Here is a 144179-nt window from a genome sequence, read left to right on the forward strand (position 1 = left end):
ACTCTTATTTCATAAACTCGAGGGATTTGGGAAAAGCAAAAATTGGATCTGCTGACTGAGTGCTCTCCAACGCACTTTAGTCCATGAGGGAGAATATCACTAACAGCGGGGCACATGATGGTCATACCCTCAGAATAGATCCTGTTATCAGGGTGAACCTATTTGAGCACCTTCTAAAGGTAGGTAGAGCAGAAAGCTCCAGGCAGCACACACATTGACATTTTTTTAAACTTAGTCAGGGCATCTTGGAGCCCTTCTTGTGAGAAGATGCAAAATCACTCAATCAGGGACTGTGACAACAACTCCTTTTTAAGAGAGAGGAATGAGTTGGAGAATGAAGTAGGGTGATTAGCGCAAAGCTTGCATTTCCACGAAGTTAAGAAATAGATGTGAATGCTGATGAAACTGGGAGTCATGAAAGAGCTCAGATGAACTTGCAGCTTTCAAATCACTTCTGATTGGGGAAGGTAGGCCTAAACGACATCAGCAAACAAACCACACGATACGTATCTCCAGGCTACAGACTTTTCTGAAGAGCCTCCAGTGAAGGGGTTCCCTTCCACAAATTTAAGGGAATTTTAATATTGAAAAACAAATCTATAATTTACTTAAATAAACCAAGAGAAAATAGTGTTCTCACTGGCTGCTGAAGCTACTTGGAAAGGGCATCTCTGATATCTAATAAGTTACCTGAAATGGCTTAGAAAACCAAAACTATTATTCTGAGCACATGGATCTCAAACAAAATCTTAATACCATCTTTGCTGATGAAATGCTACTATCATTCATATTAGAGCCAGAAAGTGACCAGAAAGCTTCTTATCAACATTACAGTCGAAAAGTGTTTGCAAATATGTGGAAATTAAATTATTAAAAGATTTAAACACTACAAAAAGAGCCTATATAGGTTTAGTTGATCTGATTGACCTGCAAAAGAGTAAATATCTAGAAGAGCTTTGTCTTGGAAAACATTACACTCTTAAGAATAAACAGGAAACCCCCCAAAAAATAAATAAATAAAATAAACAGGAACCTTCGCAGACTCTAAGCAAATGCAAACAGAAGTCAAGCATGGCTTTTATTTTTTTCTTAAACTCACAGACACATTTGTAGTGTCTATTCCAGACATACAGTTGATACCAAGACTTTCATTGAGTGAATGAATGAGCCATATTTTCAATCTCTAAGTAGTAAGAATGGTGGGGGTGGGGGGGACGAGACTAAGAAGATGACTAATTTAAATGAAAGGTGGTAAGAAGTAACTTAATACAGTTTTCTTAAGCACCAGGAAAATTATTTCAATTGTATGGCTTTTCTCCCCATTTTCTTACGGGCCCTGGTGGAGAGTGCGGATCTCCTGCTTTCAAGCACTGATCTTGCACTTACAAGGTTTGTGACTCCGTGCTCTCTGGACCTGATTTTCTTCTGTGATAAACTAGGTATAATAGCATTGTTGTAAACGCCGGATAAAATAGTACCTGTAAAAGTCCTCTGTAAACGAAAAACTAGTGTACAGGGCTAGGGTGATGGTATCACAGATATGACAGTACTGCTTTCTCTGCTATTGAAATAAAAGACCTGATAAACAAAACAAAACAAAAGAAAACAAAGAAAAAATAAACAAAGGGGAACTGCCAAAGCTCTTATGTCAGTAATATCTAACAATATTCACTGCACAAAACATTAAGACAGAAGTTTTCATAAATTTATTGCAGAATGCATTTAAAACCTGGAGTAAGAACCCATCATATCATGTTAACAGCATAAATTTCAAATGCACATGAAAAATATTTTTCTCTATAAAGGCATCGAGGAGACTGACCTTGCCTCAGATATTTAAAAATCTCCTTAATAACCCACCTAAGAGAGGTGAGATGGATTCTTATATCAGCTTCTGCACTTTATCTGTTGCCATATCATCCATAAGGAAACTCTGGGAAATTCCCCACATGCTCATGAGAGAATGAGAAAGAAAAGGGCAACATCACTATAACAAAAATACCCCCCCCCCACTGAGGCAGCCCTGCAGAAATAACTAACAGAAATGAGTGTTTGGGAAACCCACGAAATGCCGCATGGTTAAGGAGCGCCCACAGCTCTCCAAGGAATAAAGTGCACTCCAATACAGATTAAAGTAGTGCTGATCCTGTTTTGGTCAAAGTAAAAATGCTGTAAATATCCACAGAATGCCGCATCAAGAACAAAAGCTATAGAGTTTGTCCCACTTTTTTAAAGCTACAGGTCTGTCCCGCCAAGTAAGGTGGCTCTGAAAAGAGCCTTTGATTTGCGAGGTGGTCAGCGGTCCGGAGGCAGCTCACTGGCAGAAGGTGTACCTGAGGATGGCTTTGGTGGCCTCGGACGCGGCGTGCTTGCCCATCTCCCCGGGCAGCAGCAGGCGCACAGCTGTCTGGATCTCCCTGGAGGTGATGGTGGTGCGCTGGGTGGAGCGGGCCAGGCGAGAGGCGTCGTCGGCGATGCGCTCGAACATGTCCTTGACAAACGAATCCAAGACGCTCACGGCCTTCTTCGAGAGGCTCAGGCCCTCGTGAACCTGCTTCAGAACCCTGGGGAAGTAGGTGGCGAAACTGTTGTGGGAGCGGCGGCGGCGGCGGCGGCGGCGGCGGCGGCATTGGCCCCTTGGCGAATTCTGCTTCGGGCCCTTCGGGTCAGCTTCTGTGGGCTCCTCCCCTGTGCCCAGGCTTTCCTCCCGAGAGTTCTCACAGCCAGGCTCCGCCATGTGGGGCTCGCCTTTCTCACGCTCCAGATGGAAGGACAATGGTGGCTGCGGGGGAAGGAGGGGGGGTGCGCTGGCCCGTTTATAGTCGCTGCGCTTCCTGACGTCACGGGCAACCTCCATACCTGATTGGACCAAATGCAAGGCAGGAAAGCGGGGCTCTATGCCAGGCCGTGTCACCTGTGATTGCATACCCTTGAACGTGACATCACATCGGACAGTCAGAGAGGGAAATCCAGTGCCCTCTAAACTCCTTGGGACCTCGGTCAGAAAATCTTTCAAACATTCCACTTCGTTGTGCATTTTGTCGGCTGGTTTTCGACCTCAAGACAGTAACAGATCTTGGAAGACTCATGTTTTTATTGGAATACTTTATATTCCACGTCATTACCTTATTTCCGATAAGCAGTAAGTGGCATTGGATCAGGATGTGCTAGAAACCAGGATGCTCTGGAGACCCAGAGTCAACGCGTCCACCTGTATTCTGGAAAACGTTCCCTGGGTACTTGAAAACAATGTGTATTCTGCTGCTTTTGGGTGGAATATTCTGAACATATCTGCTAAACCCATCTGGTCCAGTGGGTCATTCAAAGCCATTGGCTCCTTGTTGGTTTTCTGTTTAGACCCCCTGTCCATTGATGTAACTCAGGCCTTAAGGTCCCCTACTACTATTGTGTTATTATCGATTAGTTCCTTTGTGCTTGTTATTCACTGTTTTTTATGTATTTGGGTGCTCCCACGTTCGGTGCATAAATATTTATAATTCTTATAGCTTCTTCTTGGAGTATCCTCTTTATTATTATATAGTGTCCTTCTTCGTCTCTTGTTTTTTTTTTTTTTTAATTGTGTCATGTTAGTCACCATACAGCACACCATTGGATTTTGATGTAGCGTTCCTGATTCATTATTGCAATGTAACACCCAGTGCTCGTCACAACACGTGGCCTCCTTAATACCCATCACTGGGTACCCCCATCCCCATACCCTCCTCCCCTCCAAAACCCTCAGATTGTTTCCCGGAGTCCACAGTCTCTCATGGTTCGTGGCCCCCTCTGAATCCCCCCACCTTCAGTTTTCCCTTCCTTCCTCTAATGTCCTCCGAGCTATTCCTTATGTTCCACATATGACTGAAACCGTGAAGGTCTAGTTTGTCCAATACAACTATTGCTACTCTGGCTTTAGTTTGACATCCACGCGCATGATAGGTGTTGCTCCATCCTCTCACTTTCTTTCTAACCGTTGGTGTCTTTAGGCCTAAAACGAGTCTCTTGTATGCAGAATATAGATGGGTCTTTTTTTTTTTTTTGATCCATTCTGTCACCCTATGTCTTTTGATTGGAGCATTTAGTCCATTCACATTCAAAGTAATTGTCGATAGATGTGTATTTATCACCATTTTATTACCTGTTCCGTGGTTGCTTCTGAAGATTTTCTCCGATCTTTTCTTGTCTTTCTCTCTTTCATGTTTTGCTGATTTTCTTTAATGACATATTTGGGTCCCGTTCTCTTTATTCTTTGCCTATTTATTAGTGGTTTTTGATTTGTGGGTGCCATTAAGTCTGTGTATAACCTCTTCTGCACATAGCAGTGTATATTAAGTTGATGGTCACTTAAGATTGAACCCATTCTTGGCTCCTCTCCTCCTCATGTTTTAGGTACATGTTGTTACATTTTAGTGTTTATTTATTTTTATTTTCATTTTTCGTAGTGAGGGAGAGAGTGGGGTGGGGAAGCGGGAGGAGGAGCGAGAGAGTCTAAAGTGGGTTCCACGCTGGCCATGGAGCCCAACGTGGGGCTGCATCCCACAACGCCAAATCATGACCTGAGCCGAAATCTAGAGTCATTCACTCAACCGACTGAGCCACCCAGGTGCCCCCACGTTGTTACATTTTAAATCCTTGTATTTTGTGAATTCCTTGTCTCGCTTTTTACCAAAATCGTCAATTTTTAGTGCTTTTGTGGTTTTTTTTTCCTACCTTAATACCGTCGCTTTGGGTCTCTCGACTTTCCACACAGAGTCCCCTTTTCTGCTTCCTGCAGGGCCGGTTTAGTGGTCACAAACTCCTTTAGTTTTCGTTGGTCTGGGAAACTCTCTATCTCTCCTTCAATTCTGAATGGCAGCCTTGCTGGAGAGAGTCTTCCTGGCAGCAGATCCTTGCCTTCAGCTCTCTGCATGTATCATGCCACTGCCCTCCAGCTTGCAAAGTTTCTCTTGGAAAGTCTCCCGCTAGCCTTAAGGGGTTTGGCTTTCCCTTGTAAATTACTGTCTTCTTTTGTCTTTCTGCTTTGCAAATTTTCCTTTTCACCCTATTTCGCTGATTTAATTAGAGTATGTTTTGGCGTGGTCTGTTGATTTTTGCGGCAGTTCTCTGTGCCACCTGGATCTGGGTGTTTGTTTCCGTCTCCAGTTTAGGGAAGTTTTCAGCTATTATTTCTCCAAATAAGCTTTCTGCCTCCTTTTCTCTCTTCTTCTTCTTCTTCTGGGACTCCTAAAATGTGAATGTTATTACATCTGATGAACTCACTGGGTTCCCTAAGTCTATTCTCATTTTGGGCAATTCTTTCTTTTATCTCTATTGTTCGGCTTGATTCCTTTCCATTACTCTGTCTTCTAGGTCACCAATTCATTCCTCTGCTTCTTCCATCCTGCTGTTCATTCCGTGAAACTTGTTTCTCATTTCGTTTACAGAGTCCTTTATCTCCGTTATGTTACCCCTTATCTCTGTGTTAAGGGTCTCACTCGTGTCTTCCACTCTTTTCTTAAGTGCAGTGAGTATCGTCACCGATCATTGCTTTAAATTCTCTAGCAGAGATGTTACTTGCATCTCTTTTGCTTAGATCTCTGGTCGTGGCCTGGTCCCGTTCTTTTGTGTGGGATAACGTTCTCTGTCTCCTCATTTTGTCTGCTTCTCTGTGTCTGTTCCTGCATGTTATGGAAGCCAGCTACGTCTTCTGCTTTTGAAAGTCGTGACTTTCAAAAGCTCGAGGGCCTAGATTAGATCTGAGGAGACTTGGCTCAATGACCTGCTTCCTGGGATTTCATTTAGTCCAATCAGATAGGGCTTGCGAGTGACGTCAGGAAACGCGGCAACTATAAGTGAACCAGCGCCTCGCAAACTGCTGCCAGTGCCCTTCCTTCTGAGCTGTCGGGAAGGCGAGCCCCACATGGCTGAACCTGGCTGTGAGACCTCTTCTGAGGAGAGGCGGGGCACCAAGGAGCCCATGGCAGCGGACCCGAAGAGTCCGAAGCAGGAGCAGCCAAGGCGCCGCGGGCGCCTCCGCAGCCGCCGTGGTGGCCGCTGCCCCGGCAGCTTTGCCACCTACTTCCCCAGGGTTCTGAAGCAAGTTCACGAGGGACTGAGCCTCTCGCAGCAAGCCGTGAGTGTCATGGATTCGTTCGTCAGGGACATGTTCGAGCGCATCGCCGACGAGGCGTCTTGCCTGGCCCGCTCCAACCAGCGCTCCACCATCACCTCCGGGGAGATCCAGACAGCCGTGCGCCTGCTGCTGCCCGGGGAGATGGGCAAGCACGCCGTGTCCGAGGCCACCAAGGCTGTCATCAGGTTCAACAGACGCGAATGAGCTGCCCCTGGACCGCCTGACCACCTCGCAAACCAAAGGCTCTTTTCAGAGCCACCTCACTTGGCCCAGAAAGACCTGTAACTCTCCAGAGTGCCACCTACTCTGGTGTTTCCGCCTGGGCCATTCTGCCCGTTCTTAAAGCCCTTTTAACCGTGAGCAAGTCCACTTTAATATATGTGTGTGGTGCGGTCTGTTATGATTTTCCTTGACCCTATCCCATTTCGTCACTTTCCTGAACGGCGCGTTCCTTCAGGTCAGCCCCTTCAGGACTCTTTACTCTCACAGCTGGGTCCACAGTAATTTTACTTGCCTTTTGTCTTCTCCTTCTCCCACTTGCCTAGAGTAGTGTCCTCTCGAGATTTTTTGAGTGTGTTGATATAGCAACAAGTGAAGGGCTATAGCAGATACAGAACTCACACTTACCCCATTCACACTCGCTCAACATAGCCCCTCAACCTAATTCAGTTAATTACATAAAAGAGGACCCAAACACTGTGCAGAAAACTCAATCTAGACTCATGCCTTACTCAAGCTCCCGACCTTCTGATTGGCCTACTTTACTTCTTTTGAATTTAACCTGCTTCTCTCATCTTTCCCTTTTGACACAAAAGTCTTCCTGAACTGCAATTAAGCATGGATGACGGGGTTCTCCAATGAGAGCCACTGTGCTCCCAGCCTCCGCTAGAAGCAGCCAAGAAGCATCTGGTGGCACAGGATCCACGACCACTGGCCCAAAGGGTGGTGGGGTGACCAGAGCTGAACCAATAACAGCCTTCCTGTGACAGGGGGCACCGCCTAGAGATTGAGGGGGAAGGTGGTGGTGGTGTCTGTCTGCCTGTGGACTTCTGCTGAAGCTCTTGCTTTGAACTGGGGTGGTTGAAGGGCAAACATGCCCATGTCACAGTGGCACATGTCCCTATTGCTTTGCATCAAAATAAGAGGAGGCTGTTTGGCGATTAAGAGCACTAAGAGGACTCCTTCCTCTACGTCAGGTGATTGGATGGGTAGGGGGACTTAAGATAATGGTAATGCCCTTTAATACCCGTTGTGTTTTTTCTTCTTGGTACGTGGGCTAGGCTTGGGTTTGCTTTTTTCTTTTTCTTTTTCTTTTTCCTTTCCTTTTCTTCCTTCCTTCCTGCCTGCCTTCTTCTTTCTTCCTTCCTTTCTTGTTTCCTTTTCCTATAGGTACATGCTGAATTTCAAGGTAGTTGGTGACTATGCGAGTGCTTTGCCTTTAACTGAGTTCTAGCTTCCTATATATCTGTGAAGAGAGAACACACTGGCGGGGTGGGGGTGTTGGTGGGGTTCAGTGCTTTGAAATTTGTTATGAGTTGCACTAAAACACACTATTTCATCATGTTTGCTATGTATCCCATGTGGACATTTAAAATAAATTCTAAATAACCAGTGACTTGGATCTAGAAGCCTGTGAAAGGTGTCACTCTGAGCCAAAGGTGAGACAAACGCTAGCTAATGGACAGCACTCCAACCTTTTCTTGAGTCCATCAGAAGAGAGATAAATCCAAAGGGATATGAAAAGGGATGGAGGGCCTGCTGCATAAATATTCAAGGAAAGCTACTATAAAATGAAGGGCCAGTAAATCCCTGTGGGTGGTCCTTAGAAATTGCCATTTACATGGGGAACTAAATTTTTGAAGCCACAGGCTCGTTTCAGAACGATATGCTTTTTTTTTATAGGTTATCTATTTTTTTTCCAATTTATTTATTTTCAGAAAAACAGTATTCATTATTTTTTCACCACACCCAGTGCTCCATGCAAGCCGTGCCCTGTATAATACCCACCACCTGGTACCCCAACCTCCCACCCCCCCGCCTCTTTGAAGAACCATATGCTTTTTCAGAGAAAGGCCTGTGGACCATTTAGAAAAATTACATTCTGTTTCACAAAGTCTCTTAATTTCCGTCATGCTAATTGCTGTCGGTTCAAAATGCCCTTTCTTTCCACATGACTTACAGAGGTTTTTCAAAGTTATTCATGCACATTGGTCTCATACATATCGTTTTACTTAAAAAGTCGTTTTAAGAATGGGAATCCAGAGGAGCTTGGGAAGATGGCAGAGTAGGAGGAGACTGAGCTCACTCTGTCCCACGTTTACAATTAGTTATCATCCACAACAAGTCAATAAACCAGAGAGCAACCCAACCACTGGAAGAACGAACCCCATAGCTAAATATAGGGAGGAAGCTGCATCTGAAAGCTTAGGAAGGTCAGAAATGTGGAGAGAGGCTGCATGCAGGAACATGTGTGGGGAGGGCAGAGAAATGGGCGCTCGCACCAGGGAACTCACTTGGAGAAGACTAATAGCCATACCGTTCGGCTGTGGGAACTAGAGGGTCTGAATACCATGAGTTTGTATAACAAGTGAGACTCGGAGTCTGGAGCTCTGAAAGTCAGCTGTCTCAGCAAGCTGAGCAAGCCAGGAGGGAGACTGACAGCTGGGTTGCCACCCTTAAAGAGAGAGCAGCCCTTGTGGAGAAGCAACATAAAAATGACAGTTTACACGATGCCCGGGGCAAACGGGAGACAGAACTGTTCATACTGATTTTGGAGGGTGGTGGGGGACTTCTCTGAGCAGGAAGGAGCTGCTTAAAAGCGTGCCCCGCAGCATAAACATAAGGGCGTCTGTGCACTGCACAGACACTTGCTACCTAACCCGCTAGCAGTGTGCCATGCCCCCCAGTTCTCCTGAAGACTTGTCCACTCTAAGCCTGTTGGGCTCAGCCCTGGGCGCGGGGGTTTCAAGGCAGAATTTGTTATAGCTGCGCATGCCCCACCCAGCCACCGGGTGTGCAGCTGCCTCCCTGCCCAGCCACTGAACCGTGCCCAGCAGCGGTGCCTCTCCCCGCCATGCACCCACAGCCACTGTTGTGGGTGGGGCCCAGCTGTACCCAGCCATTGCCTCTAGCCACATCCAGCTTCATACCCCTGGCCAACCCCACACACAGGCCCAGCCACCACAGCACTTGGGGGAATCCGGCAGAGGACCAGTGGCCCAACGCAAATTTTGCTCCCAAGTTCCCTGGTGGGCACGCCCCTCCCACCCGGTCCCCAGAGCTGGCCTCCCTCGGTCCTGGTAATACCACAGAGAACAAGCACAGCCCACGACAGACAGAGAGTCGGTGCAGATGACTGCCTTGAAAGGAAACCGACTCAGACACAAGAGCAGGGCACAAGCGATACACATAGGATACTCTCCTGAAGTGACAAGTCATGGTCAACAGGGGACACAGCACTGCAGGGCACGCTGGGACTACCTCTTCACAAAGTCATGACTTTCAAGAGCAGAAGACGTAGCTGGCTTCCATAACATGCAGGAACAGACACAGAGAAGCAGACAAAATGAGGAGACAGAGAACGTTATCCCACACAAAAGAACGGGACCAGGCCACGACCAGAGATCTAAGCAAAAGAGATGCAAGTAACATCTCTGCTAGAGAATTTAAAGCAATGATCGGTGACGATACTCACTGCACTTAAGAAAAGAGTGGAAGACACGAGTGAGACCCTTAACACAGAGATAAGGGGTAACATAACGGAGATAAAGGACTCTGTAAACGAAATGAGAAACAAGTTTCACGGAATGAACAGCAGGATGGAAGAAGCAGAGGAATGAATTGGTGACCTAGAAGACAGAGTAATGGAAAGGAATCAAGCCGAACAATAGAGATAAAAGAAAGAATTGCCCAAAATGAGAATAGACTTAGGGAACCCAGTGAGTTCATCAGATGTAATAACATTCACATTTTAGGAGTCCCAGAAGAAGAAGAAGAAGAGAGAAAAGGAGGCAGAAAGCTTATTTGGAGAAATAATAGCTGAAAACTTCCCTAAACTGGAGACGGAAACAAACACCCAGATCCAGGTGGCACAGAGAACTGCCGCAAAAATCAACAGACCACGCCAAAACATACTCTAATTAAATCAGCGAAATAGGGTGAAAAGGAAAATTTGCAAAGCAGAAAGACAAAAGAAGACAGTAATTTACAAGGGAAAGCCAAACCCCTTAAGGCTAGCGGGAGACTTTCCAAGAGAAACTTTGCAAGCTGGAGGGCAGTGGCATGATACATGCAGAGAGCTGAAGGCAAGGATCTGCTGCCAGGAAGACTCTCTCCAGCAAGGCTGCCATTCAGAATTGAAGGAGAGATAGAGAGTTTCCCAGACCAACGAAAACTAAAGGAGTTTGTGACCACTAAACCGGCCCTGCAGGAAGCAGAAAAGGGGACTCTGTGTGGAAAGTCGAGAGACCCAAAGCGACGGTATTAAGGTAGGAAAAAAAAAACCACAAAAGCACTAAAAATTGACGATTTTGGTAAAAAGCGAGACAAGGAATTCACAAAATACAAGGATTTAAAATCTAACAACGTGGGGGCGCCTGGGTGGCTCAGTCGGTTGAGTGAATGACTCTAGATTTCGGCTCAGGTCATGATTTGGCGTTGTGGGATGCAGCCCCACATTGGGCTCCATGGCCAGCGTGGAACCCACTTCAGACTCTCTCGCTCCTCCTCCCGCTTCCCCACCCCACTCTCTCCCTCACTACGAAAAATGAAAATAAAAATAAATAAACACTAAAATGTAACAACATGTACCTAAAACATGAGGAGGAGAGGAGCCAAGAATGGGTTCAATCTTAAGTGACCATCAACTTAATATACACTGCTATGTGCAGAAGAGGTTATACACAGACTTAATGGCACCCACAAATCAAAAACCACTAATAAATAGGCAAAGAATAAAGAGAACGGGACCCAAATATGTCATTAAAGAAAATCAGCAAAACATGAAAGAGAGAAAGACAAGAAAAGATCGGAGAAAATCTTCAGAAGCAACCACGGAACAGGTAATAAAATGGTGATAAATACACATCTATCGACAATTACTTTGAATGTGAATGGACTAAATGCTCCAATCAAAAGACATAGGGTGACAGAATGGATCAAAAAAAAAAAAGATCCATCTATATTCTGCATACAAGAGACTCGTTTTAGGCCTAAAGACACCAACGGTTGGAAAGAAAGTGAGAGGATGGAGCAACACCTATCATGCGCGTGGATGTCAAACTAAAGCCAGAGTAGCAATAGTTGTATCGGACAAACTAGACCTTCACGGTTTCAGTCATATGTGGAACATAAGGAATAGCTCGGAGGACATTAGAGGAAGGAAGGGAAAACTGAAGGTGGGGGGATTCAGAGGGGGCCACGAACCATGAGAGACTGTGGACTCCGGGAAACAATCTGAGGGTTTTGGAGGGGAGGAGGGTATGGGGATGGGGGTACCCAGTGATGGGTATTAAGGAGGCCACGTGTTGTGACGAGCACTGGGTGTTACATTGCAATAATGAATCAGGAACGCTACATCAAAATCCAATGGTGTGCTGTATGGTGACTAACATGACACAATTAAAAAAAAAAAAAAAACAAGAGACGAAGAAGGACACTATATAATAATAAAGAGGATACTCCAAGAAGAAGCTATAAGAATTATAAATATTTATGCACCGAACGTGGGAGCACCCAAATACATAAAAAACAGTGAATAACAAGCACAAAGGAACTAATCGATAATAACACAATAGTAGTAGGGGACCTTAAGGCCTGAGTTACATCAATGGACAGGGGGTCTAAACAGAAAACCAACAAGGAGCCAATGGCTTTGAATGACCCACTGGACCAGATGGGTTTAGCAGATATGTTCAGAATATTCCACCCAAAAGCAGCAGAATACACATTGTTTTCAAGTACCCAGGGAACGTTTTCCAGAATACAGGTGGACGCGTTGACTCTGGGTCTCCAGAGCATCCTGGTTTCTAGCACATCCTGATCCAATGCCACTTACTGCTTATCGGAAATAAGGTAATGACGTGGAATATAAAGTATTCCAATAAAAACATGAGTCTTCCAAGATCTGTTACTGTCTTGAGGTCGAAAACCAGCCGACAAAATGCACAACGAAGTGGAATGTTTGAAAGATTTTCTGACTGAGGTCCCAAGGAGTTTAGAGGGCACTGGATTTCCCTCTCTGACTGTCCGATGTGATGTCACGTTCAAGGGTATGCAATCACAGGTGACACGGCCTGGCATAGAGCCCCGCTTTCCTGCCTTGCATTTGGTCCAATCAGGTATGGAGGTTGCCCGTGACGTCAGGAAGCGCAGCGACTATAAACGGGCCAGCGCACCCCCCCCTCCTTCCCCCGCAGCCACCATTGTCCTTCCATCTGGAGCGTGAGAAAGGCGAGCCCCACATGGCGGAGCCTGGCTGTGAGAACTCTCGGGAGGAAAGCCTGGGCACAGGGGAGGAGCCCACAGAAGCTGACCCGAAGGGCCCGAAGCAGAATTCGCCAAGGGGCCAATGCCGCCGCCGCCGCCGCCGCCGCCGCCGCCACTCCCACAACAGTTTCGCCACCTACTTCCCCAGGGTTCTGAAGCAGGTTCACGAGGGCCTGAGCCTCTCGAAGAAGGCCGTGAGCGTCTTGGATTCGTTCGTCAAGGACATGTTCGAGCGCATCGCCGACGACGCCTCTCGCCTGGCCCGCTCCACCCAGCGCACCACCATCACCTCCAGGGAGATCCAGACAGCTGTGCGCCTGCTGCTGCCCGGGGAGATGGGCAAGCACGCCGCGTCCGAGGCCACCAAAGCCATCCTCAGGTACACCTTCTGCCAGTGAGCTGCCTCCGGACCGCTGACCACCTCGCAAATCAAAGGCTCTTTTCAGAGCCACCTTACTTGGCGGGACAGACCTGTAGCTTTAAAAAAGTGGGACAAACTCTATAGCTTTTGTTCTTGATGCGGCATTCTGTGGATATTTACAGCATTTTTACTTTGACCAAAACAGGATCAGCACTACTTTAATCTGTATTGGAGTGCACTTTATTCCTTGGAGAGCTGTGGGCGCTCCTTAACCATGCGGCATTTCGTGGGTTTCCCAAACACTCATTTCTGTTAGTTATTTCTGCAGGGCTGCCTCAGTGGGGGGGGGTATTTTTGTTATAGTGATGTTACCCTTTTCTTTCTCATTCTCTCATGAGCATGTGGGGAATTTCCCAGAGTTTCCTTATGGATGATATGGCAACAGATAAAGTGCAGAAGCTGATATAAGAATCCATCTCACCTCTCTTAGGTGGGTTATTAAGGAGATTTTTAAATATCTGAGGCAAGGTCAGTCTCCTCGATGCCTTTATAGAGAAAAATATTTTTCATGTGCATTTGAAATTTATGCTGTTAACATGATATGATGGGTTCTTACTCCAGTTTTTAAATGCATTCTGCAATAAATTTATGAAAACTTCTGTCTTAATGTTTTGTGCAGTGAATATTGTTAGATATTACTGACATAAGAGCTTTGGCAGTTCCCCTTTGTTTATTTTTTCTTTGTTTTCTTTTGTTTTGTTTTGTTTATCAGGTCTTTTATTTCAATAGCAGAGAAAGCAGTACTGTCATATCTGTGATACCATCACCCTAGCCCTGTACACTAGTTTTTCGTTTACAGAGGACTTTTACAGGTACTATTTTATCCGGCGTTTACAACAATGCTATTATACCTAGTTTATCACAGAAGAAAATCAGGTCCAGAGAGCACGGAGTCACAAACCTTGTAAGTGCAAGATCAGTGCTTGAAAGCAGGAGATCCGCACTCTCCACCAGGGCCCGTAAGAAAATGGGGAGAAAAGCCATACAATTGAAATAATTTTCCTGGTGCTTTAGAAAACTGTATTAAGTTACTTCTTACCACCTTTCATTTAAATTAGTCATCTTCTTAGTCTCGTCCCCCCCACCCCCACCATTCTTACTACTTAGAGATTGAAAATATGGCTCATTCATTCACTCAATGAAAGTCTTGGTATCAACTGTATGTCTGGAATAGACACTACAAATGTGTCTGTGAGTTTAAGAAAAAAATAAAAGCCATGCTTGACTTCTGTTTGCATTTGCTTAGAGTCTGCGAAGGTTCCTGTTTATTTTATTTATTTATTTTTTGGGGGGTTTCCTGTTTATTCTTAAGAGTGTAATGTTTTCCAAGACAAAGCTCTTCTAGATATTTACTCTTTTGCAGGTCAATCAGATCAACTAAACCTATATAGGCTCTTTTTGTAGTGTTTAAATCTTTTAATAATTTAATTTCCACATATTTGCAAACACTTTTCGACTGTAATGTTGATAAGAAGCTTTCTGGTCACTTTCTGGCTCTAATATGAATGATAGTAGCATTTCATCAGCAAAGATGGTATTAAGATTTTGTTTGAGATCCATGTGCTCAGAATAATAGTTTTGGTTTTCTAAGCCATTTCAGGTAACTTATTAGATATCAGAGATGCCCTTTCCAAGTAGCTTCAGCAGCCAGTGAGAACACTATTTTCTCTTGGTTTATTTAAGTAAATTATAGATTTGTTTTTCAATATTAAAATTCCCTTAAATTTGTGGAAGGGAACCCCTTCACTGGAGGCTCTTCAGAAAAGTCTGTAGCCTGGAGATACGTATCGTGTGGTTTGTTTGCTGATGTCGTTTAGGCCTACCTTCCCCAATCAGAAGTGATTTGAAAGCTGCAAGTTCATCTGAGCTCTTTCATGACTCCCAGTTTCATCAGCATTCACATCTATTTCTTAACTTCGTGGAAATGCAAGCTTTGCGCTAATCACCCTACTTCATTCTCCAACTCATTCCTCTCTCTTAAAAAGGAGTTGTTGTCACAGTCCCTGATTGAGTGATTTTGCATCTTCTCACAAGAAGGGCTCCAAGATGCCCTGACTAAGTTTAAAAAAATGTCAATGTGTGTGCTGCCTGGAGCTTTCTGCTCTACCTACCTTTAGAAGGTGCTCAAATAGGTTCACCCTGATAACAGGATCTATTCTGAGGGTATGACCATCATGTGCCCCGCTGTTAGTGATATTCTCCCTCATGGACTAAAGTGCGTTGGAGAGCACTCAGTCAGCAGATCCAATTTTTGCTTTTCCCAAATCCCTCGAGTTTATGAAATAAGAGTATGCTCGACAGAAGTACCCCTTTTTATTGGCAGTCTACTGATGTTAAATCAAGGTCAACCTACAAGGATGTTCCTTCCCTTCTCCCTCTCATTACATGCATGCTCTAGAATTTTCATTTATGCCCAAATGTCCTGTATCGGAATTAGGCTCCACTTGATATCAAAATTTGTTTGCTTTTGGATTTTTTCGCATGATACATTCTTGTCATATTTTAAAATTCACAAAACAATTACTTTACAAACTGTTTAACCGAACTTCATGTTCAATTCTTTATTTTTTTTAAAAGATTTATTTATTTATTTATTTGACAGACAGAGAACACAAGTAGGCAAAGAGGCAGGCCGGGGAATGGGGGTGGGGTGGGAAGCAGGCTTTCTGCTGAGCAGAGAGCCCGATATGGGGCTCGATCCCAGGACCCTGGGATCATGACCTGAGCCAAAGGCAGAGGCTTTAACCCACTAAGTCACCCAGATGGCCCTTCATGCTCAATTCTTATTAGAACTGGTTAAGACAGTCATTTTGGGGTTTTATTTTCCCTTGCTTGTTACTTTTGCATTGAGGTGTTCCTAACCACCTAGTCTAAAATATTGCTCTCTCCCTCATCATGTATATAAATATATATATATGTATAAATATACATATATAATAAACATATTATTTAATAGAAAAATTTTAATCGTTATGTACATATTAATGTAATATACATACATATTATATTTACTTATTTCATTCTCCATGGAATTATATTGTTTACAACCTGTTCCCTTGTTTCCTTACTTATTATCTTTGAATCACGCCAGGAATGGGAACTTTCTGAGAAGAGAGACCTTGTCTCATTTGCTGTCGTCTATCAGGAGTGAGAACCATGTATGGCACCGGTAGGGACTCAGTATTTGCTGAATAAATATGAGAAGATGGATGAGAGCAGAGGTTCTAGAGTCCCAGAAGAGGCAGTGATGGGTTGGGAAAGAAAAGCCAGACTGCGGTGGGTAGAGTGAGCGGTAGATGAGGAATGGAGATAGAAATAGGATACTCTTTCAAGGAAAGGAATACTGGTCTATGAATAGGAAGAGAGTGTTCTGGATCACAGGGGTTGTGTGTGTGTGTGTGTGTGTGTGTGTGTGTGTGCGCGTGTGTGCGCACGTGTGTGTGTGTGTGTTTTGTTTTTAGGATTGGGAGATATATGACAATGTCTAGAGGTACTCGGTAATAGTGGCTGAATTTCAGTTAATGGTATGGCTGTTATAGTACCATCATCATCGCCATACCTCCACCGCAAGAATTTCCATAACATACCCCCTTCACCACCCCAGTGGACCAGTTCTCTATTCCTCCACTTGGGATGTAAGCTCTCCATCAAGAAAGCATTCTCCTGAGCTCCGTCCTTTATAGGCTGCGTGGCATCAGGCTGCTTGCTTAATTTCTCTGAAACTTAATGTCCTTTCCTCTTAATTGCACTGACCCACACCTATTTTTACAGGATAAAAGAAGCTAGCGTGACCCCTCTCTCCAGCCCCCTCCTGGCAGGCCTTAAGAAGGCCCAGCCTCCATGGGGCCTGTGTTTTTTATTTTCAAAACAGAGAGGTGCTCAGCTCTGTCAATTCTCCATGGGTCCCGGGCAATTCAACGCTGCTTCTTAAACTCTTGACTGTAGAGTTGTTTGTTCCAGGCATTGGGAATACAACGCACCACTGATGGGTAACATTTCATGAGGACTTACTGGGTTTCAGGTGTCAGGAGCTTTATATACATGGAGTTTTAGTCTAAGAAGCACATAATGCTAAGTATATACTAGAACTATTTCTAAGCACTTCAAACGTCGTAACTCAGTTAACCCTAACAGTCCCATGTTCCAGATGGGGGAGACTAAGGCACAGAAAGATGAAGTAAGTTGCTCAGTGTCAATGAGCTAGTAAGCAGTAGAGCTGGGATTGGAAACTAGACCACCTGGCTCTAGGTTTTGGGCCCTCACACCACTACACTGTAAAGCTCCTCGCTTAAGCTTGACAATAATCCAGTAAAGCTGGTACTCTTATTCTCCTCCATTTCCCCCTGAGGCTCAGAGGGATTAGATTTCTTTCCTAAAGTCCCACAGAGAGTAAGTGGTAGATCAGGTTTGAATGAGGTTTGTCTGACTCTTAAACTTACACCGACTTTGATGGCTTGTAAAGTCCTTCCTCTAACAGTTCCGTGCTTTTTTGCTATATGTGCACATCACCTACCCAGTTGTTTATTGAATAAAAAAACATTTTCCTAAGCCATAAATCTGCGAAGTCACAGGTGACATGGTTTTTTATATTTAAAATTCACACTAACTAAACTGCGTAACTGTTAAAAAAGAAAAATTGTGTACCACTTAAACCCAGCTCGTGTGCTGGCAGAGGCACACTTGGGGAGTTATTACATTATATAACACTTTTAACCCATAGATCACCCTTCACCTCCAAAGTTATGTTCAAATCCTCTTTCCTACAAAACCACAGGGGATATTGGTTTCCTTCCTGGACTCAGAGAGACGCACATTGAGTGGAGTTCCCGGACTGCTCACAACCCAGTGGTCAGAACAGCACTTGGGTTCCAGTGATGTTTGGTGGGTGGAGGTGGAGGGGCAGTGCCAGGGAATCATTCGTCATACGCAGCAGAGCTGACGACAACACTGATTAACTCTTTCAGAATGTTTTAGTTTTGCTGCAACACACTGCTGCCTTAGAAAGGAGCAGAGTAGCAGAGTGGGCTTTCCACTAAAACATGTGCTGAAGAACGTGAGGTTGCAACGGCTTATGGGCCTGCCGGAGTTGGCAGGATAGCCTTGGGCGGTGCTTGAAAGACATGTGAGAGATCTCAACCCACCAGAGTTGTCAGTAAAACATGTGTGGCGAGGAGTGTAAAAGCAAGCCACGGTACAGCTTTTCTGCCAAGGCTAAAACCTCACTGAAGAAAGGAGTGTGTGAGGGTGCTTAGCAGCCAACAGAGCCCTTGCTATAACCACTTCACAGGTACATGGTTGAAGAACATCAAGCAGACTGTGGAGAGGAAGGCCAGGGCTGGGCGAATAGGCTGACGTCCTGGGCCATGTGGGAAGAAGTGATGCAGCCCCAGATTTACTGAGTGCTCATTATGTCTCTTGTGCTAAGCATTTTACTTCCATCATCTCATTTAATGCTCACAAAAACCCTATGATGTGGGTACTGCTATCATTCCCTTTTTACAGATGAGGAAACACAGGCTCAGGGAACTTCCCTGATGGCACACAACTGGTAAAGAATAAAGCTGGGATTTGCACCCAGGTCGGTCTGGCTTCAAAGCATGTAAAACCAGGCCATATCCTGCCTACAGAAATGGATCCTTAGGATGTTTCCATTTCTTGGCTATAGTAAATAATGCTGCAAAGACCATGGTAGTGCCCATTCATCGTACCCGCTTTCTGCAGATAAATACCCCAAAGTGGAATTGTTGCGTCATGGGGTACTTCCAATTTTTTGAGGAACCTCCATGCTGTTTTCCAAAGTGGTTGTATCGATTTACGTCCCATACATTACATTAGCAACAGCGCATGAGACTTCCTTTTTCTCTCCATCCTCGCAAACATGTATTATCCCTTGTCTTTATGATTACCGCCATTTATTATAGCCAGGTGTGAAGTCTTACCTCCTTGTGGTGTTGATTTGTCTTTCCCTGATTAATGATCCGGAAGACCTTTTCATGTACCTGTTGGGCATCTGTAGGTCTTCTGCGGGAAAATGTCTATTCAGATCTTTTGCCCGGTCTTCAGTCAAGTTTTTTGATTTCTCTTTTTTTTCCGCTTTTGAGTTTTGGGAATTCATTATCTATTTTGGATAGTAACCGTTTATCAGATACATGATTTGCTAATATTTTCTCCCCTTCGGTGGGTTGCCTTTTCAATGAAGCTCTACATGTTTGCTTGCTTGACACTATGGCTAGAGCCCCCATAGTGGAATGGAGAGGTCTCCCAGACTGGTTTTGCCCGTGAACCACCATCTAATCGGCGATGCTGTCAAGGAACGGGGAAGCTGAGGTCCCCAAAGCCCTGTTTTTCTCCAAAGTCTGAGATTACCCCATGTGGGAAAGAACACGGAGTTCCTAAAAGGGAAAGAATATTCACTATGCCCGTCCAATTATTTTAATCAGCCCAATAACTATGCACATGATTTTTCCTTAACCAAAACTCCCAGGGGTGTGTGACAATACACCCCGGTAAACATCAAAGCCACCCAAAGCGATACGGACCCTGTCTAGCTATATCTGCCGTGAGTTAACGTTGTTCACTGTTGCCTCTGTAGGAATTTCATGCAAGAAGAAGTAGGTACCTAATTGACAGCTTTCAGGATTTCAGAAGATTAAACACCTATCTAATGCCCTCCGTTTGGACCTTACCCCATCTCACTTCTGGATACTTTAAGACTTTAACTTAGAAGGAAAGCCATTTAAGAAAAATGTCAACTCAGAGTATTTATACCAACTGACACCATATGAAAGGAAATGGTAACAAAAGTAATTTAGGAAGATAGAAAATGATGTGGGATGTAAGAAGGAATGATAATAGAATGAACTGGCAAATAGAGGTAAATGATACATTGATGGCATAATATAATTATAGTGATTATGGCAACTGGAAGAAAAAAGTTAACAGGATAGAACTAAAGACAGGATTATGCATCTGTTGGACAAGGCGTTGTGTCCAAGGGGAACACCCGATACCACTACAGGAAGCATTCCACCATCACCTCTGGAGAGATCCAGATAGCCGAGCACCTGCTGCTGCCACCCAGGGAGGTTGGCAAGCCTGCCGTGTCTGAGGCCACCGACGCTGCTGTCAGGTACACCAGACGCCAATAAGCTGCCCCAGGAGTGCCTGACCACACCGCAAGCCAAGGGCTCTTTTGCAAGCCCCCTCCCTTGGCGGGAAAAGACCTATAGCTCTCCAAAGTGCGATCCACTCTAGTGTTTGGATCTGTGCCATTTGGCCAATTTTTTAAAATTCTTATTGTGAAAGAAAGGTTAACAACAACAACAAAAAAACATCATCAGCTCATTCATATATGTCTTTAGTGCAGTTTGTTATGATTTTTCTTAACCATACTGCATTTTATCACTTTCCTAAGTGGTCATTTCTATTAGGTATTCGCCTAGGTCAGTCTCTTCAGGGATCTTTGTGGTCAAAACTACTTCCATAATACTTTTATTTACCTCACGTATTCTCATTCTCCCACCTGTGTACAGTAGTATCATCAGAGATTTTTTTTTTCCAAAACTTGTGGTGTAGCAACAATTAAAGTGCAATAGCAGCTATAGCAATCACACTTAACCCATTCACACTCCTTTAACATATCCCATCACCCGAATTCAAATAAATACATAAAGGTGGACACAAACGCTGTGCAGAAAACTCAGACTATCTAGACTCGTGCCCTACTCAAGCTCCCGACCTTCTGATAGGCCCACTCTACTTCATTCAAATGTATCTGATTCTGTGCCTTGGTAGCGTATCATCTTTCCCTTTTGACACAAAAGTCTTCCAGAACAGCAATTGTGCATGGATGATGGGGTCCTCCAATGAGAGAGGCTGTGCTCCCCAGCCTCCCCTAACAGCAGCCAATGAGCAACTGGCAGCACGGGATCCAGGGCCCAAAGGGTGGTGGGGTGACCAGAGCTGAAGCAATAACAGCCTTCCTGTGACATGGGGTGCAACCTGGAGTTTGAGGGGGATGGTGTTGGTGTTGGTTGCCTGTCTGGGTGTGGGTTTCTGTTGAAGCTCTTGCTTTGAACCAGAGTGTTTGAAGTGTAAACATGCCTATGTCACAGTGGGACATGTCCCTATTGTTTTGCATCAAAATAAGAGGAGGCTGTTTGGCAATTAAGAGAACTAAGAGGACTCTTTCCTCTACCTCAATTGATTTGATGGGTAGGAGGATTTCGGTTAATGGTAATGCACTTTCAATACCCATTGTGTTTTTTCTTCTTGCTGAATGGACATCTTTTTCTTCTTCTTTTTTTTTTCCTGTCTTTCTTTTCTTTTCTTTTCTTTTCTTTTTGTTTCCTTTTCCTAGAAGTACACGCTGAGTTTCAAAGTAGTTGTTGCTTATCCAAGTACTCTTCATTTAATTGATTTCTAGCTTCCTATATATCTTTGAAGAAAGAACACAGGCAGAAATGGGGTTGGGGGGACTTGAATCCTTTGGAATTTGTTACAGGTTGCACTAAAACCCACTATTTCATCATGCTCGCGATGTGTTTTCTGTGTACTTTTAAAAAGAATTCTAAATAACCTTTGATTTGAATGTAGAAACCTGCGAAAGGTGTCACGCGAGCCAAACAGTGAGAAAAGCTAGGTAAACTACAACAATCCAAACTTTTCTGGAACCCAATAGAAGAGAGAAAGCCAAAGGCATTTGAGGAGGGAGAAAAAAAGCTTTCTTCATAAAATCCTGAGTAAAAGTACCAGAAATCTAGTGCAAGGAAATCCTTGTGGGTGGTACCTAGAAATTGCCATGTGCAGCGGGAAGAAAATCTTAGAAGCCAAAGGCTCCTTGCTGAGCCATTTGCCTTTCCAGAGAAAGAACTCTGGAACATTTAGAAAAGGCGAAAGATTTATGCGATCTGAAGAGAAACCAGAGCATTTAGAAAAAGAAAACTGCATTTCCCTAAGTTTCTTAATTCCTATCATGCTAATTGCTACTGGTTCAAAATGCCCATATTTGTCAATGTGACATACAGATGTTCTTCAAAGATACTCATGCATCTTTGTGTCATACACGTTTTAGTATGTAAAAAGTTATTTTCAGAACCTGACTCCATTAGGATATGCGTGTGTGTGTGTGTGTGTGTCTGTGTGTGTGTGTGTGTGTGTGTGTATGTTGCATTTGTAATTTCAGAAATCAAACGGGAGCACTGGTAAAACAACATAAAAATGCACCATAATTGGGCTGTGGATGGGACACTTGGCATGGAAGTCTGAGAGACACACATGAAATCTGGGAAGGAGAAAGGAAAATGGGCTTTGATGTTGAAGACCAGAGTGGGAATTGAGTACATCTGACTCTTCCTATGAGTGGATGATTGAGGTAAAATGTACCTAAGTGAGCAATCATGATGTAATGCTGTTGATGAAGTTCTCGAACCTAGATGAGGTTCGGTGGGGTGAGGTTCGGAGCCGACGGCTAAAGAAAGAATTCTTAAGACGTCTCTGGTGCAAAAAGGTGGTTTATTAGAGCACGGGGACAGGACCCGTGGGCAGGCAGAGATGCGGCTGCCCCGAGTTGTTAGGGTAGGCGTGTTATATACCTTGCGGTTGGGGGGAGGTGGTGAAGGGATGGGAGATTTCGACAGAGCTCTCACGTGCTAAGGTGGGCCTACAAGGTGCCGGGGGGAGTCCTTGCCCTTATGGCTTGATCAATGTCATTTTTAGGTCAGGCATTAACATCAAGATAGTTGGGAGATTCTTAGTGGGGTATTATGACCCTGCTGTCATTCACATTCCCTTCTACCTCAGTCTCCTCCAGTTTATGGTGGGGAGGGGGGCATTAGGGCTTCAGGACATGAGAGTTATCTGCCTCTGGAAATTTGTGCTATTGATAAGGTAACCTCCCTGTTTAGATCTCTAGAATACCTGTAGAGCAAGGGAGATTCCTGTTCTGCAGGATCGCGATCCCTGCAAGTTAACTATTTATCGTTTTATGGCAGTCAAGGGTGCCTGAGGAACGCTACACATATGGAGGGGAGCGGGTGAAGAGGGGGTGCAAGGCGCCAGCTTCTACTCTGTCCTCAGCCAGCCTCCTGCTCCCTCATCACTGTGGTTATTGATATGAAATGAGAGAATGGCTACGGCTTCACTAACAAATTATAAGCAACAACACGGGGAAAATAGTAGTAATAGGAACAGGCATATACAAATCAAACTTTTTCAATGCTATTCATATTGTGAAATTCTTTGAAAAGCATAAGCAAGGACCCAAACTCAGTACGCAAATGTCTAAATCTGAAAGTTCAGGAAACAACACCTATTCAGGACCCTTTCCAACAGAAGCTGCTACTCTTAACTCATTCAGTTTTATCTGACTTTGTTCTTTTCAGGTTATAAACTTTCATTCTTGAAAGGTCAGAACTTAATTATTTACAACATTATGGGTATTATGGAGCATCCAATTGAAGCAACCACATACAATTCTGAGACGGCTTCTGGTGGACCTGCAGCCTCTGAGCCACAGCCATTGGCCCTCCTATATATGAGGAGGTGTCTCAAGATGAGCCAATGCATGTCTTCCTTGTTTATTCCACCTGGGAGACTGAGGCGGAAGCACCTCTGATTCTTTTTTTCTTCTTGTTTTTTTTGTTTTTTTTTTTGTTTTTTTTTTGTATTTGTTTTTGTTTTAACGAGCTCAACCTGTTTGTTATTAAATTCAACAGAAATAAAGGCACTCAGTCAGATTGCTATTGAGGTTTGTAAATGCTTCTTTCAATATCTGTGTTTACGCTGTTGTGGGAGGCTAACAGTTTGTGGATCCACACCAACCCAGCGGGCACATTTTGAGTAGCAATGTGATGGAAGATGAAGCGACTTGCCTGAAGGATGCTGGGTGTGAGCATCTGAGGAGGAGCTCAAACCCAGGTTTTCTCACTCCAGGTGCAGAAAGACTCGCTCCTCCTGCAAGCCTGCCACTGCATCCACCTGAAGCCTGTCTTGCCCTATAGCCATGGACAGAAGGAGGTCCCTGAGGTGGGTAGCAGTCCTTCAGACACAGCAACAGAGACGTCACTGTCCGTTCTCCCCATCTCCCGCACTATAGGCAACCACTGTATCTGTTTTGGGTCTCTGCAGATTTGCCTGTTCCGGACATTTCATAAGAATGGAATCACGCAATACGCAGTGTTTTCTGACTGGCCCCTTTCCCTTGCATCATTATGCAAGGTTTGTCCACGTTGCAGCTTGTATCAGTCCTTCATTCGTTTTTATGGCTGAATAATATTCCATTCATGCCACATCTGTTTATCCATGCATCAGTTGCTGGCCATTTGGGTTTCCCCCACTTTGGGGATATTACAAACAATGCTGTTATAACCATTCTTTTATAAGGTTTTATGTGGACATAGATTTTCATTTCTCTTCGGTATATATTTTGGGGTGAAATTGCTGGGTTATATGTTATCTCTGTGTTTAATGTTTTGAGGAGCTGCCCGACTGGTTCACAAAGTGGCTGTGGGATTTTACGTTCCCACCAGTAACAAACAAGTCCCATTTTCTCCTCATCCTCGATAACACTTTGTTATTATCTGTGTTTTTGACTGTGGCCATCCTAGTAGGTGTGACGTGGTTTTGATTTGTCTTTCCCCAGTGACTAATGATGGTGGACATCTTTTCATGTGCTTAGTGGACATTTGTGTATCTTCTTTGGAGAAATGCGCATTCAGATCCTTTGCCCATTTGTTAATTTGGTTATTTGTCACTTTATTACAGACTTTTAGGTGTTCTTCATATATTGTAGAGGCAAGTCCCTTGTCAGATACATGCACATATATTTGTAAATATTCTCTCCCATTCTGTGGGTTTTTACTTTCTTGATGAGGTTTTTTGAGGCATGGAATGTTTACATTTTGATGAGCTTCACAGTATCTATTTATTTCTTTTATTGCTTGTGGTATCTATCTAAAATTCTATTGCCAAATCCGAGGTCATGAGGATTTAGCTTTATGTTTCTTCCTAATTGTTTCTTCATTTTAAACTTATATTTTGGTCAATGACCCATTTTTAGTTAAGTTAATTTTTTTCTTGTTTTCTTTAAATTTTAATTCCAGTGTAGTTAACACACAGTGTTATATTAGTTTCAGGTGTACAATATAGTGATTCAACATTTCCATATATTACTCAGTGCTCATCAGGGTAAGTGTACTCTTAATCCCCTTCACCTATTTCACCAATCCCCCCACCCACCTCCCCTCTGGTAACCATCCCCTTATCTTCTACAGTTAAGAGTCTGTTTCTTGGTTTGTCTCTGTCTCTTATTTTTTTCCCCTCTGCTCATTTGTTTTGTCTCTTAAATTCCACATGTGAGTGAAATGATATGGCATTTGTCTTTCTCTGATTGGCTTATTCAGCTTAGCATATACTCTCTAGATCCATCCATGTTGTTGCAAATGGCAAGATTTGGGTTTTTTTTAATGGTTGAATCATGTTCCATTACCTATATGTATATCTCACATCTTCTTTTTTAGAGATTTATTTATTCGAGAGAGAGTCACACACACACACACACACACACACACACACATGAGAAAATGAGAGAGCAGGAGCATGTGGCGGGGGGTGGGGAGGCAGAGGGAGAGGGAGAGAGAATCCTAAGCAGACTCTGCCCTGAGCACAGAGCCCCACATGGGGCTCCATCCCATGACCCTGAGCTCACAACTTGTGCTGAAACCAAGAGTTGGATGCTGAAGCGACTGTACCACCCAGGTGTCCCATATCACATCTTCTTTATCCATTCATCTATTGATGGACAGTTGGGCTGCTTCCACAGTCTGGCAATTGTAAATAATGCTGCAACAAACATAGGGATGCATACATCTTTTCAGATTGGTGTTTTGGTTTTCTTTGGGTAAATACCTGGTAATGAAATTACTGGATCGTATTGATAGTTCTACTTTTTAATTTTTCAAGTAACCCCCATACTGTTCTCCACAGTGGTTGTGACAAGTTTTATTCCTACCAGCAGTGCACGAGGGCTCCCTTTTCTTTATATCCTCATCAACACTCATTATTTCTGGACTTTTTGATACTAGCCATTCTGATTGCTGTGAGGTGATATCTCATTGTGGTTTTGATTTGCCTTTCTCTGATGAGTAATGATGTTGAGCATCTTTTCATGTGTCTGTTGGCCATCCATATGTGTTCTTTAGAAAAAGGTCTACTTGGGTCCTCTGTCCATCCTTTAATCAGATTAGGTTTTTGCTTTTCAGTTGTTTGAGTTCTTTATATATTCTGGGTACTAACCACTTATCGAATATAACATTTGTAAATATCCTTTCCCATTCACTAGTTTGACTTTTTGTTGTGTTAATGGTTTCCTTTGTGGTACAAAATCTTTTTAGTTTTGCTTTTGTTTTCCCTGCCCGAGGAGACATATCCATAAATATGTTGCTAAGGCTGATGTCCAAGAGATTACTGCTTATGTTGTCTTTTTGGAGTTTTATGATTTAAAGTCTCACTCTTAGCTCTTCAATTAGTTTTGAGTTTATTTCTGTGCATGGTACAAGGAAGTGCTCCAGTTTCATTCTTTTGGCTGGAGCTGTCCAGTTTTCCCAATACCATTTACCGAAAAGACTGTCTTTTCCCCATTGTAGATTCTTGCCTCCGTGGTTATAGATTAATTAAGCATCTGTGATTCTTTCCCCGCTGTCTGTTCTTTGACTGATTCATTGTAGGTTTTTAATCATGGACACTTAAGGATATTATATTAGTTTTCTAGTGATGTTATGTTAGTTTTCTAAGGCTGGATAACCGTATCTCTATTCCTGGCTTCTGCTGAGATGGTCGATCAGACCCATGTCTCACGTGCCGAAGCCCCCAACTAATGGTTTTCCAGGCACACCCTCAGCCCTTTTCTTAAAGTGCCTACCTGGATAGGCTGAGAAGGTTGGAAAGCATTATGTGGTCATTTCTTTTTGCTTCATGGTACCTTCTTTAATTTTTCTCCTCTGCCATTTATCATAGCAGTAAGGAGAAACCAGGCTGCTTCTTCAAACTTGTGCTTTGACATCTCCTCAGGTTACTGTCCTAGTTGGTCATGTGAAAGTTCTACTCTCTGCAAAAACACTAGAACACAATTCAGCCAAATGGTCTGCCACTTGAAAACAAGGATGGCCATTTCTCAAGTTTCCAATAATATGTGCCTAATTTTCATCTGCTATCTCACCTGTGACACTCACATTCCTACCAACATATTTTTCATGATGATATATGCATTTGGTAAACTGATAGAATCTTCTCCTTCAGCTCTCCTCTTTTCTGTATGAGCCCTCACCTGAAATACATTTAATGTCCATATTTCACCCAACAGTGCTTTAAGGTAATCGCGACTTGTTCTGTCATGCACCTTGAAACTCTACCACCTTAAGCCATTGCCCCGTTTCAAAGCTGCTCCCACTGTATTGTTTGTTACATCATTACCCCCCTTCTGGAACCAAAATCTTGCGTGCTAGGGCTAGCATTTTAAATTACCACAGACTGGGGAGCTTAAAAAACAGAAACGTATGATCTCACAGTTCTGGAGGCTAGAAGTCCAATCCAAGAGTAGTGCACCAGATTGCTTCCTCCTGAGTTATGTGCGGGAAGGTTCTTTCCTGAGCCTCTCCCCTAGGCTCTTAGATGGCTGACTCCTCCCATTGTCTTGTCCCATTTTCTTATCTATCTACATGTCTCTGTGTCCACATTTCCTCCAAGGAAATCTCATTTTGGGTTAAGGCCCATGTTAAAGAGTGTATTCTAACTTGATTGCCTTGTTAATGACCCTGTCTCCAACTATGCTCCCACCTGAGGTACTGGGGTAAGGACTGCATCATATGAATTTGGTGGGACAGGATTCAACCCACACGAGATATGATCCCTGAGCTGTACATGGGTCCATGCAGTGCCTCTTCCATCACGTTGATTATTTGGTGTCCCATCAAAGAACTAAGGTGACCTCAGTCACCTTCCTTATTTTACTCAAGATGATTTCAATGTTGCTTAATTTTATTATATTTTTTTTTCCTAGTTTCCTACCTCTGTGATGGAAGAAGATACTCTGATTTCAGTTCTTGGAAATCAATTAGAATTTCTTTTAGTAACCAACATTAGGTCAACTGTTTAAGAATGGCACTTATGCTTTTTAAACAATTTGCAATTCCCCTACGAAGGATGACATATTCAGCCAGACAAAGAGAGAAATCTGGATAATCTTCAAAAGTCAAACACACACACACACACACACACAAAAAAAAACCCTTCTTCTTTATCTTATCAGAGGAGGGAGAGGAACTCCCCAGAGACATCAGAAGAATTATTGAGCATGATCAGAACACGACAGGTTCATGAGAAAGATGGTGGGCAGGGAAGAGCACTAGAGAGGGCTTTTCTGAGTAACAAGGGTGTGAAGTTGTGCAATGCCTGCTGCAGTATTGAGTAGGAAGTCTGATTTTGTTTTTTGTTTTGTTTAGTTGTGGTCCAATGTGGAAGATCTCTGATGAACCATTAGAACTTCAGAGCTCTCCTTAGGATCATTAGAGTAAGGATTTAGAATAGAGAGGTATCCTCACGAGGATTATTATGTTTTATTATTCTGAAATATTTGAAAAATCTCATTAGGAATTTGAGAAAAAGGAGGCTGTATGCAGGGAAATCAGGAACAATTGTTATAAAATCAACTATAAGTAAAGGACCCTTGGTAGGGCCACGAATTGCCAATACACACGGGAAACAATATTTGGAAAGGCAAAGACTCTTTGCAAATCATGCTCATTTTGAAAGGTAGTATTATTGAACTGTTTTGCATAAACAGCATTTCATTAAGTCACTTAATTTCTATCATGCTCATTGCTGCTGCTTCAAAATCTCTGTGTGTGTCCATGTGACATACCAATCCTTTGCCAATCTTGGTCTGACATACTGGTCATGTAGATACAGATAGGTATAGGTATAGGTATAGGCTTAGGTATAGGTATAGATATAGATATAGGCATAGTGATAGATAGATACATAGAGTTTTTTTTTCCCAATTTATTTATTTTCAGAAAAACAGTATTCATTATTTTTTCACCACACCCAGTGCTCCATGCAAGCCGTGCCCTCTATAATACCCACCACCTGGTACCCCCAACCTCCCACCCCCCCGCCCCTTCAAACCCCTCAGACTGTTTTTCAGAGTCCATAGTCTCTCATGGTTCACCTCCCCTTCCAATTTACCCAAATTCCCTACTCGTCTCTAACGCCCCTTGTCCTCCATGCTATTGGTTATGCTCCACAAATAAGTGAAACCATATGATAATTGACTGTCTCTGCTTGACTTATTTCACTCGGCATAATCTCTTCCAGTCCCATCCATGTTGCTACAAAAGTTGGGTATTCATCCTTTCTGATGGAGGCATAATACTCCATAGTGTATATGGACCACATCTTCCTTATCCATTCATCCGTTGAAGGGCATCTTGGTTCTTTCCATAGTTTGGCGACTGTGGCCATTGCTGCTATAAACATTGGGGTACAGATGGGCCTTCTTTTCACGACATCTGTATCTTTGGGGTAAATACCCAGGAGTGCAATTGCAGGGTCATAGGGAAGCTCTATTTTTAATTTCTTGAGGAATCTCCACACTGTTCTCCAAAGAGGCTGCACCAACTTGCATTCCCACCAACAGTGGAAGAGGGTTCCCCTTTCTCCACATCCTCTCCAACACATGTTGTTTCCTGTTTTGTTAATTTTGGCCATTCTAACTGGTGTAAGGTGATATCTCAATGTGGTTTTAATTTGAATCTCCCTGAGGGATAATGATGATGAGCATTTTTTCATGTGTCTGATAGCCATTTGTATGTCTTGATTGGAGAAGTGTCTGTTCATATCTTCTGCCCATTTTTTGATGTGTTTGTCTGTTTCGTGTGGGTTGAGTTTGAGGAGTTCATTATAGATCCTGGATATCAACCTTTTGTCTGTACTGTCATTTGCAAATATCTTCTCCCATTCCGTGGGTTGCCTCTTTGTTTTTTTGACTGTTTCCTTTGCTGTGCAGAAGCTTTTGATTTTGATGAAGTCCCAGAAGTTTATTTTCGCTTTTGTTTCCTTTGCCTTTGGAGACGTATCTTGAAAGAAGTTGCTGTGGCTGATATCAAAGAGGTTACTGCCTATGTTCTCCTCTAAGATTCTGATAGATTCCTGTCTCACGTTGAGGTCTTTTATCCATTTTGAGTTGATCTTTGTGTACGGTGTAAGAGAATGGTCGAGTTTCATTCTTCTACATATAGCTGTCCAGTTTTCCCAGCACCATTTATTGAAGAGACTGTCTTTTTTCCACTGTATATTTTTTCCTGTTTTGTCAAAGATTAATTGACCATAGAGTTGAGGGTCCATATCTGGGTTCTCTACTCTGTTCCACTGGTCTATGTGTCTGTTTTTATGCCAGTACCATGCTGTCTTGGTGATCACAGCTTTGTAATAAAGCTTGAAATCAGGTAAGGTGATGCCGCCAGCTTTATTTTTGTTTTTCAACATTTCCTTAGCGATTCGGGGTCTCTTCTGATTCGATACAAATTTTAGGATTATTTGCTCCAGCTCTTTGAAGAATGCCGGTGGAATTTTGATCGGAATGGCATTAAAATTATAGATTGCTCTAGGCAGTATAGACATTTTAACAATGTTTATTCTTCCGATCCAAGAGCATGGAATGGTCTTCCATCTATTTGTGTCTTCTTCAATTTCTTTCATGAGTGTTCTATAGTTCCTCAAGTACAGATCCTTTACCTCTTTAGTTAGGTTTATTCCAAGGTATCTTATGGTTCTTGGTGCTATAGTAAATGGAATCGATTCTCTAATTTCCCTTTCTGTATTTTCATTGTTAGTGTATAAGAAAGCCACTGATTTCTGCACATTGACTTTGTATCCTGCCACGCTGCTGAATTGCTGTATGAGTTCTAGTAGTTTGGGGGTGGAGTCTTTTGGGTTTTCCATATAAAGAATCATGTCATCTGCGAAGAGAGAGAGTTTGACTTCTTCATTACCAATTTGGATACCTTTTATTTCTCTCTGTTGTCTGATTGCTGTTGCTAGGACTTCTAATACTATGTTGAACAAGAGTGGTGAAAGTGGGCATCCTTGGCTTGTTCCTGATCTCAGCGCGAAGGCTGCAAGCTTTTTCCCATTGAGGATGATATTTGCTGTGGGTCTTTCATAGATAGATTTGATGAGGTTCAGGAATGTTCCCTCTATCCCTATACTTTGAAGCGTTTTAATCAGGAACGGATGTTGGATTTTGTCAAATGCTTTTTCTGCATCAATTGAGAGGACCATGTGGTTCTTCTCTCTTCTCATATTAATTTGTTGTATCACATTGATTGATTTGCGAATGTTGAACCATCCTTGTAGCCCAGGGATGAATCCCACCTGATCATGGTGGATAATCTTTTTAATGTGCTGTTGGATCCTGTTGGCTAGGATCTTGTTGAGAATCTTAGCATCCACATTTGTCAGTGATATTGGTCTGAAATTCTCCTTTTTGGTAGGGTCCTTGCCTGGTTTGGGGATCAGGGTAATGCTGGCTTCATAGAAAGAGTCTGGAAGTTTTCCTTCTGCTTCAATTTTTTGAAACAGCTTCAGGAGAATAGGTGTTATTTCTTCTTTGAAGGTTTGGTAGAATTCCCCAGGGAATCCGTCAGGAGCTGGGCTCTTGTTTTTTGGGAGGTTTTTGATCACTGCTTCAATCTCGTTATTAGATATCGGTCTATTCAGGTTGTCGATTTCTTCCTGGTTCAATTTTGGTAGTTTATATTTTTCCAGGAATGCATCCATTTCATCTAGGTTGCTAAGCTTATTGGCATATAACTGTTCGTAATAACTTCTGATGATTGTTTCTACTTCCTTGGCGTTAGTTGTGATCTCTCCCTTTTCATTCATAATTTTATGAATTTGGGATTTCTCTCTTTTCTTTCGGATTAGTGTAGCCAGTGGCTTATCGATCTTATTGATTCTTTCAAAAAACCAGCTTCTAGTTTCATTGATACGTTCTACTGTATTTCTGGTTTCTCCCTCATTGATCTCAGCTCTAATCTTGATGATTTCCCTTCTTATGTGTGGAGTTGGTTTGATTTGTTGTTGATCCTCCAGTTCTTTAAGGTGTGGAGACAGCTGGTGTGTTCTGGATTTTTCAATTTTTTTGAGCAAGGCTTGGATGGCTATATATTTTCCCCTTAGGACCGCCTTTGCTGTATCCCATAGGTTTTGGACCGAAGTGTCTTCATTCTCTTTGGTTTCCATGAATTGTTTCAGTTCTTCTTTGATCTCCTGGTTGATCCAAGCATTCTTAAGCAAGGTGGTCTTTAGCTTCCAGGTGTTTGAGTTCCTTCGGAACTTTTCCTTGTGATTGAGCTCCAGTTTCAAAGCATTGTGATCTGAGAATATGCAGGGAATAATCTCAGTCTTTTGGTATCGGTTGAGTCCTGATTTGTGACCCAGTATGTGGTCTATTCTGGAGAAGGTTCCGTGTGCACTTGAGAAGAATGAGTATTCTGCTGTTTTAGGGTGGAATGTTCTGTATATATCTATGAGGTCCATCTGGTCCAATGTGTCATTCAATGCTCTTGTTTCTTTATTGATTTTCTGCTTCGATGATCTGTCTAATTCTGAAAGAGGCGTGTTAAGATCTCCTACGATTAGTGTATTCATATCAATATGACTCTTTATCTTGATTAACAGTTTTCTTAAGTAATTGGCTGCTCCCATATTGGGAGCATAGATATTTACAATTGTTAGATCATCTTGGTGGATAGTCCCTTTAAGGATTATGTAGTGTCCTTCTGTATCTCTGACTACAGTCTTTAGTTTAAAGTCTAATTTATCTGATATGAGAATCGCTACCCCAGCCTTCTTTTGAGTCCCATTGGCATGAAAGATGCTTCTCCACACCTTCACTTTGAGTCTGCGTGTATCTTTAGGTTCAAAATGGGTCTCTTGTAGACAGCATATGGATGGGCCCTGTCGTTTTATCCAATCTGCAACCCTGTGCCATTTTATGGGTGCATTTAGGCCATTCACATTGAGAGTGATTATTGATAGATACGTTTTTATTGACATCGAGTTACCTTTGAAGTCTTTCTTTCTGTAGACTGTCTCTCTATTTCTGTTCAATGCTATTCTTGGGATTTTTCCTCTTTTATAGAACCCCCCTTAATATTTCCTGCAGTATCGGCTTGGTGGTTGCATAGTCTTTTAAGCCTTGCCGGTCTTGGAAACTCTTTATCTCTCCATCCATTTTGAATGTCAGTCTTGCTGGATAAAGTATTCTTGGCTGCATGTTCTTCTCATTTAGTGCCCTGAATATATCTTGCCAGCCTCTTCTGGCTTGCCAGGTCTCTGTGGACAGGTCTGACGTTATTCTGATGGGCTTCCCTCTGTAAGTAAGGAGCCTCTTTGCCCTGGCGGCTTTCAAGAGATTATACCTACAATTATAATTTCTCAACTTGACTATCAGGTATCGTGATGTTTTTTTGGAGTGTATAATCTTGGGTGGAGACCGTTCAGCCTCTAGTACATGAACGCTGGTTCCATTCGCGAGATTCGGAAAATTTTCATGAAGGACTTGTTCCACGATATCTTCTAGACTTCTTTCTTTCTCCTCCCCTTCAGGAATTCCAATAATTCTGACGTTGGAACGCTTCATGGCATCATTTATTTCCCTGATTCTGCTTTCGTGGGATCTAAGCTGTTTGTTCCAGGCTTCCTCCTGATCCTTTCTCTCTATCTGTTTGTCTTCCAGATCACTAATTCTATCTTCTGTCTCAGTTACCCTAGCTTTGAGAGAGTTTAGATTGGCTTGGAATCATTGAGAGCATTGTGGACCTCCTCCCTGGTAGCTTTAAGCTCCGCCCTAACATTGTGAACATCCTGTCTGGTCGCTTTCAGTTCGGCCCTAATCAATTCTGTTTGGTCATCCATGGCTTTCTCCAACCTAGCTATTGCCTGGATAATTGTTAGCCTGAATTCTCTTTCCGACATATTGTCTATGTTGATAGCCGTTAGCTCTGTTGCAGAAGGTCCATCCTCTGTATTTTTCTTCTGTTGGGCATTCCTCCTCCTAGTCATTTTGGTGGGAGAAGACTGAACAGATGTAGCTGGATGTATCAACTCTGGTGCAGTCAAGGTGCACCCTGGAACACTTCCTGATCTCCGTCTCAGAGAGAAGCCTCAGTCTGGGTGCAGAAGCTGAATAAATTCCCCCTTGGACGCTGGCAGTGCAGGTTCCAAGTTAAAGACCCTGGGGGCGCAGGATCTTTTGCTCGTCCCCAAAGCCAAGGCCGTGGTGGCTGTCTGGGAGCTCCTGACCGCCAGAGAGGTTCCAAGCAGCGATCGCACACTGAGATTTTGCCGCAGGCCCGGGCTGGGAGTGCCCAGCTCGCGCGCACCTCTTTTCAGAGGCGGCTGTGGGTCAAGCGCGCGTCTGGGGCACTGAGAACGGGGCGCTGGTCCGTAAGCCGCAGGCTGGGCTTTTTCGCGCCTCTGTCCGGGGAAGAGTTGCGCGCGCGCGCGCGCGGCTTAGACTTTGAAACAATGGCGCAGGTCAAGAAGCGCCCCCGGGCCTTAGAAACCCAGGAGAGCTGGAGGGACGTGCACGCGCATCTCAAGCTTTGTGGTAGGGCTAGCGCGCGTTCTGCAGACCGGGGCAGCTCCCATCCCCTCACAGGAGCCGGAACCCACGCGCTCTGGGGCGCGCTGGCGGCTTAGGGACCAGGAGCTGGTTTCTCCGCCGCCCTCTCTCTGCCTCCGCGCCGGGGAGGCCGTCTGGGACCGGGGACTTAAGCCCCTGTCTCTAGCCGCCCTGATTCCCACAATTTCCCCCCGCAATCCTTTGCTCTTTTGGAGTGCTTTCAACCAGTCTCCAAGTTAATGCTGGTCCCCAGACGCAGGGCACTCTCGCTTGTATCGGGGTATTACTCTCGCACCGGTCGCCTCTGGTGGCTCCCTCCCCCTTTTGTTTATCTTCTGGTATCAGTCCGCTGTTCCCATTCCGCTTTACCTGCTCACTGGCGTCTTCTGCCCCTGTAGAGATCCAGACGTGTATAATTCTGATCTCAGGCTGATTTCATGGGTGATCGGAGTTCTTTGGTAGGTAATCAGCTCACTTTGGGGTACCAGCTGAAAAGACGCCTCTTCCTAGTACCCCGCCATCTTGTCCCCCTCGATACATAGAGTTTTATGTGAGAAACCATCTTGAGAAATTGAGTCTGCGTGGAATTTTTTGTCCTTTATTTGGGCTTTGCATCTCCAGTCTCAGAAATCAAATAGAAGCAGGAGTAAAACAAGGTTGAAAATGCACCACATAGGCTCTAAAGGCTGGGAGTGTGGGGGTGAGTGACAGATATAAAATCTAGGGTAGAGAGAAAAAAGATGGATTTGATGTTGAAGACAGGGATGGAAAGTGAATACACCTGGTTATTCACTTCAGAAGGTGATTGAGGGCAAAGGGCACTTGGTGAGCATCATTATCTAACAGTGTACTTAACGGTAAAGACCACTGGAGGGAAATCGATTCATTGATTAAGTAACAAATGATAAGCCACAACCCTGGGAAAAATAGTATTAACAAGTTGAACATCCCCTAATCAAACTTATTCAACATACTTCTGTTATGGAATTCATGGAAAAACAGAAGAGAGGGCCCAAACTCTGTAGAGGAAGCACTAAATCAGAAAGCTCAGGAAAACAATTCCTATTCCAGCTCCCTAGTAACTGGAGTTACCACTTTCAGAAGCTCAGATTTGTCTGATTCTATTCCTCCCAAGACGGTGATCCTTTCTTGTGGAAAACACAAACCATCAGGACTTGTAGATTGGCTCCATGAGGATGATGGGGACATCCAGGCAAAGCAACTCAAGCCTCAGTCAGGTCTGAGTGAGACAATCAGGGATGTGCAGCCATTGACTCACAGCCATGGACCCGATATGCTGTCAGGTGCCTCAGGCTGAAGCAGGAAGAGTCTTACTGGGTACTCAGCCTCTGAGACTGAGGAGGAATCCGGTATTATACTTTACCTGCTGTTTGTTTCTTTGTTTGGCTACCTGTATGCTTTTAATCATGAAGAGAATGATATGAATCCAGGCCTGTGTGTCGACCTATCTCTCACCACTTCCATCAGGTCAGAGGAGGATTGTTCAAATTAATAGTATTAAAATGATTTCCCTTGATGCCGGCCAGGTATTTTAACGCAGGATATTTGAACATTCAGGTTTTTCTTTATTGTTGTTGTTTTTTACTCCTAGCCATATGGGCCTAACCAAGTAAGACCCATTGCATTACATACTCAGCTTTGCACAAAGTGGTGCTCAAATGACTATAACCTTTGAGAACACTGGACTCTTCCCTACTGGAAAAAGGAGATGCCAAAGAAAATTCTGTTCCTGGTTCTTAGTTCTGAGCGAGGCGGGGAGTAAATGTTTCCTTGAGAATGTGCAGTCACATGAGTGTCCTGGTGTAGCTCTCGGGTTCAGGTGAGCACTACCAGCATGAAGCCAACAGTTCCTGGTCACAAACCCAGACACATGGCAAATGTGCATCTAATTCACTCTGGAGGAGCAGCCTTAATTGAGGTTTTTACATGATCCCTGCAGACTAAGTCCTCCTATATAAGCACACAATCCCAAAACAAGCCACCCTTGTCAAAACAAACAGAAAACCAAACTGGAAAGCTCCAAAGTATTATTAGTAAATGCCAACAAATGGTCAACATATTTATAAATAATTATAAGTGAAATGTGAGTAAGAAGTGGCTAGTTATCAAAACGGTTTTCTTTTATTTATTTATTTAAAAAGATTTTATTTATTTATTTGACAGAGAGAGATCACAAGTAGGCAGAGAGGCAGGCGGGGGTGTGGGGGAAGCAGGCTCCCCACCAAGCAGAGAGCCCTATGTGGGGCTTGATCCCAGGATCCTGAGATCATGACCTGAGAAGAAGGCAGAGGCTTAACCCACTGTGCCACCCAGGCGCCCCAAAATTGTGTTAAATGGTTTTCTAGTCTTGTAGATCATAACCGCTAGACTAAAAAATCTGTGAAAGTTTACACAACAAAGGAGACTTACTGGATAGAGAGAATGGGTGAACTAGAAGATCGGTGAATGAAATAACACGGAACACCTCATAGAAGGATAAAGAGAAACATAGGATGAAAGTGAGGCGAAGAGGCTTAAGGAGTGGAGTAAGTAGTTGTTAAGTGCATCTCGCCGGCATTCCAGAAGGAGGAATTTGGGCAAATTTAGAAAATAATATTCAAAGACAAATGACTGGTAGTTGCCCCCAGAACTTAAGGAAATCATGAATTTTTAGATTCAGGAAACACAGCTGGGGACTTCATAGTAGGGCTACGATGTAAGCATAGAGAGCACAAGAGCGGACAAAAGGACAGTGCCTGAAAACAGAATACCGGGTAGTGTGACAGCATACATCTTTTTATCAAGAGAAGCCGGTCCTGAGAGAAAATACCTGTCAACCTGCAGTTGCATACTTAAGCCAAAGTATCATTTAATAATGAGGCGGTGATAGACATAAAGATGGACTGTCCGGAACCCCCTTCAACAAAGACTTTCTGCATTGGCTACTTGGAGTGCTGTCAGCTGGAACTCCTTAGCCATTACACCTTTCAGGCATTTTCTCAGCTGCAGAGAGCTGCCTGGCCCAAGCTCTGGGGCTTCCCGATGGCCACATTTTATGTCTGATTAAGGAGAGGACATTAGTATACATCTGGTGCCAGTTATCAAACCTGATTAAATGCCCTGCACACTTAACCCCATTTCAATGCTGGCTACCTTAAAAACCTAACTCAGAAAAAAAGACATTTGAGAAAAATGGTAACTCATAGGGTTTCCAACATCTGACTCCATATTAGAGGAGCTTCTAAAGTAGGTGGACACTTGGGTGGTATACGCAACTAATGAACTGTTGAGCACTACATCAAAAACTAGTGATGTGGGATGCCTGGGTGGCTCAGTTGGTTAAGCAGCTGCCTTCGGCTGGGGTCATGATCCCAGTGTCCTGGGATCGAGTCCCACATCCGGCTCCTTGCTCGGCAGGGAGCCTGCTTCTCCCTCTGCCTCTTTCTGCCAGTGCGCTCGCTCACTCTCTCTCTCTCTCTCTCTCTCTCTCTCTCTGACAAATAAATAAATAACAACAACAACAACAAAAAAAACTAGTGATGTATTGTATGTCAGCAAATTGAACATAATAAAAAGATAAAGAGTACCGTTAAGGAGATGGAAGATGATCCCAGCTGCCAGTAAGAATGGTAACAGAATGAATTAGCAAATAGAGTTGTAAATGAAAGCAATGACTGTATGAAATACTTGTAATAATGATAATAACAACTTTGAAGAAAAAAGTTAACAAGATAGAACGGAATACAGTAATTACAAATCACTTGGATAATGGGAGTTCTCAATGAGAACTACTCATACCTTAAGCTTCATTGGTTTAGCCTTTTGCACATTGATTTACAGCCCCTGAGCCACAGCCATTGGCCCAAAGAGTGGGAAGGCGTCCCAGGATTATCCAATAAGAGCATTCTTAGGAAGTTTCCTCTTGTGGGTTGTGGAGAAAATGGGTGGGATTCCGTCGCTGTTGTTTATTTGTTAGCTGGCTTCTAATAATCATGATTTAATGATAGAAATTCATAGGTTGAAGAGGACATACCTGTTTTCCCTTGCATCCAAGTAAGTGAAGTATTAGACTACTGATATTTCAAGCAAAATTTTTGTATCCTTCTGGGCAAATGAGACTCTGCAAAAATCAGGAATAGCAGCAAGCTTTCTTCACTGGCTTTATCATTGTATTGTATTTTCTAATAATCAAAATGAGATTTTTATTTTTCCCCTCATGATTGAAACTATTCTATTTGCAGTAGAGTTAGCTGCTCATTAAAGGTCCAAATGAAAATGATTTTGGAAGCCTGACCATTTGGGATCAATGACCCGCAATTTCCTCAATTCTTCCTAAGTCCCTTTGTTTGGTTCAGTTTCTGTAATTTATTTGTGTGTGAATACCTTTAAGAAATGCCTTTACCTGTATTATCGTATGTTTTTGAAGGAATGTGCTTTAAATTTTAGTGTATTTTGCATTTGTTGACTCTTCTTTTCTCCCTATGATGGTTTCTTAGAGAAATAGGGTAATTGTTTTTTTCAACCTACAGCTTTTTAAATTTATCCACCAAGTCAGGTATGTGAGGTGCATCTTGGGGACCCAAGTAATGTTAAGGAAAACAATTTTATACCAGTTGAGACCTCATTTGTGACCCAGTATGTGATTTATTCTGGAGAATGTTCCATGTGCACTTGAGAAGAATGGGTATTCTGTTGCGTTAGGATGAAATTTTCTGAATATATCTGTTAAGTCTGCCTGGTCCAGTGTGTCATTCAAAGCCCTTGTTTCCTTGTTGATCAAGATAAAAGGCTTTTGCACAGGAAAGGACACAGTCAACAAAACTAAAAGGCAATCTATGGAATGGGATAAGATATTTGCAAATGTCTTATTAGATAAAGGGCTAGGATCCAAAATCTGTAAAGAACTTATCAAACTCAACACCCCCAAACCAAAAAATCCAGTCAGGAAATGGACAGAAGACATGAACAGACATTTCTCCAAAGAAGACATACAGATGGCTAAGAGACATATGAAAAAATGCTCAACATCACTCAGCATCAGGGAAATACAAATCAAAACCATGATGAGATACCACCTCACACTGGTCAGAATGGCTAAAATTAACCACTCAGGAAACAAGAGATGTTGGCGAGGATGCGGAGAAAGGGGAACCATCTTACATTGTTGGTGGGAATGCAAACTTGTGCAGTCACTCTGGAAAACAGTATGGAGGTTCCTCAGAAAGTTAAAAGTAGAGCTACCCTATGACCCAGCAGTTGCACTACTACATATTTTTCCAAAGGATACAAACATGGTGATTTGAAGGGGCACATGCACCCCAATGTTCATAGCAGCAATGTCCACACGAGCCAAAATATGGAAAGAGCCCAGATGTCCACCGACAGACGGATGAGTGGAGAAGATGTGTTATACACGCGCGCGTGCGTGCGTGCGCGCGCACACACACACACACACACACAAGCGAATATTACTCAACTGTCAAAAAGAATGAAATCTCGCCATTTGCCCTGATGTGGATGCAACCAGAGGGTATTTTTTTAAAGATTTTATTTATTTATTTACTTGAGAGTGAGAGTGAGAGAGAGAATGATCAGGGAGCACAGCAGAGGGAGAGGGTAAAGCAGACCCCCAGCTGAGCAGGGATCCTGATGTGGGGGTTTGATGCCGGGCTGCTGAGATCCCAGGATGCTGACCTGAGCCAAAGGCAGACACTTTACGGATTGAGCCACCTGGGCACCACCCCCCTTTGTAAGATTTTATTTAAGAACTAGAGGGTATTATGCTAAGCTAAATAAGTCAGTCAGAGAAAGACAAATAATATAGGATTTCACTCATATGTGGAATTTAAGAAACAAGATGGATGAACACAGGGGAAGGGGAATAAAAATAAAACAAGATGAAAATTGAGAGGGAGGCAAACCATAAGAGACTCTAGGAAACAAGCTGAGGGTTGCTAGAGGGGAGGTGGGGGGGGAAGGGGTAATTGGTTGATGAGAATTATGGAGGGCACTTGATGTAATATCAACTGATGAATCACTATATTCTACCTCTGAAATGATTTTATAAGGATCCCATTGCTATTTGAATTCTGCCTTTGGAGGGCATGGTTTGACCATTCTCTTTTCTCTTTCTTTTCTTTTCTTTCTTTTTTCTTTTTCTTTTTTTTTTTTAAGACGGGTGCTTTATTTCTTTTAAATTAAAATTGAATTAGCCACCTTATAGTACATCATAAGTTTCAGATGTAATGTTCAATTATTTATCCGTTGCATATAATACATCACATGCCCTCCTTAATGCCCATCACCCAAGTATCCCAATCCCCCATCCACCTCCCCTCCAGCAACCCTCAATTTGTTTCCTAGAGTTAAGAGTCTCTCGTGATTTTTCTCCTTCTCTGATGACTTCCCATTCAGTTTCCCCCCACTTCTGTAGTGGATCTCATATATGTATATATAGGGCCCATCTTTATCCATTCGCCTGTTGTTGGATATCTCGGCTCTTTCCATAGTTTGGCTCTTGTGGACATTGCTGTCTTGTTTTCTGATTCTTTTTTTTTTTTTTAATCCGAACTGGAGGCAATCGTTGGTCAGTTATGTTGCATGATTTCCAAGAGCACTTGCTGACCATGTCAGAGCACTCCCGCTCAAACCACAGTGTCTCAGAGCAAGAAAACGGTAAACTCTGGGAGGGAAGAAAATGACCCAGCAGCAGGCCATGACAGAGTCATTCTGATGGCAGTAAGAACTTTAGTTATGGGACTCAGACTCTCTCTAGGAGCTGAAATCATTACAATCTGGTTGCTTTGGGTGACATCTCAAAGTGTAATGGTGTAGGCATAAAATCAGGCGTTGTGATGGATGAGCTTTTTGTGTATATGACCTTTTCCAAAATTCACCCAGTTTATTGCTTCTGGGATGCCTAGGACATGTACTTTATAACTTCTTAGTCCATTTCTTAAGTCTCGTGGCCTCTCTTTAAACTTTCCTTTCTCTCTGTCTCTCTATAAGCTGTTCTGCACAATTTATTCCACCTATTCTAAGTCACCAATTCTCTATCCAGCTGTATCTCATATGCTGTCTAAAATGTTTTCAATCTTCTATTCCAGTGGTTATGATGTTCAATTCTAGAAAATAGTAGTTTCTAGAAAAATAATTTGCTTTTGTAAGTAATTACATATTTCTTCCTTATGTTTTATGTATCTTATCACTTATTTATATATGTTAAACATATTTTAATAGTTTCTATCTGATAATAAGCCTTCCCGAGAAATAGTTTGGTTTATTGATACTACTGATAGTGGCATGCTTTTGGATTATGTCCTTGTTTAGGGGCACTTGATTGGTAGGAATATTGTTAAGGCCTTAATTAATGTTAAGCCTCTCTAAAAAAGTGGTAGAATTTGTTGTTCCATATGGCAGGCATGAATATTGCATCAAGTTTCTGGTCCAGATGACCTCTAACTCTATGTGGCATCTTTCTGAAAGAGGCAACACGAAGTTTCAAGGATGCCAGAATCCCACTGTGATTGGTTGATGGAAAGTAGAAGGGTATGGAATCACATGCACATGTGACATGGCATGGTGTAGTGTGACCTGCTTCCCTGCATTGCATTTTTGTCCAATCAGAGATGGAGGCTGCCCGTGAGGTTAGGAAGTGCAACGATCATAAATGGGCCAGCACCCCGCGGCAGCCACCAGTCTCTCCTTCCTTTTGAGCAGTTGGGAAGGTGAGCCCCACATGGCAGAACCTGGCTGTGAGACCTCCTCTGAGGAAAGCCTGGGCACGGATGGAGGAGCCCACAGCAGCCAACCCAAAGAGCCCAAAACAGGTGCAGCCAAGGCGCCAATGCTGCCGCAGCTGCCACCGCCACCACCCCCCAGCACCTCCCCCATGCCAGACAATTTCACCACCTACTTCCCCAGGGTTCTGAAGCAGGTTCACGAGGGCCCGAGCCTCTTGCAGGAGGCTGTGGGTGTCATGGATTCGTTCGTTAAGGACATGTTCGAGCGCATCGCCGACGAGGCCTCTCGCCTGGCCCGCTCCACCAAGCGCACCACCATCACCTCCAGGGAGATCCAGACAGCCGTGCGCCTGCTGCTGCCCGGGGAGATGGGCAAGTGCGCCAGACCAGCAAGGCAGTCATCAGGTACACCTTCTGCCAGTGAGCTGCCTCCGGACCACCTGACCACGTCGTAAACCAAAGGCTCTTTTCAGAGCCACCTCACTTGGCACAAAAAAGACCTGTAACTCTCCAGAGACCCACCAGCTCTAGCGTTTGGACCTGTGCCATTCTGCCCATACCTAAAACACTTTTGTTTATGTAACATTACCAAATGTAGCAACCCTACTTTATCGTGTGTCTTTAGTGCAATTCGTTCCGAGCAAAATCATCGATTTACTTTAACCACATCGCATTCATTTGCTTGCCTAAAGTGCCGTGTTTCTGTCATTTATTGGACCTCTGCCATTCTGCCGACCTTTAACTCATTTGTACCATGAATGACACATTACCAAACGTCACAACTCAACTTTAATATATGTCTGTAGTGCAATTTGTTCCAAGGAAAATCAAGTTTTCCTTAACCATATCGATTTTCGTGGCTTTCCTAAATAGTCATTTCTGTTAATTATTTCTCGAAGTCAGCCTTACGGGGATATTTTCATACTGCTATTTGCCTTTTTGCTTTCATTCCCTCACTAGTGCATGGCAGAATTTTCCAGAAGTTCATCGTGTCTGATCCAGCAACAGATAAAATGCAGAAGTAGATGAAAGAACACATCTGAGTTCTTTAGGCCAGATATTAAAGAGATTTTCAAGTACCTGAAACAGTGTCACTCTCCACTCTACTTTTTTTTAGAAAACATATGTTTCACAGGCATTTGTAACTTATATCAGCATGATGAGACAGTTTTTAAAAGTTATTTTAAAATAAATGGACTAAAATTTCTGCTCTAGTGTTTTGTTACAGTAAACACTGGCAGGTATAACTGGCACAAAAGCTCTTTAGCTTCCTATCAGTTTTTAGAGGTGTAAAGTTGTCCTGCGACCAGAAATGGTTCTAGAGATTTAATCATTCCGGTGCAATGAGGTCAACTGAAAATAGTCTCTTTTCGGTGGTCAAGTTTTCCAAAAACAATTCAATGCTGGATATCCATCAAAACTTCCAAATCATATTGCTAACTTAAAAGTACTTTATAGAATCCTCAGTTGACCTTGGCTCCTTGGACTAATGCAAAATTGAGGGAACTGGTGAGTAATCTTAGTTTATCTGGAGACTTGTATTGAATTAAATCTCACAGGTACAGCTAAAAAAAAAAAAGTGGGGGGGGGCTTTCAAATCACAATACTGACAGAAAGCTTTCTTGTCACCTTCCTGATTCAAATAGTAGTGACAATAGCATTTCATCAGCAAACATGACATTGGGCTTTCACCTGAGATGTATGTGTTCACAATAGTATCTTTGGTTTTCTAAGTGTTTTAGGTGACATAATGGATCTAAAACATTCACACGTGCTGTTTTATCAGCTATCAAGATTAACCTTTTTCTGAATCTTTTGGCTGATTGACATAAATCATATTATAGATTTTCCAATAGTAAATCTTGCTAACATTCTTGGAAGTAAGTCCCTTCCTCCTGGATGACTTCTTCTCAACATTATTTGGGTCCTTTCCTATGCTTATTCCTGTGTGTAATCAGCAACAGACTAGAGCTTGGATTTCTCATGACTTCTGCACCCTTGGCCACTTGCTTTTCTCAACTGTCCCCAAAGTCTTACTGTGTCCTGGGGGCTTCAATTTCTCAGAAGCAGCCTGGACCCAAGGCTTAGTTGGGCTCCCTCTGCAGCAAGAACGTGGACTGTAATAGAAGGCAAATGGTGGGGGGGGGGGGCTAGTGGAGTGGGCTGGACTCCTTAACTAGTCTTTCCTTCACCTGTTTATGTCTTGGTGTCCAACTCTCCAGCTCCTCATATGTGAGGCACAGCTGGGCTTGAGAGAGCCAGTTGTGCTCAACCGTGCCTTCCCCCAGCTAGGGCAAGTTCTGCATTCCAGGTATTCCCCTACCTCTGTTCCTTGATCACTCCAGCCCCAAGAATATGGATTGTACTCAAAATCCCCTGAAAGTGACATTCCCAGTTTGTTTATTCCTTATTTCATCCTCAAAGAGAGGCTGGCTACTCCTCTCAGAAGATCAGCCCCACCCTCAGCCAGCAGATCATTGTCCAGCGCGTGTGTCAGGGTTGCAAAAGGACCTGATGTGTGAGAGTTCTTTATCTCTTCATAGGTAAGGTGACCATATCATTTCTTGTCCAATTAATGCAGATGGTTTTGAAGGCAAAAGGTTTTGAAGGTTTTGATAGCAGGCAAAATCAGGACACGAGGACAGCCTTCTAGGAAAAACGTCTGTGGATAAAGTAAGGACATTTCTTGGGGCTTAGGGATTTGCAGAGCATGAAGGTTAGTAGGAAAATGAGAGTGCATCACCTTTTTCATAACCCGTTCTCTTCGAAGTGCTGGCGCCTTTGTTTTCTGGGGACAAGTAGTGTTACTAGGCTGCATTGACAGGAAAAGGAGACACAACATGGTCAGTGCATCTGTTTGGATGCTCTAAGTGCTGTGAGCTAGTGGGACTAGGCTCTATAGCAAGAATGATTAAGGACACAGGTTTTGGAGTCAGAGTTGACCTGGTTTCACACCCCAGCTGCGCCTCTTATGAGCTGTGGTATCTTGGGTAAGTGACTTGACCTCTTCGAACCTGTTTCCTCCTCTGGACAATAGGGCCTACGAGATTGTTGTGAGGATTCAGTGAGAAAATGCGGACAGAGTGCTCAGTGAATGGTTGGCTATACCTATGATCAGTCCTGAGATTGATGCCCTCAGGCAGTTGGAGAGGTGGGGGGAGTGTGATTTGATGCCAGACAGCTGTGTGGACTTGCTCACCTGGCTACCTTGGCCCTATCTATTTGCTTAAGGCTGATGGTGAGATAAGGGAGGATGACTTTTCCTTCCTGAGCCTCTGTTGGTAAAGTTGCAGAGATAACACTGCTCTGAGCTGTGATGGGAAGTTGCTAGGGAGCGACTGGAAAGTGCCTTGCCACCTTGCTAGCTTTGGGCATTGCTGACTCAGGGTTTTGTTGGCAAGCTGTTCCTCCTCACTCCCAGTCACCCTCTCCCACCCACCCTCTCCCTATGCAAGTCCCATTCACGTTGCAAGTCTTGGCTCAGATCCTTCCTCCTCTGTGAAGATGACCCGACCATCCCAGCCTATAGTGACTTCTCCCTCCTTGAGCCTCCATACCTCCAACTGTCAAATGGGTGTATTCTTTATAATGCCCCTATGGAAGGGCCGTGATTAGGGTTGAATGAGGGAATAGATGGAGCATGCCAGGCGCAGGGTCTGGTACAGGCCTATGGTGAGTTCCCTGCCTCTTTCTCTTCTTCCTCACTAACCAACGCCCCCCGCCCCCACCGCAATGTGTACATCCTGGTCTTGATCAGATGCAGGCTTCTATTGGTAGTCATTTGGGAGCACGCCTATGTGGCAGGTGCTCTTCTGTATATGTTATACACACACATCCAGTCTTTAACCTCTGCCTCCATATTTTCCTTATAGGACAAGCAGGCACAATTCCTTCTGTTGAGAAGAGCAAGGCCCAGAGAGGTTAGGTTATCTACTACCCAAGCTCGTATACCTAGTGAGTGGCCTAGCCAGGAATCAAATCCAGTTTTGACTCCTATGCTAGATTAAGTTTCCAGTGAATGCCTGTGAATGGGTGGATGGGAGGATGGACAGAAGTAGAGACCAGGATAGGAATGCCTGCACCTTTACTCTTACTTAGTAGAGGGAGGCCTGCTTGAGAAAAGCCTATAGGTAGTAAAGATATAGGATTCAGCAGGTCCCCAAGCCCAGGTAAGGTTTCTCTTGGACAGGAAAGAAGAGGTGGGGGGGGGGGAAGAAATGGGTCGGGCTAAAACACAGGGAATTCCACGGTGGCTCCAAGATCCCAAAAATTAGCAGTGGAGGAGGTGAATAAGCACGTGTCAAATGAGCCTCCTCTGAAGAGGCTTATTAACCCAGAAAGTTTTGAATTCCCTTGGAGTCAAAGCTGAGCATTTCACTCCAATAGAATACCAATCATGAGATCTATGATTAGGCGTGGAGGTAAGGTCTGCTGCACTCTGGCATCAGGGCGTGATGATGGGGAAAGCTGAGGGGACTGGCCATTTATTTCAGCAGACCTCAAATCTGGTAGGACTTTAGACTGACCTGGGAACCCGTGGCTATGACCTCACACAGCAAGCTAGAAGACTGGTGATCTGAGGCTAAAATGCAGGCTGAGGCCTAAACCTCCAGCCCTGGCCCTGAACACTCCAGAGTCATGGGACTGTGCTCAGCCAGGCTTCACTTAGATCCAGTAGAGCTAGGCCTCCTACAGGTGAGTGCTTCAGGGGTCTATGAGCTGTGTCTTTGGTCCCATCAGATCTTCCAGAGGTCTCACTCGGGTCAGAGGGGAAAGCCCTTCTCTGGCTGAGCTCCAGGATTTCCAGCTCTACCTTTGCCCTGGCTCCCAGGGATTAGGATTCAGGAAGCCCCAGCAAGGTAGCCTGGGGTACCCAGGTTCTCCCTCTGACTCAACAGGCCTGCCACAGCAGCATCCAACTACACTACCTGCTTCTTTTCTCAGGACCCTTCCACCCACCCCTCACCCCATTCAGGGATGCAGCAAGTAGCAAGAAGCTAGGCTGGGTTTTGGGTGGAACAGAGGTCTAATCCTGGCTCACCTGCTTCCTGAACTGTGTGACACATGGCAATTGACTCAAGTTTCTAGTCCTAGGTTTATTTTTTGTCCATTGGGGATATAGACGGTACTTAAACTCATAGAGTTTTAGAGATCCGTGAGGGGCATTATTGTGCCCCCCACCAATTTCCCAGAAGGGAGGAAAATCCACTGTCAGTAATGCAATAAAACTGTCAAATCTGTGGGAAGTCATCTATCCAAACTGTACAACTCATCTTGGAATGCTATTTTTTGGTCATTCTCTGCAACAGGATAAAAATTCTCTTTATCCCTTAAGATCGGGGGTGGGGGGGCGGAGAGGAAAACCTAGAATTGCCACTTTCAAGTAATTTTCAGTTCTCCAGCCACAATATTTTAACCATGCTAGCTAGCCTCAAGAAGAGTCAGGAAATCTCATGTTCGGGTTTACAGCACAACCTGCATTCATCTATGCATTTATGCAACAAACATTTGCTGAGTACCTACTAAGTCAAGCACTGCTAGGTGCTGAGAATCACAGATGAATAAGCTGAGAGCCTATAGACTGGTTAGAGTCTAGAGACGGGGAGGCAGACATGGAACACGGAGGGCTTGGCATGCCATATTAAGGAACTGGAACTGCTACCTTGTCCTCTAGGTGGCAGGGAGACTTGCACGGTTTTAAACAAGGAAGTGACAGGCTGTCAGGTTTGTGTTTTCATTATGTCACTCTGGCAGTAGTATAGAAACTAGATTTGAAAGGGCCACGACTGGAAGCAGGAGGTGGTTACCTTAATCTAGGTGACAAGGTATGAAGGCCTGGTAAGAAGCAGTAGGGATGGAGTGGAGAGGAGAGATCCAGGGACTGCTTGAGAGTGAAACTTGCAGCGTAGTGTGACTAACTGGGCATGGCGAGAGAGGGACAGCAGAGTTGGCAGTGATCACTCCAATTTAGAAAAACTTTACAAACATTTTGGATAAATGAAAATATAGAAAGAAAAATATGACCAAACATCCATCCACCCACCACCCAGCTTAAGGAATAAAATATGACAGATAACTTTGAACGTGCCTGTACCTCTCCCCTGTCTTCCTCCTTGGCCCTCCCCCCACCCCAAGAAGAAACCCCTATATTAAATCGACGTTTCCCAGTTCCATGAGTTTCTACCACATAGGCATTAACTGCTAAGCAATATATACTGATAGCATTGTTCTGCATGTTTCCATATTTTTCTGTAACATGCTGTTTTCTCTCACTGTTGTGTGTGAGATACAGCCATAATGGTACTGATAGCTCCGGTTCACTTATTTTCATCGCTGAATAGCAGTCCGTTGTATGATTATCCTTCTCCTTCTTACTGGTGATGACCATGAGAAGGTTCCTAAATTTTTGGTTAATAAATACAGGGCTGCTAAGAACACTCTCATACATGTCTCACTGTGCGCAGGTCTCTAGACTGGGTACCTAGGAGTGGAAGTGCTGTAGTCAGCAGTGTGTGCATCTGTCTCCTGCACACTAATCAATATTGTCCAAAGGGGTCAGACCACCTTGTGCTCCAACCAGCGATGCATGGGATGTGCCCATTGCTGTAGCTCCTCACCAGCATTTGGGGTGATCCGTCTTTTTATTCCCTGTGGCTCCAGTGCATGGAGTGCTATCTCATCGTGGCTTAAGTAAGCAATTCTCAGACTACTGATAAGATGATGCCCTTCCTGTGTAATTTTTTTGGTACATGTATGCTTACTCTTTTGTAAAATGCCTCGTCAGGCTTCCTAATGCTAATAGGCGCTTGAGGCCATAGGATCCCCTGTCAGTGGCCCTCGTCCGTCACCATTACTGGAACTGTTTCACACAGTCAGTTTGCTTTTATGTACCTATATACATAAAATGGAAAACTACCAGCGATTTCCTCTCGGAATGTTTTTCTTCTGCCATTTGTCCCGTATCTCCTTCACAAACACCCACGAGATGCACTTCTTACATTTCCGTTCCAGGCTTTATGTCTCTTCACACTTCTTTTATCTTTCCTTCCTCTTTATCTCTCTGGGAGACATTCTCCATAATTTCTTTTGTCTTTCTTCCCACACGCTAATTCTCTATTCTGGTGGGTCAGATTGGTTCTTCCAAAATTACAAGAACCTTTTCTTCCAGTGGTTCTGTTTTTCACTTTCAGAAATTTCACTTGACTCTTTGTGAGATTTGGTTGTTTCTTCCCTAGGATTGTTGATATCCTCTCCTTTACTTAAACATGTTGAACAGTTTTTAAATAGTTTGCACCTGGGAATAAGTCTTTGGAGGTGTACATGTTTAGTTTTTTTGAATTATGAGCATGTTAGGGAGGGCTTATCTGTGGGAACCAACCCAAAGCCTCTGTTAAGGGTGGGCTCGTCCAGAAAAGATTTGACTTGCATTTGCCCCACATCTGGGATTCTGCCAGAATTCATTGAGCCATACTGATCATGTTTGTTGTAACTCCAAAGCCACATGTGGGCAGGATTGTGATTTCAGATTCTCAAAGGAGCCTCCCCACACCTCAGCCAAACCCAAGGCCAAGAGATACATGCTTCCTTGTCATCTCCCTGTCCCTGTAGTAAAAAAGGGGGGGCAGTTTTTCACTGAGGGCCTTATTCAACAAGCATCAGGGACTGATAAAGAAGTCTCAGTTGTCTATTAATCTCTGGCTCTTTTCCAGCTCATCCAAGTATTTAAAATGAGGTTTATAATGATTTTTCTCAAATATCTGTGTTCATTTGGAATGGGAGTTTTTCACTAATCTATTCCAAATAGTGTCCAAATAAAAAGCGTTAGAGACCCTTAAGCATGGAATTCAGACCGGCCCACTCAGTAGTAGTCAGATAATGTCTAAGCTACTCTGCAAGGTTTGAGACAACTTGCATTTCCATGCCTGCTGCCTTGGAGGGGCTGGTCAGAGGGTTGGCTCAGCTGGGCCTCTGTCCCACTCCAGAGAGTCAGTCTCAGAGCCTCTCCATATTGTATTTCCAGCAGGCTAAGCACACTTTCTGTATGGCAGGTCAGAGCCTTTAAGAAACAAAGCAGAAGGCACCTATCTTCTTAAAGATTAGATCCATGATTCGCATAACATCACTCCCACCGTGTTTCATTAGCCAAAGCAATCACACACCTCCCCAGAGTCAAGAGCGGCAAGGCAGGGCGGGGGTGGTGTGGGCAGTGTGGGGGGAGACAGGACCTCTCAGTGGAAAGTGTCGAGGACTGAGCAGCCTTCCTGAACCTGACACATAGTGTCATGCGACACACATTTCTTGAGATGCTGCTGGGTGCCACACACTGGGTACGCCGATACAACAAAGCCTTTGGCTCCCTGATCCAGAGTGGTGAACTCTGGAATTCTTTCCCACCTCTCTTGCCCCTAGTAGAGTGACCTGGCCCACGTAGCAGATCCCTCCAATCCAAGACAGAGCCTTCACCCTATTTGGGAGTCCCCTAAATCCTGACACTTGAATTGTAATCCGCCCCTCTCCACATGCCTACGAAAGCCCCTATCTAGAGAGTCATAAATAGGGCAGGTTTGAAGGCACAGAGAAACTCTAGGGAGAGGAGAGGGGAAGCACATGCAGTCCCATACATAAACCACCCCAACCTTTTGGAGTTTGTTCAAGGGAAGCGCTTGCTTTCAAATCTTGATTGGACTCAATTACACAATGGAGATGGAGGTGAATGAAGTAATCAGCGCTGCATTTCACTTTGGACTTAAGTATTTCCTGTCAAGCAGGTTAATCCAGAGAAGAATGGTTTCTGTGAGCCTCAGATAGGCTCAAACATTTAAAGGCCTTTAACACTCTGATGGGCCAGCAACCGGAGTGAGATTCAAGAGATCAGCCAGGCTCCTGGTGTCAGATGTAGGTCAGTTGCTATGTGATCTTGGGTAAGACCATTCACTTTTCTGGAAAGACCTCACTTGGGCAATAGCTCTGAATTCCTAGAAGGGATAAAATTCACTAAGCCAGTCCAGTTATTTTAACGAGTGCAATAACTATGCATACTGTTCATTCCTAAAACAAAAACTCCCACTTGTAGATGACAAAATACCTGGTCAAGCATCAAGTCCACACATAGTCCTATGGTCCCTGCCTAACTACAACCCCTGAGGGCTGCTCACCGTTTCTTCTTGTGGTAAGATCTTAGAAACAGAGGTAGTTAAATTATGGACAGTTTTCACGATTATCATGTTCAGGAGAATCATGTGTTACAGCAGAAGCTGTGAGGGACAAGACTGACCATGTCACCACCCTCAGAGGGTTGCTCGACAGCATGGCAAAGACTGAATTGATGACCATGTAGAGATGAGGCCTACTGCTCTCCTGTCCCACGGATGTCCTCATGGATTGACCAAAACCCACCTGTGATCCTAGATTTGTTTTCGAAGTACCTCATAGTAAGAAGAAAAAGTAGGTGGCCACTTTTCCAAGATTTCTCCTCCCCTCCCATCACTCATTCTGCTCTTATCTAGGAGTCACAGGCCATGAGCAAAGAGGAGGAAGGTTATGATGAGTCCAGAATCAGGACCAATCACATTTTATTGGACTAGGTCTGGCTAACTGGGTTTTCATCTTGCCACGTCAATGTGCTGGTATTTAGGGAGGGTCATACACTTGAGGTTAAAAAAATAATAACTCAACTTCAGACAGCTTGAAGAAAAAGATGGGGAGGTGTAGATCACCTTATGTCTCTTAATTCATTACTATTGTTTTCTTAATTTGATGGAGAAGACAGGAGACATCTCTACCCTAGTCTTGGAAACACGGCTTTAAATCACTGTAATTACAAGTAAACAAAGGATAATAATTTAAAAAGCTAGTAACAGGCAAAGAAACACACCAATTTACTCTTCAATCTCCAAGGATGAACACCAGGGAGTCTATTATGGGCTCATCCTAGGGCCCACCTACTCAAACTTTGGGTCAGTGGCTACAGGGAAGGAGCTGCAAGTTGTTCGTTAGCTCACAGGAGAGTGGGATTTGGCTGCTCTCAGTGGAAGCTGACATCATTCTAATGATGCATAACTGCAGGTCATGGAAGTCTACCTTTCAAAAACAAAGGATAATAGCCTGAAAAAGAAAAGAATCAGAGAAATATGAACCAGGTATAGCAGTAACTTCAGTTTCTAGGGAGATTGAAGTAGGTATTGTTGTTTTTATCATTTTAATTTAGCTACTTCTGTACTGTGTTTGTATCCTCAGTCATGTACTTAGATGAATTCCTTCATAGGTGACATGTTGATAAAAGTGTGTTTGGGGGTATGGTTGTTCTATTAATACCATTTCCCCCATTTTCATGCTTGTAATTTGTCAGTTACAACAATAAAGACATTTTCCTCAGTTTGTCTTCTCAGTAAAATATGTCATTAGATTATAATTGCTCATTTAGACCCTTTTGTCCCCACTCAGCCACTGAGTCAATAATCAGATGTACTCACTCCTCCCGGGCTTCGACATCCAACTCCCTTTCTCTTCTTTCCCCCCTAGATTCCAGGCGTGTCAGTCACACTTACACTTCAGGTCTTCATCCCATGGCCCAATTATGATCCATTGTTTAGCTGTTTCACCAACGATCCTATTTGCTTTCCGAATTTACAAATGCAAAACACAATAAAAGATATCCTAATGCATTAGATTTCCTAACATGACTTCTCACCCGTTACGATACCTATGAGACCAATATGCAAGAGAAACTCTGGGAGGAAAAGTGTGTATGTGATATAGAGAAACACTGGCATTTCGAAGAAGAATTAATTTGCATGATAGAAATTAAGAGATTAAGAGAAATGCATTTTATTCTAACTGCTCCACAGGTCTTAGTCTGAAAAGGTACATAGGTCTGAAAAGAGCCTTTGGTCTCCAAACTTTTTGTTTCAGACCTATAAGATTATCTCAAGACACCACCTAAAAGGATTTACTTGCAGTTGATTTCATGGTAGATTTTCTCGGTTTCCTAAGGCAGCACACCTTTTTTTTTTTTTTTCTTTAATTTTATTTTATTTTTTCAGTGTTCCCAAACTCATTGTTTGTGCTCCACACCCAGTGCTCCATGCAATACATGCCCTCCTTAATACACACCACCAGGCTCACCCAACCCTCTACCCCCCTCCCCTCCAAAACCCTCAGTTTGTTTACCAGAGTCCACAGTCTCTCAAGGTTCATCTCCCCCTCCAATTTCCCCCAACTCACTTCTCCTCTCCTTCTCCCAAGGTCCTCCGTGTTATTCCTTATGCTCCACAAATAAGTGAAACCATATGATAATTGACTCCCTCTGCTTGACTTGTTTCACTCAGCGTAATCTCCTCCAGTCCCGTCCATGTTGCTACAAAAGTTGGGTATTCATCCTTTCTGATGGAGGCCTAATACTCCATAGTGTATATGGAGCATATCTTCTTTATCCATTCGTCAGCACACTCTTTTTTTTTTAAGATTTTATTTATTTATTTGACAGAGAGAGATCACAAGTAGGCAGAGAGGCAGGCAGAGAAAGAGGAGGAAGCAGGCTCCCTGCTGAGCAGAGAGCCCGATGCGGGACTCGATCCCAGGACCCCGAGATCACGACCCGAGCCGAAGGCAGCACACTCTTTTTAAAAATCTTCTCAGAAGGTTTTTCTAATATTCCAGAATAATAACAAGTACTAATTCTGAATGGGGAGGGGGTCTTTTGTCCTGCATCCTAACTCTAGTGTTCCAATGGAGTGCTCTGGAGGTACTGGCTCATCAGAGTTTTTTACATTTAACCCAACAGTTCAGGGAATCTCTTGGATATTCTGCACTGTCCCCCATTCCTTCTCTTAAGCAAGTGGGGCTCTACAAAAGGTGAAATCGGCTGTGAGTGCAATCTCTCCCGGCAGGGCCCCATTGCTCTTCTCCTGGGTTCCAGAAAAGTTTTATCTTTGGCAGTCTATCCATCTTGTATCTTGTGTGACTGAGAATGAGATTCCTTACAGGTTACTAGATTCCACCCCACCCCCCCAAAAAAAAAGATTTTCCACATTTTTTTAAAAAAGGCAAAGGAACACTTAAAAATGTCGACCTAGCACTGGGATTTAAAACACACCATAATGAATTCCAGATGATTGAAATCACAGTGTATGTTCTCTCCCACAGTGATAAGAATCTAGAAATCAATTGTTTATAAGGCAACTGGAAAATATCCAACTGCTTTGATGTTAAGTAATGAGTGTACAGCAAAACAAACAAATAAAAATCCATAGAACTAGAAAAAAAGATGAAAATAAGAATATATTGCCTAACAATAATAATTTTAAAAAGATTCATCTTAGTTCTATTTATTGGTCACCATTGTTTCCTTAATTTTTTTGGAATGGGCAAGAGATTTGTCTGTTAACAGGTCCAGATTCTTATCCTTAATCACCATGATTATAAGCAATCAAGCAACCAGCTGCACGAAAAGAATCACACACTATTTCTCTCCAATCTCCATGCTGAAAGTGACTAGGAGGTTTGTGTTTTTTTCACACCCTCCCACACCTTGAGTCAGTGGATCTAGTCAGGGGCTATAGGTCTTCCACTGGCTGAGCCAGTGGGGACTGAGGCATTGGCTACTCTCTCAATTAGAGTATAGAATTACCCGTGCCTAATTGCAGGTCACAAAGGTTTTTGTCTTAAAAAAGATTTAGGCAGGAAGAGAGAAATATCAGAAAAAACTGAGTGACCTCAGAGAGTAATTTCAGATACCAAGGAGTTTAAATGTGAATTGCTTCCTGAGTATGGCATTTAGCTGTTTCTCTAAACTGTGTGTCCTCATTTATATGTGCACGTGAATTATAAATAAAGGATAGGTTGCAAATGGGATACGGTTGACTATCAGTGGTTCTGTTCTATCTGTTGTCATATCACATATAAAGAAACTCTGTTTGAGGGCGAGTGTTAAGATGTCGGAAGAGTAGGGGGACCCTAAGCTTGTCTCATCCCTCGAACAGAGCTAGATAGTTATCAGCTCATTCTGAACACCCAAGAAATGAATCTCAGTCCTGAAAGAACCAAATCTACAAGTCTACAAGTAGAAAAGCAACCACCTTTTGGGAGGTAGGAGGTGCGGAGAGTTGAACTAGGGGAGATATGGTCGTGCATATGGCAGCGGGGAGGGAGCCTACTTACGGAGGCTACTGCAAAAAATCATTAACAGTGGAGTGCAGGATCTGAACTTTTAGAAGTCTGCCACCACAAAGGTCATCTGGCTTGAAGGTGCTCGGGTGGTAAAGTCGGGGAGGAGTCCTGGGAGTCACAGCAAAGTCCAAGGATGCCCTGGGTCCCAAGAAGAATGGGGGGTGCCATCCTGCTGCACTATTCCCAGCCATAAGAGCAGAGAAGCCAGATGGGAGCCCTGGGTCTTGGTGCCAGCTTTCTGCTCTCTTTCGCCATAAACTGTGAACCGCCAAGCAGTCATGCCACTGCTTTCCTGGGACTGACCAGCACATGGCAAAAGTGTAGGAAAACCGTCCCCTGGACAAATAGCATGGGTCTGTGCCACCGGACTCCCCAAAACTTGGAGTTTTGAAACTCAGTCACATGCTTGAGATAAAAAAGCTCGGACATAGGCAGGGCAAACCCAGGGTTCAGACAGAAACTGGTGACATGAGCAGGGCGATAGATTGTTCTTCTGTGAGGGCTCACTGAAGAGTGAAGGGCCTGAACCTTCAACTTTGGGGCTAGAGAGCAGGACGCCATTATGTTCATTCCGCCCATCAGCACCGAAAGCCTGCAGGGAACAAGACGGCACCACCTAGTGGAGGCTGGAGCTGCTTCCACCAAGTCCGGGCCCCCTGTGCCCTAGAGGTGGCATGTCCACTGAAACAAGTCCCCTGAGAACCAGCACAGCAAGCTCTGCCCCCAGAAGACCAGCGCAAACAACTCAGTGGCACCAAGTCTACTGATCACAGAGTGCTACAAAGCTTCAGCTCTAGGGCAAACAGGATCTAGCTTCCTTTTCACTTTTATTCTTTTTTTAAAAAATTATTTTTCCTTTCTATTCTTCTTTAAATTCCCTTATTAATTTTTTATTTTTATTTTTTATAGGCCACTTTATTTATTTTGGGCAGGGAGGGGCAGAGGAAATGGGAGAGAATCCTCAATTGGAGTCCATGCTGAGCATGGAGCCTGCCTCGGGGCTCAATCCCAGGACCCGAGATCATGACCTGAGCCAAAACCAACAGCCAGATGCTTAAGTGCCTGAGCCACCCAGGTGCCCCTATTATTAATTTAAAAAAAATTTTTTTAGACATACGTATTTGGGTTTTTTTCAGTATTGTTTTCTTTTCTTCTTTTATCTTTTATTTTGGGATCTAGATTCTTTGAGCAAGAAGACCAAAAAACACCCAGGATCTAGTATTTTGAGGGGTGGGATTTTTTTTTCTTTTTTCTTTTTTCGTTTTTGTTTGTTTGTTTGTTTCCTTGGTTTTTGTGGGTTTTTTTGGGGGGGTCATTTTTTTCCCCTTTCATTTCATTTCTGGACAACATGGTGAGACAGAGAAATTCACCCCAAAGGAAGAACAGGAAGTAGGACTCACTGGCAAGGATTTAATCCATACAGATATAAATAAGATGTATGAACTAGAATTGAAAACAGCGATGATCAGGATACTAGCTGGGCTTGAGAAACTCATAGAAGACACTAGAGAATCCCTTACTACAGAGATAAAAGAACTAAAGTCTAGTCAGACTAAATTAAAGATGTTATAACTGAGATGCAATCTGATATGGAGGCCATTGAAATGAGGATGGACAAAACCAAGGAACGATTCAGTGATATAAATGATAAAATTATGGAAAATAATGAAGCTGAAACGAAGAGGGAAAGAAAGGTAATGGACTACTACGCAGGTAGACTTAGGGAACGTAGCAACTTATTAAAATGTAATCACATTCATGGCATAGGAGTCCCAGAAGATGAAGAGAGAGAGAAGGGGGCATAAGGTGTAGTTGAACAATTGGAGGTGAAAACTTCTCTCACCTGGAGAGGAACACAGGCATCAAAATCCAAGAAGCAGAGAGAATTCCCTTTAAATTCAACAGAAGCCAACCATTGCCAAGGCGTGGCATAGTCAAATTCACAAAATATGCAGACAAGGAAAGAATCCCGAAAGCAGAAAAGAAAAAAAAAAAAAAGTACTTAACCTACAGGGGAAGACAGATCAGGTTTACAGCAGATCAGTCCACAGAAACATGGCAGGAGGGCAGAAGCAAGTGACGGGAAATAGTCAACTAGTCAACATGCTGAATGCGGAAACCATGCAGCCAAGAATTCTTTATCTAGCAAGGCTGTCATTCAGAACAGAAAGAGAGAGAAAGAGTTTCCCAAACAAGAACTAAAGGAGCTCATGACCACTAAACCATCCCTGCAAGAAATTTTAAGGGGGATTCTCCTAGTGGAGAAAAGGAGACCAAAAGCAGCAAAGAGTGGAGCATCCCCAAGAACATCACCAGATACACCAACTCTACAGGTAACACAATGGCACTAAACTCATATCTTTCAATAATCACTCTGAATATAAAGGGAATATATCCTCCAATCAAAAGACATAGGGTATCAGAATGAATAAAGAAACAAGATCCATCTATCTGCTGCTCACAAGAGAGAAATTTTAGGCTTAAAGACACCTACAGACTGTGAGGGGGACGGAGAGCCATCTCTCAGGCTAATGGACAAAAGAAAGCCAGAGTAGCCATACTTACGTCAGACAAACTATTTTAAAACAAAGATTTTAAAACAAAGAGTGTAACAAGAGAAGAAGAAGGGCATTCTACCCCAGTTAAGGGTTCGGTCCATCACGAGGCTCTAACAATGGCAAATACTTACACCCCTAACTTGGGAGCACCAAATATATAAATCAATTAATAACAAACAGAGAGAAACTCATTGATAACAATACAATAATAGTAAGGGACTTTAACACCCCGCTTATAGCAATGGACAGACCGTTATCTAAGCAGAAAATCAACAAGAGACATATTGAGAACATTTCATCCTAATGCACCAGAATACACATTGTTTTTTAGAGCACAAGGAACATTCTCCAGAATAGATCACATACTGGGTCACAAACCAGCCCTCAACAAGTACAAAAAGATCGAGACCATACCGGGCATATTTTCAGACCCCAACACCAAGAAACTTGACGTCAACCACAAACAAACAAAACAAAACAAAACACCCTCAAATACATGGAGGTTAAAGAACATCTTACTAAAGAATGAGTGGGTTAACCAGGAAATTAAATAGAAATACAAAAAATATGTGGAAGCAAATGAAAATGAATACATGACAGTCCAAAACTTTTGGGATGCACAAAGGCAGTCCTAACGGGGAAGTATAATCTAATACAGGCCTAACTCAAGAACCAAAAAAGTCTCAAATACACAACTTAACCTTATGCCTAAAGTAGCCAGAAAGGGAGTAGCAAATAAAATCTAAAGCCAACAGAAGAAAGGGGCTAATAAAAATTAGAGCAGAAATGAAATAGAAACAAACAAAAAATTGAGTAGGACAGATTAAGAAATCTTGAGCTAGTTCTTCAAAAGAAGTAGTAAGATTGATAAACCCTTGGCCAGATTTATCAAAAACAAAAGAGAAAAGACCCAAATAGATCAAATCATGAATGAAAGAGGAAGAATCACAACCAATACCACAGAAATACAAACTATTATATATAAGCGACTTCTATGAGAAATTAAATGCCAACAAACTGGGCAACCTGGAAGAAATTAACAAATTCCTAGAAACCTACAAACTACCAAAACTGAAACAGAAATAAATAGGAAACTTGCACAGACCCATAAACATTAAAAAAAAAAATTGTATCAGTAATCAAAAATATCCCAACAAGCAGAAGTCCTGGGCAAGATGTCTTCCCAGGGGAATTCTACCAGACATTTAAAGAAGAGTTAATTGCACCCCAATGTTTATAGCAGCAATGTCCACAATAACCAAATTGTGGAAAGAGCCTAGATGTCCATCAACAGATGAATGGATAAAGTGGATGTTGTATAGATCGATCGATCGATCGATAGATAGATAGGAATACTACTCACCCATCTGAAAAGATGGATACTTAGCATTTACATCGACATGGATGGAACTGGAGAGTATTATGCTGAGTGAAAGAAGTCAATCAGAGAATTATCATATGAGTTCACTTCTATGTGCAATATGAGAAACAGCACAGAGGACCATTGGGGAAAAGAGGGAAAACTGAAGGCAAAGTCATCAGAGAGGGAGAAAAACCATGAGAGGCTCTTAACTATAGGAAACAAACTGAGGGTTGCTGGAGGGGAGGTGTGGGGATGGGGAAATTGGGTGATGGGCATTAAGGAGGACATGTGATGTGATGAGCCCTGGATGCTATATGCCACTGATAAATTATTGAACACTAAATCTGAAACTAATGATGTACCATAACTTGGCTAATTGAATTTCAGTTAAAAGAATAAAATAAAGAAGTGTTAATACCCATTCTTCTCAAATTGTTCCAAAAAAATAGAAATGGAAGGAAAACTTCTAAACTCATTCTACGAATCCAGCATTACTTTGATTATGAAGCCAATGCCCCAACTAAAAAGGAGAACTACAGGCTAATATCCCTGATGTACAAGAGTGCAAAAATTCTCAATAAAATAGTAGCAAATTGAATTCAACTATACGTTAGAAGAATTATTCACCATGATCAAGTGGGATTTATTCCTGGGCTGCCGGTTTGGTGGTTCAGTATTCGCCAATCAGTCAACATGATACACCGCATTAATGAAAGAAAGGGTAAGAGTCATACGATCCTGTCCTTAGATGCAGAAAAAGCATGTGACAAAAGACAGCATCCTTTCTTGATAAAAACCATCAATAAAGTAGGGATAGATGGAACACACCTCAACATCAGTAAAGGCCATATACAAATGACCCATAGTTAATATCATCCTCAGTGGGGAAAAACTGAGAGTTTTCCCCTATGGTCAAGAATAAGACAGGGATTTCCACTCTCACCATTACTATTAAAGACAGTACTGGAAAGGGACCTGGGTGGCTCAGTCAGTTAAGCATCTGCCTTTGGCTCAGATCCCAGGGTCCTGGGATCAAGCCCTATGTCAGGCTCCCTGACCAGTGGGGATTCTGCTTCTTCCTCTGTCCCTCCCCAACTCGTACTCTCTTGCTCTTTCTCATATAAACAAATAACATCTTAAAAAAAACAACAAAAAAAGAAAAATCATAGTACTGGAAGTCTTAGCCTCAGCTAGCAGCTAGCAGAAAGAAATAAAAGGCATCCAAATTGGCAAGGAAGAAGTCAAAATTTCACTCTTTGCAGACAATATGATACTCTATGTAGAAAATCCAAAACTCCACCATAAAGGTTGTTAGAACTCCTACATGAATTCAGCAAAGTCACAGGATATAAAATCAATGTACAGAAATCTGTTGCATTTCTATGCACCAATAACGAAGCAGCAGAAAAAGAATTCAAAGAAATCGATCTCATTTGCAACTGCACCAAAACCAATAAGATACCTACAATTAAACCTGACAAAAGAGGTAAAAGAACTGTACTCTGAAAACTACAGATCACTTAGAAAGAAACTGAAGAGGACACAAAGAAATGGAGAAACATTCCAAGCTCAGGGACAGAGAGAACAAACATTGTTAAAATGTCTATCCTACTCTACATGTTTAGTGCAATCCCTATCAAAATACCACCAGCATTTTCCACAGAGCTAGAACAAACAGTCTTAAAATTTGTATGGAACCACAACCAAGACCCTGAAGTGCCAAGGAAATCCTGGGGAAGAAAAGCAAAACTGGAGTCATCATCACAATTCCAGATTTCAAACTACATTACAAATCTGTAGTGATCAAGACAGTATGGTACTGGCACAAAAACAGACAGGTAGATCAATGGAATAGAAGAGAAAACCTAGAAAAGGAACCACAACTATATCTTTGACAAAGCAGGAAAGAATATCCAAAGAGGGAAAGACAGTCTCTTCAACACATGGTGTTGGGAAAAATGGACAGCAACATGTAGAGGAATGAAACTAGGCTGCTTTCTTACACCATACACAAAAAGAAATTCAAAATGGGTGAATGACCTAAATGTGAGACAGGAAGCCATCAAAATCCTAGAGGAGAACATAGGCAGAATCCTCTCTAACCTCAGCCATAGCAACTTCTTACTAGACATGTCCCTGGAGCCAAGGGAAACAAAAGCAAAAATGAACTATTGGGACTTCATCAAGATAAAAAGCTGCTGCTCAGCCAAGAAAGCAATCAACAAAACTATAAGGCTGCCTGTGAATGGGAGAACATATTTGCAAACAACATATCTGGTAAAAGGTTAGAATCCAGGGTGCCTGGGTGACTCAGTGGGTTAAGCCTCTGCCTTCAACTCAGGTCATGATCTCGGGGTCCTGGGATCGAGCCCTGCATCAGGCTCTCTGTTTGGCAGGGAGCCTGCTTCCTCCTCTCTCTCTGCCTGCCTCTCTGCCTACTTGTGATCTGTCTCTGCCAAAGAAATAAATAAAATCTTTAAAAAATTGTTTAAAAAATTTAAAAATTAAAAAAAAAGATACTGAGTTCCTAAAAAAAATACCCACGCAGTGGAACTACTGAACAAATATAAGTGCTGATGGTTGAAAAAAATAAAATTTTTACCCCCAATTTTCCATAATCCACAATAGAGAAAGAAAATTTTAAATGGAAAATATTTTAAAATTAAAAGCATATTTTTCAATAATCTCAGAAATGCATGCAAACAACTACTTTGCATGTATTCATGAAAAAATCAATTACAGAAATTGACCCCCCTCAAAAGGAGATAAGAAGCATCAAAGAAATTCAGGCAATCAATGAACTATTGTCCAGATGGCAAAGTTTCCAAGGTTGTTTTCTGCGAGATCTTTAAGGGACAGCAGATGCTATTGTTAATAAAAAGGAACTTGATTATGAAAGGAGTAATATGTTGTTTTTATTACTAGAAAAGAATGATGATTAAAGGAGTGAAGAAACCTTACTAAACAGATTTCTGAACACTCCCATTTGCAAATAAGGATACAAAAGTCACACATGAGATATTAGCAATCAAATCTTTTCTTAGTTTGATGAAAGATGCAAGAGACATGTCATTTTCTCTGAACTCCTCTCATTAAGTCATCACAATTACAAAGAAGCTAGCAAGCAAACAAAAGCCAGGGAAAGGACCACACCAATTTCTTCCTCTAACTCCACAGGTGATATCCCAGAAATGTTCCTCCTGGGTTGTCCTGGATCGTCTTTCCAGCCAGTGGCTGTGGCGCAGTGGTTACACATCCTGCGTTGGCTGAGCCAGTGAAGAGTGGGGTATGAGCTCCTCTCTTTGCGCACTCCCATTGTCCAAATGATGCGTACTTGTTAGTATTTAGTTATGGCTTGTGTACTCGGATCATCAAAGTCACTGTAATTATGATTCCCATTGTTTTATGTAGGCACTGTTTGTATTATATTGTATATTGTATATACAATATATGTATATTGTATTATATTGTAATATTGACTAATTCATTCTACTATTCTCTTTTTTTTTCATCTCAGATCATCTTCCATCTTCCTAAATTACATTCCTGAGACATTGCTTTAATATGGTTTCATTTGTTGGAAACACTATGAGTTATGACTTTTCTCATGTGTCTGTATTTTGGAGTTAAGATCTTAAGGTAGCTGCATCGAGATGTACACTGCATTCAGTGTATAGGGAATTTAATCAGGATTAATAGCTGAGGAAGGGGCCAGATTTATATTAATCAACTCTTGTTGATCAGACCTTGGACGTGGCTATTAGGGCAAATCCCGGAGCTCAGGCAAGGCCGCTCTCTGTAGCTGAGGTAACGACTGATAAGGTTAATGTCTGAGGACTGCCAGCTGACTGCACTCTAAGCAGCTGAAACAGAGGGTCTGTCTGTCCTTGAGGGAGGTTCCAGGTGGTCAATGTCCCTTCCCATCAAATGATACCCCAGCGCTTGCTTTTGGTGTCCATTTCTTGATGAAAAGAGGGCTGCTGTCATCCTATTTGGTTTTCCGTTTTTAGGCATCATGCCCTTTTGTCTGCTATTATGCTCTCTATGCTTTCATCATAGTTTTACTACAATGTGTTCACATGGCTTCTTGAAACCAGAATGTCATGGCTTCCATGAATTTGGAGAAATTACCAGACATTCTCATTTGACTGTTACTTTTCCAAAATTCACCCAACCTTCTGCTTGGAATGCCTATGAGATGCACATAATAACTATTTACCCCATTCCTTAAACCTCTTTGCCTTGCTTTCATCCTATTTCTCCCCCTATCCTATGAGGAGGTGTTCTGTATTATTTCTTTTACCTGTCTTCCAGCTCACAATGCTCTATCCAGCTATGTCTCAGTTGTTGTGTAAAATGTCTTTAATCTTTTGTTCTAGTGGTTACAATGATCAACCCTAGAAAACTCATTCAGCACTTTTTTGATAATTAGCTATATCTTTTTCATATTTCAAATGTCCTGTCATTTATATAAATGTGTTAAGCAAATTTATTTTTTAAGTTTGGCATTTGGTAATAATCCTCTGAAGGTTTCCATTCTGGTCTCTTATTTGATTTTGCTGAGGGAGGCTTGTGTTTGGATTATGTGCTTGTATGGGGAGACTTTATCTGTAGGAATCTTGCAAAACCCTCCATAAAGATTAAGCCCCCTCTAGAAAGGATTAGATATGCATTAGGCATGTGTCTGGGTTAAGAACCAGGAATTTCCTGGATCATGCTGACAGTGTTAATTTGAAGGACACATGTTTTTTTTTTTTTTTTAAGATGTTATTTATTCATGAGAGCATGAAAGGAGAGAAGGCCAGAGGGAGAAGCAAACTCCCTGCAGAGCTGGGAGCCCGATGTGGGATTCAATTCTGGACTTCAGGATCATGACCTGAGCCCAAGGCAATTGCTTAACCAACTGAGCCACCCAGACGCCCCAGCCTGACACATCCGACTGCACATTGGTCCAATAGCTGTGAGTCAGCAGTTCCGTATCTCTGTTTGGCTTACTCAGAGTTGAGTGAGGCCTGTGCTGCTTTAACTGGATACTTCCATTATCCTCATGATGCTGATGTCCCAGTCATGAAGGTTTGCATTTTCCACAAGAAAAGGTCACCGGCCTCAAAGAAATAGGATCAGATATATCTGAGTGACTTACGGTAGACAATCCAATTATGAAGGAACCTTCTAAGCTGTTCTTTCTTGAACTCTTTATTTAGAGACTTCTATACTGAGTTTGGGTTCTCCCTTCTGTTTTTGAATGAAATCTATAACAAGGTTAATGTTGAGTAAGTTTGAGTGGAGTATGTTTGACTTATTAATACTATTTTCTCAGGGCTGTTGCTTATAACTTGTTATTTAAGCGATAAAACCATTTACCTAAATTTTTCTTTATCATTAACCACAGCATTAGAGAATGAATGTTCAGTAGATACCCTTTGTCCTCAGTCACCTTCCCTTCTGAAGTGAACAACCAGATGTACTCCCCTTTTCTGTCAACCTTCAAAACACATTTTTCCTTAGTCCACATTGGATTTCGTATCAGTCACTCCCCCTTACACTTTCCTTTAGGGACAATGTGGCCCATTTTCAACATTGCTTTACTCATGCTCTTATTTGATTTCTGCAATTACAGATCCAAAAAAAATTTTTTTTTACTTTTGCAGATTATCCACATTTGTCTCCTTCTTTGAATGAAAATGTTATCACATGCAGGAACACTAAAGATTATTTTAAAGGTATAAGTGTCATTCGTAAAATATTGACCAAATATCGGTCCCTAAAAGAAATCCTAATTAACGTCTAAGGATTGAAATCAGATTATCTTTTTTCATCACAGAGATAGGAAGCTAAAAAATTAAAAACACAATAAAATTGAGCAACATTCAAATAGTTTTGAGTAAAAGAAGGGTGAATGAGGTCACTTTAGTTCTCTAATGGGACCTCATATAATCAATACAATGAAAAAGGCAGCACAAGTGCCCATGTACAACTCAGGTTTCATACCTCTCATGGGTTGAATTACGTTCCCACAAGTCCATATGAAGAAGTCCTAACTTCAGGCAGGGCCGTGTTAGGAGATAGGGTCCATAAGGAGGCCATCAAGTTAAAATATATTTTCTAATGTGGGCCCTAATCCAAATCAATGTTGTTCTATATAAAAAAGGGGAAATGTGGGTGGGCACTGAGACATGTGTATGGAGAAGACAATGTGAAAAGACCCTGGGGGAAGTCAACTATGGAAGAGTTTAGGAGAGACGCCAGGAATACATCCTTCCCTGACACATCTCAGAAGGAATCAACCTGGACTCCAAACACTTGGTTTGGAATTCTAGCCTCGAAAACTTTAAGACAATACATTTCTGTGGTTTAAGCTCCCCAGTCTGTGGTACTTTGTAGTGATAGGCACAGAACAATAACAGATTTAGGTTTTGGAAGTAGGGTAATAGGCCAACAATAAATTGGGACTGACTCTGAAACTGGTAATGGCTCTACTAAGTGGTAGAGTTTTGAGGTGCATGGCAAAATAAACCAAGATTGTTTTAAGGGACTGCTGGGCGAAATATGTATACTAAACGTACTTCAGGAAAGAGCTTATACAGAAAAGAGCAGAGCTATAGAAAAAGACTTTATCATATTAGCAAATACATAGAACATGAAAAATATGTTGCTAGAAATGTGAATGTCAAGGATGCTTCTGGTGAGACAGAGGATGGAAATTCGAAGCCTGCTATTGGAGACTTGGTAAATGGTCATCCTTGATATCAAATAGCTGAGAATTTGGCTGAGCTGTGTTCTCGTGTTTGGTGAAGACTAGAAATTTTACATGATAAGCTGGGACAGTAAGCTGAGGCAATTTCAAAGCACACTGTTCAAGGCATGTCCTGGTTTCTCCTTGCCACTCATAGTAAGTGACAGAGGAGAGACAATAATTAAATAATGTAGTGTGAAACAAAAGCAAAATAGCACATGATGATTTGCAACCTCCTCCAACCTATTTAGATAGACCACTTCAAAAAGGGCCCGAGGATGTGGCTGGAGAAACAGTAGTTAGGGGCTTAGGCATGCGGCACATGGGTCCCATCAACCATCTCAACAGAAGCAAGGAATAGAGATATGGTTGCCCAAGAAAGATCTATGGAGGACCCTCCTGTGTGATGACTTGAATCCTCTGAATTACAGAGGAAGCCAACTAGTGTTTTATTCTGAGATTTTTATATTGGCAGAAACATGTCCAGCTTGGATTGAAAGGAAAACAGATGGAACAAATGAAGGAAGATAGTTGTACTACAGGGATTCTACAAACAAGAGGGCCTGTAGATGTATCTGGCTGGAAACATGCATTATCTTTCATGAAAGGGGGCAAATGACCCCACAGAAGTTTCAGAGGCTGGCAGGGCTGCCACAGTCACTATGGACCCAGAAACACAATGCCAGGGGATAGAGCCAACTCCCCCTTCATTCCTGAGACTGAAGTCAGCCCATTTTCATTTCTCCTTCCCAGATCTTATGTATGTCACTCACACTTGCCTTCCTAGTATTCCATCCACAGCCTGACTTAGGTGAGTTTTAACATTGGCTTACTAGGGATCCCATTTGATTTCTAAACCTCCTGGGCTCCAAATGTTAGGGCCACCTATGGAGTTCAGAATGTACTCCATCAACTCTGGACACCTGGGAGGTCACTACTTACTGTGGACATACCATGGTCAAGAATGTGAAGCTGCCACGCCATGGGACCAGAGGTCGGAGCCTAGAGCCAAAGAGGATTCTTTTCAATCCTTAAAATCTAATAATAATGCTCCTTACTAGGACCTAAACTTGTTCTGGACCCACACCCTTGTTTCCTTTTCCAGTTTTTCAATTTTGGAATAGGGATGTCTGTCCTGTGCCTGTCCAGCCATTGTATTTTGGAAGCAGATACACTTGTCTGCTGTCACACATTCTCGGTTAGACGGGAATGTGGCCAAAGCGTTAATCATGGCTGGCAATGTGCCCTTATCTGATGTACACAGTATTTTGGTGAGATTTTGCCTTAGCATTGATGCCAGAACCAGTGAAGGTTTTGGTGGCATTCACATGTCACCATTCAATGGAAGAATATATTGTGCATAGTACATGAATTTTGGGAGTCCACTGGGTTGAACTATGGTGTCCTTAAAAATGATACTTTGTAATCCTGACCCCCCAGGCCTTGACAATGTGATCTTATTTGGTGATGGAGGCTTCACCAAAGTAAACCCATGTTCAGGTGAAATACTTAGGGCAGGCTTTACCAATAAGGCTGCAGTCCCCATAAAAAGGGGAAACTTAGAGTCACAGACACTGACAGAGGGAAGACCACATGAGTAGATATTGTGAGAACATGGCTATTGTAAGAAAAAGAGAACGGACTTGGGGCACCTGGGTGGCTCAGTGGGCTAAAGCCTCTGTCTTCAGCTCAGGTCATGATCCTGGGGTCCTCGGATCGAGCCCCGTATCTGGCTCTCTGCTCATCAGGGAGCCTGCTCCCCTTCCTCTCTCTCTGCCTGCCTCTCTGGCTACTTGTGATCTCTGTCTGTCAAATAAGTAAATACACTAAAGAAATAGAATGACTTATGAAAGATGCCTACCTCATAGCCAGGACAGTCACCCACCCTTCAGACAATGAGTTTGGCCACCAGCATCCAGGACTATGAGGCAATAAATGATATGTTATTTAAGTTGACCAGTCCCTAGTGTTTGGTTTAGGAGCCCTACAAAACTAATATACTATCCTTAAATAAGCATGATTAAGAAGCTATAACAAATCCATTAAGCAAATAAAAAACAGCTGATAAAAAATGACAGCTGATACTCCCCACCCCACTCCCCAATTCTAACGTGGCCCAACCAAGGTGGTCTTTTATAGGCTCGCCTCGGTACACCACTTCACACATTGGGCCAATAGCTGTGGCTCAGAGGATGTAGGTCTTTCAGTGGCCGACTCAGAAGAGCGTGGGGCCTGAGCTGCTCTGACTAGAGGCTCCTATCATCCCCATGAGGTGATGCACCTTGTGAAATTTTGAGTTTTTCAAAAATAAAAGTTAATAACCTGAAAGGAACAGAGTCAGTTAAGGCTGGATGTGTCAGAATAGTAACTTCCGCTTCTAAGGAGCCTGAACAGGTTTTATTTCTTGAACTTTGGATTTAGGTATTTCTGTACTGGGTTTGGTCTTACCTTATGTTTTCCAACAAATTGCATAATATGGATAGCGCTTAGAAGAGATGGACTTCGGTATGCTTGTCTTATTAATACTATTGTCCCTGTGTTTTTGCTTCTACTGTGTTAGCCAAGCAGTAGCCAATTCCCTTATATCATCTTGTCAGTAACCACAGAATTAGTCCATGATTGCTCAACAGACACATTTTTCTTCACTTAACTACTCAAGGGAATAATCAGATGTATTCACTTTCCATTCTGAACCTCAACATCAAACCCCATTTTTCTTTCTCATTCCCGGATTCTGTATCTGTCACTCATACTTGCATTCCCAGTCTTCCATCCACAACCAAATCTAGGGGCAATTTAATATTGTTTTCCTCCCATTTGTTTTCGGAAATTACACATGTAAAACACCCACAGCTCAGCACACACACACACACACACACACACACACACACACGTATCCTCAGGAACTCATATTATTAAAATGACTTTTTCCAGAATATGACGTGTATGAGACCAACGTTCATGCGAATGTTGAAAAACATCTGTATGTCATATTCGTAAACATGGGCATTGTGAACCAGCACCAATGAGCATGTTAGAAATTAAGTGACATGGTGATGTTATGCCCAAATAATGCATCCGTGACTAAAGGAGAGAGACTGATACAAAGCGAAGGTCAAGCAAAACTTTATTTCGCGCCAAACATCAAGAATCAAACTGGCTGGCCAAGGCCGCACCTCTTACAGAGAGAGGGCGACCCTTCTCTGTTTCACAGACTAGCTTTTAAGGGCAAGACCATGTGGTTGGGCCTGGCCACGCACAGGTGGTCAATGAGACTGTAACACACACAGGAAACTCCACAGTGATGCTAGGTGACCAATTGAATTAACAATTTACGCTAGTAGACATTAGATCCTGCCTATTACACCTTATATTAGGATTGGCGCCAAAAAGGTTCCCAAAGGGCGGGGGCCCATACTCCTTGGTAGCTAGGGAGACAGTATGTATCCCCCTACGGATCAGATGTCTCCACCTGGTCAGACCCATCCTTGTATCTATGTTTTTGTTACCTGAGGCTGGCTTCCAGGACTTGTTTTTAAGTAGGTCCCCTGGGGGAAGGGGAGCAGGGACAGTTTAAGGGTTAAACATTAATAGGTCCTTACAGTGAAACATAATTTTAGTTTCCTAAATGGTGCATAGTTCTTTCTCTGAAAAGGCATATGGCTCTGCAACCAGCCTTATACTTCCAAAAGTTTGTTCACAATGTATATGGCAATTTCTAGGTAACACTCACGAGGATTTCCTTGCACTAGATCCTTGCGTACTTACGAAGTAAGCACTTTTTTTGAAATCCCTTTGGCTTTATCTCTCTTCTGATGGGCTCACAAATAGTTGGGTTTCCGTAGTTCACCTAGCTTTTAACGCCTGTTTGGCTCAGAGTAACAACTTTCACAGATTTCTACACTGAATCAAAGGTTCTTTAGAATTTATTTTAAAAGAACATGAGAGACTATGGACTCTGAAAAACAATCTGAGGGTTTTGAAGGGGTCGGGGGGTGGGAGGTTGGGGGAACCAGGTGGTGGGTGTTAGAGAGGGCAAGGAGTGCATGGAGCACCGGGTGTGGTGCAAGAACAATGAATACTGTTACGCTGAAAGAAATTAAAAATTTTTTTAAAAAGTTCACATATAACACATAGAAAGCATGATGAAATAGTGGATTTTAGTGCAACTCCTAACAAATTTCAAAGAATTGAAGTCCCCCAGTGTGTTCTCCTTCCACAGATGGATAAGAAGCTGGGGGAAAAAAAAACAACCAGAAAGCACTTGGATAACCACCAACAATTTGGAATTCAGCATGTGCTAACAGGAAAACAAAACAAACGAAAAAGGAAAGAAAGAAAGAAAGACAGGAAAAAGCCCATGCACCAAGAAGAAAACACAAAGAGTATTAAAGTGAGTTTCCATTATCCTAAGTCCTCATACCTATCAAATTACTTGAGATCGAGAAATAAGTCCTCTTAGTTCTCTTAATTGCCAAACAGCCTCCTCTTATTTTGATGCAAAACGATAGGGACATGTCCCACTGTGACATAGGCATGTTTACACTTCAAACACTCTGGTTCAAAGCAAGAGCTTCAACAGAAACCCACACCCAGACAGGCAACCAACACCAACACCATCCCCCTCAAACTCCAGGTTGCACCCCATGTCACAGGAAGGCTGTTATTGCTTCAGTTCTGGTCACCCCACCACCCTTTGGGCCCTGGATCCCGTGCTGCCAGTTGCTCATTGGCTGCTGTTAGGGGAGGCTGGGGAGCACAGACTCTCTCATTGGAGGACCCCATCATCCATGCACAATTGCTGTTCTGGAAGACTTTTTTGTCAAAAGGGAAAGATGATAAGCAACCAAGGCACAAAATCAGATACATTTGAATGAAGTAGAGTGGGCCTATCAGAAGGTCGGGAGCTTGAGTAGGGCACAAGTCTAGATAGTTTGAGTTTTCTGCACAGCGTTTGTGTCCACCTTTATGTATTTATTTGAATTCGGGTGATGGGATATGTTAAAGGAGTGTGAATGGGTTAAGTGTGATTGCTATTGCTGCTATTGCACTTTAATTGTTGCTACACCACACATTTTGAAAAAAAAATCTCTGGATGATAATACTGTACACAGGTGGGAGAATGAGAATACGTGCGGTAAATAAAACTATTATGGAAGTAGTTTTGACCACAAAGATCCCTGTAGAGACTGACCTAGGCGAATACCTAATAGAAATGACCACTTAGTCTTTGACAAAACAGGAAAAAATATACAATGGAAAAAAGACAGTCTCTTCAATAAATGGTGCTGGGAAAACTGGACAGCTATATGTAGAAGAAAGAAACTCGACCATTCTCTTACACCGTACACAAAGATCAACTCAAAATGGATAAAAGACCTCAACGTGAGACAGGAATCTATCAGAATCTTAGAGGAGAACATAGGCAGTAATCTCTTTGATATCAGCCACAGCAACTTCTTTCAAGATACGTCTCCAAAGGCAAAGGAAACAAAAGCGAAAATAAACTTCTGGGACTTCATCAAAATCAAAAGCTTCTGCACAGCAAAGGAAACAGTCAAAAAAACAAAGAGGCAACCCACGGAATGGGAGAAGATATTTGCAAATGACAGTACAGACAAAAGGTTGATATCCAGGATCTATAATGAACTCCTCAAACTCAACCCACACGAAACAGACAAACACATCAAAAAATGGGCAGAAGATATGAACAGACACTTCTCCAATCAAGACATACAAATGGCTATCAGACACATGAAAAAATGCTCATCATCATTAGCCCTCAGGGAGATTCAAATTAAAACCACATTGAGATATCACCTTACACCAGTTAGAATGGCCAAAATTAACAAAACAGGAAACAACATGTGTTGAAGAGGATGTGGAGAAAGGGGAACCCTCTTACACTGTTGGTGGGAATGCAAGTTGGTGCAGCCTCTTTGGAGAACAGTGTGGAGATTCCTCAAGAAATTAAAAATAGAGCTACCCTATGACCCTGCAATTGCACTCCTGGGTATTTACCGCAAAGACACAGATGTCGTGAAAAGAAGGGCCATCTGTACCCCAATGTTTATAGCAGCAATGGCCACAGTCGCCAAACTATGGAAAGAACCAAGATGCCCTTCAACGGATGAATGGATAAGGAAGATGTGGTCCATATACACTATGGAGTATTATGCCTCCATCAGAAAGGATGAATACCCAACTTTTGTAGCAACATGGACGGGACTGGAAGAGATTATGCTGAGTGAAATAAGTCAAGCAGAGACAGTCAATTATCATATGGTTTCACTTATTTGTGGAGCATAACAAATAGCATGGAGGACAAGGGGCGTTAGAGAGGAGTAGGGAATTTGGGTAAATTGGAAGGGGAGGTGAACCATGAGAGACTATGGACTCTGAAAAACAATCTGAGGGGTTTGAAGGGGCGGGCAGGTGGGAGGTTGGGGTACCAGGTGGTGGGTATTATAGAGGGCACGGCTTGCATGGACCACTGGGTGTGGTGAACAAATAATGAATACTGTTTTTCTGAAAATAAATAAATTGAAAAAAAGAAAAGAAAAGAAATGACCACTTAGGAACGTGATAAAATGCAGTATGGTTAAGAAAAATCATAACAAACTGCACTAAAGACATATATGAAGTTGAGCTGATGATTTGTTTTGTTTTGTTTTGTTTTTTAACCTTTCTTTCACAATAAGAATTTTAAAAAATTGGCCGAATGGCACAGATCCAAACACTAGAGTGGATCGCACTTTGGAGAGCTATAGGTCTTTTCCCGCCAAGGGAGGGGGCTTGCAAAAGAGCCCTTGGCTTGCGGTGTGGTCAGACACTCCTGGGGCAGCTTATTGGCATCTGGTGTGCCTGACAGCACCGTCGGTGGCCTCAGACACGGCAGGCTTGCCAACCTCCCTGGGTGGCAGCAGCAGGTGCTCGGCTATCTGGATCTCTCCGCAGGTGATGGTGGAATGCTTCCTGTAGTGGTATCAGGTGTTCCCCTTGGACTCAACGCCTTGTCCAACAGATGCATAATCCTGTCTTTAGTTCTACCCTGTTAACTTTTTTCTTCCAGTTGCCATAATCACTATAATTATATTATGCCATCAATGTATCATTTACCTCTATTTGCCAGTTCATTCTATTATCATTCCTTCTTACATCCCACATCATTTTCTATCTTCCTAAATTTTTGTTACCATTTCCGTTCATATGGTGTCAGTTGGTATAAATACTCTGAGTTGACATTTTTCTTAAATGGCGTTCCTTCTGAGTTAAAGTCTTAAGGTATCCAGAAGTGAGATGGGGTAAGGTCCATATGGAGGGCATTAGATAGGTGTTTAATCTTCTGAAATCCTGAAAGCTGTCAATTAGGTACCTACTTCTTCTTGCATGAAATTCCTACAGAGGCAACAGTGAACAACGTTAACTCACGGCAGATATAGCTAGACAGGGTCCGTATCGCTTTGGGTGGCTTTGATGCTTACCGGGGTGTATTGTCACACACCCCTTGGAGTTTCGGTTAAGGAAAAAGCATGTGCATAGTTATTGGGCTGGTTAAAATAATTGGACGGGCATAGTGAATATTCTTTCCCTTTTAGGAACTCTGTGTTCTTTCCCACATGAGGTAATCTCAGACTTTGGAGAAAAACAGGGCTTTGGGGACCTCAGCTTCCTCGTTCCTTGACAGCATCGCCAATTAGATGGTGGTCACGGGCAAAACCAGTCTGGGAGACCTCTCCATTCCACTATGGGGGCTCTAGCCATAGTGTCAAGCAAGCAAACAAGTGGAGTTTCATTGAAAAGGCAACCCACCGAAGGGGACAAATTATTAGCAAATCATGTATCTGATAAAGGGTTACTATCCAAAATAGAAAATGAATTCCCAAAACTCAAAACCGGTAAAAAAGAGAAATCAAACAACTTGATTGAAGACCAGGAAAAGATCTATATAGACATTTTCCTGCAGAAGACCTACAGATGCCCAACAGGTACATGAAAAGCTCTTCCGGATCACTAAGCAGGGAAAGACAAATCAACACCACAAGGAGGTAAGACTTCACAACTGGCTATAATGAATGGCTGTAATGAAAGAGACACAGGATAATAAATGCTTGCAAGGATGGAGAGAAAAAGGAAGTCTCATGAGCTGTTGCTAATGTAATGTATGGAACGTAAATTGATACAACCACTTTGGAAAACAGCATGGAGGTTCCTCAAAAAATTGGAAGTACCCCATGACGCAACAATTCCACTTTGGGGTATTTATCTGCAGAAAGCGGGTACGATGAATGGGCACTACCATGTTCTTTGCAGCATTATTTACTATAGCCAAGAAATGGAAACATCCTAAGCAACCATTTCTGTCGGCAGGATATGGCCTGGTTTTACATGCTTTGAAGCCAGACCGACCTGGGTGCAAATCCCAGCTTTATTATTTACCAGTTGTGTGCCATCAGGGAAGTTCCCTGAGCCTGTGTTTCCTCATCTGTAAAAAGGGAATAATAGCAGTACCCACCTCATAGGGTTGTTGTGAGCATTAAATGAGATGATGGAAGTAAAATGCTTAGCACAAGAGACATAATGAGCACTCAGTAAATTTGGGGCTGCATCACTTCTTCCCACATGGCCCAGGACGTCAGCCCATTCACCCAGCCCTGGCCTTCCTCTCCATAGTCTGCTTGATGTTCTTCAACCATGTACCTGTGAAGTGGTTATAGCAAGGGCTCTGTTGGCTGCTAAGCACCCTCACACACTCCTTTCTTCAGTGGGGTTTTAGCCTTGGCAGAAAAGCTGTACCGTGGCTTGCTTTTACACTCCTCGCCACACATGTTTCACTGACAACTGTGGTGGGTTGAGATCTCTCACATGTCTTTCAAGCACCGCCCAAGGCTATCCTGCCAACTCCGGCAGGCCTGTAAGCCATTGCAACCTCACGTTCTTCAGCACATGTTTTAGTGGAAAGCCCACTCTGCTACTCTTCTCCTTTCTAAGGCAGCAGTGTGTTGCAGCAAAACTAAAACATTCTGAAAGAGTTAATCAGTGTTGTCGTCAGCTCTGCTGCGTATGACGAATGATTCCCTGGCACTGCCCCTCCACCTCCACCCACCAAACATCACTGGAACCCAAGTGCTGTTCTGACCACTGGGTTGTGAGCAGTCCGGGAACTCCACACAATGTGCGTCTCTCTGAGTCCAGGAAGGAAACCAAATTCCCCTGTGGTTTTGTAGGAAAGAGGGTTTGAACAGAACTTTGGAGGTGAAGGGTGGGCTGTCGGTTAAAAGTGTTATATAATGTAATACCTCCCCAAGTGTGCCTCTGCCAGCACACGAGCTGGGTTTACGTGGTACACAATTTTTTTTTTACAGTTACGCAGTTTAGTTAGTGTGAATTTAAAATATACAAATACCATGTCACCTGTGATGTCGCAGATTTATGGCTTAGGAAAATGTTTTTTTATTCAATAAACAACTGTGTAGGTGATGTGCACATATAGCAAGTAGCACGGAACTGTTAGAGGAAGGCCTTTACAAGCCATCAAAGTCGGTATAAGTTTAAGAGTCAGATAACCTCATTCAAACCTGATCTACCACTTACTCTATGTGGGACTTTAGGAAAGAAATCTAATCCCTCTGAGCCTCAGGGGGAAATGGAGGAGAATAAGAGTACCAGCTTCACCAGATTGTTGTCAAGCTTAAGCGAGGAGCCTTACAGTGTAGTGGTGTGAGGGCCCAGAACCTAGAGCCAGGTGGTCTAGTTTCCAATCCCAGCTCTACTGCTTACTAGCTCATTGACTCTGAGCAACTTACTTCATCTTTCTGTGCCTTAGTCTCCTCCATCTGGAACATGGGGCTGTTAGGAGGGTTAACTGAGTTACTACGTTTGAAGTGCTTAGAAATAGTTCTAGTATATACTTAGCATTATGTGCTTCTTAGACTAAAACTCCATGTATATAAAGCTCCTGACACCTGACACCCAGTAAGTCCTCATGATATGTTAACCATCGGTGGTGCGTTGTATTCCCAGTGCCTGGAACAAACAACTCTACAGTCAAGAGTTTGATTAAGAAGCAGCATTGAATTGCCTGGGACCCATGGAGAATTGACAGAGCTAAGCACCTCTCTGTCGTGAAAATAAAAAACACAGGCCCCGTGGAGGCTGGGCCTTCTTAAAGGCCTGCTAGGAGGGGCTTGGAGAGAGGGGTCACACTAGCTTCCTTTATCCTGTTAAAATTGGTGTGGGTCAGTGCAATTAAGAGAAAAGCACATTAAGTTTCAGAGAAATTAAGCAAGCAGCCTGATGCCACGCAGCCTATAAAGGACAGAGCTCAGGAGAATTCTTTCTTGATGGAGAGCTTACATCCCAAGTGGAGGAATAGAGAACTGGTCCACTGGGGTGGTGAAGGGGGTATGTTATGGAATATCTTGCGGTGGAGGTATGGTGATGATGATGGTACTATAACAGCCATACCATTAACTGAGATTCAGCCACTATTACTGAGTACCTCTAGACATTGTCATATTCTCCCAATCCTAAAAACAAAACACACACACACACACGTGCACACACACACATACACACACACACACACACACACACACACACACTACTGTGATCCACAATACCCTCTTCCTACTCACAGACCAGTATCCCCTTTCCTTGAAAGAGTACCCTATTTCTGTCTCCATTCCTCATCTACCACTCACTCCTGAACCCACCGCAGTCTGGCTTTTCTTTCCCAACCCATCACTGCCTCTTCTGGGACTCTAGAGCCTCTGCTCTCATCCATCCTCACGTATTTCTTCAGCAAATACTGAGTCCCTACCAGTGCCATACATGGTTCTCCCTCCTGATAGACGACAGCAAATGAGACAAGGTCTCTCTTCTCAGGAAGTTCCCATTCCTGGCGTGATTCAAAGATAATAAGTAAGGAAAAAAGGGAATAGGTTGTAAACAATATAATTCCATGGAGAATGAAATAAGTAAATATAATATGTATGTATATTACATTAATATGTAGATAACGATTACAATTTTTCAATTATAATAATATGTTTATTATATATATTGCTCTCTCCCTCATCATGTATATATATATATACATGATATATATATATATATACATGATGAGGGAGAGAGCAATATTTTAGACTAGATGGTTAGGAACACCTCAATGCAAAAGTAACAAGCAAGGGAAAATAAAACCCCAAAATGACTGTCTTAACCAGTTCTAAAAAGAATTGAGCATGAAGGGCCACCTGGGTGGCTCAGTGGGTTAAAGCCTCTGCCTTTGGCTCAGGTCATGATCCCAGGGTCCTGGGATCGAGCCCCACATTGGGCTCTCTGCTCAGCAGAAAGCCTGCTTACCCCCCACCCCCGTTCCCCAAGCTGCCTCTCTGCCTACTTCTGTTCTCTGTCTGTCAAATAAATAAATAAATAAATAAATCTTTAAAAAAAAAAAAGAATTGAAACTGAAAGGGCAGCTGGGTGACTCAGTGGGTTAAAGCCTCTGCCTTTGGTTCGGGTCATGATCCCATGGTCCTGGGATCGAGCCCCACATCGGACTCTCTGCTCGGCAGAAGCCTGCTTCCCCCTCTCTCTCTGCCTGCCTCTCTGCCTACTTGTGTTCTCTGTCTGTCAAATAAATAAATAAATAAACCTTTTAAAAAAAAGAATTGAACATGGAGATCGGTTAAACAGTTTGTAAAGTAATTTTTGTGTGAATTTTAAAATATGATAAGAATGTAGCATGCGGAAAAAATCCAAAAGCAAACAACTTTTGATATCAAGTGGAGCCTAATTCCGATACAGGACATTTGGGCATAAATGAAAATTCTAGAGCATGCATGTAATGAGAGGGAGAAGGGAAGGAACATCCTTGTAGGTTGACCTTGATTTAACATCAGTTTACTGCCAATAAAAAGGGGTACTTCAGTCAAGCATACTCTTATTTCATAAACTCGAGGGATTTGGGAAAAGCAAAAATTGGATCTGCCGACTGAGTGCTCTCCAACGCACTTTAGTCCATGATGGAGAATATCACTAACAGCGGGGCACATGATGGACATACCCTCAGAATACATCCTGTTATCAGGGTGAACCTATTTGAGCACCTTCTAAAGGTAGGTAAAGCAGAAAACTCCAGGAAGTACACACATTGACATTTTTCATCTTAGTCAGGGCATCTTGGAGCCCTTCTTGTGAGAAGATGCAAAATCACTCAATCAGGGACTGTGACAACAACTCCTTCTTAAGAGAAAAGAATGAGTTGGAGAATGAAGTAGGGTGATTAGCGCAAGGCTTGCATTTCCACGAGGTTTTAGAAATAGATGTGAATGCTGATGGAACTGGGAGTCATGAAAGAGCTCAGATGAACTTGCAGCTTTCAGATCACTTCTGATTGGGGAAGGTAGGCCTAAACGATATCAGCAAACAAACCACACAATACGTATCTCCAGGCTACAGACCTTTCTGAAGAGCCTCCAGTGAAGGGGTTCCCTTCCACAAATTTAAGGGAATTTTAATATTGAAAAACAAATCTATAATTTACTTAAATAAACCAAGAGAAAGTAGTGTTCTCACTGGCTGCTGAAGCTACTTGGAAAGGGCATCTTTGATATCTAATAAGTTACCTGAAATGGCTTAGAAAACCAAAACTGTTATTCTGAGCACATGGATCTCCAACAAATTCTTAATACCATCTTTGCTGATGAAATGCTACTATCATTCATATTAGAGCCAGAAAGTAACCAGAAAGCTTCTTATCAACATTACGGTCAAAAAGTGTTTGCGAATATGTGGAAATTAAATTATAAAAAGATTTAAACACTACAAAAAGGGCCTATATAGGTTTAGTTGATCTGATTGACCTGCAAAAGAGTAAATATCTAGAAAAGCATTGTCTTGGAAAACATTACACTCTTAAAAATAAACAGGAACCCCCCAAAAAAATAAATAAATAAAATAAACAGGAACCTTCGCAGACTCTAAGAAAATGCAAACTGAAGTCAAGCATGGCTTTTATTTTTTTCTTAAACTCACAGACACATTTGTAGTGTCTATTCCAGACATACAGTTGATACCAAGACTTTCACTGAGTGAATGAATGAGCCATATTTTCAATCTCTAAGTAGTAAGAATAGTGGGGGTGGGGGGGACGAGACTAAGAAGATGACTAATTTAAATGAAAGGTGGTAAGAAGTAACATAATACAGTTTCCTTAAGCACCAGGAAAATAATTTCAAATGTATGGCTTTTCTCCCCATTTTCTTACGGGCCTTGGTGGAGAGTGTGGATCTCCTGCTTTCAAGCACTGATCTTGCACTTACAAGGTTTGTGACTCCGTGCCCTCTGTACCTGAGTTTCTTTTGTGATAAACTAGGTATAATAGCATTGTTGTAATTGCCGGATAAAATAGTACCTGTAAAAGTCCTCTGTAAACGAAAAACTAGTGTACAGGGCTAGGGTGATAGTATCACAGATATGACAGTACTGCTTTCTCTGCTATTGAAATAAAAGACCTGATAAACAACACAAAACAAAAGAAAACAAACAAAAAATAAACAAAGAAGAACTACCAAAGCTCTGATGTCAGTAATATCTGCCAATATTCACTGCACAAAACATTAAGACAGAAGTTTTCATAAATTTATTGCAGAATGCATTTAAAAACTGGAGTAAGAACCCATGATATCATGTTAACAGCATAAATTTCAAATGCACATGAAAAATATTTTTCTCTATAAAAACATCGAGGAGATTGACCTTGCCTCAGATATTTAAAACTCTCTTTAATAACCTACCTAAGAGAGTCAGATGGATTCTTATATCAGCTTCGGCACTTTATCTGTTGCCATATCACCCATAAGGAAACTCTGGGAAATTTCCCCCATGCTCATGAGAGAATGAGAAAGAAAAGCGTAACATCACTATAACAAAAATACCCCCCCCCCCCACTAAGGCAGCCCTGCAGAAATAACTAACAGAAATGAGTGCTTGGGAAACCCAAGAAATGCCGCATGGTTAAGGAGAGCCCACAGCTGTCCAAGGAATAAAGTGCACTCCAATACAGATTAAAGTGCACTCCAATACAGTGCTGATCCTGTTTTGGTGAAAGTAAAAATGCTGTAAATATCCACAGAATGCCGCATCAAGAACAAAAGCTATAGAGTTTGTCCCACTTTTTAAAGCTACAGGTCTGTCCCGCCAAGTAAGGTGGCTCTGAAAAGAGCCTTTGATTTGCGAGGTGGTCAGCGGTCCGGAGGCAGCTCACTGGCAGAAGGTGTACCTGAGGATGGCTTTGGTGGCCTCGGACGCGGCGTGCTTGCCCATCTCCCCGGGCAGCAGCAGGCGCACAGCTGTCTGGATCTCCCTGGAGGTGATGGTGGTGCGCTGGGTGGAGCGGGCCAGGCGAGAGGCGTCGTCGGCGATGCGCTCGAACATGTCCTTGACGAACGAATCCAAGACGCTCACGGCCTTCTTCGAGAGGCTCAGGCCCTCGTGAACCTGCTTCAGAACCCTGGGGAAGTAGGTGGCGAAACTGGGGTGGGAGCAGCAGCGGCGGCGGCAGCGGCGGCGGCGGCGGCGGCGGCATTGGCCTCTTGGCGAATTCTGCTTCGGGCCCTTCGGGTCAGCTTCTGTGGGCTCCTCCCCGGTGCCCAGGCTTTCCTCCCGAGAGTTCTCACAGCCAGGCTCCGCCATGTGGGGCTAGTCTTTCCCACGCTCCAGAAGGAAGGACAATGGTGGCTGCGGGGGAAGGAGGGGGGGTGCGCTGGCCCGTTTATAGTCGCTGCGCTTCCTGACGTCACGGGCAACCTCCATACCTGATTGGACCAAATGCAAGGCAGGAAAGCGGGGCTCTATGCCGGGCCGTGTCACCTGTGATTGCATACCCTTGAACGTGACATCACATCGGACAGTCAGAGAGGGAAATCCAGTGCCCTCTAAACTCCTTGGGACCTCGGTCAGAAAATCTTTCAAACATTCCACTTCGTTGTGCATTTTGTCTGCTGGTTTTCAACTTCAAGACAGTAACAGATCTTAGAAGACTCATGTTTTTATTGGAATACTTTATATTCCACGTCATCACCTTATTTCAGATAAGCAGTAAGTGGCATTGGATCAGGATGTGCTAGAAACCAGGATGCTCTGGAGACCCAGTGTCAATGTGTCCAACTGTATTCTGGAAAACGTTCCCTGGGTACTTGAAAACAATGTGTATTCTGCTGCTTTCGCATGGAATATTCTGAACATATCTGCTAAACCCATCTGGTCCAGTGGGTCATTCAAAGCCATTGGCTCCTTGTTGATTTTCTGTTTAGACCACCTGTCCATTGATGTAACTCAGGCCTTAAGGTCCCCTACTACTATTGTGTTATTATCGATTAGTTCCTTTGTGCTTGTTATTCATTGTTTTTAAGTATTTGTGTGCTCCCACGTTGAGTGCATAAATATTTAAAATTCTTATAGCTTCTTCTTGGAGTATCCTCTTTATTTTTATATAGTGTCCTTCTTCATCTCTTGTTAGAGTCCTTTTTTTTTTAAATTGTGTCATGTTAGTCACCATACAACACACCATTGGATTTTGATGTAGCGTTCCTGATTCATTATTGCAATATAACACCCAGTGCTCGTCACAACACGTGACCTCATTAATACCCATCACTGGGTACCCCCATCCCCATACCCTCCTCCCCTCCAAAACCCTCAGATTGTTTCCCGGAGTCCACAGTCTCTCATGGTTCGTAGCCCTCTCTGAATCCCCCCACCTTCAGTTTTCCCTTCCTTCCTCTAATGTCCTCCGAGCTATTCCTTATGTTCCACATATGACTGAAACCATTAAGGTCTAGTTTGTCCGATACAACTATTGCTACTCTGGCTTTAGTTTGACATCCACGCGCATGATAGGTGTTGCTCCATCCTCTCACTTTCTTTCCAACCGTTGGTGTCTTTAGGCCTAAAACAAGTCTCTTGTAGGCAGCATATAGATGGGTCTTTTTTTTTTTTTGATCCATTCTGTCACCCTATGTCTTTTGATTGGAGCATTTAGTCCATTCACATTCAAAGTAATTATCGATAGATATGTATTTATCACCATTTTATTACCTGTTCCGTGGTTGCTTCTGAAGATTTTCTCCGATCTTTTCTTGTCTTTCTCTCTTTCATGTTTTGCTGATTTTCTTTAATGACATATTTGGGTCCCGTTCTCTTTATTCTTTGCCTATTTATTAGCGGTTTTTGATTTGTGGGTGCCATTAAGTCTGTGTATAACCTCTTCTGCACATAGCAGTCTATATTAAGTTGATGGTCACTTAAGATTGAAACCATTCTTGACTACGAAAAATGAAAATAAAAATAAATAAACACTAAAATGTAACAACATGTACCTAAAACAGGAGAAGGAGAGGAGCCAAGAATGGTTTCAATCTTAAGTGACCATCAACTTAATATAGACTGCTATGTGCAGAAGAGGTTATACACAGACTTAATGGCACCCACAAATCAAAAACCGCTAATAAATAGGCAAAGAATAAAGAGAACGGGACCCAAATATGTCATTAAAGAAAATCAGCAAAACATGAAAGAGAGAAAGACAAGAAAAGATCGGAGAAAATCTTCAGAAGCAACCACGGAACAGGTAATAAAATGGTGATAAATACATATCTATCGATAATTACTTTGAATGTGAATGGACTAAATGCTCCAATCAAAAGACATAGGGTGACAGAATGGATCAAAAAAAAAAAAAGACCCATCTATATGCTGCCTACAAGAGACTTGTTTTAGGCCTAAAGACACCAACGGTTGGAAAGAAAGTGAGAGGATGGAGCAACACCTATCATGCGCGTGGATGTCAAACTAAAGCCAGAGTAGCAATAGTTGTATCGGACAAACTAGACCTTAATGGTTTCAGTCATATGTGGAACATAAGGAATAGCTCGGAGGACATTAGAGGAAGGAAGGGAAAACTGAAGGTGGGGGGATTCAGAGAGGGCTACGAACCATGAGAGACTGTGGACTCCGGGAAACAATCTGAGGGTTTTGGAGGGGAGGAGGGTATGGGGATGGGGGTACCCAGTGATGGGTATTAATGAGGTCACGTGTTGTGACGAGCACTGGGTGTTATATTGCAATAATGAATCAGGAACGCTACATCAAAATCCAATGGTGTGTTGTATGGTGACTAACATGACACAATTTAAAAAAAAAAGGACTCTAACAAGAGATGAAGAAGGACACTATATAAAAATAAAGAGGATACTCCAAGAAGAAGCTATAAGAATTTTAAATATTTATGCACTCAACGTGGGAGCACACAAATACTTAAAAACAATGAATAACAAGCACAAAGGAACTAATCGATAATAACACAATAGTAGTAGGGGACCTTAAGGCCTGAGTTACATCAATGGACAGGTGGTCTAAACAGAAAATCAACAAGGAGCCAATGGCTTTGAATGACCCACTGGACCAGATGGGTTTAGCAGATATGTTCAGAATATTCCATGCGAAAGCAGCAGAATACACATTGTTTTCAAGTACCCAGGGAACGTTTTCCAGAATACAGTTGGACACATTGACACTGGGTCTCCAGAGCATCCTGGTTTCTAGCACATCCTGATCCAATGCCACTTACTGCTTATCTGAAATAAGGTGATGACGTGGAATATAAAGTATTCCAATAAAAACATGAGTCTTCTAAGATCTGTTACTGTCTTGAAGTTGAAAACCAGCAGACAAAATGCACAACGAAGTGGAATGTTTGAAAGATTTTCTGACCGAGGTCCCAAGGAGTTTAGAGGGCACTGGATTTCCCTCTCTGACTGTCCGATGTGATGTCACGTTCAAGGGTATGCAATCACAGGTGACACGGCCCGGCATAGAGCCCCGCTTTCCTGCCTTGCATTTGGTCCAATCAGGTATGGAGGTTGCCCGTGACGTCAGGAAGCGCAGCGACTATAAACGGGCCAGCGCACCCCCCCTCCTTCCCCCGCAGCCACCATTGTCCTTCCTTCTGGAGCGTGGGAAAGACTAGCCCCACATGGCGGAGCCTGGCTGTGAGAACTCTCGGGAGGAAAGCCTGGGCACCGGGGAGGAGCCCACAGAAGCTGACCCGAAGGGCCCGAAGCAGAATTCGCCAAGAGGCCAATGCCGCCGCCGCCGCCGCCGCCGCTGCCGCCGCCGCTGCTGCTCCCACCCCAGTTTCGCCACCTACTTCCCCAGGGTTCTGAAGCAGGTTCACGAGGGCCTGAGCCTCTCGAAGAAGGCCGTGAGCGTCTTGGATTCGTTCGTCAAGGACATGTTCGAGCGCATCGCCGACGACGCCTCTCGCCTGGCCCGCTCCACCCAGTGCACCACCATCACCTCCAGGGAGATCCAGACAGCTGTGCGCCTGCTGCTGCCCGGGGAGATGGGCAAGCACGCCGCGTCCGAGGCCACCAAAGCCATCCTCAGGTACACCTTCTGCCAGTGAGCTGCCTCCGGACCGCTGACCACCTCGCAAATCAAAGGCTCTTTTCAGAGCCACCTTACTTGGCGGGACAGACCTGTAGCTTTAAAAAAGTGGGACAAACTCTATAGCTTTTGTTCTTGATGCGGCATTCTGTGGATATTTACAGCATTTTTACTTTGACCAAAACAGGATCAGCACTACTTTAATCTGTATTGGAGTGCACTTTATTCCTTGGACAGCTGTGGGCTCTCCTTAACCATGCGGCATTTCGTGGGTTTCCCAAACACTCATTTCTCTTAGTTATTTCTGCAGGGCTGCCTCAGTGGGGGGGGGGTATTTTTGTTATAGTGATGTTACCCTTTTCTTTCTCATTCTCTCATGAGCATGTGGGGAATTTCCCAGAGTTTCCTTATGGATGATATGGCAACAGATAAAGTGCAGAAGCTGATATAAGAATCCATCTCACCTCTCTTAGGTGGGTTATTAAAGAGATTTTTAAATATCTGAGGCAAGGTCAATCTCCTCGATGCCTTTATAGAGAAAAATATTTTTCATGTGCATTTGAAATTTATGCTGTTAACATGATATCATGGGTTCTTACTCCAGTTTTTAAATGCATTCTGCAATAAATTTATGAAAACTTCTGTCTTAATGTTTTGTGCAGTGAATATTGTTAGATATTACTGACATAAGAGCTTTGGCAGTTCCCCTTTGTTTATTTTTTCTTTGTTTTCTTTTGTTTTGTTTTGTTTATCAGGTCTTTTATTTCAATAGCAGAGAAAGCAGTACTGTCATATCTGTGATACCATCACCCTAGCCCTGTACACTAGTTTTTCGTTTACAGAGGACTTTTACAGGTACTATTTTATCCGGCAATTACAACAATGCTATTATACCTAGTTTATCACAGAAGAAAATCAGGTCCAGAGAGCACGGAGTCACAAACCTTGTAAGTGCAAGATCAGTGCTTGAAAGCAGGAGATCCGCACTCTCCACCAGGGCCCGTAAGAAAATGGGGAGAAAAGCCATACAATTGAAATAATTTTCCTGGTGCTTAAGAAAACTGTATTAAGTTACTTCTTACCACTTTTCATTTAAATTAGTCATCTTCTTAGTCTCGGCCTCCCCACCCCCACCATTCTTACTACTTAGAGATTGAAAATATGGCTCATTCATTCACTCAATGAAAGTCTTGGTATCAACTGTATGACTGGAATAGACACTACAAATGTGTCTGTGAGTTTAAGAAAAAAATAAAAGCCATGCTTGACTTCAGTTTGCATTTGCTTACAGTCTGCGAAAGTTCCTCTTTATTATATTTATTTGTTTTTTGGGTGGTTTCCTGTTTATTTTTAAGAGTGTAATGTTTTCCAAGACAAAGCTGTTCTAGATATTTACTCGTTTGCAGGTCAATCAGATCAACTAAACCTATATAGGCTCTTTTTGTAGTGTTTAAATCTTTTTATAATTTAATTTCCACATATTCGCAAAAACTTTTCGACCGTAATGTTGATAAAAAGCTTTCTGGTCACTTTCTGGCTCTAATATGAATGATAGAAGCATTTCATCAGCAAAGATGGTATTAAGAATTTGTTTGAGATCCATGTGCTCAGAATAACAGTTTTGGTTTTCTAAGCCATTTCAGGTAACTTATTAGATATCAAAGATGCCCTTTCCAAGTAGCTTCAGCAGCCAGTGAGAACACTACTTTCTCTTGGTTTATTTAAGTAAATTATAGATTTGTTTTTCAATATTAAAATTACCTTAGATTTGTCGAAGGGAACCCCTTCACTGGGGCACTTCATAAAAGTCTGTAGACTGGAGATACGTATCATGTGGTTTGTTTGCTTATGTCGTTTAGGCCTACCTTCCCCAATCAGAAGTGATCTGAAAGCTGCAAGTTCATCTGAGCTCTTTCATGACTCCCAGTTTCATCAGCATTCACATCTATTTCTTAACCTTGTGGAAATGCAAGCCTTGCGCTAATCACCCTACTTCATTCTCCAACTCATTCCTCTCTCTTAAAAAGGAGTTGTTGTCACAGTACCTGATTGAGTGATTTTGCATCTTGTCACAAGAAGGGCTCCAAGATGCCCTGACTAAGATGAAAAATGTCAATGTGTGTGCTGCCTGGAGCTTTCTGCTCTACCTACCTTTAGAAGGTGCTCAAATAGGTTCACCCTGATAACGGAATCTATTCTGAGGGTATGACCATCATGTGCCCCGCTGTTAGTGATATTCTCCATCATGGACTAAAGTGCGTTGGAGAGCACTCAGTCGGCAGATCCAATTTTTGCTTTTCCCAAATCCCTCGAGTTTATGAAATAAGAGTATGCTCGACTGAAGTACCCCTTTTCATTGGCAGTCTACTGATGTTAAATCAAGGTCAAACTACAAGGATGTTCCTTCCCTTCTCCCTCTCATTACTTGCATGCTCTAGAATTTTCGTTGATGCCCAAATGTCCTGTATTGGAATTAGGCTCCACTTGATATCAAAAGTGATTTGCTTTTGGATTTTTTTCGCATGTTGCCTTCTTGTCATATTTTTTATAAATTTTTTTTATTTTGCGTAATGATATATTTTTATCCCCAGGGGTACAGGTCTGTGAATCGCCAGGTTTACATACTTCACAGCACTCACCAAAGCACATACCCTCCCCAATGTCCATAACCCCACTGCCCTTCTCCCAACCCCCCTTCCCACCAGCAACCCTGAGTTTGTTTGGTGAGATTAAGAGCCACTTATGGTTTGTCTCCCTCCCAATCCCATCTTGTTTCATTTGTTCTTTTCCTACCCACTTAAGCCCCCATGTTGCATCACCACTTCCTCATATCAGGGAGATCATATGATAGTTGTCTTTCTCCACTTGACTTATTTCGCTAAGCATGATACACTCTAGTTCCATCCATGTTGTTGCAAATGGCAGGATTTCATTTCTTTTGATGGCTTCATAGTATCCCATTGTGTATATATACCACATCTTCTTTATCCATTCATCTGTTGATGCACATCTAGGTTCTTTCCATAGTTTGGTTATTGTGGACATTGCTGCTATATGCATTCGGGTGCACGTGCCCCTTTGGATCACTACGTTTGTATCTTTAGGGTAAATACCCAGTAGTGCAATTTCTGGGTCATAGGGCAGTTCTATTTTCAACATTTTGAGGAACCTCCATGCTGTTTTCCAGAGTGGTTGCACCAGCTTGCATTCCCACCAACAGTGTAGGAGGGTTCCCCTTTCTCCGCATCCTCGCCAGCATCTGTCATTTCCTAACTTGTTGATTTTAGCCATTCTGACTGGTGTGAGGTGATATCTCATTGTGGTTTTGATTTGTATTTCCCTGATGCCAAGTGATATGGAGCACTTTTTCATGTGTCTGTTGGCCATCTGGATGTCTTCTTTGCAGAAATGTCTGTTCATGTCCTCTGCCCATTTCTTGATTGGATTGTTTGTTCCTTGGGTGTTGAGTTTGCTAAGTTCTTTATAGATTTTGGACACTAGTCCTTTATCTGATATGTCGTTTGCAAATATCTTCTCCCATTCTGTCAGTTGTCTTTTGATTTTGTTAACTGTTTCCTTTGATGTGCAAAAGCTTTTGATCTTGATGAAATCCCAAAAGTTCATTTTTGCCCTTGCTACCCTTGCCTTTGGCGATGATCCTAGGAAGATGTTGCTGCGGCTGAAGTCGAAGAGGTTGCTGCATGTGTTCTCTCAAGGATTTTGATGGATTCCTTTCTCACCTTGAGGTCCTTCATCCATTTTGAGTCTATTTTCGTGTGTGGTGTAAGGAAATGGTCCAATTTCATTTTTCTGCATGTGGTTGTCCAATTTTCCCAACACCATTTATTGAAGAGGCTGTCTTTTTTCCATTGGACATTCTTTCCTGTTTTGTCAAGGATTAGTTGACCATAGAGTTGAGGGTCTATTTCTGGGCTCTCTATTCTGTTCCATTGATCTTTGTGTCTGTTTTTGTGCTAATACCATGCTGTTCTGATGATGACAGCTTTGTAATAGAGCTTGAAGTCCAGAATGGTGATCCCACCAACTTTGGCTTTCCTTTTCAATATTACTTTGGCTATTCGAGGTCTTTTCTTGTTCCATTAAATTTTAGGATTATTTGTTCCATTTCTTTGAAAAAGATGGATGGTACTTTGATAGGAATTGCATTAAATGTGTAGATTGCTTTAGGTAGCATAGACTTTTTCACAATATTTATTCTTCCAATCCAGGAACATGGAACATTTTTCCATTTCTTTGTGTCTTCCTCAATTTCTCTCATGAGTACTTTATGGTTTTCTGAGTATAGATTCTTACCTCTTTGGTTAGGTTTATTGCTAGGTATCTTATGGTTTGGGGTGCAATTGTAAATGGGATTGACTCCTCAATTTCTCTTTCTTCTGTCTTGTTGTTGGTGTAGAGAAATGCAACTGATTTCTGTGCATTGATCTTATATCCTGACACTTTACTGAATTCCTGTACAAGTTCTAGCAGTTTTGGAGTGGAGTCTTTTGGGTTTTCCACATAGAGTATCATATCATCTGCAAAGAGTGATAGTTTGACTTCTTCTTTGCCAATTTGGATGCCTTTAATTTCCTTTTGTTGTCTGATTGCTGAGGCTAGGACTTCTAGTACTATGTTGAATAGCAGTGGTGATAATGGACATCCCTGCCATGTTCCTGACCTTAGCGGAAAAGCTTTCAGTTTTTCTCCATTGAGAATGATATTTGCGCTGGGTTTTTCATAGATGGCTTTGATGATATTGAGGTATGTGCCCTCTATCCCTACACTTTGAAGAGTTTTGATCAGGAAGGGATGCTGTACTTTGTCAAATGCTTTTTCAGCATCTATTGAGAGTATCATATGGTTCTTGTTCTTTCTTTTATTGATGTGTTGGATCACATTGACTGATTTGCGGATGTTGAACGAACCTTGCAGCCCTGGAATAAATCCCACTTGGTCGTGGTGAATAATCCTTTTAATGTACTGTTGAATCCTATTGGCTAGTATTTTGGTGAGGATTTTCGCATCTGTGTTCATCAGGGATATTGGTCTATAGCTCTCTTTTTTGATGGGATCCTTGTCTGGTTTTGGAATCAAGGTGATGTTGGCCTCATAAAATGAGTTAGGAAGTTTTCCTTCCATTTCTATTTTTTGGAAGAGTTTCAGGAGAATAGGAATTAGTTCTTCTTTAAATGTTTGGTAGAATTCCCCCGGGAAGCCGTCTGGCCCTGGGCTTTTGTTTGTTTGGAGATTTTTAATGACTGTTTCAATCTCCTTACTGGTTATGGGTCTGTTCGGGCTTTCTATTTCTTCTTGGTTCAGTTGTGGTAGTTTATATGTTTCTAGGAATGCATCCATTTCTTCCAGATTGTCAAATTTGTTGGCGTAGAGTTGCTCATAGTATGTTCTTATAATAGTTTGTATTTCTTTGGTGTTAGTTGTGATCTCTCCTCTTTCATTCATGATTTTATTTATTTGGGTCCTTTCTCTTTTCTTTTTGATAAGTCTGGCCAGGGGTTTATCAATTTTATTAATTCTTTCAAAGAACCAGCTCCTAGTTTCGTTGATTTGTTCTATTGTTTTTTTGGTTTCTATTTCATTGATTTCTGCTCTGATCTTTATGATTTCTCTTCTCCTGCTGGGCTTAGGGTTTCTTTCTTGTTCTTTCTCCAGCTCCTTTAGGTATAGGGTTAGGTTGTGTACCTGAAACCTTTCTTGTTTCTTGAGAAAGGCATGTACCACTATATATTTTCCTCTCAGGACTGCCTTTGTTGTGTCCCACAGATTTTGAACCGTTGTGTTTTCATTATCATTTGTTTCCATGAATTTTTTCAATTCTTCTTTAATTTCCCGGTTGAACCATTCATTCTTTAGAAGGATGCTGTTTAGTCTCCAAGTATTTGGGTTCTTTCCAAACTTCATCTTGTGGTTGAGTTCTAGTTTCAGAGCATTGTGGTCTGAAAATATGCAAGGGATGATCCCAATCTTTTGATACCGGTTGAGTCCTGATTTAGGACCAAGGATGTGATCTATTCTGGAGAATGTTCCATGTGCACTAGAGAAGAATGTGTATTCTGTTGCTTTGGGATGAAATGTTCTGAATATATCTGTGATGTCCATCTGGTCCAGTGTGTCGTTTAAGGCCTTTATTTCCTTGTTGATCTTTTGCTTGGATGATCTGTCCATTTCAGTGAGGAAAGTGTTAAAGTCCCCTACTATTATTGTATTATTGTTGATGTGTTTCTTTGATTTTGTTATTAATTGGTTTATATAGTTGGCTGCTCCCACGTTGGGGGCATAGATATTTAAAATTGTTAGATCTTCTTGTTGGACAGACCCTTTGAGTATGATATAGTGTCCTACCTCATCTCTTATTATAGTCTTTGGCTTAAAATCTAATTGATCTGATATAAGGATTGCCACTCCTGCTTTTTCTGATGTCCATTAGCATGGTAAATTCTTTTCCACCCCCTCACTTAAATCTGGAGGTGTCTTCGGGCTTAAAATGAGTTTCTTGTAGGCAACATATAGATGGGTTTTGTTTTTTTATCCATTCTGATACCCTGTGTCTTTTGATTGGGGCATTTAGCCCATTAACATTCAGGGTAACTATTGAGAGATATGAATTTAGTGCCATTGTATTGCCTGTAAGGTGACTGTTACTGTATATTGTTTCTGTTCCTTTCTGATCTACCACTTGTAGGCTCTCTCTTTGCTTAGAGGACCCCTTTCAATATTTCCTGTAGAGCTGGTTTGGCGTTTGCAAATTCTTTCAGTTTTTGTTGTCCTGGAAGCTTTTAATCTCTCCTTCTATATTCAATGATAGCCTAGCTGGATATAGTATTCTTGGCTGCATGTTTTTCTCATTTAGTGCTCTGAAAATATCATGCCAGCTCTTTCTGGCCTGCCAGGTCTCTGTGGATAAGTCAGCTGCCAATCTAATATTTTTACCATTGTATGTTACAGACTTCTTTTCCCGGGCTGCTTTCAGGATTTTCTCTTTGTCATTAAGGCTTGTAAATTTTACTATTAGGTGACGGGATGTGGGCCTATTATTATTGATTTTCAGGGGCGTCCTCTGAACCTCCTGAATTTTGATGCTCGTTCCCTTTGCCATATTGGGGAAATTCTCCCCAGTAACTCTCTCCAGTATACCTTCTGCTCCCCTCTCTCTTTCTTCTTCTTCTGGAATCCCAATTATTCTAATGTTGTTTCGTCTTATGGTGTCACTTATCTCTCAAATTCTCCCCTCATGGTCCAGTAGCTGTTTGTCCCTCTTTTGCTCAGCTTCTTTATTCTCTGTCACTTGGTCTTCTATATCGCTAATTCTATCTTCTGCCTCATTTATCCTAGCAGTGAGAGCCTCCATTTTTGATTGCACCTCATTAATAGCTTTTTTAATTTCAACTTGGTTAGATTTTAGTTCTTTTATTTCTCCAGAAAGGGCTTTTATATCTCCTGAGAGGGTTTCTCTAATATCTTCCATGCCTTTTTCGAGCCCGGCTAGAACCTTGAGAATTGTCATTCTGAATTCTAGATCTGACATATTACCAATGTCTGTATTGATTAGGTCCCTAGCCTTCGGTACTGCCTCTTATTCTTTTTTTTTGTGGTGAATTTTTCCACCTTGTCATTTTGTCCAGATAAGAGTATATGAAGGAGAAAGTAAAATACTAAAAGGGTGGCAACAACGCCAGGAAAATATGATTTAACCAAATCAGAAGAGATCCCACATCGTGAGGGTGGAGAAAGGGGATAAAAAGAGGTTCAAAAAAAAAAAAAAGAGAGGAAAAAAAAGGAATTAAAAAAAAGAAAATGAATAAAAAAAGTATGAAAAAGAAAAAATATATATATTAGATAAACTAATTAAAAACGTTAAAAATGAAAAGGGTAAAAGTTAAAAAATTTTTTTTAATTTAAAAAAAAATTTTTAAAAAATTTAAAATTTAGCAAAAGAAGAGAAAAAAAAATGAAAAAGAAAAAAATTAAATTAACTGCAAGACTAAAAAATCACAGGCAGAAAGCCATGAGTTCCGTGGTTTGTTTTCTCCTCCTCTGGAATTCTGCTGCTCTCTCCTTGGTATTGAAACTGCACTCCTTGGTAGGTGAACTTGGTCTTGCCTGGATTTCTTGTTGATCTTCTGGGGGAGGTGCCTGGTGTAGTGATTCTCAAGTGTCTTTGCCCCAGGCGGAATTGCACCGCCCTTACCAGGGGCCGGGCTGAGTAATCTGCATGGGTTTGCTTTCAGGAGCTTTTGTTCCCTGAGCGCTTTCTGTAGAGTTCCGGAGGATGGAAATACAAATGGAGGCCTCCTGGTCTCCGGCCCGGAGGAGCCGAGAGCCCGGGACCCCACTCCTCAGTGCGCCTTCAGAGAACAGCGCCCAGTTACTCCCGTCTGCCTGACCTCCAGCAGAGCTCCGGGCTCACCGAGCCTGCGACCAGTTCAAGGTAACCCCAAGCTGCGAGCTTACTGTCAGCTCTGTCTCTGCAGCCGGCTTTCTCGCTCCAATACCCGTAAGCTCTGTGACACGCAGACACCCCCGATCCTTCTGTAACTCTGCGGGACCTGAGGCCACGCTAAACCCGCGTGGGCTTCGCCCCGGTTTAGCCTCTGGAGCGATGTCCCTCAGTGGAACAGACTTTTAAAAGTCCTGATTTTGTGGGCCGTTGCTATGCAGCTTGCCGGGAGCCGGCCCCTCCCCCCAGTGTCTATCTTCCCGTCGCTTTGGATTCACTTCTCCGTCAGTCCTACCTTTCAAAAAGTGGTTGCTTTTCTGTTTCTAGAATTGCTCTTCTTCTCTTCGATCTGCCGTTGGATTTGCAGGTGTTTGCACTCTTTAGATAGGCTCTCTAGCTGATCTCCTGCTAGCTGAAGTAGTCTCGGCCTGCTACTCTCCGCCATCTTGACTCCTCCGCGCATTCTTGTCATATTTTAAAATTCACACAAAAATTACTTTACATACTGTTCCCGATCTTCATGTTCAATTCTTTTTTTTTTTCTTAAGATTTATTTATTTATTTATTTGACAGACAGAGAAAACAAGTAGGCAGAGAGGCAGCTTGGGGAACGGGGGAAGCGGGGGAAGCAGGCTTTCTGCAGAGCAGAGAGCCCGATGTGGGACTCAATCCCAGGACCCTGGGATCATGACCTGAGCCAAAGGCAGAGGCTTTAACCCATTAAGTCACCCAGGTGGCCCTTCATGCTCAATTCTTATTAGAACTGGTTAATACAGTCATTTTGGGGTTTTATTTACCCCTGCTTGTTACTTTTGCATTGAGGTGTTCCTAATCACCTAGTCTAAAATATTGCTCTCTCCCTCATCATGTATATAAATATATATGTATAAATATACATATATAATAAACATATTATTATAATAGAAAAATTGTAATCGTTATCTACATATTAATGTAATATACATACATGTTATATTTACTTATTTCATTCTCCATGGAATTATATTGTTTACAACCTGTTCCCTTTTTTCCTAAATTATCTTTGAATCACGCCAGGAATGGGAACTTCCTGAGAAGAGAGACCTTGTCTCATTTGCTGTCGTCTATCAGGAGTGAGAACCATGTATGGCACTGGTAGGGACTCAGTATTTGCTGAATAAATATGTGAAGATGGATGACAGCAGAGGCTCTAGAGTCCCAGAAGAGGCAGTGATGGGTTGGGAAAGAAAAGCCAGACTGCGGTGGGTACAGTGAGTGGTAGATGAGGAATGGAGATAGAAATAGGGTACTCTTTCAAGGAAAGGGGATACTGGACTGTGAATAGGAAGAGAGTGTTATGGGTCACAGTAGTTCTGTGTGTGTGTGTGTGCGTGTGTGTGTGTGCTTTGTTTTTAGGACTGGGAGAGATATGACAATGTCTAGAGGTACTCAGTAATAGTGGCTGAATCTCAGTTAATAGTATGGCTGTTATAGTACCATCATCATCACCATACCTCCACCGCAAGAATTTCCATAACATACCCCCTTCACCACCCCAGTGGACCAGTTCTCTATTCCTCCACTTGGGATGTAAGCTCTCCATCAAGAAAGCATTCTCCTGAGCTCTGTCTTTATAGGCTGCGTGGCATCAGGCTGCTTGATTAATTTCTCTGAAACGTAAAGTGCTTTTCTCTTAATTACACTGACCCACACCTATTTTAACAGGTTAAAGGAAGCTAGCGTGACCCCTCTCTCCAAGCCCCTCCTGGCAGGCCTTTAAGAAAGCCCAGCCTCCATGGGGCCTGTGTTTTTTATTTTCATGACAGAGAGGTGCTCAGCTCTGTCAATTCTCCATGGGTCCCGGGCAATTCAATGCTGCTTCTTAAACTCTTGACTGTAGAGTTGTTTGTTCCAGGCATTGGGAATACAACGCACCACTGATGGGTAACATTTCATGAGGACTTACTGGGTGCCAGGTGTCTGGAGCTTTATATACGTGTATTTTTAGTCTAAGAAGCACATAATGCTAAGTTTATACTAGAACTATTTCTAAGCACTTCAAACGTAGTAACTCAGTTAACCCTCCTAACAGTCCCATGTTCCAGATGGGGGAGACTAAGGCACAGAAAGATGAAGTAAGTTGCTCAGTGTCAATGAGCTAGTAAGCAGCAGAGCTGGGATTGGAAACTAGACCACCTGGCTCTAGGTTTTGGGCCCTCACACCACTACACTGTAAAGCTCCTCACTTAAGCTTGACAACAGTCCAGTGAAGCTGGTAATATTATTCTCCTCCACTTCCTCCTGAGGCTCAGAGGGATTAGGTTTCTTTCCTAAAGTCCCACAGAGAGTAAGTGGTAGATCAGGTCTGAATGAGGTTTGTCTGACTCTTAAACTTACACCGACTTTGATGGCTTGTAAAGTCCTTCCTCTAACAGTTCCATGCTTTTTTGCTATATGGGCATATCACCTACCCAATTATTTATTGAAGACAGCTGTTTTAAGGAACTTATTTTCAATATTTTTAAAAAAATTTCCTAAGCCATAAATGTGCGCCGTCACAGGTGACATGGTATTTGTATATTTTAAATTCACACTAACTAAACTACGTAACTGTAAAAAAAAAAAAATTGTGTACCACGTAAACCCAGCTCGTGTGATGGCAGAGGCACACTTGGGGAGGTATTACATTATATAACACTTTTAACCCATAGATCACCCTTCACCTCCAAAGTTATGTTCAAACCCTCTTTCCTACAAAACCACAGGGGAATTTGGTTTCCTTCCTGGACTCAGAGAGATGCACATTGAGTGGAGTTCCCGGACTGCTCACAACCCAGTGGTCAGAACAGCACTTGGGTTCCAGTGATGTTTGGTGGGTGGAGGTGGAGGGGCAGTGCCAGGGAATCATTCGTCATACGCAGCAAAGCTGACAAAAACGCTGATTAACTCTTTCAGAATGTTTTAGTTTTGCTACAACACACTGCTGCCTTAGAAAGGAGAAGAGTAGCAGAGTGGGCTCTCCTCTAAAACATGTGCTGAAGAACGTGAGGTTGCAATGGCTTACAGGCCTGCCGGAGTTGGCAGGATAGCCTTGGGCGGTGCTTGAAAGACATGTGAGAGATCTCAACCCACCACAGTTGTCAGTAAAACATGTGTGGCGAGGAGTGTAAAAGCAAGCCACGTACTGCCAAGGCTAAAACCTCACTGAAGAAAGGAGTGTGTGAGGGTGCTTAGCAGTCAACAGAGCCCTAGCTATAACCACTTCACAGGTACGTGGTTGAAGAAAATCAAGCAGATTGTGGAGAGGAAGGCCAGGGCTGGGCGAATGGGCTGACGTCCTGGGCCATGTGAAGAAGTGATGCAGCCCCAAATTTACTGAGTGCTCATTATGTCTCTTGTGCTAAGCATTTTACTTCCATCATCTCATTTAATGCTCACAACAACCCTATGAGGTGGGTACTGCTATCATTCCCTTTTTGCTGATGAGGAAAAACAGGCTCAGGGAACTTCCCTGATGGCACACAACTGGTAAATAATAAAGCTGGGATTTCCACCCATGTCGGTCTGGCTTCAAAACATGTAAAACCAGGCCATATCCTGCCTACAGAAATGGATCCTTAGGATGTTTCCATTTCTTGGCTATAGTAAATAATGCTGCAAAGACCATGGTAGTGCCCATTCATCATACCCGCTTTCTGCAGATAAATACCCCAAGGTGGAATTGTTGCGTCATGGGGTACTTCCAATTTTTTGAGGAACCTCCATGCTGTTTTCCAAAGTTGTTGCACCAATTTACGTTCCATACATTACATTAGCAACAGCGCATGAGACTTCCTTTTTCTCTCCATCCTCGCAAGCATTTATTACCCCTTGTCTTTTTGATTATAGCCATTCAGTATAGCCAGGTGTGAAGTCTTACCTCCTTGTGGTGTTGATTTGTCTTTACCTGCTTAGTGATCCAGAAGAGCTTTTCATGTACCTGTTGGGCATCTGTAGGTCTTCTGTGGGAAAATGTCTATTCAGATCTTTTGCCTGGTCTTCAGTCAAGCTGTTTGATTTCTCTTTTTTTCCGCTTTTGAGTTTTGGGAATTCATTATCTATTTTGGATAGTAACACTTTATCAGATACATTATTTGCTAATATTTTCTCCCCTTCGGTGGGTTGCCTTTTCAATGAAGCTCTACTTGTTTGCTTGCTTGACACAACGGCCAGAGCCCCCATAGTGGAATGGAGAGGTCTCCCAGACTGGTTTTGCCCGTGAACCACCATCTAATCGGCGATGCTGTCAAGGAATGGGGAAGCTGAGGTCACCAAAGCCCTGTTTTTCTACAAAGTCTGAGATTACCCCATGTGGGAAAGAACACGGAGTTCCTAAAAGGGAAAGAATATTCACTATGCCCGTCCAATTATTTTAATCAGCACAGTAACTATGCACATGATTTTTCCTTAACCAAAACTCCCAGGGGTATGTGACAATACACCCCGGTAAGCATCAAAGCCACCCAAAGCGATACGGACCCTGTCTAGGTATATCTGCCGTGAGTTAACGTTGTTCACCGTTGCCTCTGTAAGAATTTCATGCAAGAAGAAGTAGGTACCTAATTGACAGCTTTCAGGATTTCAGAAGATTAAACACCTATCTAAGGCCCTCCATATGGACATTACCCCATCTCACTTCTGGATACCCTAAGACTTTAACTTAGAAGGAAAGCCATTTAAGAAAAATGGCAACTCAGAGTATTTATACCAACTGACACCATATCAAAGGAAATGGTAACAAATGAAATTTAGGAAGATAGAAAATGATGTGAGATGTAAGAAGGAATGATAATAGAATGAACTGGCAAATAGAGGTAAATGATACATTGATGGCATAATATAATTATAGTGATTATGCAACTGGAAGAAAAAAGTTAACAGGATAGAACTAAAGACACGATTATGCATCTGTTGGACAAGGCGTTGTGTCCAAGGGGAACACCTGATACCACTACAGGTAGCATTCCACCATCACCTGCGGAGAGATCCAGATAGCCGAGCACCTGCTGGTGCCACCAGGGAGGCTGGCAAGCCTGCCATGTCTGAGGCCACCGACGCTGCTGTCAGGTACACCAGACGCCAATAAGCTGCCCCAGGAGTGCTTGACCACACCGCAAGCCAAGGGCTCTTTTGCAAGCCCCCTCACTTGGCGGGAAAAGACCTATAGCTCTCCAAAGTGAGATCCACTCTAGTGTTTGGATCTGTGCCATTCAGCCAATTTTTTAAAATTCTTATTGTGAAAGAAAGGTTAAAAAACAAAACAAATCATCAGCTCAACTTCATATATGTCTTTAGTGCAGTTTGTTATGATTTTTCTTAACCATACTGCATTTTATCATTTTCCTAAGTGGTCATTTCTATAAGGTATTTGCCTAGGTCAGTCTCTACAGAGATCTTTGTGGTCAAAACTACTTCCATAATAGTTTTATTTACCTCACGTATTCTCATTCTCCCACCTGTGTACAGTAGTATCATCCAGAGATTTTTTTTTTTCAAAACTTGTGGTGTAGCAACAATTAAAGTGTAATAGCAGCAATAGCAATCACACTTAACCCATTCACACTCCTTTAGCATATCCCAATATCCAAATTCAAATAAATACATAAAGGTGGACCCAAACGCAGTGCAGAAAACTCAAACTATCTAGACTCGTGCCCTACTCAAGCTCCCGACCTTCTGATAGGCCCACTCTACTTCATTCAAATGTATCTGATTCTGTGCCTTGGTAGCCTATCATCTTTCCCTTTTGACACAAAAGTCTTCCAGAACAGCAATTGTGCATGGATGATGGGGTCCTCCAATGAGAGAGTCTGTGCTCCCCAGCCTCCCCTAACAGCATCCAATGAGCAACTGGCAGCACGGGATCCAGGGCCCAAAGGGTTGTGGGGTGACCAGAGCTGAAGCAATAACAGCCTTCCTGTGACATGGGGCACAGCCTGGAGTTTGAGGGGGAAGGTGTTGGTGTTGGTTGCCCTTCTGGATATGGGTTTCCATTGAAGCTCTTGCTTTGAACCAGGGTATTTGAAGGGCAAACATGCCTATGTAACAGTAGGACATGCCCCTATCGTTTTGCATCAAAATAAGAGGAGGCTGTTTGGCGATTAAGAGCACTAAGAGGACTCCTTCCTCTAGGTGATTGGATGGGTAGGGGTACTTAAGATAATGGTAATGTCCTTTAATACCCATTGTGTTTTTTCTTCTTGGTACATGGGATAGGCTTGGGTTTGCTGTTTTTCTTTTTCTTTTTCCTTTCCTTTTCTTCCCTTTTCTTCCTTCCTGCCTGCCTTCTTCTTTCTTCCTTCCTTTCTTGTTTCCTTTTCCTATAGGTACATGCTGAATTTCAAGGTAGTTGGTGACTATGCGAGTGCTTTGCCTTTAACTGAGTTCTAGCTTCCTATATATCTGTCAAGAGAGAACACACTGGCGGGATGGGGGTGTTGGGGGTGTTCGGTGCTTTGAAATTTGTTACGAGTTGCACTAAAACCCACTATTTCATCATGTTTGCTATGTATCCCATGTGGACATTTAAAATAAATTATAAATAACCTGTGACTTGAATGTAGAAGCCTGTGAAAGGAGTCACTCTGAGACAAAGGGTGAGACAAAAGCTAGCCAATGGACAGCAATCCAACCTTTTCTTGAGTCCATCAGAAGAGAGATAAATCCAAAGGGATATGAAAAGGGATGGAGGGCCTGCTGCATAAATACTCAAGGAAAGCTACCATAAAATGAAGGGTCAGTAAATCACTGTGGGTGGTCCCTAGAAATTGCCATTTACATGGGGAACTAAATTTTTGAAGCCATAGGCTCTTTTCAGAACCATATGCTTTTTCAGAGAAAGGCCTGTGGACCATTTAGAAAAATTACATTCTGTTTCACAAAGTCTCTTAATTTCTGTCATGCTAACTGCTGCCGGTTCAAAATGCCGTTTCTGTCCACATGACTTACAGTGGTTTTTCAGTTATTCATGCACATTGGTCTCATACATATCGTTTTACTTAAAAAGTCGTTTTAAGAATGGGAATCCAGAGGAGCTTGGGAAGATGGCAGAGTAGGAGAAGACTGAGCTCACCCTGTCCCACGTTTACAATTAGTTATCATCCACAACAAGTCAATAAACCAGAGAGCGACCCAACGACTGGAAGAACGAACCCCACAGCTAAATATAGGGAGGAAGCTGCATCTGAAAGCTTAGGAAGGTCAGAAATATGGAGATAGGCTGCCTGCAGGAACATGTGTGGGGAGGGCAGAGAAATGGGCACTCGCACCAGGGAACTCACTCGGAGGAGACTAATACCCAAACCATTCGGCTGTGGGAACTAGAGGGGCTGAATACCTTGAGTTTGTATAAGCAGTGGGAGTCGGAGCCTGGATCTCTGAAAGTCAGCTCTCTCAGCACTGAGCAAGCCAAGAGGGAGAGTGACAGCTGGGTCGCCACCCTTAAAGAGAGAGCAGCCCGTGTGGAGAAGCAACATAAAAATTTCAGTTTACACGATGCCTGGGGCAAACGGGAGACAGAACTGTTCATACTGATTTTGGAGCGTGGTGGGAGACTTCTCTGAGCAGGAAGGAGCTGCAGGTGCCATTTTCCTCCCGTGCCCTGCAACATAAACATAAGGCCATCTGTGCACTGCACAGACACTTGCAATCTAACCCGATAGCAGTGTGCCATGCCCCGCAGTTCTCCTGAGGACTTGTCCACTCCAAGCCTGTTGGCCTCAGCCCTGGTGGCAGGGGTTTCAAGGCAGAATTTGTTATAGCTGTGCATGCCCCACCCAGCCACCGGGTGTGCAGCTGCCTCCCTGCCCAGCCACTGAACCGTGCCCAGCAGCGGTGCCTCTCCCCGCCATGCACCCACAGCCACTGTTGTGGGTGGGGCCCAGCTGTACCCATCCATTGCCTCTAGCTTCATCCAGCTTCATGCCCCTGGCCAACCCCACACACAGGCCCAGCCACCACAGCACTTGTGGGAATCCGGCAGAGGACCAGTCCCCCACGCAAATTTTGCTCCCAAGTTCCCTGGTGGGCACGCCGCCCCACCCCGTCGCCGGAGCTGGCCTCCCTGGGTCCCGGTAAAACCACAGAGAACAAGCACAGCCCACAACAGGCAGAGAGAGTCACTGCACATGACTGCCCTGAAAGGAAACCAACTCACACACAAGAGCAGGGCATAAGCGACACACATAGGATATTCTCCTGAAGTGACAAGTCCTGGTCAACAGGGGACACAGCACTACAGGGCACTCTGGGACTACCTCTTCACAAAGTCACGAATTTCAAGAGCAGAATGCGTAGCTGGCTTCCGTAACATGCAGGAACAGACACAGAGAAGCAGACAAAATGCGGAGAGAGAGAACTTTATCCCACACAAAAGAACGGGACCAGGCCACGGCCAGAGATCTAAGCAAAAGAGATGCAAGTAACAACTCTGCTAGAGAATTTAAAGCAATGATCTGTGACGATACTCACTGAACTTAAGAAAAGAGTGGAAGACACGAGTGAGACCCTTAACACAGAGATAAGGGGTAACATAACGGAGATAAAGGACTCCATAAACAAGATGAAAAACACGTTTCACGGAATAAACAGCAGGATGGAAGAAGCAGAGGAATGAATTGGTGACCTAGAAGACAGAGTAATGGAAAGGAATCAAGCTGAACTATAGAGATAAAAGAAAGAATTACCCAAAACGAGAATAGACTTAGGGAACCCAGTGAGTCCATCAGATGTAATAACATTCACATTTTAGGAGTCCCAGAAGAAGAAGAAGAGAGAAAAGTATGCAGAAAGCTTATTTGGAGAAATAATAGCTGAAAACTTCCCTAAACTGGGGACGGAAACAAACATCCAGATCCAAGTGGCACAGAGAACTGTCACAAAAATCATCAGACCACGCCAAGACATACTCTAATTAAATCAGCGAAATAGGGTGAAAAGGAAAATTTGCAAAGCAGAAAGACAAAAGAAGACAGTAATTTACAAGGGAGAGCCAAACCCTGTAAGGCTAGCAGGAGACTTTCCAAGAGAAACTTTGCAAGCCGGAGGGCAGTGGCATGATACATGCAGAGAGCTAAAAGGTAAGAATCTGCCGCCAGGAAGACTCACTCCAGCAAGGCTGCCATTCAGACTTGAAGGAGAGATAGAGAGTTTCTCAGACCAACAAAAACTAAAGGAGTTTGTGACCACTAAACCGGGCCTGCAGGAAGTAGTATAGGGGACTCTGTGTGGAAAGACGAGAGACCCAAAGTGACGGTATCAAGGTAGGAAAAAAAAACCAAAAAAGCACTAAAAATTGACTATTTTGGTAAAAAGCAAGTCAAGGAATTCACAAAATACAAGGATTTAAAATGTAACAACGAGGGGCGCCTGGGTGGCTCAGTGGGTTAAGCCGTTGCCGTCAGCTCAGGTCATGATCTCGGGGTCCTGGGATCGAGTTCCGCATCGGGATCTCTGCTCAGCAGGGAGCCTGCTTCCTCCTCCTTCTCTCTCTGCCTGCCTCTCTGCCTACTTGTGATCTCTCTCTGTCAAATAAATAAATAAAATCTTTAAAAAAATAAAAAATAAATAAATAAAAATTAAAAAATAAAATGTAACAACGTGGGGGCGCCTGGGTGGCACATTCGGTTGAGTGTCTGACTCTAGATTTCGGCTCAGGTCATGATTTGGCGTTGTGGGATGCAGCCCCACGTTGGGCTCCACAGCCAGCGTGGAACCCACTTCACACTCTCTCGCTCCTCCTCCCTCTTCCCCACCCCACTCTCTCCCTCACTACCCAAAATGAAAATAAAAATAAATAAACACTAAAATGTAACAACATGTATCTAAAACGTGAGGAGGAGAGGAGCCAAGAATGGGTTCAATCTTAAGTGACCATCAACTTAATATACACTGCTATGTGCAGAAGAGGTTATACACAGACTTGATGGCACCCACGAATCAAAAACCACTAATAAATAGGCAAAGAATAAAGAGAACGGGACCCAAATATGTCATTAAAGAAAATCAGCAAAACATGAAAGAGAGAAAGACAAGAAAAGATCAGAGAAAATCTTCAGAAGCAACCACAGAACAGGTAATAAAATGGTGATAAATACATATCTATCGATAATTACTTTGAATGTGAATGGACTAAATGCTCCAATCAAAAGACATAGGGTGACAGAATGGATCAAAAAAAAAAAAGACCCATCTATATGCTGCCTACAAGAGACTCGTTTTAGGTCTAAAGACACCAACGGTTGGAAAGAAAGTGAGAGGATGGAGCAACACCTAAAATGCCCGTGGATGTCAAACTAAAGCCAGAGTAGCAATAGTTGTATTGGACACACTAGACCTTCACGGTTTCAGTCATATGTGGAACATAAGGAATAGCTCGGAGGACATTAGAGGAAGGAAGGGAAAACTGAAGGCGGGGGATTCAGAGGGGGCCATGAACCATGAGAGACTGTGGACTCCGGGAAACAATCTGAGGGTTTTGGAGGGGAGGAGGGTATGGGGATGGAGGTACCCAGTGATGGGTATTAAGGAGGTCACGTGTTGTGACGAGCACTGGGTGTTACATTGCAATAATGAATCAGGAACGCTACATCAGGACCCAATGGTGTGCTTTATGGTGACTAACATGACACAATTTAAAAAAAAAAAAAGGACTCTAACAAGAGACGAAGAAGGACACTATATAATAATAAAGAGGATACTCCAAGAAGAAGCTATAAGAATTATAAATATTTATGCACCTAACGTGGGAGCACCCAAATACATAAAAACAGTGAATAACAAGCACAAAGGAACTAATCGATAATAACACAATAGTAGTAGGGGACCTTAAGGCCTGAGTTACATCAATGGACAGGTGGTCTAAACAGAAAATCAACAAGGAGCCAATGGCTTTGAATGACCCACTGGACCAGATGGGTTTAGCAGATATGTTCAGAATATTCCATCCGAAAGCAGCAGAATACACATTGTTTTCAAGTACCCAAGGAACGTTTTCCAGAATACAGGTGGACACGTTGACTCTGGGTCTCCAAAGCATCCTGGTTTCTAGCACATCCTGATCCAATGCCAGTTACTGCTTTTCGGAAATAAGGTAATGACGTGGAATATAAAGTATTCCAATAAAAACATGAGTCTTCCAAGATCTGTTACTGTCTTGAGGTCGAAAACCAGCCGACAAAATGCACAACGAAGTGGAATGTTTGAAAGATTTTCTGACCGAGGTCCCAAGGAGTTTAGAGGGCACTGGATTTCCCTCTCTGACTGTCCGATGTGATGTCACGTTCAAGGGTATGCAATCACAGGTGACACGGCCCGGCATAGAGCCCCGCTTTCCTGCCTTGCATTTGGTCCAATCAGGTATGGAGGTTGCCCGTGACGTCAGGAAGCGCAGCGACTATAAACGGGCCAGCGCACCCCCCCCTCCTTCCCCCGCAGCCACCATTGTCCTTCCTTCTGGAGCGTGGGAAAGACGAGCCCCACATGGCGGAGCCTGGCTGTGAGAACTCTCGGGAGGAAAGCCTGGGCACCGGGGAGGAGCCCACAGAAGCTGACCCGAAGGGCCCGAAGCAGAATTCGCCAAGAGGCCAATGCCGCCGCCGCTGCCGCAGCCGCCGCTCCCACCCCAGTTTCGCCACCTACTTCCCCAGGGTTCTGAAGCAGGTTCACGAGGGCCTGAGCCTCTCGAAGAAGGCCGTGAGCGTCTTGGATTCGTTCGTCAAGGACATGTTCGAGCGCATCGCCGACGACGCCTCTCGCCTGGCCCGCTCCACCCAGCGCACCACCATCACCTCCAGGGAGATCCAGACAGCTGTGCGCCTGCTGCTGCCCGGGGAGATGGGCAAGCACGCCGCGTCCGAGGCCACCAAAGCCATCCTCAGGTACACCTTCTGCCAGTGAGCTGCCTCCGGACCGCTGACCACCTCGCAAATCAAAGGCTCTTTTCAGAGCCACCTTACTTGGCGGGACAGACCTGTAGCTTTAAAAAAGTGGGACAAACTCTATAGCTTTTGTTCTTGATGCGGCATTCTGTGGATGCCTTTATCTCCTCGATGCCTTTATAGCGAAAAATATTTTTCATGTGCATTTGAAATTTATGCTGTTAACATGGTATGATGGGTTCTTACTCCAGTTTTTAAATGCATTCTGCAATAAATTTATGAAAACTTCTGTCTTAATGTTTTGTGCAGTGAATATTGTTAGATATTACTGACATAAGAGCTTTGGCAGTTCCCCTTTGTTTATTTTTGTTTGTTTTCTTTTGTTTTGTGTTGTTTATCAGGTCTTTTATTTCAATAGCAGAGAAAGCAGTACTGTCATATTTGTGATACTATCACCCTAGCCCTGTACACTAGTTTTTCGTTTACAGAGGACTTTTACAGGTACTATTTTATCCAGCGTTTACAACAATGCTATTAATCCTAGTTTATCACAGAAGAAACTCAGGGCCAGAGGGCACAGAGTCACAAACCTTGTAAGTGCAAGATCAGTGCTTGAAAGCAGGAGATCCGCACTCTCCACCAAGGCCCGTAAGAAAATGGGGAGAAAAGCCATACAATTGAAATAATTTTCCTGGTGCTTATGCAAACTGTATTAGGTTACTTCTTACCACCTCTCATTTAAATTAGTCATCTTGTTAGTCTCGTCCCCCCCCACCCCTACCATTCTTACTACTTAGAGATTGAAAATATGGCTCATTCATTCACTCAATGAAAGTCTTGGTATCAACTGTATGTCTGGAATAGACACTACAAACGTGTCTGTGACTTTAAGAAAAAAAAAATAAAAGCCATGCTTGACTTCAGTTTGCATTTGCTTAGAGTCTGCGAAGGTTCCTGTTTATTTTATTTATTTATTTTTTGGGGGAGTTCCTGTTTATTTTTAAGAGTGTAATGTTTTCCAAGACTAAGCTGTTCTAAATATTTACTCGTTTGCAGGTCAATCAGATCAACTAAACCTATATAGGCTCTTTTTGTAGTGTTTAAATCTTTTTATAATTTAATTTCCACATATTTGCAAACACTTTTCGACTGTAATGTTGATAAGAAGCTTTCTGGTCACTTTCTGGCTCTAATATGAATGATAGTAGCATTTCATCAGCAAAGATGGTATTAAGATTTTGTTTGAGATCCATGTGCTCAGAATAACAGTTTTGGTTTTCTAAGCCATTTCAGGTAACTTATTAGATATCATAGATGCCCTTTCCAAGTAGCTTCAGCAGCAAGTGAGAACACTATTTTCTCTTGGTTTATTTAAGTAAATTATAGATTTGTTTTTCAACATTAAAATTCCCTTAAATTTGTGGAAGGGAACCCCTTCACTGGAGGCTCTTCAGAAAAGTCTGTAGCCTGGAGATACGTATTGTGTGGTTTGTTTGCTGATGTCATTTAGGCCTACCTTCCCCAATCAGAAGTGATCTGAAAGCTGCAAGTTCATCTGAGCTCTTTCATGACTCCCAGTTTCATCAGCATTCACATCTATTTCTTAACCTCGTGGAAATGCAAGCCTTGCGCTAATCACCCTACTTCATTCTCCAACTCATTCCTCTCTCTTAAGAAGGAGTTGTTGTCACAGTCCCTGATTGAGTGATTTTGCATCTTGTCACAAGAAGGGCTCCAAGATGCCCTGACTAAGATGAAAAATGTCAATGTGTGTGCTGCCTGGAGCTTTCTGCTCTACCTACCTTTAGAAGGTGCTCAAATAGGTTCACCCTGATAACAGGATCTATTCTGAGGGTATGACCATCATGTGCCCCGCTGTTAGTGATATTCTCCATCATGGACTAAAGTGCGTTGGAGAGCACTCAGTCGGCAGATCCAATTTTTGCTTTTCCCAAATCCCTCGAGTTTATGAAATAAGAGTATGCTTGACTGAAGTACCCCTTTTTATTGGCAGTCTACTGATGTTAAATCAAGGTCAACCTACAAGGATGTTCCTTCCCTTCTGCCTCTCATTACATGCATGTTCTAGAATTTTCATTTATGCCCAAATGTCCTGTATTGGAATTAGGATCCACTTGATATCCAAAGTTGTTTGCTTTTGGATTGTTTTCGCATGTTGCATTCTTCATATATTTTTAAATTCACACAAAAATTACAAACTGTTTAACCGATCTTGATGTTCAATTATTTTTTTTTAAAGACTTATTTATTTATTTATTTATTTGAAAAACAGAGAACACAAGTAGGCAGAAAGGCAGGCCGAGGAACGGCGGCGGGTAGGAAGCAGGCTTTCTGCTGAGCAAAGAGCCCGATGTAGGGCTCAATCCCAGGACCCTGGGATCATGACCTGAGCCAAAGGTAGATGCTTTAATCCACTGAGCCACCCAGGTGGCCCTTCATGCTCAATTCTTATTAAAACTGGTTAATACAGTCATTTTGGGGTTTTATTTTCCCTTGATTGTTACTTTTGCATTGAGGTATTCCTAACCACCTAGTCTAAAATATTGCTCTCTCCCTCATCATGTATATAAATATATGTATATATGTATAAATATACAAATATAATAAACATGTTATTATAATAGAAAAATATTAATCCTTATCTACATATTAATGTAATATACATACATATTATATTTACTTATTTCATTCTCCATGGAATTATATTGTTTACAACCTGTTCCCTTTTTTCCTTACTTATTATCTTTGAATCACGCCAGGAATGGGAACTTCCTGAGAAGAGAGACCTTGTCTCATTTGCTGTCGTCTATCAGGAGGGAGAACCATGTATGGCACTGGTAGGGACTCAGTATTTGCTGAATAAATATGTGGAGATGGATGAGAGCAGAGGCTCTAGAGTCCCAGAAGAGGCAGTGATGGGTTGGGAAAGAAAAGCCAGACTGCGGTGGGTTCAGGAGTGAGTGGTAGATGAGGAATGGAGATAGAAATAGGGTACTCTTTCAAGGAAAGGGGATACTGGTCTGTGAGTAGGAAGAGAGTGTTATGGATCACAGTAGTTCTGTGTGTGTGTGTGTGTGTGTGTGTGTGTGTTTTCTTTTCAGGATTGGGAGAGATATGACAATGTCTAGAGGTACTCAGTAATAGTGGCTGAATCTCAGTTAATGGTATGGCTGTTATAGTACCATCATCATCACCATACCTCCACCGCAAGAATTTCCATAACATACCCCCTTCACCACCCCAGTGGACCAGTTCTCTATTCCTCCACTTGGGATGTAAGCTCTCCATCAAGAAAGCATTCTCCTGAGCTCTGTCCTTTATAGGCTGCGTGGCATCAGGCTGCTTGCTTAATTTCTCTGAAACTTAATGTGCTTTTCTCTTAATTGCACTGACCCACACCTATTTTAACAGGATAAAGGAAGCTAGCATGACCCCTCTCTCCAAGCCCCTCCTGGCAGGCCTTTAAGAAGGCCCAGCCTCCATGGGGCCTGTGTTTTTTATTTTCACGACAGAGAGGTGCTTAGCTCTGTCAATTCTCCATGGGTCCCTGGCAATTCAATGCTGCTTCTTAATCAAACTCTTGACTGTAGAGTTGTTTGTTCCAGGCATTGGGAGAATACAACGCACCACCAATGGGTAACATTTCATGAAGACTTACTGGGTGTCAGGTGTCAGGAGCTTTATATACATGGAGTTTTAGTCTAAGAAGCACATAATGCTAAGTATATACTAGAACTATTTCTAAGCACTTCAAACGTAGTAACTCAGTTAACCCTCCTAACAGTCCCATGTTCCAGATGGAGGAGACTAAGGCACAGAAAGATGAAGTAAGTTGCTCAGTGTCAATGAGCTAGTAAGCAGCAGAGCTGGGATTGGAAACTAGACCACCTGGCTCTAGGTTTTGGGCCCTCACACCACTACACTGTAAGGCTCCTCGCTTAAGCTTGAAAAACAATCCGGTGAAGCTGGTACTATTATTCTCCTCCATTTCCCCCTGAGGCTCAGAGGGATTAGATTTCTTTCCTAAAGTCCCACATAGAGTAAGTGGTAGATGAGATTTGAATGAGGTTTGTCTGACTCTTAAACTTATACCGACTTTGATGGCTTGTAAAGTCCTTTCTCTAACAGTTCCGTGCTATTTGCTATATGTGCACATCACCTACCCAGTTGTTTATTGAATTAAAAAAAGGTTTTCCTAAGCCATAAATCTGCAACGTCACAGGTGACATGGTATTTGTATATTATAAATTCACACTAACTAAACTGCATAAGTGTAAAAAAAAAAAAAAAGATTTGGTACCATTTAAACCCAGCTCGTGTGCTGGCAGAGGCACACTTGGGGAGGTATTACATTATATAACACTTTTAACACACAGCCCACCCTTCACCCCCAAAGTTCTGTTCAAACCCTCTTTCCTACAAAACCACAGGGGATATTGGTTTCCTTCCTGGACTCAGAGAGACACACATTGAGTGGAGTTCCCCGACTGCTCACAACCCAGTGGTCAGAACAGCACTTGGGTTCCAGTGATGTTTGGTGGGTGGAGGTGGAGGGGCAGTGCCAGGGAATCATTCGTCATACGCAGCAGAGCTGACGAGAACACTGATTAACTCTTCCAGAATGTTTTAGTTTTGCTGCAACACACTGCTTGCCTTAGAAAGGAGAAGAGTAGCAGAGTGGGCTCTCCACTAAAACATGTGCTGAAGAACGTGAGGTTGCAATGGCTTACAGGCCTGCCGGAGTTGGCAGGATAGCCTTGGACGGTGCTTGAAAGACATGTGAGAGATCTCAACCCACCACAGTTGTCAGTAAAACATGTGTGGCGAGGAGTGTAAAAGCAAGCCACGGTACAGCTTTTCTGCCAAGGCTAAAACCTCACTGAAGAAAGGAGTGTGTGAGGGTGCTTAGCAGCCAACAGAGCCCTTGCTATAACCACTTCACAGGTACATGGTTGAAGAAAATCAAGCAGACTGTGGAGAGGAAGGCCAGGTCTGGGCGAATGGGCTGACGTCCTGGGCCATGTGGGAAGAAGTGATGCAGCCCCAAATTTACTGAGTGCTCATTATGTCTCTTGTGCTAAGCATTTTACTTCCATCATCTCATTTAATGCTCACAACAACCCTATGAGGTGGGTACTGCTATCATTCCCTTTTTGCTGATGAGGAAACACAGGCTCAGGGAACTTCCCTGATGGCACACAACTGGTAAATAATAAAGCTGGGATTTGCACCCAGGTCGGTCTGGCTTCAAAGCATGTAAAACCAGGCCATATCCTGCCGACAGAAATGGATCCTTAGGATGTTTCCATTTCTTGGCTATAGTAAATAATGCTGCAAAGAACATCGTAGTGCCCATTCATCGTACCCGCTTTCTGCAGATAAATACCCCAAAGTGGAATTGTTGTGTCATGGGGTACTTCCAATTTTTTGAGGAACCTCCATGCTGTTTTCCAAAGTGGTTGTACCGATTTACGTTCCATACATTACATTAGCAACAGCGCATGAGACTTCCTTTTTCTCTCCATCCTCGCAAGCATGTATTATCCCTTGTCTTTTTGACTACAGCCATTCATTATAGACAGGTGTGAAGTCATACCTCCTTGTGGTGTTGATTTGTCTTTCCCTGCTTAGTAATCCAGAAGAGCTTTTCATGTACCTGTTGGGCATCTGTAGGTCTTCTGCGGGAAAATGTCTATTCAGATCTTTTGCCTGGTCTTCAGTCAAGTTGTTTGATTTCTCTTTTTTCCCGCTTTTGAGTTTAGGGAATTCATTATCTATTTTCGATAGTAACACTTTATCAGATACGTGATTTGCTAATATTTTCTCCCCTTCGGTGGGTTGCCTTATCAATGAAGCTCTACATGTTTGCTTGCTTGACACTATGGCTAGAACCCCCATAGTGGAATGGAGAGGTCTCCCAGACTGGTTTTGCCCGTGAACCACCATCTAATCGGTGATGCTGTCAAGGAACGGGGAAGCTGAGGTCCACAAAGCCCTGTTTTTCTCCAAAGTCTGAGAAAACCCCATGTGGGAAAGAACACAGAGTTCCTAAAAGGGAAAGAATATTCACTATGCCCGTCCAATTATTTTAATCACCACAGTAACTATGCACATGATTTTTCCTTATTCAAAACTCCCAGGGGTGTGTGACAATACACCCCGGTAAGCATCAAAGCCACCCAAAGTGATACGGAACCTGTCTAGCTATATCTGCCATGAGTTAACGTTGTTCACCGTTGCCTCTGTAGGAATTTCATGCAAGAAGAAGTAGGTCCTAATTGACAGCTTTCAGGATTTCAGAAGATTAAATACCTATCTAATGCCCTCCATATGGACCTTACCCCATCTCACTTCTGGATACCTTAAGACTTTAACTCAGAAGGAAAGCCATTTAAGAAAAATGTCAACTCAGAGTATTTATACCAACTGACACCATATGAAAGGAAATGGTAACAAAAGTAATTTAGGAAGATAGAAAATAATGTGGGATGTAAGAAGGAATGATAATAGAATGAACTGGCAAATAGAGGTAAATGGTACATTGATGGCATAATATAATTATAGTGATTAAGGCAACTGGAAGAAAAAAGTTAACAGGATAGAACTAAAGACACGATTATGCATCTGTTGGACAAGGCGTTGTGTCCAAGGGGAACACCTGATACCACTACAGGAAGCATTCCACCATCAACTCTGGAGAGATCCAGATAGCGGAGCACCTGCTGCTGCCACCCAGGGAAGTTGGCAAGCCTGCCATGTCTGAGGCCACCGACGCTGCTGTCAGGTACACCAGACGCCAATAAGCTGCCCCAGGAGTGCTTGACCACACCGCAAGCCAAGTGCTCTTTTGCAAGCCCCCTCCCTTGGCGGGAAAAGACCTATAGCTCTCCAAAGTGCGATCCACTCTAGTGTTTGGATCTGTGCCATTCGGCCAATTTTTTAAAATTCTTATTGTGAAAGAAAGGTTAAAAAACAAAACAAATCATCATCAGCTCAACTTCATATATGTCTTTAGTGCAGTTTGTTATGATTTTTCTTAACCATACTGCATTTTATCACTTTCCTATGTGGTCATTTCTATTCGGTATTCGCCTAGGTCAGTCTCTTCAGGGATCTTTGTGGTCAAAACTACTTCCATAATAGTTTTATTTACCTCACGTATTCTCATTCTCCCACCTGTGTACAGTAGTATCATCCAGAGATTTTTTTTTCAAAACGTGTGTTGTAGCAACAATTAAAGTGCAATAGCAGCTATAGCAATCACATTTAACTCATTCACACTCCTTTAACATATCCCATCACCCGAATTCAAATAAATACATAAAGGTGGACACAAATGCTGTGCAGAAAACTCAAACTATCTAGACTCATGCCCTACTCAAGCTCCCGACCTTCTGATAGGCCCACTCTACTTCATTCAAATGTATCTGATTCTGTGCCTTGGTTGCATATCATCTTTCCTTTTGACACAAAAGTCTTCCTGAACAGCAATTGTGCATGGATGATGGGAGTCCTCCAATGAGAGAGGCTGTGCTCCCCAGCCTTCCCTAGCAGCAGCCAATAAGCAACTAGCAGAACGGGGTCCAGGACCCAAAGGGTGGTGGGGTGACCAGAGCTGAAGCAATAACAGCCTTCCTGTGACACGGGGCGCAGCCTGGAGTTTGAGGGGGAAGGTGTTGGTGTTGGTTGCCTGTCTGGGTGTGGTTTTCTGTTGAAGCTCTTGCGTTGAACCAGAGTGTTTGAAGTGTAAACATGCCTATGTCACAGTGGGACATGTCCCTATCATTTTGCATCAAAATGTGAGGAGGCTGTTTGGCAATTAAGAGAACTAAGAGGACTTCTTCCTCCATCTCAATTAATTTGATTGGTAGGAGGACTTAGGATAATGGAAACTCACTTTAATACCCTTTGTGTTTTCTTCTTGGTGCATGGGCTTCTTTCTTTCTTTCCTTTTTCGTTTGTTTTGTTTTCCTGTTAGCACATGCTGAATTTCAAAATTGTAGGTGGTTATCCAAGTGCTTTCTGGTTGTTTTTTTTTCCTCAGCTTCTTATCCATCTGTGGAAGGAGAACACACTGGGGGACCTCAATCCTTTGAAATTTGTTAGGAGTTGCACTAAAATCCACTATTTCATCATGCTTGCTATGTGTTATATGTGAACTTTTTTTTTTAATTTTTAATTTCTTTTCAGCGTAACAGTATTCATTGTTCTTGCACCACACCCAGTGCTCCATGCAATCCTTGCCCTCTCTAACACCCACCACCTGGTTCCCCCAACCTCCCACCCCCGACCCCTTCAAAACCCTCAGATTGTTTTTCAGAGTCCATAGTCTCTCTATTCTTTTAAAATAAATTCTAAAGAACCTTTGATTCAATGTAGAAATCTGTGAAAGTTGTTACGCTGAGCCAAACAGGCGTTAAAAGCTAGGTGAACTACGGAAACCCAACTATTTGTGAGCCCATCAGAAGAGAGATAAAGCCAAAGGGATTTCAAAAAAAGTGCTTACTTCGTAAGTACGCAAGGATCTAGTGCAAGGAAATCCTCGTGAGTGTTACCTAGAAATTGCCATATACATTGTGAACAAACTTTTGGAAGTATAAGGCTGGTTGCAGAGCCATATGCCTTTTCAGAGAAAGAACTATGCACCATTTAGGAAACTAAAATTATGTTTCACTGTAAGGACCTATTAATGTTTAACCCTTAAACTGTCCCTGCTCCCCTTCCCCCAGGGACCTACTTAAAAACAAGTCCTGGAAGCCAGCCTCAGGTAACAAAAACACAGATACAAGGATGGGTCTGACCAGGTGGAGGCATCTGATCCGTAGGGGGATACATACTGTCTCCCTAGCTACCAAGGAGTATGGGCCCCCGCCCTTTGGGAACCTTTTTGGCGCCAATCCTAATATAAGGTGTAATAGGCAGGTTCTAATGTCTACTAGGGTAAATTGTAATTCAATTGGTCACCTAGCATCACTGTGGAGTTTCCTGTGTGTGTTACAGTCTCATTGGCCACCTGTGCGTGGCCAGGCCCAACCGCATGGTCTTGCCCTTAAAAGCTAGTCTGTGAAACAGAGAAGGGTTGCCCTCTCTCTGTAAGAGGTGCGGCCCTGGCCAGCCAGTTTGATTCTTGATGTTTGGCGCGAAATAAAGTTTTGCTTGACCCTCGCTTTGTATCAGTCTCACTCCTTTAGTCACGGACGCATTATTTGGGCATAACATCACTATGTCACTTAATTTCTAACATGCTCATTGGTGCTGGTTAACAATGCCCATGTTTGCGAATATGACATACAGATGTTTGTCAACATTCGCATGAACGTTGGTCTCATACACGTCATATTCAGGAAAAAGTCATTTTAATAATATGAGTTCCTGAGGATACGTGTGTGTGTGTGTGTGTGTGTGTGTGTGTGCTGAGCTGTGGGTGTTTTACATGTGTAATTTCAGAAAACAATATTAAATTGCCCCTAGATTTGGTTGTGGATGGAAGACTGGGAATGCAAGTATGAGTGACAGATACAGAATCCGGGAATGAGAAAGAAAAATGGGGTTTGATGTTGAGGTTCAGAATGGAAAGTGAATACATCTGATTATTCCCTTGAGTAGTTAAGTGAAGAAAAATGTGTCTGTTGAGCAATCATGGACTAATTCTGTGGTTACTGACAAGATGATATCAGGGAATTGGCTACTGCTTAGCTAACACAGTAGAAGCAAAAACACAGGGACAATAGTATTAATAAGACAAGCATACCCAAGTCCATCTCATCTAAGCACTATCCATATTATGCAATTTGTTGGAAAACATAAGGTAAGACCAAACCCAGTACAGAAATATCTAAATCCAACGTTCAAGAAATAAAACCTGCTCAGGCTCCTTAGAAGCAGAAGTTACTATTCTGACACATCCAGCCTTAACTGACTCTGTTCCTTTCAGGCTTTTAACTTTTATTTTTGAAAAACTCAAAATTTCACAAGGTGCATCACCTCATGGGGATGATAGGAGACTCTAGTCAGAGCAGCTCAGGCCCCACACTCTTCTGAGTCGGCCACTGAAAGACCTACATCCTCTGAGCCACAGCTATTGGCCCAATGTGTGAAGTGGTGTACCGAGGCGAGCCTATAAAAGACCACCTTGGTTGGGCCACTTTAGAATTGGGGAGTGGGGTGGGGGGTATAAGCTGTCATTTTTTTTTCCAATTTATTTTCAGAAAAACATTATTCACTATTTTTTCACCACACCCAGTGATCCATGCAAGCCGTGCCCTCTATAATGCCCACCACCTGGTACCCCAACCTCCCACCCCCCCGCCACTTCAAACCCCTCAGACTGTTTTTCAGAGTCCATAGTCTCTCATGGTTCACCTCCCCTTCCAATCTACCCAAATTCCCTACTCCTCTCTAACGCCCCTTGTCCTCCATGCTATTTGTTATGCTCCACAAATAAGTGAAACCATATGATAATTGACTGTCTCTGCTTGACTTATTTCACTCAGCATAATCTCTTCCAGTCCCGTCCATGTTGCTACAAAAGTTGGGTATTCATCCTTTCTGATGGAGGCATAATACTCCATAGTGTATATGGACCACATCTTCCTTATCCATTCATCCGTTGAAGGGCATCTTGGTTCTTTCCATACTTTGGCGACTGTGGCCATTGCTGCTATAAACATTGGGGTACAGATGGGCCTTCTTTTCACGACATCTGTGTCTTTGGGGTAAATACCCAGGAGTGCAATTGCAGGGTCATAGGGAAGTTCTATTTTTAATTTCTTGAGGAATCTACACAGTGTTCTCCAAAGAGGCTGCACCAACTTGCATTCCCACCAACAGTGTAAGAGGGTTCCCCTTTCTCCACATCCTCTCCAACACATGTTGTTTCCTGTTTTGTTAATTTTGGCCATTCTAACTGGTATAAGGTGATATCTCAATGTGGTTTTAATTTGAATCTCCCTGAGGGCTAATGATGATGAGCATTTTTTCATGTGTCTGATAGCCATTTGTATGTCTTGATTGGAGAAGTGTCTGTTCATATCTTCTGCCCATTTTTTGATGTGTTTGTCTGTTTCGTGTGGGTTGAGTTTGAGGAGTTCATTATAGATCCTGGATATCAACCTTTTGTCTGTACTGTCATTTGCAAATATCTTCTCCCATTCCGTGGGTTGCCTCTTTGTTTTTTTGACTGTTTCCTTTGCTGTGCAGAAGCTTTTGATTTTGAAGTCCCAGAAGTTTTTTTTCGCTTTTGTTTCCTTTGCCTTTGGAGACGTATCTTGAAAGAAGTTGCTGTGGCTGATATCAAAGAGATTACTGCCTATGTTCTCCTCTAAGATTCTGATGGATTCCTGTCTCACGTTGAGGTCTTTTATCCATTTTGAGTTGATCTTTGTGTATGGTGTAAGAGAATGGTCGAGTTTCATTCTTCTACATATAGCTGTCCAGTTTTCCCAGCACCATTTATTGAAGAGACTGTCTTTTTTCCACTGTATATTTTTTCCTATTTTGTCAAAGATTAATTGACCATAGAGTTGAGGGTCCATATCTGGGCTCTCTACTCTGTTCCACTGGTCTATGTGTCTGTTTTTATGCCAGTACCATGCTGTCTTGGTGATCACAGCTTTGTAATAAAGCTTGAAATCAGGTAAGGTGATGCCGCCAGCTTTATTTTTGTTTTTCAACATTTCCTTAGCGATTTGGGGTCTCTTCTGATTCCATACAAATTTTAGGATTATTTGCTCCAGCTCTTTGAAGAATGCCGGTGGAATTTTGATCGGAATGGCATTAAAATTATAGATTGCTCTAGGCAGTATAGACATTTTAACAATGTTTATTCTTCTGATCCAAGAGCATGGAATGGTCTTCCATCTATTTGTGTCTTCTTCAATTTCTTTCATGAGTGTTCTGTAGTTCCTCAAGTGCAGATCCTTTACCTCTTTAGTTAGGTTTATTCCAAGGTATCTTATGGTTCTTGGTGCTATAGTAAATGGAATCGATTCTCTAATTTCCCTTTCTGTATTTTCATTGTTAGTGTATAAGAAAGCCACTGATTTCTGCACATTGACTTTGTATCCTGCCACGCTGCTGAATTGCTGTATGAGTTCTAGTAGTTTGGGGGTGGAGTCTTTTGGGTTTTCCATATAAAGAATCATGTCATCTGCGAAGAGAGAGAGTTTGACTTCTTCATTACCAATTTGGATACCTTTTATTTCTCTCTGTTGTCTGATTGCTGTTGCTAGGACTTCTAATACTATGTTGAACAAGAGTGGTGAAAGTGGGCATCCTTGGCTTCTTCCTGATCTCAACGGGAAGGCTGCAAGCTTTTTCCCATTGAGGATGATATTTGCTGTGGGTCTTTCATAGATAGATTTGATGAGGTTCAGGAATGTTCCCTCTATCCCTATACTTTGAAGCGTTTTAATCAGGAACGGATGTTGGATTTTGTCAAATGCTTTTTCTGCATCAATTGAGAGGACTATGTGGTTCTTCTCTCTTCTCATATTAATTTGTTGTATCACATTGATTGATTTGCGAATGTTGAACCATCCTTGTAGCCCAGGGATGAATCCCACCTGGTCATGGTGGATAATCTTTTTAATGTGCTGTTGGATCCTGTTGGCTAGGATCTTGTTGAGAATCTTAGCATCCATATTCATCAGTGATATTGGTCTGAAATTCTCCTTTTTGGTAGGGTCCTTGCCTGGTTTGGGGATCAGGGTAATGCTGGCTTCATAGAAAGAGTCTGGAAGTTTTCCTTCTGCTTCAATTTTTTGAAACAGCTTCAGGAGAATAGGTGTTATTTCTTCTTTAAATGTTTGGTAGAATTCCCCAGGGAATCCGTCAGGTCCTGGGCTCTTGATTTTTGGGAGGTTTTTGATCACTGATTCAATCTCGTTATTAGATATCGGTCTATTCAGGTTGTCGATTTCTTCCTGGCTAAATGTTGGTAGTTTATATTTTTCTAGGAATGCATCCATTTCATCTAGGTTGCTAAGCTTATTGGCATATAACTGTTCGTAATAACTTCTGATGATTGTTTCTACTTCCTTGGTGTTAGTTGTGATCTCTCCCTTTTCATTCATAATTTTATGAATTTGGGATTTCTCTCTTTTCTTTCGGATTAGTGTAGCCAGTGGCTTATCGATCTTATTGATTCTTTCAAAAAACCAGCTTCTAGTTTCATTGATACGTTCTACTGTATTTCTGGTTTCTCCCTCATTGATCTCAGCTCTAATCTTGATGATTTCCCTTCTTATGTGTGGAGTTGGTTTGATTTGTTGTTGATCCTCCAGTTCTTTAAGGTGTAGATACAGCTGGTGTGTTCTGGATTTTTCAATTTTTTTGAGCGAGGCTTGGATGGCTATATATTTTCCCCTTAGGACTGCCTTTGCTGTATCCCATAGGTTTTGGACCGAAGTGTCTTCATTCTCATTGGTTTCCATGAATTGTTTCAGTTCTTCTTTGATCTCCTGGTTGATCCAAGCATTCTTAAGCAAGGTGGTCTTTAGCTTCCAGGTGTTTGAGTTCCTTCGGAACTTTTCCTTGTGATTGAGCTCCAGTTTCAAAGCATTGTGATCTGAGAATATGCAGGGAATAATCTCAGTCTTTTGGTATCGGTTGAGTCCTGATTTGTGACCCAGTATGTGGTCTATTCTGGAGAAGGTTCCGTGTGCACTTGAGAAGAATGAGTATTCTGCTGTTTTAGGGTGGAATGTTCTGTATATATCTATGAGGTCCATCTGGTCCAATGTGTCATTCAATGCTCTTGTTTCTTTATTGATTTTCTGCTTCGATGATCTGTCTAATTCTGAAAGAGGCGTGTTAAGATCTCCTACGATTAGTGTATTCATATCAATATGACTCTTTATCTTGATTAACAGTTTTCTTAAGTAATTGGCTGCTCCCATATTGGGAGCATAGATATTTACAATTGTTAGATCATCTTGGTGGATAGTCCCTTTAAGGATTATGTAGTGTCCTTCTGTATCTCTGACTACAGTCTTTAGTTTAAAGTCTAATTTATCTGATATGAGAATCGCTACCCCAGCCTTCTTTTGAGTCCCATTGGCATGAAAGATGCTTCTCCACACCTTCACTTTGAGTCTGCGTGTATCTTTAGGTTCAAAATGGGTCTCTTGTAGACAGCATATGGATGGGTCCTGTCGTTTTATCCAATCTGCAACCCTGTGCCGTTTTATGGGTGCATTTAGGCCATTCACATTGAGAGTGATTATTGATAGATACGTTTTTATTGACATCGAGTTACCTTTGAAGTCTTTCTTTCTGTAGACTGTCTCTCTATTTCTGTTCAATGCTATTCTTGGGATTTTTTCCTCTTTTATAGAACCCACCTTAATATTTCCTGCAGTGTCGGCTTGGTGGTTGCATAGTCTTTTAAGCCTTGCCAGTCTTGGAAACTCTTTATCTCTCCATCCATTTTGAATGTCAGTCTTGCTGGATAAAGTATTCTTGGCTGCATGTTCTTCTCATTTAGTGCCCTGAATATATCTTGCCAGCCTCTTCTGGCTTGCCAGGTCTCTGTGGACAGGTCTGACATTATTCTGATGGGCTTCCCTCTATAAGTAAGGAGCCTCTTTGCTCTGGCGGCTTTCAAGAGATTATACCTACAATTGTAATTCCTCAATTTGACTATCAGGTGTCGTGATGTTTTTTTTTTGGAGTGTATAATCTTGGGTGGAGACCGTTCAGCCTCTAGTACATGAACGCTGGTTTCATTCGCGAGATTCGGAAAATTTTCATGAAGGACTTGTTCCACGATATCTTCTAGAATTCTTTCTTTCTCCTCCCCTTCAGGAATTCCAATAATTCTGACGTTGGAATGCTTCATGGCATCATTTATTTCCCTGATTCTGCTTTCGTGGGATCTAAGCTGTTTGTTCCAGGCTTCCTCCTGATCCTTTCTCTCTATCTGTTTGTCTTCCAGATCACTAATTCTGTCTTCTGTCTCAGTTACCCTAGCTTTGGAGAGTTTAGATTAGATTGGAACTCATTGAGAGCATTGTGGACCTCCTCCCTAGTAGCTTTAAGCTCCGCCCTAACATTGTGAACATCCTGTCTGGTCGCTTTCAGTTCGGCCCTAATCAATTCTATTTGGTCATCCATGGCTTTCTCCAACCTAGCTATTGCCTGGATAATTGTTAGCCTGAATTCTCTTTCCGACATATTGTCTATGTTTATAGCCGTTAGCTCTGTTGCAGAAGGTCCATCCTCTGTATTTTTCTTCTGTTGGGCATTCCTCCTCCTAGTCATTTTGGTGGGAGAAGACTGAACAGATGTAGCTGGATGTATCAACTCTGGTGCAGTCAAGGTGCACCCTGGAACACTTCTGAGCAATCAGGATTCCCCACCCAAATGAGAGACAAAAGAAAAGAAAAAGGAAAAGAAGAAAAAGAAAGAGAAAAAGAAAAAAAAAGAAAAAAAGAGAGAGAGAGAGAGACAGGAAAGAAAGGGAAGATGAAAGAGAAGGTTCAGCCCGGATGGGCCCCAAGGTAAGATTTATGAAGTAGACAAACAAAAAGAGATAAAAAGACTGATACAATTATATGACAAGAGAAAGAAAAAATATATGTATATATGCAAATAAAGAAAGAACCTCGTCAAAAAGAACCACAAGTGTTAAATTTATATGCTATCAGGACAAACTCATAAAACACAGAAACACTGGTGGAAGAATATGGGAGAGTTCTTATAAATTCTCAGTGTGCGAGGAAGGTTGTTTTGATTCTTCCTGGATGTATCTTGATATCTTTGTTAAAGGACTCAACTTTCCTAAAATAAAGGGGATTAAAAAATGGTTTACCTATAGGGGTAGTATTGATTGGGGAAAGGGGATTGCTTTGAAGTTAACTCTATATGAATATTAGAGGATAAAAATAAAAAGGAATATACTAGACTAAACTAAACTAAAATTTTTTAAAAAAGGAATTCAAAAAATAAAAATGCAAAAGAAAAACATAGGTGTATGTATCAAAAAGTCAGGTTAGAAAGTTATTATGGAATTTGATGTACTGTACAGCTCGCTGTGATGGTAAATAGGTTAAAAAAATTACCTATGTGTATATATATATATATATATATATGTATATATATATGAACTATGAACCGGAATAGTGGAAACGAGTGAATAATACAAGTTTTCCTATGAAGTAGTGGTGGTTCTCTTGTAGTCCTTTTTTTTTTCTTTCTTGGTTTGTTTTCTGGGGGAGGGGCCTGCCACGTGGGTTGTCAGTCAATGATGTTTCCTGAGTTGAGTCCCCCCGCCCCCCTCAAGGGGGTGGGCTCTGGGGAAACTGGTTTTTTTCAGGCTTTTGTTCTCTGGCGGTTTTTTTTTTGCTTGTTCACTTTTTTCCCTCTCACCTTGACCGCCTTTGATGGTTTTTGTAGTATTAGAAGAAATCAAACCGCACCCTGATCTCCGTCTCAGAGAGAAGCCTCAGTCTGGGTGCAGAAGCTGAATAAATTCCCCCTTGGCCGCTGGCAGCGCAGGTTCCAAGTTGCAGACCCTGGGGGCGCAGGATCTTTTGCTCGTCCCCAAAGCCAAGGCAGTGGCGGCTGTCTGGGAGCTCCCGACCGCCAGAGAGGTTCCAAGCAGCGATCGCACACTGAGATTTTGCCGCTGGCCCGGGCTGGGAGTGCCCGGCTTGCGCGCACCTCTTTTCAGAGGCGGCTGTGGGTCTGGCGCATGTCAGGGGCACTGAGAATGGAGCGCTGGTCCGTAAGCCACAGGCTGGGCTTTTGCGCGCCTCTGTCCGGGGAAGAGTTTTGCGCGTGCGCGGCTTAGGCTTTGAAACAATGGCGTGGGTCAAGGAGCGCCCGCCGGGCCTCAGTAACCCAGGGGAGCTCGAGGAACGTGCGCGCCATCCCAAGCTTTGTGGTAGGGCTAGTGCGCGTTCTGCAGACCGGCGCAGCTCCCATCCCCTCACAGGAGCCGGAACCCCCGCGCTCTGGGGCGCGCTGGCGGCTTAGGGACCAGGAGCTGGTTTCTCCACCGCACTCTCTCTGCCTGCGCGCCGGGGAGGCCGTCTGGGACCGGGGACTTAAGCCCCTGTCCCTAGCTGCCCCGATTCCCACAATTTCCCCCCGCGATCCTTTGCTCTTTTGGAGTGCTTTCAACCAGTCTCCAAGTTAATGCTGGTCCCCAGACGCAGGGCACTCTCGCTTGTATCGGGGTATTACTTTCCCACCGGTCACCACTGGTGGCTCCCTCCCCCTTTTGTTTATCTTCCGATATCAGTCCGCCGTTCCCATTCCGCTTTACCTGCTCACTGGCGTCTTCTGCCCCTGTAGAGATCCAGACGTGTATAATTCTGATCTCAGGCTGATTTCATGGGTGATCGGAGTTCTTTGGTAGGTAATCAGCTCACTTTGGGGTACCAGCTGAAAAGACGCCTCTTCCTACTACCCCGCCATCTTGTCCCTCCCAGCTGTCATTTTTTATCAGCTGTTTTTTATTTGCTTAATGGATTTGTTATAGCTTCTTAATCATGCTTATTTAAGGATAGTATATTAGTTTTGTAGGGCTCCTAAACCAAACACTAGGGACTGGTCAACTTAAATAATATATCATTTATTGCGTCATAGTCCTGGATGCTGGTGGCCAAACTCATTGTCTGAAGGGTGGGTGACTGTCCTGGCTATGAGGTAGGCATCTTTCATAAGTCATTCTATTTCTTTAGTGTATTTACTTATTTGACAGACAGAGATCACAAGTAGCCAGAGAGGCAGGCAGAGAGAGAGGAAGGGGAGCAGGTTCCCTGATGAGCAGAGAGTCAGATACGGGGCTCAATCCCAGGACCCCAGGATCATGACCCAAGCTACAGACAGAGGCTTTAGCCCACTGAGCCACCCAGGTGCTCCACGTCCATTCTCTTTTTCTTACAATAGCCATGTTCTCACAATATCTACTCATGTGGTCTTCCCTCTGTCAGTGTCTGTGACTCTAAGTTTCCCCTTTTTATGGGGACTGCAGCCTTTTTGGTAAGGCCTGCCTTAAGTATTTCACCTGAACATGGTTTACTTTGGTGAAGCCTCCATCACCAAATAAGATCACATTCTCAAGGACTGGGGGGTCAGGATTACAATGTATCATTTTTAAGGACACCACAGTTCAATCCATCGGACTCCCAAAAGTCATGTACTATACACAATATATTCTTCCATTGAATGGTGTCATGTGAATGCCACCAAAACCTTCACTGGTTCTGGCATCAATGCTAAGGCAAAATCTCACCAAAATACTGTGTACATCAGATAAGGGTACATTGCCAGCCATGATTAATGCTTTGGCCACATTCCCGTCTAACCGAGAATGTGTGACAGCAGACAAGTGTATCTGCTTCCAAAATACAATGGCTGGACAGGCACAGGACAGATATCACTATTCCAAAATTGAAAAACTGGAAATGGAAATGAGGGTTATGGGTCCAGAACAAGTTTGGGTCCTAGTAAGGAACATTACTATTAGATTTTAAGGATTTAAAAGAATCCTCTTTGGCTCTAGGCTCCAACCTCTGATCTATGGCCATTGGCCCATAGGGTGGTTGGGAGACCAGGGCTGAAGCAATTACAGTCTTCCTGTGACACGGGGTGCAACCTAGAGATTGAGGGGGTAGGTGGTGAGGTTGTTTGTCTGCCTTTGTGTTTCTGTTTAAGCTCTTGCTTTGAACTATGGTAGTTGAAATGTAAGCATGCCATGTGCATGGTGGGACAGTTCCTATCATTCTGGATCAAAATTAGAGGAGGCTGTTTGGCAATTAAGAGAAGTAAGAGGACTCCTTCCTCTACCTCGAGTGATTTGATGGGTAAGGGTATTTAGGATAATGGTACTCCACTTTAATACTCATTGTGTTTTCTTCTTGGTGCATGGGGTCTTTCTTTCTCTCTTTCTTTCTCTCTCCCTTTTTTCCTTCATTCCTTTCTCTTTCTTTCTTTCTTTCTTTCTTTCTTTCTTTCCTTTTCCTATAAGTACATGCTGAGTTTCAAAGAAGTTGGTGATTATCCAAGTACTTTTCATTTAATTGATTTCTAGCTTCCAATTTATCTGTGAAAAGAAAACACACTGGCAGGGTGGGACAGGTTTTGGGGGATTCTATCATTTGAAATTTGTTGCAAGTTGCACCAAGACCCACTATTTTTTCATGTTTGCTATATGTTCCTTATGAACATTTTAGAATGACTTCTAAATAACCTTTGGTTTGAATGTAGAAACTGGTGAAAGTTGTCACTCTGCATTAAACAGTAAGACAAAGCTAGGTAAACTATAGCAATCCAACATTTTCTTGAGCTCATCAGAAGAGAGTTAAAGTCAGGACAGGAGGAAGCAAGTTGGCAGAGTATTAAGAAACTGAAATATCGTCAAGTCCCAGGTCTTTTGCTAGATAGTTATCAAACCATTCTGAACACCTAAAAACTCAATAGTAGTTAGAAGAGAAGAGGAGCAACAATTCTAGGAACAAAAAATAAACTACTTTCTGGAAGGTAGGATCTGTGGAGAAATGAATCCACACCTACAAGAAGATAGACCGTATGAGGGAGATGTCTGCTCCCAACAAGTGAGAGAGCATTGGGCTTAAAATTGGAACATTTAGAAGTCTGATCCACTGAGGGACGTTGCTTCAGAGGTTAAGCAGGGGTAGAGCCCTCACAGGGACAGTGTGGTCTCAGAACACGTGTGTCACAAAAAGACCAGGGGTTTATGAGTGTGGCAGAGATCCCAGGTATGGGAGCAGGGAAGCTGACTACAGATATATGGAGCCAAAGAGTGGGCTCTGTACTTGGGATTACCTTAAAACATGATCCAAGTCACAGTTGCAGATATGGAGAGACCTCCCCCATCTTCCTCAGGAAGGAGCAGCATGGGAGCATGCTTCAGGAATCTGCTGAGTTTGGAGACTCCAAATGGGGCTGTGCACCAGAGATAGAAATGCTCGGCCACAGGCTGGATGAGCTCAGAGTACGGCTGTAAACAAGAAAGAAAATAGGGATTGACTGCTTTTCTCTGAGGGCACATTGAGGAGTGGGGACCTGAGCTCTTGACTCCTAGGGGGCCAGAGATTGGGAGGCCACCATTTTCATTGTCCTGCAAAGCTGTCCTATCCTCCAAAGCTGTAGGGAAAGCATTCAGGGAACAAAAGCTGCCAGGAGTGAACCCGAGCAGATTACTTAGCCTGTCCTCTGGCAAGGGTGGTGCAATTCTGCCTCAGCCAAGGACATTTGAGAATCAATGCAACAGGACCCTCCTGAAGAAGATCAGCAAGACCAGCCAGGCAAGGCCATGTTCACCAATCAATAAGAACTGCAGAACTCCAGAACTAGGGGAATGCAACACAGCCTACAAGTGGTAGATCAGAAAGGAACAGAGACAATATACAGTAACAGTCACCTTACAGGCAATACAATGGCACTAAATTCATATCTCTCAATAGTTACCCTGAATGTTAATGGGCTAAATGCCCCAATCAAAAGACACAGGGTATCAGAATGGATAAAAAAACAAAACCCATCTATATGTTGCCTACAAGAAACTCATTTTAAGCCCGAAGACACCTCCAGATTTAAGTGAGGGGGTGGAAAAGAATTTACCATGCTAATGGACATCAGAAAAAGCAGGAGTGGCAATCCTTATATCAGATCAATTAGATTTTAAGCCAAAGACTATAAGAGATGAGGAAGGACACTATATCATACTCAAAGGGTCTGTCCAACAAGAAGATCTAACAATTTTAAATATCTATGCCCCCAACGTGGGAGCAGCCAACTATATAAACCAATTAATAACAAAATCAAAGAAACACATCAACAATAATACAATAATAGTAGGGGACTTTAACACTTTCCTCACTGAAATGGACAGATCATCCAAGCAAAAGATCAACAAGGAAATAAAGGCCTTAAACGACACACTGGACCAGATGGACATCACAGATATATTCAGAACATTTCATCCCAAAGCAACAGAATACACATTCTTCTCTAGTGCACATGGAACATTCTCCAGAATAGATCACATCCTTGGTCCTAAATCAGGACTCAACCGGTATCAAAAGATTGGGATCATCCCTTGCATATTTTCAGACCACAATGCTCTGAAACTAGAACTCAACCACAAGATGAAGTTTGGAAAGAACCCAAATACTTGGAGACTAAACAGCATCCTTCTAAAGAATGAATGGTTCAACCGGGAAATTAAAGAAGAATTGAAAAAATTCATGGAAACAAATGATAATGAAAACACAACGGTTCAAAATCTGTGGGACACAACAAAGGCAGTCCTGAGAGGAAAATATATAGTGGTACATGCCTTTCTCAAGAAACAAGAAAGGTTTCAGGTACACAACCTAACCCTATACCTAAAGGAGCTGGAGAAAGAACAAGAAAGAAACCCTAAGCCCAGCAGGAGAAGAGAAATCATAAAGATCAGAGCAGAAATCAATGAAATAGAAACCAAAAAAACAATAGAACAAATCAACGAAACTAGGAGCTGGTTCTTTGAAAGAATTAATAAAATTGATAAACCCCTGGCCAGACTTATCAAAAAGAAAAGAGAAAGGACCCAAATAAATAAAATCATGAATGAAAGAGGAGAGATCACAACTAACACCAAAGAAATACAAACTATTATAAGAACATACTATGAGCAACTCTACGCCAACAAATTTGACAATCTGGAAGAAATGGATGCATTCCTAGAAACATATAAACTACCACAACTGAACCAAGAAGAAATAGAAAGCCCGAACAGACCCATAACCAGTAAGGAGATTGAAACAGTCATTAAAAATCTCCAAACAAACAAAAGCCCAGGGCCAGACGGCTTCCCGGGGGAATTCTACCAAACATTTAAAGAAGAACTAATTCCTATTCTCCTGAAACTCTTCCAAAAAATAGAAATGGAAGGAAAACTTCCAAACTCATTTTATGAGGCCAGCATCACCTTGATCCCAAAACCAGACAAGGATCCCATCAAAAAAGAGAGCTATAGACCAATATCCTTGATGAACACAGATGCAAAAATCCTCACCAAAATACTAGCCAATAGGATTCAACAGTACATTAAAAGGATTATTCACCACGACCAAGTGGGATTTATTCCAGGGCTGCAAGGTTGGTTCAACATCCGCAAATCAGTCAATGTGATCCAACACATCAATAAAAGAAAGAACAAGAACCATATGATACTCTCAATAGATGCTGAAAAAGCATTTGACAAAGTACAGCATCCCTTCCTGATCAAAACTCTTCAAAGTGTAGGGATAGAGGGCACATACCTCAATATCATCAAAGCCATCTATGAAAAACCCAGCGCAAATATCATTCTCAATGGAGAAAAACTGAAAGCTTTTCCGCTAAGGTCAGGAACATGGCAGGGATGTCCATTATCACCACTGCTATTCAACATAGTACTAGAAGTCCTAGCCTCAGCAATCAGACAACAAAAGGAAATTAAAGGCATCCAAATTGGCAAAGAAGAAGTCAAACTATCACTCTTTGCAGATGATATGATACTCTATGTGGAAAACCCAAAAGACTCCACTCCAAAACTGCTAGAACTTGTACAGGAATTCAGTAAAGTGTCAGGATATAAGATCAATGCACAGAAATCAGTTGCATTTCTCTACACCAACAACAAGACAGAAGAAAGAGAAATTGAGGAGTCAATCCCATTTACAATTGCACCCCAAACCATAAGATACCTAGGAATAAACCTAACCAAAGAGGCTAAGAATCTGCACTCAGAAATCTATAAATTACTCATGAAAGAAGACACAAAGAAATGGAAAAATGTTCCATGCTCCTGGATTGGAAGAAAAAATATTGTGAAAATGTCTATGCTACCTAAAGCAATCTACACATTTAATGCAATTTCTATCAAAGTACCATCCATCATTTTCAAAGAAATGAAACAAATAATTCTTTTTTTTTTTGAAAAGTTAAAAATTCCTTAATTTTTTATTCCTGGTACCACTACCACAATTTACAGGGCAATATACCTGATGTAATGAAAAGAAAAAGAAAAAGACAAAGCTACAACAGATAAAAGACCTCAGGAATGTACATCTAATTGACATTACATTGCATTAATCAATAGCTGCACTTTTTGCAAACTGTGGCTATGACAGTCCTGAACAAGAAGGGTTTCCTGTTTAAGCTGCAGTAACTTTTCTGACTATGGATCATCGTTCCTTCTGTGGCAGATTTTTACAGTTCCTCTAATGCATTTGGGACGACTGTCTCAAAGTAACCTGCAGCTTTCCTGACAACTCCTCGCTCTCTCTCCTGCTAAGAACTGTAGCCCTTTTCTTCTGAAAATTTTTTAGAACCTTCTGCTACCATATCCACCACTTCCACCACCAGAGCCATAACCACCACCATAGGGACTGCCCGAGCTTCTTCCACCAAAACTGCCCCCCTTCATGGGTCCATAATTTGATTGCTGTTGTCCACTATAATTTCCAAAATCATTATAGTTCCCACCACCACCATAGTTACCTCCAAAATTTCCTCCTTCATTGTAACCATCATATCCTCCACCACCACCTCCATATCCACCTCCTTGGTTTCCATATCCTGGTCCACCACCCCCATAGCCTCCTCTACTACTGTAACCAGGACCACCACCATAGTTGCCACCATCACCTCCAAATCCATTATATCCACCATCACCTCCTCTGTAACTACCTCTGCTGCCACCACCACCACCACCATAACCTCCTCTTCCACCAAAATTTCCACCACGACCAAAGTTACCACCACCTCCAAAGTTTCCTCCACGACCCATGAAGTTGCCAGATCCACCTCCACGACCTCTTTGTGATCCAGCAGACTGCATTTCTTGTTTAGAAAGGGCCTTTTTCACTTCACAATTATGCCCATTAATAGTGTGGTATTTCTTTTTTTTTTTTAAAGATTTTATTTATTTATTTGACAGAGAGAGATTACAAGTAGGCAGAGAGGCAGGCAGAGGGAGAGAGGAGGAAGCAGGCTCCCTGCTGAGCAGAGAGCCCGACGCGGGACTCGATCCCAGGACCCTGAGATCATAGTGTGGTATTTCTGAACAACAATTTTATCAACTGTATCATGATCATCAAAAGTTACAAAAGCAAATCCTCTCTTTTTTCCACTCTGCCTGTCTTCCATAACTTCTATGGTTTCAATCTTGCCATACTTTTCAAAGTAGTCTCTCAAATTATACTCTTCTGTATCTTCTTTAATACCACCAACAAAAATTTTCTTCACTGTTAGATGGGCACCAGGCTTTACAGAATCCTCTCTAGAAACAGCTCTCTTTGGTTCCACTACACGCCCATCAACCTTGTGTGGTCGGGCACACATTGCTGCATCCACCTCTTCAACACAAGAGTAAGTCACAAAACCAAAACCCCTGGAACGTTTTGTTTGGGGGTCTCTCATCACCACACAATCTGTAAGTGTACCCCATTTTTCAAAATGTTCTCTTAAACTATCATCTGTAGTTTCAAAGCTCAAACCACTAATAAACAGTTTTCTCAACTGCTCTGGTTCCTTTGGATCATGGCCCTCCATTTTGAGACCGGACTCACCTCTTCCAACTCAAGTTCAATATGGGACCCAAATGATTCTAAAATTTATATGGAACCAGAAAAGACCTCGAATAGCCAAAGGGATATTGAAAAAGAAAGCCAAAGTTGGTGGCATCACAATTCTGGACTTCAAGCTGTATTACAAAGCTGTCATCATCAAGACAGTATGGTACTGACACAAAAACAGACACATAGATCAATGGAACAGAATAGAGAGCCCAGAAATAGACCCTCAACTCTATGGTCAACTAATCTTCGACAAAGCAGGAAAGAATGTCCAATGGAAAAAAGACAGCCTCTTCAATAAATGGTGTTGGGAAAATTGGACAACCACATGCAGAAAAATGAAATTGGACCATTTCCTTACACCACACACGAAAATAGACTCAAAATGGATGAAGGACCTCAAGGTGAGAAAGGAATCCATCAAAATCCTTGAGGAGAACACAGGCAGCAACCTCTTCGACCTCAGCCGCAGCAACATCTTCCTAGGAACATTGCCAAAGGCAAGTGAAGCAAAGGCAAAAATGAACTATTGGGATTTCATCAAGATCGAAAGCTTTTGCACAGCAAAGGAAACAGTTAACAAAATCAAAAGACAACTGACAGAATGGGAGAAGATATTTGCAAGTGACATATCAGATAAAGGACTAGTGTCCAAAATCTATAAAGAACTTCGCAAATTCAACACCCAAAGAACAAATAACCCAATCAAGAAATGGGCAGAGGACATGAACAGACATTTCTGCAAAGAAGACATCCAGATGGCCAACAGACACATGAAAAAGTGCTCCATATCACTTGGCATCAGGGAAATACAAATCAAAACCACAATGAGATATCACCTCACACCAGTCAGAATGGCTAAAATCAACAAGTTAGGAAATGACAGATGCTGGCGAGGATGCGGAGAAAGGGGAACCCTCCTACACTGTTGGTGGGAATGCAAGCTGGTGCAACCACTCTGGAAAACAGCATGGAGGTTCCTCAAAATGTTGAAAATAGAACTGCCCTATGACCCAGCAATTGCACTACTGGGTATTTACCCTAAAGATACAAACATAGTGATCTGAAGGGGCATGTGCCCCCGAATATTTATAGCAGCAATGTCCACAATAGCCAAACTATAGAAAGAACCTAGATATCCATCAACAGATGAATGGATCAAGAAGATGTGGTATATATACACAATGGAATACTATGCAGCCATCAAAAGAAATGAAATCTTGCCATTTGCGACAACGTGGATGGGACTAGAGCATATCATGCTTAGTGAAATAAGTCAATTGGAGAAAGACAACTATCATATGATCTCCCTGATTTGAGGAAGTGGAGATGCAACATGGGGGTTAAGGGGATAGGAGAAGAATAAATGAAACAAGATGGGATTGGGAGGGAGACAAACCATAAATGACTCTTAATCTCACAAAACAAACTGAGGGTTGCTGGGCAGAGGGGGGTTGGGAGACGGGGGTGTGGTAATAGACATTGGGGAGGGTATGTGCTTTGGTGAGTGCTGTGAAGTATGTAAACCTGGCGATTCACAGACCTGTACCCCTGGGGATAAAAATACATTATATGTTTATAAAAAAATTAAAAAAAAAATAAACCCCCCAAAAAAGGAGAATTACAGATCAATATCCTTGATGAACACAGATGCAAAAATTTTCACCAAAATACTAGCCAATATGATCCAAGAGTACATTAAAAGGATTATTCATCATGATTAAGTGAGATTTATTCCTGGGCTTCAAGGTTGGTTCAACAGCCTCAAACCAATCAATGTGATACAGTACATTAATCAAAGAAAGAACAAGAACCGCATGATACTCTCAATAGAAGCTGGGAAAGCATTTGACAAAGTACAGCATCCTTTCTTGATCAAAACTCTTCAATGTGCAGGTATAGAGGGTACATACCTCAATATCTTCAAAGCCTTCCATGAAAAACCCACAGCGAATATCATTCTCCATGGGGGAAAAACTGAGAGCCTTTCCCTTAAGGTCAGGAACACAGCAGGGCTGCCCACTATTACCACTGCTATTCAGCATGGTACTAGAAGTCCTAGCCTCAGCAATCAGACAACAAAAAAGAAATAAAAGGCATCTGAACTGGCAAAGAAGAAGTCAAACTCTCACTCTTTGCAGATGATATGATATTTTATGTGAAAAACCCAAAAGACTCCACTCCAAAACTGCTAGAACTCATACAGGAATTCAGTAAAGTATCAGGATATAAAATCAATGTACAGAAATCAGTTTTATTTCTATACACCAACAGCAAGACAAAAGAAAGAGAAATTAAGGAGTCGATTCCATTTACAATTGCACCCAAAACCATAAGATGCCTAGGAATAAACCTAACCAAAGAAATACAAGACCTGTATTCTGAAAACTATAGAACAGGAGTGAAAAGAGAAGTCTAGCTCTGGGGAACTTTAGGAGGAGGATGAGGTAGGACTAATAAGATATTTTCATGGAAAAATCAATAGTGCGGTTCAGCTTGATTGTAAGGCTTGTATAGAAAAAAAGTAAAGGGGAGATAAAAGGTAGATAGAAGTCAGATCTTAGAGGGCCTTAGATGAATGTTTTAGGAAGACTAATCTAGGCATATATCAGATGGCTTGAAACCTGGGTGTACTGTTACCACCAAAGTAGAAAAAAACAAAACAAAACAAAACCATAGTGTATAAAGCCAGAGCTCTAGAGTCAGAGGGTCTTCAGTCAAATTAATCTCTCTTTGCTTCATATTTTCCACATCTGTAAGGTAAGGTTAATAATAATATTTACCTCAGGGATTCCTGGGTGGGGTTCAGTCAGTTAAGTGTCTGCCTTCAGCTCAGGTCATGATCCTGGGATGCTGGGATCCTGGGATTGAGCCTTGCATTGGTCTTCCTGCTCACTGGGGAGCCTGCTTCTCCCTCTGCCCCTCCCCTTGCTCATGCTTGCTCTCTATTTTTCTCTCTCTCTTTGACAAACAAATAAAATCTTTAAAAAATTAATAATAATAGTAATATTTATCTCATAGAGTTGTAGTGAGAATTAACTGAGATAATGGAAGTAATGCCCTAATGAGAGCATTAGTAAGGGTATTGGCGGGGGGAAGGTGACATACTCATATCGGGTAATTTAAGAGAATTATATAAAGAGACAATATTTATGTAGGTTGGGTGTAGGGAAAACACAAGGAATGGTAAAGTTCTCAGACACAAATACCAGTGGAGTTATTGCCACTTTTAATCTTATAGGAGGGAGAAGAGAAAGAAGTGGGAGAAGTTAGTTGATGAGAGAGAGGGATGTTGACAAGGGTGATCTGTCAGGTACTGTGAACTTAACTATCCCACTGTGACCTTGCACAGGAGTTGAATCAATAAATACCCTGACTTCAATCTCCTTCCTCTCTCAGATCTCTTGCCAGGGATTCTCAATGGTGGAACCCAACAGAAAGCCAAAATATTTTAAAAATCCATTAATGATGTCAATACAGGTCAATTTCCCCCTCAGGCTCAGAGCATGGGGAAGAATGGGGAGGGACAAAAGTAGAAAACTGGAAGAACAGTAAGTGCCAAATAACCAGTGACAATGTGATTTAGATACAGTCCCTGCAAAGCCCCAAGCCTTCTGGCTTGCTGGGGTCATTGTGCCTTCTAAGATTTAAGAGATCCTGGGGAAGTTTTGTTTCTTATGTTTCTTCTGGTCACCAATGTCTATGAGTTTCTGCTTCTTTTTCTCTTCTCATACTCCTGAGTATGTGGTTTCTTTTCTGTACTATGTTGCCTCCCTACTTATTCCTTGATTTCTTTACTTTCCCATACACTACTAATAGCTGTGTGCTCTCAGATCTTACTGAAGGACCAAATATTTGCAAACAAGTTAAAATGAATATTAAATATCTCTCACCTTAAAAATTCCTTAGACATTTCCCTAGGGCTTGAGTTTTCTTGATGTTGCGAAATTCTCCTTTCTCCTTCAGCCTTCTCCCTACTTGTCCTCAGATCTAAAATATCCAAACAATGCCATTACTGGTAATTTCTCAAGTAGAGCAGTTTAGGTCCAGATCTATTCCAACCATGTCCCAAGAGTAATCTTTGAGCAATCAAAGTGATCTGTCAAGGTTTTTGGTTGTTTTGTTTTGCTAAAGCAAACATGGAAGGGATTTGAGGTTAGTTAGCTCTTAAACTAACACTTTTATTTTTTCCTCATTTGTTTGTTCAGTTGTTTTTCAGGCATGAACCCCTTGTCTGATAGAGTGGAAAGAGATTGAAAACAAAGAGAGAGATGCGAAGTACGTTAGATGAGAAAAATAAGTCAATAAACTATGATGGCTAAGTAGATATGTATGAGAGCCCCTGAGAAGGAAGAGGGCCATGCTACAAGGTTTGCAGCCTGAGTGACAGGGAACCATGATACTTTAGGCTCAACTTTGCTGCAGCTGCATGAGAGCCATGCCATCCTTTTCTCCAGTAAAATAATTCGGTTCTCCAGGAACCATTGTGTTTTCTCTCACATGCAATCTTTCTCCATGTCTGTCTGTCTGTCTGTCTGTCTGTCTCTCTCTCTCTCTCTCTCTCTCTCGTGTGTGTGTGTGTGTGTGTGTGTGTGTGTGTGTGTGTGTTAACTCAGTGTGTTTAGGGTGAAATGAGGAAATTCTGGTCAGGCAACCCCTAAAAATAAGACCTACCTATATTTTGCCTTGCTGAAACTTATACTGTGTTCATGCTCTACTCTTGTTGGAAGGAGATTATCAGGCTGATTTTTGGTGTCTCACAAAGAGAGATGGAAGTTGTATGACCTCACCTTTTCCATCCATTGAGAGTATGGTAGTTTACATCCCAGGCTAGGGCTCTTAATTTCATTGCCTCCCCAACTTTCCCACTTTTCCTTTTTTCTGGTTGTCTACTCCCCCAGTTTACTGTCCTCCAGAAGTCCGAGGAAGGAATCTGGATCATAGCCATAGCTGCTTTAATCCACCTCTATCACCCATAAATTACACTAAACCATATTCCTCCAGTGTTAAAAACTGATTTTCTTATAGTTGATTATAAAGCACTACAGGAAACTAATATTTAACATGCCTTTTTAAATAATAACAACTTATTGAACTATAATTCACATAACACAGAATTCAACCTCTGAAAGTGCATAATTCAGTTGTATTTACTTGTGAGTTATGCAACTACCCCTACTATCTCATTTCAGAATATTTTCATCACTCTGAAAAATTCCATACCCATTAGCTATCATTCCTGATCTCCCCTCCTTGTAGCCCCTGGTAGCCATTAATCTAATTTCTGTCTCTATATACTTATCTGTTCTGGACATTTCATATAAATGGAATCATTTTGTGTCTGCCCTCTTTCATTTAGCGTAATTTTTCAAAGTACATCCATATTGTAGCATGCTTGGTGCTTTGTTACTTTTTACAACTGAATAATATTCCTTTGTATGGATATACTACATTTTGTTAATCCATTTGCCAATTAATGGGAAAACTGGGTTGTTTCTACCTTTTGGCTACTGTGAATAATGCTGCTATGGATATTTATATATGAGTTTATGTGTAGATTTTTTTTTAAATTTCAGTACATTTGACACACAGTGTTACAATAGTTTTAAGGGTACAACATAGTGATTCAGTATCTTCATATATTATGTTATCCTCACCAGAAGTGTAGCTACCATCTGTCACCATCCAATGCTATTACAATACCATTGAATAGATTCCCTATGCTATACTTTTTATTTCTGTGACTTGTTCATTCTGTAAGTGAAGTCCTGTATCTCCCACTCCACTTTATCCATTTTGCCCATCTACTACCCACTTTGCTCTGGTAACTATCAGTATGATCTCTGTATTTATAGGTTTCATTTTACTTTTTGATTGTTCATTTGTTCTTTAGATTCCACATATGAGTGAAATCATACAGTATTTGTCTTTTTCAATCTGACTTATTTAATTTAGCATAATATCCTGTAGGTCCATCCATATTGTTGCAAATGGCAAGATCTATCCTTTTTATGGCTGTGTAATATTCTGTTGTGTGTATGTGTATGTATGGTATATGGGTGTGTGTATGATATATATATCCATATACATATGGATAAATGATATATATGATATGTATATATATTGATGGACACTTGGGATGCTTTATTTTTAAAAAAATTTTTATTTAAATTCAATTTATTTAACATATAATGTATTATTAGTTTCAGGGGTAGAAGTTCATGGTTCATCAGTTGTATATAACACCCAGTGCTCATTACATCAAGTGCCCTCACCCAATTATCCCTTCACACCACCCACCTCCCCTCCAGTAACCCTGTTTGTTTTCTAGAGTGAAGAGTATCTTATGACTTGCCTCCCTCTCTGTTTTTTTTTCCTTCCCTTCCTCTATGTTCATCTGTTTTGTTTCTTAAATTCCAAATATGAGTAAAATCATATGGTATTTGTCTTTTTCTGCCTTATTTTGCTTAGCATAATACCCTCTAGTTCCTTTCACGTCATTGCAAAAGGCAAGATTTCATTCTTTTTGATGGTTGAGTAATATTCTATTGTATGTATGTGTGTATATATACATACGTGTGTGTGTGTGTGTGTGTAAATATATATGCCACATCTTATTTATCCACTCATCTGTCAATGGACATCTGGGCTCTTTCTGTATTTTGGCTATTGTGAACATTGCTGCTATAAACATCGGGTTGCTTTCATATCTTCACTATTATAACTAATGCTGCAATAAACATAGGAGTGCATATATCTTTTTGAATTACTGTTTTTGTTTTCTGCAGGCAAATACTCAAATATTGGAATTATTGTATTATATGGTATTTCTATTTTTAACTTTTTTGAGGAAACCTTCATACTATTCTCCACAGTGGCTGTACCAATTTACATTCCCACCAACAGTACATGAGGGTGCTTTTCTCCACATCCTCACCAACATTTATTATTTTTGTCTGTTTTATCCTAGACATTCTGACAGATATAAAGTAATATTTCATTGTATTTTCCTGGTGGTTAGTGATGCTGAGTATCTTTTTATGTATCTGTTGGACATGCATATGTCTTCTTTAGAAAAATGTCTATTCAGGTCCTCTGCCCATTTTAATTAGATTATTTGTTTTTCTTAGTGTTGAGTCGTAAAATTTCTTTACATATTTTTAATATTAACCCCTTATTGGGTATATCATTTGCAAATGCCTTCTCCCATTCAGTGGATTGCCTTTTGTTTTATTGATGGTTTCCTTCACTGTTTTGTGAACATAAGTTTTCATTTCTCTTGGCTATATAACTAGGAATGACATTGCTGGGTTATATTTCCCAGCTACTGGGTATATATCCCAAACTATTTCCCAAAGTAGCTGCACCATTTATTATCCTAAGAACAATGTTTGAAGATTCTAATTTCTTCACATCACTGCTAACACATGTTGTTGTCTTTTTCATCTTAGCCATCCTGTGATGAGTGAGGCAGTATCCCATTGTGGTTTTTATTTGAACTTCCCTGATAACAATTGAGGTTGAACATCTTTTTATATGCTTATAATCCATTTGTATATCTTCCTTAGAGAAATGTCTATTTTGATCCTTCATTTTTCTTAAATTGGGTCATTTGTCTTTTTATTGTTTATTTGTAAGCATTCTTTATACACAAGTTTTTTATGAGATATATGATTTGCAAAAATTTTCTCCCATTCTTCAAGCTATCTTTTCATTTTCTTCATGGTATACTTCAAAGCACAAAGGTTTCAAATTTTGATGAAATCCTATTTAATCACTTTTTCTTTTGTTGTTTGTGTTTTTAGTGTCACATCAAAGAAACCATTGTCTATTCTAAAGTTAATAAAGATTGACTTCTGGGTTTTTTTCTAATAGTTTTAAAGTTTTAGGTCTTATAATGAGGTCTGTGATTCATTTTAAGCTAATTTTTTGTATGTATTTTATATGAGAAAGAGTGTCCTCAACCAGTGGCTGCAAGCCAGCTTGCCTTATTTCTCAGTTTCAGGATTTTTTGCTCGGAGCCAGCTATTCCATTCAGGCTTTACAAATTCTTACAGCACGAAATGGGCTGCTTCTCACTACTGACACTAAATCCCTCTCCCATCAGTTATTTTGTGAAAATATGGCTCAACTAGAATCTAGTGACCTTAGTTTGTTGTGTCTTTTTTTAGAGGAAAAGAGAAAAGCCTCTGAAGAGTCAACATTCGGGGCAGTACCACTTTCCTATTTGTAGGAGAAATGGCAGTTGTTACATGGCTTATTGCTGCCATCTGCTGTCAGGCATAGTTCAAACAACAATTTGGTAGCCCCACGAGTTAGTTGACAGGGCTAACCAACTTTAATACTTCACTGGCTGGGTAGCCAGTAGGAGTGTGTGCAAGATACTGGTTGGGAACTATGAAAATTGCTAGCACCAACTCATAAAAAATAGGAGGCAGCTCCTCCCTTCCAGAGAAATATTGCCACAAGGGAACATTAGTAAGGCCAGATCTTTGGATTTTATTTTTCCCAAGAAAATCTAGAAATCTAGATGTTTAAATGTGATTTCTCCAAATTTTTTTTCTATAAAAATGCATATCTTTTATTTTTTTAAATTTTTTGAATTTTTTTTTATTTTCAGCATAACAGTATTCATTATTTTTGCACCACACCCAGTGCTCCATACAATCCGTGCCCTCTATAATACCTACCACCTGGTACCCCGACCTTCCACCCCCCCGCCCCTTCAAAACCCTCAGATTGTTTTTCAGAGTCCATAGTCTCTCATGGTTCACCTCCCCTTCAATTTACCCCAACTCCCTTCTCCTCTCTAACTCCCCTTGTCCTCCATGCTATTTGTTATGCTCCACAAATAAGTGAAACCATATGATAGTTGACTCTCTCTGCTTGACTTATTTCACTCAGCATAATCTCTTCCAGTCCCGTCCATGTTGCTACAAAAGGTAGGTGTTCATCCTTTCTGATAGAGGCATAATACTCCATAGTGTGTATGGACCACATCTTCCTTATCCATTCATCCGTTGAAGGGCATCTTGGTTCTTTCCACAGTTTGGCGACCGTGGCCATTGCTGCTATAAACATTGGGGTACAGATGGCCCTTCTTTTCACGACATCTGAATCTTTGGGGTAAATACCCAGGAGTGCAATTGCAGGGTCATAGGGAAGCTCTATTTTTAATTTCTTGAGGAATCTCCACACTGTTCTCCAAAGAGGCTGCACCAACTTGCATTCCCACCAACAGTGAAAGAGGGTTCCTCTTTCTCCACATCCTCTCCAACACATGTTGTTTCCTGTCTTGCTAATTTTGGCCATTTTAACTGGTGTAAGGGGATATCTCAATGTAGTTTTTTTTTTCAATTTATTTATTTTCAGAAAAACAGTATTCATTATTTTTTCACCACACCCAGTGCTCCATGCGATCCCTCCATAATACCCACCACCTGGTACCCCAACCTCCCACCCCCCTACCACTTCAAACCCCTCAGATTGTTTTTCAGAGTCCATAGTCTCTCATGGTTCACCTCCCCTTCCAATTTACCCCAACTCCCTTCTCTCTAACACCCCTTGTCCTCCATGCTATTTGTTATGCTCTACAAATAAGTGAAACCATATGATAGTTGACTCTCTCTGCTTGACTTATTTCACTCAGCATAATCTCTTCCAGTCCCGTCCATGTTGCTACAAAAGTTGGGTGTTCGTCCTTTCTGATGGAGGCATAATACTCCATAGTGTATATGGACCACATCTTCCTTATCCATTCATCCGTTGAAGGGCATCTTGGTTCTTTCCATAGTTTGGCGACCGTGGCCATTGCTGTTATAAACATTGGCGTACAGATGGCCCTTCTTTTCACGACATCTGAATCTTTGGGGTAAATACCCAGGAGTGCAATTGCAGGGTCATAGGGAAGTTCTATTTTTAATTTCTTGAGGAATCTCCACACTGTTCTCCAAAGAGGCTGCACCAACTTGCATTCCCACCAACAGTGTAAGAGGGTTCCCCTTTCTCCACATCCTCTCCAACACATGTTGTTTCCTGTTTTGTTAATTTTGGCCATTCTAACTGGTGTAAGGTGATATCTCAATGTGGTTTTAATTTGAATCTCCCTGAGGGCTAATGGTGATGAACATTTTTTCATGTGTCTGATAGCCACTTGTATGTCTTTATTGGAGAAGTGTCTGTCCATATCATCTGCCCATTTTTTGATATGATTGTCTCTTTTGTGTGTGTTGAGTTTGAGGAGTTCATTATAGATCCTGGATATCAACCTTTTGTCTGTACTGTCATTTGCAAATATCTTCTCCCATTCCGTGGGTTGCCTCTTTGTTTTCTTGATGAATATGGATGCTAAGATTCTCAACAAGATCCTAGCTAACAGGATCCAACAGCACATTAAAAAGATTATCCACCATGACCAGGTGGGATTCATCCCTGGGCTACAAGGATGGTTCAACATTCGTAAATCAATCAATGTGATAGAACAAATTAATAAGAGAAGAGAGAAGAACCACATGGTCCTCTCAATTGATGCAGAAAAAGCACTTGACAAAATCCAACATCCGTTCCTGATTAAAACGCTTCAAAGTATAGGGATAGAGGGAACATTCCTGAACTTCATCAAATCGATCTATGAAAGACCCACAGCAAATATCATCCTCAATGGGAAAAAGCTTGCATCCTTCGCATTGAGATCAGGAACACGACAAGGATGCCCACTCTCACCACTCTTGTTCAACATAGTATTAGAAGTCCTAGCAACAGTAATCAGACTCAAAGAGAAATAAAAGGTATCCAAATTGGTAATGAAGAAGTCAAACTCTCTCTCTTCACAGATGACATGATTCTTTATATGGAAAACCCAAAAGACTCCACCCCCAAACTACTAGGACTCATACAACAATTCAGCAACGAGGCAGGATACAAAGTCAATGTACAGAAATCAGTGGCTTTCTTGTACACTAATAATGGAAATACAGAAAGGGAAATTAGAGAATCGATTCCATTTACTATTGCACCAAGAACCATAAGATACCTGGGAATAAACCTAACCAAAGAGGTAAAGGATATGTACTCGAGGAACTACAGAACACTCATAAAAGAAATTGAAGAAGACACAAAAAGATGGAAGACCATTCCATGCTCTTGGATCAGAAGAATAAACATTGTTCAAATGTCTATACTGCCTAGAGCAATCTATACTTTTAATGCTATTCCGATCAAAATTCCACCGGTATTCTTCAAAGAGCTGGAGCAAATAATCCTAAAATTTGTATGGAATCAGAAGAGACCCCGAATCGCTAAGGAAATGTTGAAAAACAAAAATAAAATGGGGGGCATCACGTTACCTGATTTCAAGCTTTATTACAAAGCTGTGATCACCAAGACAGCATGGTACTGGCATAAAAACAGAGACATAGACCAGTAGAAGAGAGTAGAGAGCCCAGATATGGACCCTCAACTCTATGGTCAAATAATCTTCGACAAAACGGGAAAAAATATCCAGTGGAAAAAAGACAGTCTCGGGGCGCCTGGGTGGCTCAGTGGGTTGAGCCGCTGCCTTCAGCTCAGGTCATGATCTCAGGGTCCTGGGATCGCGTCCCACATCGGGCTCTCTGCTCAGCAGGGAGCCTGCTTCCTCCTCTCTCTCTGCCTGCCTCTCTGCCCACTTGTGACCTCTCTCTGTCAAATAAATAAAATCTTAAAAAAAAAAAAGGCAGTCTCTTCAATAAATGGTGCTGGGAAAACTGGGCAGCTGTATGTAGAAGAATGAAACTCGACCATTCTCTTACACCGTACACAAAGATAAACTCAAAATGGATAAAAGACCTCAACGTGAGACAGGAATCCATCAGAATCCTAAAGGAGAACATAGGCAGTAATCTCTTCGATATCAGCCACAGCAAATTCTTTCAAGATATGTCTCCAAAGGCAAAGGAAACAAAAGAGAAGATGAACTTTTGGGACTTCATCAAAATCAAAAGCTTCTGCACAGCCAAGGAAACAGTCAAGAAAACAAAGAGGCAACCCACGGAATGGGAGAAGATATTTCTCCAAAATTTTAATGGACAGTTAAAGAAAATGTAAGTGCCATGATGACCAAACAAAACAGATCTCTGGAATAATAGTTTGCAAACTCTCTTTCTCCTACCACAGTCCCAAGGAATACTTTGGCAAATAAAGGAGTCAAAATTAAAAACAATTTTCTCTAATGAAGTTCAAATGACATGCTTGATGTCCCAGACTTCATATGCTCCTTGACTTATTTAGAATCTGAAGAACTCATCTTCCTTGAGGGCAGGGACCAAGTCTTCTGCATCTTTGTATTCTCATCAGTGAGTATATTGCCTTGGATGGAATAATTGCTTATTGCTAAATCAACACAGAATATACATATATGTATATGTATACATGTATGTGTGTATATATGCATATACATGTATGTATATTCTGTGCTGTATGTATATGTTATGTGTTATATGTATTTGTACATATAATATGTGTGTGCATATAACATATATGTATATGTGTTATATATTATACATATATGTATATATACGTATATATGTGCGTATATGTATATGTACATATATGCATATATACAGCTCTGTGATCTTGGATGGATCAAATAGCTTCTCTGAATGTCAATTTCTTCATCTGCAAAATATGAGTTCTGAGGATCCATTTTTATGAAAGTTATCTTTGTGGAAAGATGACTTAATAGTGATGAGAGACAACAGTCTGAGGGGTTTGAAGTGGCGGGGGGGTGGGAGGTTGGGGTACCAGGTGGTGGGTATTATAGAGGGCACAGCTTGCATGGAGCACTGGGTGTGGTGAAAAAATAATGAATACTGTTTTTCTGAAAATAAATAAATTGGGAAAAAAAAATAGTGATGAGAGACAAGCTGAATAAAGGAATGTTTAAGTTCTTTTAGGAAGAAGTTTCTGAATACAAGCTGAGTGAACCACAGCCCAGAAGTCCTTAGATTTCTGGGAAATGGATGTCATACTAGAACCCTGATGAAAATCAGCCATAGAACAATTTGAAACAGACTGAGAAAATGGAATATTTCAACTTGAACTTAAATTGGATGATTAAGGCCAAATCCACAACAGCTTCATACCCTACTAAAAACCCTCCGCCTAATTAATTTTATGAAATACAAACAGTTGCAATCTCTATTTTTTGTGTTTTAATTCTAGTATAGTTAACATACAGTGTTATATTAGTTTCAGGTGTACAATATAGTGATTCAACACTTCCATATGTCACTCAGCACTCATCACCACACTTGCACTTTTTAATGTATGTGTGTGAGTACAGAATTCTGTTTTATTTATTTTTTCTTTTATTAAGTAGACTCCATGCACAGCATGAACCTCACGGTGGGAACTGAGCTCAACCCTGAGATCAAGACCTGTGCTGACATCAAGATTTGAATGCTTAACTGACTGAGCTGCCCTGGTGCTCTTATTTTTTAATTTTTTTAAGTTTTTATTTAAATTCCACTTAGTTAACATACAGTGTTATATTAGTTTCAGGTGTGCAATATAGTGGTTCAACACTTCCATACATCACCCAGGGCTCATCACAATCACAAGTGCACTCCTTAATCTCCATCACCTATTTAACCCATTCCCCCCCAACACACACACCTCCCCCCTGGTAACCTACAGTTTGTTCTCTATAATTAAGAGTCTGTTTCTTGTATTCATCTTTTTTATCTATCTCTTATTTTTCCTTTTCCTTGTTTGTTTCTTAAATTCCACATATGAGTGAAATCATATGGTCTTTCTCTGACTGACTTAACTCTTTTTTTTTTTCATTTTATTTTATTTCTTTTCAGTGTTCCAGGATTCATTGTTTATGCACAACACCAAGTGCTCCATGCAATATGTGCCCTCCATAATACCCACCACCAGGCTCACCCAACTTATTTCACTTAACATTATACTCTCCACCTCCATCTTTGTCATTGCAAATGGCAAGATTTCATTATTTTTAGTGACTGAGTAATATTCCATTGTATATGTATTCCACACCTTTATCCATTCATCTGTCAATGGGCACTTGGGCTGCTTCCATAGTTTGGCTATTGTAGATAATGCTGCCATAAACATAGAGGTGCATGTATCCCTCTGAATTCATGCTTTTGTATTCTAAGGGTAAACACTCAGTAATGCAGGAGCTGGATCATTAAGGATTTTTATTTTTAGCTTTTGGGGGAAAGTACCAGTTTGCACTCCCACCAACAGTGCATGAGCACCCCCTTTTCTCCATATCCTTGCCAAGGCCTGTTGTGTCTTGTGTTGTTGATTTTAGCCATTCTAACAGGTGTGAGGTGATCTCTCATTATAGTTTTGATTTCCATTTCCCAGGTCATAACTAATGATGAACATCTCCTCATGTGTCTGCTGGCCATCTGTATGTCTTCTTTGGTGAAATGACTGTTCATGTTTTCTGCCCTTTTTTCATCAGATTATTTGTTTTTTGGTTGTTAAGTTGTATAAGTT

The 144179-nt window shown here is 42.2% G+C and overlaps 4 protein-coding genes across 5 annotated transcripts; 2 read left to right on the top strand and 2 right to left on the bottom strand.

Annotated features, from left to right (window-relative positions):
• Window positions 1-2314: 2314 nt before the first annotated feature.
• On the bottom strand, window positions 2315-80967 carry LOC122896554 (histone H2B-like). Its single transcript, XM_044234706.1, has 2 exons — window positions 80540-80967; window positions 2315-2534 (listed from the first exon to the last, which is right to left on the bottom strand). The coding sequence occupies exons 1-2, from the start codon at window positions 80965-80967 to the stop codon at window positions 2315-2317; spliced, it is 648 nt and encodes a 215-aa protein (XP_044090641.1).
• Window positions 5900-12996, top strand: LOC122897597 (histone H2B-like). Its single transcript, XM_044235878.1, has 3 exons — window positions 5900-6289; window positions 12265-12291; window positions 12787-12996. Exons 1-3 carry the CDS (start codon window positions 5900-5902, stop codon window positions 12994-12996), a joined length of 627 nt encoding a protein of 208 aa, XP_044091813.1.
• A 3340-nt stretch (window positions 80968-84307) lies between the features above and the next one.
• On the top strand, window positions 84308-105091 carry LOC122896555 (late histone H2B.L1-like). The gene is made up of 2 exons (XM_044234708.1): window positions 84308-84735; window positions 104872-105091. Exons 1-2 carry the CDS (start codon window positions 84308-84310, stop codon window positions 105089-105091), a joined length of 648 nt encoding a protein of 215 aa, XP_044090643.1.
• Window positions 105092-128016: 22925 nt separating this feature from the next.
• LOC122896274 (heterogeneous nuclear ribonucleoprotein A3-like) lies at window positions 128017-129653 on the bottom strand. Of its 2 annotated transcripts, none has more exons than XM_044234296.1 (2): window positions 129152-129653; window positions 128017-128990 (listed from the first exon to the last, which is right to left on the bottom strand). In XM_044234296.1, exons 1-2 carry the CDS (start codon window positions 129643-129645, stop codon window positions 128417-128419), a joined length of 1068 nt encoding a protein of 355 aa, XP_044090231.1. In that variant the 5' UTR covers window positions 129646-129653; the 3' UTR covers window positions 128017-128416. The 2 variants fall into 2 exon arrangements, with proteins under 2 accessions (XP_044090231.1, XP_044090232.1); XM_044234297.1 differs by having other exon boundaries at window positions 128017-128986; window positions 129148-129653.
• Between the last annotated feature and the right edge of the window lie 14526 nt (window positions 129654-144179).

The sequence above is a fragment of the Neovison vison genome, chromosome X (genome assembly GCF_020171115.1).
Source record: "Neovison vison isolate M4711 chromosome X, ASM_NN_V1, whole genome shotgun sequence".
NCBI lineage: Eukaryota > Metazoa > Chordata > Mammalia > Carnivora > Mustelidae > Neogale > Neogale vison.

Coding starts and splice junctions, on each gene's coding strand:
- LOC122897597 (XM_044235878.1), top strand. CDS start 5,900: ATGGCTGAACCTGGCTGTGAGACCTCTTCTGAGGAGAGGCGGGGCACC. Junction 6,290..12,264: donor TGTCCGAGGCCACCAAGGCT/GTCATCAGGTTC, acceptor GTCGAAAACCAG/CCGACAAAATGCACAACGAA. Junction 12,292..12,786: donor AATGCACAACGAAGTGGAAT/GTTTGAAAGATT, acceptor AGCCTCTCGAAG/AAGGCCGTGAGCGTCTTGGA.
- LOC122896554 (XM_044234706.1), bottom strand. CDS start 80,967: ATGGCGGAGCCTGGCTGTGAGAACTCTCGGGAGGAAAGCCTGGGCACC. Junction 2,535..80,539: donor CTCAGGTACACCTTCTGCCA/GTGAGCTGCCTC, acceptor CGAGGGCCTGAG/CCTCTCGAAGAAGGCCGTGA.
- LOC122896555 (XM_044234708.1), top strand. CDS start 84,308: ATGGCGGAGCCTGGCTGTGAGAACTCTCGGGAGGAAAGCCTGGGCACC. Junction 84,736..104,871: donor CTCAGGTACACCTTCTGCCA/GTGAGCTGCCTC, acceptor CGAGGGCCTGAG/CCTCTCGAAGAAGGCCGTGA.
- LOC122896274 (XM_044234296.1), bottom strand. CDS start 129,645: ATGGAGGGCCATGATCCAAAGGAACCAGAGCAGTTGAGAAAACTGTTT. Junction 128,991..129,151: donor GATAAAATTGTTGTTCAGAA/ATACCACACTAT, acceptor AAAAAAAAAGAA/ATACCACACTATTAATGGGC.